Source organism: Solea senegalensis, linkage group LG12 (genome assembly GCF_019176455.1).
Source record: "Solea senegalensis isolate Sse05_10M linkage group LG12, IFAPA_SoseM_1, whole genome shotgun sequence".
Classification (NCBI taxonomy): domain Eukaryota; kingdom Metazoa; phylum Chordata; class Actinopteri; order Pleuronectiformes; family Soleidae; genus Solea; species Solea senegalensis.
Window position 1 is genome coordinate 22,950,459 of NC_058032.1, and position 121,896 is coordinate 23,072,354.

General features: G+C 40.4%; 4 protein-coding genes and 1 non-coding gene across 6 annotated transcripts; 2 read left to right on the plus strand and 3 right to left on the minus strand.

Annotated features, from left to right (window-relative positions):
• Nucleotides 1-60,191: 60,191 nt before the first annotated feature.
• LOC122778832 (extended synaptotagmin-2-A) lies at nt 60,192-88,713 on the minus strand. The gene is made up of 8 exons (XM_044040934.1): nt 88,331-88,713; nt 83,629-83,670; nt 81,691-81,825; nt 80,734-80,810; nt 80,209-80,281; nt 60,718-60,789; nt 60,517-60,574; nt 60,192-60,322 (listed from the first exon to the last, which is right to left on the minus strand). Exons 1-8 carry the CDS (start codon nt 88,709-88,711, stop codon nt 60,192-60,194), a joined length of 969 nt encoding a protein of 322 aa, XP_043896869.1. The 5' UTR covers nt 88,712-88,713.
• A 1,812-nt stretch (nt 88,714-90,525) lies between these two features.
• Nucleotides 90,526-92,853, plus strand: LOC122778269 (putative elongator complex protein 1). The gene is made up of 8 exons (XM_044039985.1): nt 90,526-90,611; nt 90,714-90,774; nt 90,846-90,959; nt 91,825-91,924; nt 92,000-92,127; nt 92,207-92,358; nt 92,553-92,634; nt 92,712-92,853. Exons 2-8 carry the CDS (start codon nt 90,720-90,722, stop codon nt 92,777-92,779), a joined length of 699 nt encoding a protein of 232 aa, XP_043895920.1. The 5' UTR covers nt 90,526-90,611; nt 90,714-90,719; the 3' UTR covers nt 92,780-92,853.
• A 216-nt stretch (nt 92,854-93,069) lies between these two features.
• LOC122778267 (probable carboxypeptidase X1) lies at nt 93,070-106,323 on the minus strand. Of its 2 annotated transcripts, XM_044039981.1 has the most exons (15): nt 105,821-106,323; nt 104,237-104,392; nt 101,211-101,320; nt 100,979-101,118; nt 100,301-100,385; nt 99,882-100,041; nt 99,710-99,801; nt 99,052-99,175; nt 98,057-98,253; nt 97,801-97,980; nt 95,366-95,563; nt 95,188-95,284; nt 94,604-94,743; nt 94,412-94,514; nt 93,070-93,644 (listed from the first exon to the last, which is right to left on the minus strand). In XM_044039981.1, exons 1-15 carry the CDS (start codon nt 106,230-106,232, stop codon nt 93,340-93,342), a joined length of 2,499 nt encoding a protein of 832 aa, XP_043895916.1. In that variant the 5' UTR covers nt 106,233-106,323; the 3' UTR covers nt 93,070-93,339. The 2 variants fall into 2 exon arrangements, with proteins under 2 accessions (XP_043895916.1, XP_043895917.1); XM_044039982.1 differs by lacking the exon at nt 104,237-104,392 and having other exon boundaries at nt 105,821-106,321.
• Nucleotides 106,324-107,063: 740 nt separating this feature from the next.
• Nucleotides 107,064-114,954, minus strand: LOC122778268 (WD40 repeat-containing protein SMU1). Its single transcript, XM_044039984.1, has 12 exons — nt 114,846-114,954; nt 113,635-113,845; nt 113,160-113,312; nt 112,588-112,698; nt 112,374-112,502; nt 112,160-112,279; nt 111,951-112,067; nt 111,002-111,129; nt 110,779-110,905; nt 109,596-109,763; nt 109,354-109,506; nt 107,064-108,218 (listed from the first exon to the last, which is right to left on the minus strand). Exons 1-12 carry the CDS (start codon nt 114,869-114,871, stop codon nt 108,120-108,122), a joined length of 1,542 nt encoding a protein of 513 aa, XP_043895919.1. The 5' UTR covers nt 114,872-114,954; the 3' UTR covers nt 107,064-108,119.
• A 5,701-nt stretch (nt 114,955-120,655) lies between these two features.
• Nucleotides 120,656-120,737, plus strand: trnal-aag. The gene has a single exon. It is a non-coding gene; the product is annotated as a tRNA-Leu (tRNA).
• The last annotated feature ends 1,159 nt before the right edge of the window (nt 120,738-121,896 follow it).

Here is a 121,896-nt window from a genome sequence, read left to right on the forward strand (position 1 = left end):
TGTTCACAATGTGGTTATATATGATTCAGATATAGTTACTTTGGTCATGGGAGATTAAGCGAGACAAGGTAGAGACAAAAAAATGGTATTCACTATTCCATATGCTCCCACAAGATGAAGTGCTCCACTGATCCATTTTCAATATTCTGTTCTGGATCTTGGAGGAGTAGGGCTTGAGTGTTCCTGGAATGGGTTCCAGGCAAACAGTCACACTCACAGCTGACTTGATAACACATCTTTGCTCTGCAGACACAGAACTCCTTTGTAAACAGTAAGGTATCTTTCTGTCTCTGAGCTGTTGGAACCAATACTGACCATTAAATTGGAAAAATCAATCATCTTTGTATACTACTACATATACACTATACAATTGCATTTTACTCTTTTGTTTGACGAGTATTACCCATCATGGAGAAAAGTCAGTTTCCATAACCAAATCTATTTACTCATCACACAATGAGTTGTTGCCAGATTTGTGTCAAATCCATTCTAGAGCAACACAATTCAAGTACATTACAGTACATGTAGTTTTGCCATGCAGTCACCCATTCACATGCAGCCAACACAGGTTCTAGGCGCAATACAGGGTTAAATGTTTTACCTGTGCAGGGCCAGGGATCAAACCCCCACCTTTGGGTTTGAGTGCAAACTGTTTTACCTACCCACCTCATTAAAACCATACCAGGCCAATACAAACGTTCAAGTCAAGTGCAAAGTTAGTAATAAGCAAGTCCCAAGTCATGTTATGGGACTTTGGAGGGATGCAAGGAGCTAGAGCAGAATCCTCGGTGAAAGGCACTCACACCTACCCTCAGTTTAGAGTTTTCAATTAACCTAAACCCCAGTCTACATGTGTGTGGACTGTGCCAACTGTACAAAAGAAAGGCCTTGGGTCTTGGTATGTAACAAATTTCACCCCTTCTGTGACTTGTGCCAATCATAAAACCTAAAAGTCAAATATACATTTCAATGGTGGTTTCTATCACCTATCATTTTTATCGTTTCTATCATTCTTATCCCACTGAAATTACTATAAGTGCCATGTATATACACACAGAATAACATGTGTGAAGGAGAACTAGACACTTCCAGATAAAATGTTTCAACTTGTACGTTCCTTTTATATACATTCATACATTTCAATACAAATACAAACTTCCCGTGATTCTATCCACAGTTATTCCCCTCAGGGGCCATGATAACACACATGGGGAGACTTCCACAGATGTCCCTTGTGTTTTTCACTGCATAAATATTTAAACACCCACACAAATTCAGTTGGATGTAGCTCATCTTTAAAACATGATTTTTGTTGACTTACCTGAAGCAGGCCTTTAGTGTCCACACAGCATTTCATTGTACATCTGTTTGCACAATTAACATATTGTACTTCTCACAGGCACAAGTGCATATGCTTGCACTCACATGTGCACACACTACATTTATGTCTGTAACTCACCTTGGAATGTTTGCATTTAACTTATGCATAAAACATGACTGTTATGCCGCCAGAGACAAACTCTTAGAGGACACTTTTCGGAGTTTTATGACTTTGCAAATGTGTAGGCAAAAACTAGAAAGAAAGAAGAGAGAGAAATAGATTTAGAGAGTAATAATATACCCCGTAAAAATATATAGATCCAGTTTGAAGGCAAATAATTTCGAGCCAACTTTTTATTGCAAAACATCACTCAATGAACCATATGCATGGAGCGTCACTTCTGCTGAAATATAAGCCAGCTTGTTTACTTCCGGTCAGTTCATGCAAAAGGGAAACTTTTTAAGGTAATGTTAATAAAACTTCCAATGATCAGGTCAGTTTCGTAACAAGCTGGGGTTTCTCCAAGGTCGGTTTTTAGCCCTCCACAGAATAGTGGGATGATGAGGCATCGATCTTAATGGCATCTTCCGATCTGGAACCTCTCAGAGAGACTGGTCCATTAAGGGTGGCCCTACCAGGAGCAAAAGCTCCAGGCGGTAATTTATTTTTGGATCTATGGAACAAGCAAGACCCAGAGGAAGAGGCACCTCTATATCACCTTCATTGACCTTTGGAAAGTACTGAAACTTTCCATAGGAAGATCACTACCCTGTTCCATAGGCTCTAGCACCGAGCGCTCTGTGAGGGTAAATGGGAAGGACTCTGACTGTTTCCCCATTCATACAAGGCTGCATGGCTGCTCCCTCTTCAACTCTGTCGTCAACTATCTGATGTCCTGCGAGAAAATCCCTGGGGTTTACTTCCAGAACTATCACCTTTCCGACCTGGAGTATGCAGACAATACCACCCTGTTCAGCTACTCGACAGGCCAGCTCACCGCTTGATCTCCCTGACGACAAGCCCTGCATTTACAGTGCCTTAGTCCTCTCTGTTCTCCTTGATGGAGCAGAAATGTGGCCCCTCTGAAACCCTGCCAAAGAGGATGGGCGGCTTCGACAGCAGAGCTCTGAGGACTATTAAAAATATTAGATGTTACCATCACGTCTCCAATAAAGAGCTGCGCGTGCTCATTCACCAGCCCCCAGCCATCCAACTCATAGCCATCCACCGCATCCAGTGGTGCGGGCACGACTTCCACCTTTCACCAGAACATCCCAGGCCCGGGGCCTTACTCATGGTGAATGCAGCAGCGGCAGGCTGGTAATTGAGGACTGTGAATATTACGACTAGAGAGATGTTGTGAACTTGCGACCCACCCTTGTACTCTGTCTCTCAGTAGTTGTTTTAGTCATTAGCCCTGAGGGATTCATTTTTCTAAAATCAAAAGCTGTCTGAGCACAACCTCTAATAAATTTCTATAATCTCACTAAACACGCTTGGTAATTTCTGCAGATACAGACTGTACAACGTCTCTGTAGCTTTGGCTGACAGCCTGCTGGAAATAGGCCAGATGGCTTATCGAAAACCAGGAAGTGACCATGCATATAGCCAATTAGCCACAATCTAAAAGAAAAAGTTACATAGCTGATGTAATGAGAAAGAGAGATTTATTGAACTTTCTTTTTTTCGCAAAACAGGAATTCATTTCTTGTGGGAAACTTAAATAATACTGAAACCCCACAGTAAATGAATTAGAATTTCTACAAACTCAAAAAATAATAATAATAATGATAATAATAATAACTTTAAGTCAATACATATCTGCTACATGTAGGTCTGCACAATGCTGTCACAATCACATAATTAATGGCTATGGATCATGAGGTCGAGTGGGTCATTCACTAATTAAAAGACCATGGCTGTAAATACACAAGAGACTGAACGATCCATCCACATGCAGATGAAGTATCATCATTTATTTTTGGTTTGTGGTGGTGAACTAAATGTGTAAAATAGGAAATTCATGACTTGATAATACCAACGATCCAAAGCAAACCACACTAAATGAAAATGGAATTAATTAATTTTCCTAATTAGAATTAATTCCTAAGTACTTCCCAGCTGTGCAAATAGATGATGAAGAAAATTAATTATCTGGATTGCCAAACTTCAGAGGGATGCATCGTAATGTCATGAGTCAAAAGATATCAGGATGAATGATTATTCGAACACAATGCAGTATTAAAAGGTCACATGGGGTACAAGACTAACTCACCATTCATTTCACTGGCTGACATCAGGTGTGTACTAGTGTACAAGTTCTAATAATACGTTCAGAACAACCAGGAAGGAAATTTCCAGGTCACATTAAAAACAAGATCATTTTATCATTACAGAACCCAACACTACATGCCTGGGGCTAATGCAAGAGCTAGCTAAATAACTCACCTTAACTTGGCCATGGAGGTTATCGTCCAACTCACGACACTGACCAGGTGGACCAACATTTATTCTCATTTGGCTAACCCTCTCTTTCTTGTAGCTAAGAAAGAATAAGTCAAACACAGGCTTGTCTCACTTCGGGTGCAGACATATCGCAACAATCATTGTGTCCTCCAAGTTAGACACAACATTAGGCCATCAAGAGAATCTCAATGTTGACTGGCCTTTCCATCATCGTGCCATACTTGGTTATTTATTCACATGGCAGCAACTAAGTCATTGCTTTTAGGCATCGAAATCTGATCAAGATGATGTGCTGAAGTTCAAACTGAGCATCAAGTGAGATGATTTAAAGTATGCATTTAGCTTTGTATTACTAGAATAGGGGTAGTATTTTTGAAAAACGGTGCCCACCAGTGACACCTGGTCTGAGCCTCGGGCCGAGGCTTGAAACTGCAATGCTAATTCTGCACTTTTTAGACATACTCGTAGGGGGACCTCATTCCCAGAATGTAAACAGTGTCCGCCATCTTTGCTAACAGTTACGCTAACAGGACCAAGTGTCACTGATGGGCATGTAACAAAGAAAAGAATGAAGATGTTTCTCAACTCAGGAGAAACTGAGGTTGGGAAGCACCATTTTTCAAAAATACTACCCCTATTCTAGTCATAAGCTAAATGCAAATCGGTGAAGTATTCCTTTAAGTGACCTTTGTTGGTGTCAGTTATTTCAGAAACTGATCTACTGGGATGTCTATGCACAACTGAGAAGATCCATAAAAGAGAACATATTCACTGAATAAAGATGTGCCTTGTTGATTGGCCAGATTGGTTTGAGAAAATATAGCAGTAGCAGGGTTATATAGCTATGTAAAATACTAAGATCAAGTCATCAGACATGGTCTACAGCAGCAGAAGACCACAACATAAAAAAAAAATAAAAAAAAAATAGGTGTCTTGTGCAGTCCATCATGGGCCAACATACAGAGACAAACAACCATTCACTTTCACATTTAGACCAATGTTCAATTGTGTCCAATGAGCCACTCAGCTTTTGGACTGTGGAAGGAAACCGTGGTACCTGGAGAAAACCCACACAGAAAGGCCCTCGGTTGAACCAGGATTTGCTCTGGTGACCTTCTTGCTGTGAGTTGGTCACTATTCTGCTGTATCTAATTTCATCATGAGGGAAACATGTTACACTTGGTGTGAATGCACACAATACACAATAGCAGGCAGTATATAGTAGATACATAGAAATGAGATCACAGTGTAGTTGGCGCAGTGATGCGTGAACAATCTCCTCAGTAGGTGTGTCCACAGTCCTCCATTATTTTGTAGATGTAATTGTGCAAGTCCTGCAATCTCACATGTGCAAGCACACACAGAGGGATGCTGCTGGAGGAAGAAAGAGAAGGAAAAGCAAAATGTGACAGCTTTGTCAGTGGCTGCGTGTCTATTCTCCTAAAGGTGGTTACGGTATTGATGTGAGCTTTGACAGCATTTGCCTATACACACATATGAATCATTATCAGGATTTTTTGGGACAAAGACAAAAAAATGAGAATTCAGTTTTAAGATAAAAAGAACTTGTGCTTGTCAAATCTGCTTCAAAATGTAAAGGTTTCTTCCTTGGGATATGCTTCAGCCTTCCACAAAGTTCCAAAGACATTGGTTTGGCAGTTGTTGTGTAATTCTGCTAAAAACCATACAATACAGACTAACAAGCAAGCAGCACTGAAAACACACAACCTCCTTGCTGAAGGTAATGAGTGATGGGCACCAGGCCCACATGCTGGCAGCAATTACGAAGCAGCAGAGGTGTTTGTGGCTGTTCCAGAGCCGAAACAGCCGAGAAGCATCTAACAGGCCGAGAATGATAATTAACATCAAACAAAGGAGCTATAAAATTATGTGAAATACATCTCCCAAAAGCAATTCATCTTAATGGAGTTGGATATCTACATATACTTTAACTTTGTTGCAAATGATGATGGAAATACCAGATTGTAAGCTTAAGAAAGAGAAAAATGATCTGCCACCTGAATTTTACATGACAAAGGTGTGCAGGTCCACATATTCTGTTAGTGTTCAAGCAACCAACAAGCAGTTTTGTCTGTATACTGGTGCCATATGTTTTATTTAGCATCTATATTGATAATATGTTATTGATTTGCCCACTACAGTTTTCTTTTTTTTATTTTGATACGAAGGAACTGCATACCAGATCAGAAGAAAATAACCCATGTCCTACTGCTGCTAACTGCTATTGCTGCATCATTATGACATAATGACCTCTAACGATGTGAAACTCACCTGTGGCTCATTTAAATGACCAGTGTGTGATATTTATTGGTAGTAAAGTACAGTATATATAAATATATTTCTCATAACTACTTTTTTATTCATGTATCATGCCCATCCCACATGGCATTAGACACTATCTTTCGTAAAAAGGTAAAGCATCTTTTGATATTTAAAAGTAAAGTAAAATGGTAATAATAATAATAAGAAGAAGAAGGGTTGAGTAACGGGCACAAGGAGCCCACTGGACTTCCTGAAAATGAGAGGGTGCACCACTCCGAAATAAGATGCTTATTTTAGCAAAGTGATGTGGTGTGAGAAAGCCTGTTGTCAAGGGCATAAACAGAAGACACAGAAAAGTATTGCTACAAATTATCAACTGCTCCAAATTGCACAAGTAATAAGGAACAAGGTTATTTCAGAAGTCAATTAGGCTTTGATGAGATTTGCCACCATACTAGAGAGGAAGACCAAAATAAACCTGAACTGCGAGAGCCCCATGTGTGATCATATAGAGTTTGCTTAAAAATAGACTCAATGCATTTCATCACCTCAACAGGACACATTTTTGAGATCAATTTTGGATTTTGTCCCAGTTTATTGGTTAATAATAACTCCTAAACCTCAGGGACGATGTGGGAAAACAAAGCAATGGCACAGTGAAGAGCTGCTCAGAAACTATGGCTGGCAGTGCTGTTGTCAGTGACAGATTTAGACCTCTACTGAAGCTCTCCCTCTCATCCGTGGAGGCTGTGAATGTTTTTTTTTTTTTGCAGAGCTGTTGTTTGTAGTCCAGCAATCTAATTAAAATGTCACTGTAGTAAGAGTAGTGCAGCATAATGTGTGCATCTCGAGACATCGGTAGATTAAATGGTTTCAGTTTTTTTTTTATTTCTGGTTGCCCACTAAGATTTTTTACACTGACTTAATACATTCAAATTAAAGTTTGTCATTCTGAATCTCAACAACAGCAGCTGCCTTTATGTCACTTCTTGTATTTATTTGGGTGATTATAACACATTAGGATCACACAAATATCACTTGTTATTTACTCATGTGCAAATACATTTACAGTAAGACGAGTGCACATCTGTGGCTTCAACTGATTCAGCATCACTACACATTGCCTCGTGTACCCCTTCTCTCTAATGCACAGCTGCACTTTAGGCATTTAGAAGTAGCTCATTTAGCAATATATCTGTCACGTTTATGTCTGTATCTCTTGCATTTCTTATCCCAACAACGTCAAAGTTGCACACACCTGGCCAGCAACTCCACATAACCACTGAGGAGGAGTGGACCAATAATTCCACAGGCCACAATCAATAACCTGATCATCTCTAAGCACTGCGTGAGGGAAAAGGTGGTCATACAATATACCGAAAGGTTCTCTATTAAGTTCTGTGCTTATTAAAGGTGTTGGAAATGATTCTTCTTCTTTCAGTAGCATCTGTCCTCATGTCCTCCTTCACAGCATCAACAAACCGTCTCTGTGGTCTTACTCCTTTCCTCCTGCCCGGCAGCTCCATCTTCAACGTCCTCTGTCCAGTATAATCACTGTCCCTCCTCTGTACATGGCCAAACTCAGCCATCGCAGCCTTGACTCTCTTACTGTCCCTCCAATATGTTAATTTCTAATCCTACATCTTCAGCTCAGCCTCCTGATTTTTTTAGACAGGAGTGTCTCCAAGGTCATACATCATCGCAGGTCTCACTACCTTGTAGACCTTCTCTTTCACTTTTGCTGCAATCCTTCTGTCACACATCAGTCCTGACACTCTGTCTTCTTCACCCGTTCTTTCACTACCTCTCCTCTTTGCATCTTCACCGTACCACCTGTCTCGCTGTCTTGCTTCTACTAACCTTCATTCTTCTCTCGACAGCTTCCCTCCACCTCTCCAGGCTCTCTTCCACAAGTCCCCTACTCTCACTACAGATTAAAATATGCAAACAACATATAGTCCAGGGAGACTCCTTGTCTGACCTCATCTGTCAACCTGTCCATCACCATTCCAAACAAGAAAGGGCTCAGATCTTATCCCTGATGTAATCCGACCTTTACCGCGACCAAAGTAAAAGTGTGAAAAAATAAAAAACAATTAGGAAAAATAGGGAAAAATGTAACCCTTCACGCTCATGAGGTAACTGTACATACACCCGTCATCCCTGGCAGGAACAGGGAGAGTGTTGGCGTCCGTTGGAGGTGCAGCGAAGTGAAAACTTCATCAATGTTCAGGGACGATCAAGCAGACAGACATGTTTCGTGCAGGCTGACAACCGAAACACCTGCTTCATGATTCCGCCTCAGGGTGTTTAATAATTATGCTCACGGTCGTCACCGTGTGTGTTGAAATGAAAATAGTCCCCGTTGTCTCCTGTTGTCTCTCGTGCTTTGATGTTTCTGCATGTGCGCACTTCATCATTACTGAGCCCACACAACATGGAATAGTGTATCTTATGTGATACCATTAATGTGTCTTCACCTGTCTTTCTATATCTACCTGTAGCAGTACAACTTTTATTTGTGTCCCCCAATATTGGCAATTAACCATGCACTCTTTGCATCCCCCCTCACTCCCTAAATCCTTCTTTCTTATTATTTCCCTTCTTCTCATAATAGCTTGGCAGTTTGTTCTGCATGCAGAGAAAGCCATGTCATCTATCAACACATGGGAAATTACCAGGGGGGGTCGTGTAAAATAGGTTTAAGCACATAAATGAATCATCAAGCCAAGTCTTCTAACTGTTATTATTTCCTCTCTCTCTCTCTCTTCTTCTTCTTCTTGTCTCTCTGCTTTACCATACACATTTCTTTTGCCTCAGCAGACTAATCTCAGACTTGTTTTATTTTAAATAATATAGTGAGCTACAGTTCAGTGTTATGTTGTTTTGTTATGCTGGGGATCGGGGATTTAAAGCTGATTGTAAATCCTTATTAAATGCTAAGTAATGGAATGTCCTGTGGAGAAAAAAAACTCAAACAAAGGCACACCATTAAAGTTGAAAACTTGAAAATGAAACAAAAGAGAACACTGAAATTCTCTGAAGTTAAAGGAAAAAATTGCTTGATTTGATGCGGCCCACCACTACAGTGCGTGTTTTCAATATTTCTAGATTCATTTTGTACAATAAATGTCTTTTTTTATTGTGAACTACACATTTTTCTGTATCAAAGCAAACACGTTTATTTTGAATTATGTAATATATCGTCACAAATGTTGTTATTGCAGCATCCTGATGTCACAGTTCATTCACTTGAGCGGCCCCCACCTGACCAGACTTGAAGTTCAAGTGTCCACCAGGTCATTTGAGTTTGAGACCCCTGCTTTAATGGCTCCGTCAGGACAAATCACACTGTGCTGCTACATTTTACATTAGTATTATGAGTTAGTACATTAGTGCATGAGTATAATATTTCTAGAATAATATTGAATTTTTTTTGCCATGCAGCTGCACATACTATACAACTTGTTCTCTATGCCTTTTTTTTTTACATTTCCTGTGCTTTCTTCTTCATTGTAAGATTCAACTGTGCCTGAGAGAAATAAAGTACTTTTATGCCAAATGGTGCAACCGCAGTAAGAAATCCTGCAATTAGTGAATGGCAGTTATACTAAGAGACCAATAATTAGCCATTACATTATCAGCATCATTATTTAATCATCATTTTTGATACCTTTGAGACTTTCAAGTGTTTTAATAAATGCTGTATATCACCTTGTATTACACAACTCTATATATATGTCCATGTATGTATGAGGATTAAACACTGCATCTATCATTATCATCCATTTGGATTCTGCTTAAAATGGAAAAAAGCAACAGTCAGTCACTGACTTGTGTTGAAACATCATTAGCTCGCATGATTGAATAGCAGGTGAATGCAATCACACAAGCAAATGATGTTTCAACACAAGTCAGTGCTTGATTAACTGAAAATTACTTTTCTTCAGCCCACTGCTCTGTGTTTAAAAACAAAACAAAACATGAAATGTCCCAGACTAGTTCAAAAATGACTGTAAAGTCACAAGTTTGGCAACTTTGTATAGTTAAATTAATATAACTGAGGGAGAGTCAGTGTGTATACAGCAGCAATGCATGGGTGGGCAGAGACAAGAAGCATTTATAATTCACTTTGTGGGCAGCTATTGCTGTTTTATGTCATACTTGCTTGGACAATGTTGTCTGTCTTGACATAAAACAAACCACTTCCTGTATGCAGCGCAGTTTAGTTTAGTAGTCAGGATTTGTGAGCAAATAGTTCATGCTTTGAATTCCAAGCATATCATCGGGACAAGCGTTTAACCTTCACCTGCGTGAACGGAGCAGAGAACTGGTGACTCTCTTGATTACATTGTGATATATGTGAGGGTGACAATAATCAATATCTTACTTCAACTTGTGGGTAAAAGTCGGCCATTAACGCTTGATGAACTATCTGGTGATCAATCCTAAAGATGTACAATACATTTTTCAATCAGACACAGTGTGAATGGGCCATGGGTATAATATACACCATGATTTATGAGTGCACTGAAAAGGTATGCGATTTAAATTAGTGCCCTGCTCCTAATTACAGTAGCACTATGTCTTTTACAGTTGGCTGGTCAACACTAGCACTAAAGCTCTCTCTCACTCCCTCGCTTTCACTCTTATAAACTAACAACACACACAATTCACATGTGATACAATACAGTTAAGAAAGTCTGCTGAATTATTGCCCTCCAATTAAATAATTAGTGGTTGTTGTTTTATATCACTTGATTAAACAAAGATGGTAAGAGTTCAAAATGTGTATTTCAGGTCACTTTATATTGCAGCTCCACCTACACAATGACTGATGAGACAGTGATGAAACATAACCATTTTGGTATTTCATCTTTCAAGAAGCTCCAGCTCTGCTAAAAAGTGCACATGCTTTGAAATGTCCTTTTTAAATGTTGGAGATGAACACATGTTTTCAAGATTTTTAAGCGCTAGATAAATAGAAAAGTGCCATTTGGGTTGTTCAGATGCAGAAGACAACTCAAAAGACAACTCAAAGTAGTGTTTTCATTAAAAATAGAAGTGAAAAAAAACTAAATATAACATATTGAGATTGTGTGTAATGCCATTCTGATTACCTGTGGCTGGTCTCCTCTGACATGTTTATTTTACCCCTGCATCACCTGCGCATGAATTGTGACATCAGAGGTGTGTTGGAAATTAAATAGGTTGAAAAAAAAACAAAATATAGCTAGTAATCATTTTTAACTGGTTACTATTTTGGATCTTTCAATTCAGTCTCACTTAAAATCAATCGGCCTGCACAGACTGCAACTGTGAGCATGAAATAGAGCAGAGTAAAAGCACAAGTGAGTTTGGCTCAATTGATTGTGTTTTCATTTAACTTACTGAATTAACCTGTCCTTGTATTTGAATGAGGGGGCGATTCATGACAAACGACTGCACACCAGGTAAACACAGAGTGTGTTGCAATTGTGTGTGAAATTGGTGCAGGTTTGTGTTCATGCCACAGGTAAATAAAAATAAAAAACAACCCTCAAACTGATTAAAAATGAGCAATTAGCATTGTGGGAAGCAAAACAATTAAATTAAAGAGAATACGTCTGACACAAATACTAATATAAATTGCTGCTGCTTGAGAGAATATGACATCATGCTGAATAAAGGGGAAAAAGTAATCATGCAAAGATAATAAGAACATTTCCAGGCTTTCATTTGTTCCACATTAGTCCCATTTTTAGATGTGATGTGTTTATTTAACTCTTTAAATACACAACGTTCTTAATAGCTGTGGACATAATGGAATTTGTTTGGACACTTTACTTTAATGATGTGAAAGATTTTCTGCTGTTTAGTTCGGTTAACAGCGCTACAAACTCTACACCACAGGAAAAAAAAAGGATAAGGCCCTGTCTGCATGAATGAAACTTAAACTTTTTTCTTTGTCATTTTTGCAGAGGTTTTCTGTAAATGTGCCAAATGTCTTCATCCACACAAAAATCCCAAAATGTCTCTAAAACCTGTTGTACTAAAAAGTATACATCACAATATATAATATATATAAACAATTCTCAATTTTTAAGGGGTTCCAAAACCACTATTATGTCCGACAGATATCCGGGTATAAGACCATTTAAATATTTTTTAATTAAGAATCAGCCCTGGTCTGGACGGGAGTTAGTAAATTTACACGTCATCAGCATAACAATGAAAATCAACCCCAAATGACCACATTTTCCGACCCAAAGATGCCAGATACAGCATGAATAATAGAGGACCTAGGACGGAGCCCTGTGGAATACCGTGCCTAACAGAACAAGACTCAGATAAAACATTCTTATAAAGAAGACACTGAGTTTGTTCAGATAGACAGGATTTTAACCATTTAAGCACCTGACCAGTGATACCAAAATAGTTTTCAAGCCTATCTAAAAGTATACAGTGGTCCACTGAAAGCTGGACGAAGCAGAACATATGTTGAATCTGGGGCCAATAACAAATCATTTACTACTTTGGTTATTGCTGTCTCTGTAGAATGCTTAACACTGCAGTGGCTCAAATAGATTACTTAAACAAAGAACATTTAAAAGTTGGGTTGAGTTAACGCTAAATTTGAGACGGGTCAAATCTGGATGCAAACACCTTGGATAATTATTATTATGCAACAAATGATGCATCGTCATCCACACAAACCCCCCAAAATGACTATATTATTGTTGGATAAATATTGACCAGGACTCTTTTTATCACCCATGCTGGTAAAGGGTTCAATCTTCTTACTTAATGCAACCAAGGATTTTGACTCAGACTCAGAAAAACAATAACCTACAACACTGGGCAAAGTGGCAAGGCTATTTATAGTCAGTGAACTGAGTTAGCCAAGAAACAGTATCAAATAAAAGTTTAGGATTCTTCTTATTTTTCACAATTAAGTTAGAAAATTAGGCAGCCTTGGCAGCAGACATCTTCGACTGGTATGAATTAATTCTAACATGCCATATTTGATAATACATTTCAAACTTTGTGCCACTGGCATTCATGTTTTGCACAGCTCTTTCTTAGTTGGATTAAATCATCATTTAGCAAAGGCATAGGGTTTTTATGAGGTCACTTCTGGGTATTTGCCGGGGCCACCACATCCAGCAGATCCCAGAGCGCCCCATGGAAGTTCTCAGTTCTCAGAAGAAGCTTGAACTAAAAACTGAAACGACCACATCCGGGAGTCAAGTTTAATTCACCTAAAGCTCTAGGACCAGTATAGTGAGACAACTTCATATTTAAGTCTCTAGGGGAAAAATGAGGGTACTGAGTGGGAAGAGGGAGATGAGTCACAGGGAACTGAACAACTGAATTAAGTAGAAACACAGGGACTCAGGGGAACACTCAGGGAAGAGCTGCTGGTCTGCTGCTGCTTCATTTGGCATGTTTGTGTGACTTGGGTAAGCCTGAACAAAGACTTACAAACACCAAAGTCATGCATAATATATTTGAACTTACTGATGGAGGCAATAGTGGATCAACAACTCATGATGTAAACATTTTAGATGATCTCTTCTTCTTCCTGATTGCTCGCTGAAACTCTGCCACCCCACTCAGCCCGTGTTGGTGTAAAAACCTAGTTTGACAGTCATTCGTGATCAAGAGGCCTCTTTGCTAATGCACACTTCAAACGGCCACTTGTCTGCCTCTGCATGTCAGTTCACTGAGTGTGTCAGTGTCCAGCTACTGCTCACTCACGTCCAGAAAAACCTCCAAACATTTAAGTACTCTTTACGCGACTGTGACTGCTCATATTTACGCGCTTATATTATAAAGACGTTTAACGATTGGAGTTTATTTTATTCAAATAATGATGGTTTCACTGCTGCTTTGATGTCTACTTTCCTTTTTGTAGACAGGCTTTATATCCCATCTCTATCAAAGACAAGAACAGTCTTCTGCGTTTTCTTTATTTATGTCATAAACCTGCATCTCAAGAACAAACTATAACGCAAGCAGAATTGTTATTTTGTTTTAATTTTTAATATTATTACTGAGAACTGAATACAAACTAGCAGCAGGGTGCACTGACGCAGAAGATGAATACTCACCTGTCACTGTGCAAATATTGCCATCACACATACAACCTGTCGTATATATGTATGATAATAATTGCATTATTTCTGACAGATATTCTGTCTTGTTCCTACTAACCTTCACTCCTCTCCTGGTTCTCTTCCACCTGTCCCCTACTCTCACTACTATGGTGGATTTGAAGTGTAAACCATTATTACAAAAAGTGAAACACTTTTACTACGCTACAGTAAGACACATGATATTTAACATACTATTTAACAAACAAACTGCCAAGATCAGACTTGTGGAATGACAATCAAATGTTTATTTTATTTTATAGAACTAACTCATCAGTAAAAGTTTGATATAATAAGAATTAAAAATACAAAGTCAGTGGCTCTTATTTTGAAAGGCCAGAATGAAAGGAAGTGATGCTATATAAGATTGGCTGTTTAACTGTTGTGTATGAAGAAAAACATGTCCGGTAAGCTGGTATCTGGTTTGTGTTTCAATTGTTTAAAGTGGAAGAGCATCCTTGAAATTTTTTCCAGGAGTTGTAAGTTTCGCATCTTGTAAAAATGTTTTCAAAAAAGTACAATCCCTTTCCGTCACAGTCATGAAGTTTGCACTTATACGATACAGATTACAATCTCATCTGCAAACATCCTTGTCCATGGAAACTCCTGACTGACCTCAACTGTTAAACTGTCCATCATCATTGCAAACAAGAAGCTGCTGAAAGCTGATCACTGATTTCATCCCACCTTCACCTTGAACCCTCGCGTCACTCCTAAGGCACCAACCTCACATACTTCTCTGCCACTCCCGACTTCATCATACACCATAGCTCCTCTCTTTACAAATGGTCATAGACTTTGTCTAGATCTACAAAGACATTATGATATCATGATAAAACAAATAGGAGACACCCCCACTGACAAATACTGATAAATAAGAGGAGACTATCAAGGGACACTTGCAATAAGAGGTAAATACTAAATTCCCAGTGTGATCGACTACATTTCTTCCTCTTTATCCTTTTCTATAATTGCCCAGCAGTGTTTTCTTGTCTAGCCACAACATATTTCTTAATATTATAAGTCATTTTGCTCTAAACATGATAAACGGGTGCGTTTTGTTTGATCATTAATTGTTTTCTGCAGTGTTATCCATTTCTCCCTCAAATAAAAAAACCCCAAAACACTATGAGGAATTACACCAGTAAAGGTTTAGTTTGAATTAACTCCAAAGAAGTGTATGTGCACTCTGTTGCCTTTTAGGAAAACAGGGATTAAATCTGTCACCATTTAATTTGGTCCTTATTATATTTACACTGAAAAAGTACGTTTCAGGGCCAAGAGTTTCTTCTGCAGGTGCAGAGACTTTCATCTCATTGTCTCACAGTGAGTTTAAGCTGCATAATCATTTACACAGTTTATCTCTAATCCTCCAAACAGCCTTTTTTTAATGACTGCATCTCAGTTTCTCTCATTTTTTAACATTTATGCTGTAGATTCTCACAGATTTTGGCATAATTACATTTTCTCTTCAATGCACTTTTCCTTACAGCATTGGCTTTTTAACGTTGGATCTGTAGAATAATTAGCAATAAAGGATAAAATTATGTTTTTTGTTTTTTTTTTATGTTTTTAGAAGATTTCATTACTAAACCAGTAAAATGTGTAGCTATTATTACAGATGGTACAACAGTGATGATGTGGCAGTGACAGAGCAGGGTTGATGCACAAGTAGTCTTAGATTATTGCTCCATACTGGAACTGTATCCTGATTTTACCAAAGCTGTGACAGCAGATATTTTTATGATCCCGGGAGAAAATGTACTCCAACATATCAGAAAAAACTACAGCATTAGAGAAAACACTACACCATATTACACAACAGCCAACACTACAACATTATGCAAAACACTTGATTTCATTGTGGAAGTGCATTGACTTTCAAGGGTGATGTAGAAATATTTCATAATAGATCATAATAATGCCCAAAAAGAAGTGCACAAATCATTTCAGAACCACCTACGAGTTTTTGCATTTTCATTGGCACAGTTAGACAAAAAAAGGCTAAGACATTGTAAATATAAAGTAAAGTCTCTGAGGTCCCGAATGCCAAGAGAGGTTACGAGAGTTACGAGAGTTTGATGCAATGCAATGATGAAGTAACAGCAAAGCATCTTTGTTCATAATATTAGAATAGGGGACTACAGAGCCCTGGAGGTGACATAGACAGAATTATTAAAGCTTTATAACTCGTATGCACGCTTTACTAAGTCGCATGTGTGAGTTATAAAAAAATGTCCATCTATGACACCTCTAGGGCTCCGTAGGGGACATTGGTTGTCTGTAGAGCATTTTTTATCAATACACTGGCCCTCATATCAATGTATGTATAACTTTATGAATGATTACTAATTTCTATCAATTCAGTTTTACACCCCTCGTCGTCATATTTACATCCGTCCACACGTCCCTCCTTTCATCCACGACTTCTGCCATTTTTCCAGTGCAGTGAAATGTGCATAAAATGGGCCCACCTCCAACTTCATGTAAAAAAAACTTAACAAAAAAAAATTCTGAACTATCACTTTAATAATGTGAGTGAGGGAGCCAATGAGTGGTTGTGTTTGAGTGGGGAAATGTGAGAGGCCAATGATAAGGACTTCTGTCATATTGGATTTGAATTACTGAATTGAGCTGAATTTTAAAAATGCAAAATGAAACAAATACCACTCAAAACATACATAATGATGAGCTCAGCCCACTTCTTGTTCATGAGTGTTTAGTAAAAAGCCTTTCATATGCACTTTTACGTTTTAGTTTGTTACTGTGTTGACAGTGTTAGTCATCAGCCAAAGATCAGTGACACGTTTACTTTTAACTGGTTTATTTAAACAAGCAAAAGTGTGAGTGTCTGTGTACCATGTGACGTATGAAGGTGTGAATCACATTTGTGCTGGTAAATCCCCTCCATCGCTGTGTAAGCAGATGTGCATTTTGAGGCTGATCAAATCATGTATGTTGTTGGTGTATTTTAATGAACTGATGCTGAAGCCATAATGAGTTGCTAATAAAGGACTGACCTGTAGCAATTACCATCTAACACGTTTCCCATAAAGCATGTGCAGGCTCTTCCTGCGTACTTAAAACAAAAATGATAGAGAATTAAAGAGAATGAGATAATAAGTTAAATGAAACAGCAGTGCTCTGAGTTTGCGCTTCATGGTGTGTGAGTTTGGTACGAGTAAAGGTGTGAAAATTCTCCATCTGTTGCATGGAATCTAAATCCTATTGCCACCTGAGTCCAATTTTTTACATAACTACCCTCGACCTTCGGTATCACCTCGAGCAGAACACTCACACCTTAAGCGCAGCTATGATTGTAATAATAGTCTGACTTTCTGCACCCAGCTGTACCAACAATGACTCCCTTACATGCTTCCCCCAGAGATGGAGTTGTGAATTTGTATTTTTTCCCCCTCCATGTCGAACAAGTCTAGGTAGGGGATATCCAATTATGGCCTGGAATGGGAGTCGAGGCAAAGGTGCAGAGCAAACACTCATTTTGTAACCTGAAGAGGAAACTCACTCCTCCTGTGAAATGACCATTACTGGTATAATTTGAGGGTATTTTGGGGCAAGTTTGAGATTTAGAGGCTGAAAAGGTTGCAAAGTTTTTAGCAGTGCCAGTGTCTTTTTGTCTTTGGCTGATGTGATTGATTGTGTGTGTGTTTGTCCTTTAAGATTTGTATTGTATTTTCTAATGCTGATTGTTTTAGCTTTACTTTATTATAAATTGTTTATTTATTATTTATTTGCCAGTAGGTTTTATTATTATAGGCATATTACGTTTGCATGGCAAATGTTGCGTCAGCAGAATTGCATCCAATTTCGATGTACAGCTCGATTGCGCAAAGACAATAAAGGTTTTCAATTCAATTGTTGGCAGAAATTCAATACACAACCCTTAAGTATGCTTATATAATCAGAGCTATAACATCATTTTAAAATGACTTCTGTCTGGTTTTCATGGCCTTAAAGTTGTAGTGTGTAACATCAGGTTAAGGTGTTATCCCTGGCTCTCTGAAACATGAGTTTGGTTTGAAAATAACGATGATTGGATGATGAATGAGTTGTTTACTATTAGGGATGCACGATATATCGGCATTAATATTGTTATCGGCCGATGTTCGTCATTTTTTAACATATCGGCATCGGTTCAATGAGTAAAACTTCGCCGATTTTAACAACCGATGTTTATACCCGTCTAATTGCTGTTTGTGTATGTGTGTCGGGAAGGGGAGACCATGCGGCATTTGTTTGGGCATATGACAGCGTCAGTGACGCAAGCGCAGCACAAGATGTGTGTGTGTGTGTGTGTTGAGGAGAGATAATGTCAGCGGTGTGGGCGATTTTTCAGGGTGTCAATAGAAGATACGCGAAAAGCATTATGCAACACTTGCAAAGTCGAGGTGATGCGCGGAGGGTTCCGCGTCAAGTCATTCAATACCACAAATTTGATTATGTCATTTGAAAAACCGCCACCCTGAAGTACACAAACAACGGCAGGAAGCTAACGCTAGTAACATTAGGCAGCAGACAAAAAGAAAGCAGCGCAGCTGGGACTCGACCAAAGGAAGACAGTGGCCAGGGCAATAACGATCAAGGTAATGGAAATGATTGCTCTTGACGACCAGCCGAGGGTTCCGACGGTTGATAGCGCATATTGAACCCCGCAACAACCTGCCAAGTCGGCGCTACTTTCCGATGTTTTGCAATTGAATAAATATCTGGTTGCCATGAATACTGGCAAGTTTGATAAAGTATTTTAACATGTTTTTTTTTATTATGGCAGCTCTTAGTAGAGCTTGTCAGGTATTGTTTCTCATATTTGTTGTGTAGTTTTATTGTGAAGGGAAGTGGCACGGTTGTTGTTGCCGGGAGGAAGGGTTGTTGACTTTATTTACGTACCCAGTATAGACGCCCTTATCTCGGTTACAGTAACTTTGGCAGGGTATTATTTTTATTTATGTTCATGTTTGTAATTTATGATCCAAACTTTTTCACAGGAGTTTAGTGAGTTGAGGGAGTTAAACTGTACTTTAATTTAGTTACACACTTGCTACAAGTGGTAAAGGTTTCTAAAAACCTTTACTTGTAGTTGGTTACTTGTGTCTTATGTGACCTTGTTATTTGGAGGTAAAACATGTTTTGAAAATAAAGGAAGACATTCAAAAATTCAGCTTGCGTGATTTTCATTCTGTACAAACTTTTATCATCTCAGAAACTTTTTTTTAAAACATATATCGATATCGGTAGATATCGGTTATCGGCCATAGCAGCAATATTAATATCGGATATCGGTATCGGCGGAAATAGTCATATCGGTGCATCCCTATTTACTATGTAAATGAGGAAAAATGGCTCTACTCATAAAGCCTGATGCATATATCAACATTTATATCTCATGTCAGACTGAAATAATAGAGGGCATACATGCAAAGCATGTTTGTTGGTTAGTTTGTGGTCAGTTGAAGTAAACTTAATTCATATAATAGCATTGCAGAGTCTCTCTCACACATACACTCAAACACTCAGGTGTGTGCAGCTATTCATCGTAGGACATCACATTGACTTCTATTAATTTGGACAGCTTAAACAAAGTGACATCCCTAAACCCAACCATATCCCTAACCCTAGTCAGTTAAAATCTTAGCCTTAAAGGTCAAGGTCAGTGACAAAAACATCACAACTGATCTGTAGTTTTAAAGCAATGCTTCACAAAACCATGACCACTGTTCAAACGCAGGATTTGTATTTTTTGGTGACAGAATCTGTGGTGTTATGAAAGACACCAGATTTCAAGATGGTAATCATGCCAGATGACAACTCCTACATGTTCCTCGCTGACATGCTAGTTGTGTGATAGACTGGAGAATTGTCCACAGTGTACTCCCCCAGTGCATGCTGGGACAGGTTCCAACCCACAGCCAACCTAAGCAGCATAATGAGTACAGACTGACTGGAATGGATCGACAGACTATGATTAATTAGGCCATTTGATAAATTCTACATTATTTTTTGTTGAAGTCCAGGTCTGCTGTAAATACTCGTCACTACACATGGATATAAGCATGTTTTTACTTTATTAATTGGTTTGTGCTCATTTCTCTTTGTATTATACAAAATACAATATTCTATAAGCAACCCATTGCTTACCCATCAGCATTTTACCTGCCACACACTCTGCTGAATGTCCGTTGGCACGATTAAAAGCACAAAAACTAGCTGGTCATTTTTGTCAGTCAATGCCAAATGTGACCAAAAGAGGCTGCATTTGGACTAAATAGCTGGTTTTATTTTTAACAGCACTGGCTGTTTGGCTCGTCCAGCAGAACTGGCCAAAGGGATATTCCCCCAGGATCCCCGATGTCCAGTTGGAGCCTGTCTGTGCAAATTGAACAGCCATGAGTGAAATCATTTCCTCAAACTAATTTACTATGAATGCAATTTCTAAATGCCAGGGTTCTAATACATCTGTATTAAAATGCATCCAAGCAAATTCACTGCACATAATGATCACATGAAGCACAGTTTTCATTACAGAACAATGTGTTGGCCACATTGGTTGATTTTTCCCCTCAAACATCTGGGAGCATTTCAAACGACAGTGTTTCCCATAAAATTAGATTTAAACTAGGATGTTAGCTGCTGGGGGGCTGCTCACAGTCAGGGTAATTAATGGGAAAAAATGGAATGTAGTTACTCTTTAGGTGAATGTAGTAGTTTGTGAAAGGAAACAAACAATATACTTTTACAATTTTTTTTTTTTTTTTAAACGTCCCAAATGTACAACAGAATGTTATTCTATGCTATTCATTGTTTTTGTTTCATTCAAAGCACCAGGGTGTAACATTTAGAGCAGTTCATGAGCAGAAATTGAATGAACTACCCATAATGATGTATGTATAGATGTATAACTGCTTAAAATAAAACTTGTATGGATTTAATGCTCTTAGAAGTAGCTTTACAGAGACTGCCATCTTCTGCAGGCATTTTTTTCACATTTTTAGGAGCTTACGTCATGTCCTCTCTGGTATGCAATGACCAATGGAGTTCTCCTTCTGTTGCATTCTTCAGTCTCACCATTAGGTGTCACTAATTCTTACACACTGGACTTTTATAGCTGCAATAGTTGTTTGTTGTGTTTGCTGGTTCCTCTCATCAGATTAACACAGACAGACTCCCTCATTTAATATGTGACAGATGACCGGAGCTAATCTCTTCATCTTGTAAACTCTGATACTGACATGTGTGCTTTTCACTGTCCGACTCTCACCAAACATTTGAATGCTTTTACCGGGAAAAAAAATGTTGTGTTTGTGTGGTCAAAGCTCATTTGACCCAACTTGGGTTCCCAAATAATAAAGTTGCATGCTGCTCAAGCATCAAGTGTGGCCCAGGCCTTACTCCCCTGTGTTCACCGATAAGATGTTTTACTGTACAAGCATCACAATTCCAATCAATGGGACATCACCCAACCTTGCAAACAGTTTGACCATGAACAAGTGACCTGCGGGAACAAGAATGTCCACCTTAGTTGGACATGAAATGACTCTGAAAATAAAATCCATGTCATTGTCCAGAGAATTTGCAGCCTGTTGATAACATTTAATGTTCTCTCCTGCAGTGCCGTTGAACTTTGCTGACCTCCTTGCATGCTCCACCATTCCTCCAGAAACCAAAGGGAGCATTTTTCCATGTGAAAACATTGCCCTGATTTTTCTTTTGCAATGAGTTTATATATGAAAAGTACTCACTCAAGTAACATATATGGAATTCACTGCAAGCTTTACCCAGTGTTCAGTTTGTGTAAAAATATGGGCTTGTGTTATATGAATAAACAGTGACTGTGTCTTCATTTTTTCAAACCATCCCTTGGCCCCATGCATGGAAATGCATGGAAATGCAAGGAAAGTGGAGTTTACCTTTCAGCACTCCTACATCAGGCAGTCTGCCATTTTAACCATGAGCAGTGTTTTGTACATTTTGGAGAAGGGATACTCGAGCTGACTTTATGAAATTGTATGCAGGAATTGTAATTCTCAAATGTAAGACTCCAGATGACATTAAATGTCTTCAGTGACCAGAATGTCAGTAATGCTGCACTGCTACAGTTAGTTTGTAAAACAAAAAAAAAAAAAAAAAAAGGGCACCGTCGGATGCAGCATAGAGCAAGCCTAATCAGCACTGAGGTAAAGGGCATCATGGGGCGTTTTCAACAGGGAAGAGGTGGATCTGAGACAAACCTGGCTAAAATGTAATAACACATGAAAATGGTCATTGAGGGGATGCATCGAAAGGGGACTGTATAGAATGCAAAGGCAATCTCACCATTCAATCACAAAATAAGGTCAACCGATGTGACGGGAAAGTGTGGAAGAGTGGACGAGGAGCATTATGGAGGGAATCAGCACCAGGTTTGTCATCAAAGCAACATATGACATACTCCCATAACCAAAGAACTTCAACCAGTGGTATGAAGAGGAGAAATCCGCTGCCTTCTACCCAAATCTAATGACCTTCAGACACATAATGAGAGGATGCAAGACGAGTCGCCCCAAAGGACATCATTGCACTTGTAGGCACAATCAAGTCCTCTAGCCTCCTATTCAAAGACTCTGTTGAGAAGGTTTTATCTGTGTGACACAGAGCTGGCAACAAAGGCTAAACATCATAGGTGAGACCCATCTACTATTAGATTTTTGAGGAACATAGAAATAGGCCTTATGAAAGGCAGTGTAGGGTCTTCACATGAAAATGGATGGTTGACCAAATGTCCTGGGGACCCTGACAGAAGTGAAAAGCCCTTACATCACATTCAGCCCCATTGTTGCTTTCATTAGTGATGCATACATCTCAGAATGACTTAATGAGTAAGCATGAAGATGACTTATACACTGAAGCAGAAACTAAGCCAGAGATCAGAGTAAATATGGGGTAAGAACGAAAAACCTCAGTGAACCACAAAGCTTAAGAGGTGAGCGAAAGAGGGAGCCCTCACTCTAAGGTTCTCACCTCTGCTCCCTGAAACCTAATTTTTCTCCAGCAACTTCAACCTCCATCCATCATTCACCTCCTCCTCCTCCTACTCTGTTCTCATTCTGATTAATGAGCGGAGCCCTTGTTGAAGCTATTAACAATGTGTAATACCGCTCAGTCTGCAAATAGCCTGCACTGTCCAGACCTACTTTACACTTCTCAAGGTAGCGATGGCCTATTAGACTGCTCTCTAGCTGAGCCATGCTGTCTCTTGCTGGGAAGCCATTTCTGTAACTCCCGCTCTCCTTTTCTTCTTGCCGTGTCTATTTCTGCCCTTCTGCCTCCCATCATGCCTTTCAGAGTCTCCTCCCACCTCCTCCCAAGTTGTCTTCCTCAGCTCTTTGTGTGTCAGTTACTGCTCCCTCTCTTCTTCAGCTATCCTTGGCCCTATTAGGATGGTCAAGTTGTGAGATTAATCGACCAGAAAACAGCATCAATCAAGCAAAAAGAAGCCTCATCGTATTTCTGGCCTTCACAACCTAGTTTTTCTGGTAAAGATTTCCACTGACTGGTGTACATTACGGACACACTCAATTCATTAGACATCACTATGTATTTTCTTTCTTTGAAACCTAATATACACTTGCTATTTTGATGTTTCACCTGCACTCAAAATATAACAGCACATATTGTATTTCAAAGTGAAACTAGATTCTGTGATGTTTTTAAGGAGTCTGCACAGATGTATCTGTCAACGCATTTGGGTGCATGTCAGTGTGTGTGTGTGTGTGTGCGTCCGTGCGAAGCCCGAGTGAATTCAATTTTACTCTTGCAGGTGGAACAAGAAATATGTTTTAAAAGATTTTCATGTCTCAGTGTTGGCGTTGTGGAACAAATTCTTTAACAAATGATTGTGGATTAGTGTAAATAATACTGATGAGGAGGCGGTCTCTACACATCTGTACAGTCAGACTCTTTACAAACATAATTTGTTCTTGCAAATAGTCAGTGACGTCAGTGTGTATGTCACAGTATAGTCACATGCAGGACAGATGTGAATACCAGGTCTCAATGGGGCCTGAGAGAGACAAGAAAAGAGTGATATTAATACAGACAATTAACCTTCAGTTGGCCCAGCATAATACACTTTGGACAATGATTGCAGCCAATTGTAACTGGGCCAGTAATAGGCCAGATGTCATGGAGAACCATGGAGATGTTCGTAGAGAACCTGTTGCAAAATCAAACACGGATGACCAGAATTTGTCCACATGCCGATGTGTCCCCCAGGCAAAAACTTTACTCCACATTGAAAAAATGGGTGTGAGGAATAAGAAATAATAATGCCGCGTTTAGAAGTGACGTGTAAATGGGTGACAAAAGTGTCAGCACTTGAAGCCGAGACTCGCTTCCAGCTTGAGAAGAGATTAAGTGGTGGACATATTTTTATAAGAAATCATTGACTTAAGCTGAAATATCCTTTGAAGGAATTGAGATATTTTCACTTAGCTCAGTGCAAATTCAATCATATTAAAATAAAACTTTCATACTGAGAGAAGCAGAATGACCTCAATGACTTGGCAAGACATTTTTTCACCAAATGAAAAGCTAAATAAGGATTTTTTTGTACATTTTGCACACACACACAGACAAGTCTAAAATAAACAAATTGAGTTTGTTCTTCTATACTAGATATGTGATATTGTTCCCACAAAGAAGTCCACAGTATTTCTTGGAGGCCAAACACTCACTTCATTGTTTTTGGCTGTTCTCTTGCTCACATAATTCCACCTCACAACATTATGCTGAAACTCAAGTAGGCTTTTCATAAGGCCAGGATGAATGTGATGCAATCAAGAGCTTTACTTCAGGGTTTCACCCTTAGCCAAGAAAGTCCCAGTGCTGTTTAATGTTTCATTCAGCATCAGCAGACACATGTAGCCTCAGGACGTGTATGGAACGACTGCACCAGGAGAAGAGAAGTAGTGATGAAGACAATGACATAAAGCAGAGGGGGAGACAGACTGAGATTTGCAGAGGATTTTAAAAAAAAAAGGAAAATGCTTTATGAAGCAGGGGGTGCTTGGGTAATGACAGCAAAAAAAACATAATGACAACGTTGAAGAAAAGGGGACAAAGAGAAGAAAAAAAGGCTGGTTTCAAAAGAGGGAATCAAATGAAAAGAGGTGGTTGAGATTCACATAGATGGATAAAAAGCCAGCGAGGAAAAATAGGAACAGTGGGATTCCACTGTTGTGATGCTAAACTCACTATGGAGATGGCTTGATTCCTGAAAATTGAGCTTTGGAAAGTGTGACAATTTGACAGTAGCCTAGAGTGAGCAGTTGGGTGGTCACTCTTTTTCAAAGCCTCCTTTTCCTTTCCAAATTAAAAGAAAGACCTGGGAACCTCTTATATAGCCGAGCAGCACCAAGTGGCTGCTGGAACAGAGACACTCAGAGGATTCATGGAATAAAGGCAATAAATGAAGAACTGAAAGTGAGGTAAATTGGCTACAGAATATGCCAAGTACAATGCCTCAGCTGTTTTTTTTTTTGCCAATTATTTCTTTGTAACCAAATGGATACACCAAGTGTAGGAAATAAAGCACAATTGAGTTCAAATAAAGCCAAGGTAAAGACGTCTGCTAATTATGTGCTCATTCTTCTCACGCACACCATGTTTAATGTAAGTGTATTTGTTTAAAGGTTGTCTAGAGTATTATTACAATTACTCTGCCCTTGTTTTCAGGTGAATACAACTTCAAAGTATTGCATTGAAAACAGAAGTGACTGCCAGTCTGTTATTAAAATCTTGTAGATTGATCCAACTAATTAAATGAATGATAGTGGGCACTGCCCCACGTTTTAAGTAAGTAAGGCACGCTACAAACATTAATAACTAAGGCTCCTGGCTGGAAGATTGTAGAAAAAAAAAAAAAGTTCTTCCAGGGCTTATATTTGTCCAGTTAGAGCCATGCCAATAAAAACTTGTGTGCATTGCATTGCAGTCATTTGACCCAACAGTGAATGCTGATGACATCACATTCTTGAAGGGGGAGTTCCATTTGATAGGGGCAGATTTCCACCACTACCTCTTGTAACTCAGTTGCAAAAGACAAGGGGAACTGGCTATGTTGCCCTGACCTCCAAAAATAGCCATGGCAAATCCACAATAATGCCTAGAACATTTCTAAATTCATCTACATTTGCAGTGTTCTGACATGTCATCACCCTCCAAATGAACCATCGTTGTTTTTTTTTTTGTTTGAATTTGATAAATAGCACAATTTTCTGTTGTGGTTTTGGAAATAAACAGGTATCCTACTTATCCTCCATTTTACAGCCATCACTCCTTTATACAGCTTTTTTTTACCAAGTAATCCCATTAGAGTTGATTGGATTATCTACTCTGAGTCAAACTGCTCCATTTGGAGGAGTGCTAAACCAGTCCTATTAATGGATTACCCATCAATGTCACTGTTATAACATAAGAGTGTGTATACAGCTCAGTGCGTGACATGACAAATATATGCCATTAAATTGGAGCTTCGGTAAAAAAGATAATCTGTAAGTAAGAATTTATGGAATTGCTCAGATTTTTGTAAGTGAGGCTGTATGAGGTACAGTTGACACATAGTCAAAGCTGACTGTGCACCACCTGTGCCAAAAACCAGCTTAAGTCATGGACACTTGCTCTGTCTTAAAATATGGCTGCCAGCACTGACACTAGGAAAAGATCATTTTAGCTACTAATAACTTAAACGTCCAGTGTGTAAAAAAAGATTATGGGACATCTAATGATGATTGTAAACAAAATAAGGACTTGTCATCAAACTATGGTGGCCTTTGCATAACAGAAAGGATACTGCAAAACACATGCTGTGGCACGTTTGTCCATTCGGGCTACTGTAGGAACATGTCTGCTCAAGCTGGTGGCCACCATGAAGCAAGACCCTTGTCTAAAAGGCTTAATCGAAGGCTATGAAAACTGATTGATTTGTATTTCGAAGCAATTATACTCTGATACAAACACACCCAGTTTCTGTCCAGCCAGCTATTTTATCGCACCATTTGACAGTTTCCAACGACTTGACGAATCGCTATTCCGAGCCATTTATTCCTTCTGCAATGAGGCTGCTCAACACAAACGGTGCCTCTTTTAAATGATGGTTGATGACCATCTCTCCCTCACTGCCAACATTGCTGCAACAGCTCGATCTTGCAGATACATGTTGCACAACATCAGAAGGATACGGCCTCTTCTAACCCAGAAGGCGGCACAGGTTCTGGTCCAGGCTCTTGTCATCTCACGCTTGGACGACTGCAACTCCCTCCTGGCTGGTCTCCCTGCGTGTGCAATACGACCTCTGCAACTCATCCAGAATGCAGCAGCTCGACTGGTATTAACTTACCAAAATTCTCCCACACTACACCGCTCCTCCGCTCCCTTCACTGGCTTCCTGTAGCTGCTCGCATCCGCTTCAAGACTCTAGTGCCTGCATTCCATGCTACAAACGGATCCGGTCCAGCCTACACCCAGGACATGATCAAAACCTACACCCCAGCCCGCCCACTGCCCCCTCACTGAGAGGATCGCAGAGGCATTCACAGAATTCGAGACTGTTCACTGTCCTAGCTCCCAAATGGTGGAACGAGCTCCCCATCAACATCCGGACAGCGGAAAGCCTCCACATCTTCCGCCGCCGACTAAAAACACATTTCTTCCGACTCTACCTCGACTAAGACGACGACAAAAAAAACTAAAAACTTATACATCGCACTTATGACTAGCACTTCACAGTTTGGCTTACTTGAAGCTCTTACTTACTTCTAGCTCTTATTTGTACCCAAATGTTTGAATGCACTTATTGTAAGTCGCTTTGGATAAAAGTGTCTGCTAAATGACATGTAATGTAATGTAATGAATTTGGTGGTGAATTTGAATATGTTATGTTATTTGGAATATTGTATTTTATTTATTTCTTATGTATTGGTATATTTAATAGTTTATTATTGTGACATGTCAATCTTTTAACTGTTTGTGTGGTGTTTGTTGGTAAAATCAATCATTTTACACCTGGGCACACAGGAGTTGTTGATCCACTGTTGGCACCATCTGTCAGTTTAAATGTGATATTTTGTGACATTGCTGTTTGAAGTCTTTAATTCTGATTGTCATAAACGTATAAAAAACAAGGCAGGAATAGACAAATTGTCCATGTGAGCTAAAAATTAAGATTTCTTTGGCACTGAGAGTATTGGGTGACAATCTTCTGTTACAGTCAGACTTTGTGGCAGTGCATCACACCATGAAACCTGAATTATCCCTTCAAGGTAGAATTTTCCCGTGAAAAGTACTGCAAAGTGCTCTGGTGACATGCGAACACATGATACGCTCGCCAATTGAATTCATTATGGACAATTATGCTCTCTAACTGGAGGACAGTTTTGACCCTTCAGACTTGTGTAGGCACAATTAATTACAAATCGTTTGACACAGCAGTGACCGCACGCGTCTAAGTTATTAATGTCAAATGGTTTCTGCCTTTCAAGTTTTAATTGAAAACGTGGAGTTGCCCCAACTTTCTAATTGTGGCTCTTGCGATTCCCATTACAAAAGTAAGTGAGTGTGTGTGTGTGTGTGTGTTGAGGAAAGTCATGAGTGATTGCTGAGAGCTTCTCACTAAAATAATCTCAGCGGCATATTAATGTCAGTGATAAGTCAGGCTGTTAATGTTGGCTCTTAAACTCAAAAGTGCAAAAAAAAAAACTTATCCAGCCTTCTTGTGATTACAGAGAATGGATTCTATATTTAGGACACAACTTTCATTCCTCTGCGTTTTTTCCATCCATCAGTACTGAATGGGTGTTTACAGTTTAGAGACAGAAATGTGACACCAGATGACAGGCATACTTCTGAAGCACCTTAAATAAAGCACATGAATAGATAGCAACATTTGAAGTTTTTCAGCTAAAGAGTTGGTATAGTCAGACTATCAATGCAGCCTTTTTCAAACACGTAAGCGTCTAACTTTTAAAGTTACTTCCTCTTAAAAGTTCCCCTGCTGCTTTACACTTGTCAGCCTTCCTCATTAGAGACCTCATGAAAAATTAAACAAACTTAATTTGAATTTGAGCAACTTAATTGAATAAAAAAACTGTTTACTGACAAGACAAGAGCCTGAAACAAGGCCCGTTGAGCAATGAAGTACTTCAAGGTTTTCATTATCAGCTTTCAAACTCGTCTAATGGTCACAACTGCTGTAATGTTTTCAGAGAAAAAGACAACCAGAATGAGTCATCGAAGATGTTGGAGAAGCACTGTAACACAAATGGAAAGTAAGTTCAACTATCCTGCAAATACCAACAGTTTTTTTAATAGTGCTAAGGCATAAAAAAAAGCTAAATAGCTATTTTAAAGCTGCATCCATTGATTGTAGGGACTGGGGAACAATAGGAAACAAACAGGACTTGCCAGGAGCTGTGCATTTGAAAGTCCTGCAACTACATGGAAATGCTGACTCAGCATTCTCAAATAATTATTTCACAATAAAGGCCTGGTAAAACAAAGAAAGTGGATTTAGCAAAGAAAACCTTTAGAATTATTTTAATTTGAAATGGGAAGTTGTTGTAAAAAAACCGCACACATTGGTTTGTTTTGGTTGACACTTGAAGGCTTGAGTCAGGATAATGAAAGTTTGGAACCCTTTCGTAGGTCATGCTCCATATATGCAGTGATGACTCCTCCCACATTGAGGAGGTGCTATATTGAATCAATAAGATTTCAGTCAGACTAACAAGTTCATGTGTCTTTAAAGTACTTTAAATGTAGGATTTGCGCTCAGGGTCTCTTGTTACAACTGTTGTAGAATATACTGTGTGTCAAGGTAATGTGCATTTGTTGGCAAGCCAATGATAGCTGTGAACTCTGAAGCAGGACTTCTAATGTACAAACAACCTTGTCTTCAGACCAGGCACAGTAGCATTTTACACAAATATAATTAGATTAGTTTTATTTTTTAAGATATTAGAAATTAAAGCTAACTCCCTCCAAAATGTCAAAAGAACGACAATGCTTTAGCTTGCGTGTTTGACCTGGCTGACACTGATGACGACAGGTTTGTTGTCATTATTTGTCTGCATGTCGTTTTCCTACATTTCCTCCTTTGCTGACTTTCTTTTCGCACTCCAATTGTGGCTCTAGAGACCAACTACGACTGCTCTGCTAACTTAATGTCTCCCCCCTGCAAAAGCCACTGGACTGGTGGCGGTGTTACTCTGAGAGATCGAGGCTGAGAGACAGTGGGAGAGAGAGAGAAAGCAACAGATCTGTAGAGAGACAGAAACAAATGAGTGGAGAGAAACGATAAAATGAGAAAGTTGAGGAGTTGCATTAAGGGGGTGAAAAGTGATTTGCTGGTTCAGAGAATGTTATGGCCTCTGTTGGCTGGGAAATGGCATGGTCCTATTAATAATGTGTGTGTGTATTTGTGTGTGTGCACTGTGAGCTTCTTGGTTTCTGTGTGTGTGCGTTTGTGTTGCCAGCGTCATGTAATCAGTGGTGTTTGGAGCTCACAGTGAGAGACAATGATCTGGATGTGGGTCTAATTATCTCTGTGGTGAAGTGTTACGGCGTCGCTGTGTGGTGTGCAGCTTGTTCCAGCGTGTGCAAGGTGTGTGTGAGTCTGTGTTTGAGAGTGCGAGGCTGATTTGTTGTTCATTTTCTCTTCTCGTTTCTCCATATTTCTGACTAATGAGATTCCAATCAACTGTGTCTTGATAAGAGAGGCTCCAAAAACAAAGAACACAGTGGAGAGAAATGACAATGTAACAGTAGAGGGGAAGAAGGACTAACCTCAGTTAAAAACACTCTTGAGTATAATTATAATAACATTTTTATTTTTATACATTATCCCAGCCAATAGCTGTTTACCATCTAACATTATAGAGCAGTGACTTTCAGAGAATGTTTTTTTCTCGTTATTCATTGTTATATTAGTCTTTAACAGTGCAGTGGCAATGATCCTTCTCACACAAAGGGCTTATTTATTATGCCATAAACAAAACAGAACAAGATGATATAATCGTCACTGCCCTTTTACTTCCATGTGTATAAATAAGTGGATGTTAAATACATATGAGAGTGACTCTCAAAATGACAAACGATTGCAACCAAATGAACAATATCAACAACGTCTTTTCCTCTCTCAGTAACTCTGACGTCCCTCTGTGTAGCTCAAACACCTGCTGTGCACCTTAACTGCATAGAGCGCGTGTGACACAGCAGCGTGTCATGTTCAGCATTAAATATCCCTGCAAAGTTGTAGTGTCCTTAACTTCTAAAAATTAACCGTGGTCACAGCTGTGTTCAAAACAAAGTGAAACTATGGCACACAGCATGCAGAAAGCATTCAGAAGTCTGAATATTTCCTCACGTTTTCCTGCTTTAAGTTCCAGTGTTGAACCTTCATCGCCCCCTGTGGACTTTCGAGTAATTACCACAAAAACTGAATCTTCTCAGCCACTGTGCTGCTCTATGAAGCTCATTCACATGAAAGATATGGATTTATATGTCAGACTGATGTCAACAAGTGTACAGTTTGCATTCATCAATATCTTCTTAAATTCCTAAATGCATTCTTTGAAAAGTTTGTATTCTACATTAGATTCAAGTGTTATTTAACTTTTTTTAATGTTGGAAATAAGAATCCTGCAATACTATCTACTATATAATTGAAAATAACCCTAAAAGAAAAAAAGATCAGTTGGTCAATGAGGCTTGAATGTGTAGAATTAGCAACCAAAACTAACTACTGATCACTCCATCTTGTTTTACTTACGCATGGAGATTAAAGTTGGTATTTCCAAACTGTGAGTGAAAAGTTTTTCCACATAAACTCCAGCAGAGAAACTCATAAACACCTCCTCTCATAATGAACCACCTAAACATTAAACACCTCAATTAATATGAACACGTCCCAACATCCCTTATCTCCTGTTCCGTATTTTTCTCAGGTGGCCAGATTAATGTTTTGTGCTGAACTCGTGTACTGCACCTTAACCTAATCCCTCCTATTAAACTCCAGTTCCCTTGTAAAATGAAAGATTTTTCATTGTCCATGATGAGTCATGTGAGCGCAATCTCAAAAGCCCAAAAAAAGGAGTAATTCTATTTTAACGATGAGGTGCAGTAAAAGTTGAACAGAGAGGGTGTTGCTGTTAATGTTCATGGCGTCAAGATGAAATGATGCTGTTATGGGAGAAGTAACAGACCGAATGTGGGGTTGCACCAGGAGGAGTGTTGAAACTGCAGCTAATACAATTTTATGTAAAATAGCTCAAAATAAGATGAAATATGGTGTTGCCATTATGCAGTGGTTCTGAGCTCTCAAAGTAACACAAGTGTATGTGCAATGCTGTCAGAGGAGACGAGAGCCAGAGTGAGTGGATTTTACCAGCATCAGTGAATGCATCACCGTTGAGCAGTCGAGTCACAGAGAAGATGAGAGAGAGAGAGCACAGGTGATTTGTTTCATTTTCTGGGCATACCTGTCAAAATTCCTCAGCTCCATCTGATCACATCCATCCATCTTCTACCACTTTATCCTCCAAAGGAGGATCATGTGGGGTGCTGTGCCAATCTCAGCTGACATAGGGCGATAGGCTGGGTACACCCTGGACAGTTTGCCAGTCCATCTCAGGGCCACATAGAGACAAACAACCATTCGCTCTCACACACGGTCAATTTAGAGTGTCCGATTTACCTAATCCCCATATTGCATGTTTTTGGACTGTGGAAGGGAGCCAGAGAACCCGGAGAAAACCCAGGCACACAGGGGGAGAACATGCAAACTCCATGCAGAAAGGCCTTGTTCCAACTGGGGCTCAAATCCAGGTCTTCTTGCGGCAAAGGCAAGAGTGCTAACCACTACATCAACCCGTGTGGCCCGCATTCTGCTCACATACCCTGGTATATACAATAGAACAGTATTTCTGATTTTCCTCCAAGCACCAATTCAATTTAATTCAATTTGTATAGCGCTGTGGGTTTCACTGCTCATGGTTGGTTCAGGAAGGATGTAAGACTCTGTGTTTCTTGTGAAAATAATCCAGTTTATTGTCAAATGTGGCATAAACAAATAAAGTCCAAACTGAAATTACTTAACACCTCAACAAAAAGCGCCGCCATCACTCTGACGACTGGGGGCCACTGCGTTCCTGCAGCCCATTTCCACTCTGTTCCTCTCGTAATCTGGTTCAGCCCACTGCAAGAGTCCAGAACCAGATTACGAGCGTGCTTATATAGCTGACTGATTACCTGATTCTGTCCAGCTGTCTGATCACCGGCTAAGCCACTCCTCCCTCTCCTCCAGCAGCCGCCACTCTAACCACACCCCACTGCCACAAGCGCCAAATCATAACATACTTTATCTCAAGGCACTGTACATAGACAACATCAAGGAGAAACCCAACAGTTCACACAATGAGCAAGCACTAGGCATCAGTGGAGAGAAAAAAACCCCTCCCTTTTAACATCAAAAAGGCCAGTTTTTGATAAAGTTTTAAGTCTAACTTTAAATACAGCCTGGTAACTGAAGGCTCTACCTCCCGTTCTGCTCTTTACAGACTATGGGAACCAACAAGTAAAACCTGTGTTTTGGGACCTAAGTGATCTGTTAGGGTGATAAGGTAAATCTAGGTCTTTCAGATATGAAGGGGCCTTATCATTAAGTGCTTTGTACGTGAGGAGGATTTTAAATTGAATTCTAAACTGTATGGGGAGCTAGTGTAGAGAAGCTGGAGTAATATGGTCTCTCTTTCTAGTTCCTGTCAGAATTCATGCTGCAGCATTTAGAATTAACAGAAGGGTTCCAACAGACTTGATCGAACATCCTGATAATATGGAGTTACAGTAATCTAATCTAGATGTAACAAAAGCATGAACTCGTTTTTCAGAGTCCTTTAAGGACAGAATGTTTCTCATTTTCATAATGTTCCGCAGGTGACATGTCCTGGTCAAAAATAACTGCAAGGTTTCTCACAGCCATGGTGATGTCATCTGAGATGACAATGTGGTCAGAAGGTTTTTCTCTGAGGTGTTTAAGGCCGAGTATAATGACCTCAGTTTTTTCGGAGTTTAAAAGTAGAAAGTTACAGGTCATCCAGGATTTAATGTCTCTGAGACATTCCTGAAGTTGAAAAACCTGATTTATATAATCTAGCCTCATTGATAAATATAGCTGTGTGTCATCTGCATAACAATGTGTATGTGAAAGTGTATGTTGTGCTTTCTAATAATGTTCCCTGAAGGAAGCATATATAAGGTGAAAAGTATAGGCCCAAGCACTGAGCCTTGTGGAACTCCACAATTAACTTTTGTTTAATGCCAAAGAGGCATTATCCAGTCTCTACAATAAAATATCATGATCAATTTTGCCAAATGCAGCACTACAATCTAAAAGAACAAGTAAAGAGAGTAGACCTTATCTGAGGCCAAGAGAAGGTGGTTACTAACTTTAACTAGTGCTGTTTCTGTGCTATGATACAATCTAAAATCTGACTGAAAATCTTCAAACAAGCCATTAATGTGCACATCTTCACATAATTGATTGGCAACTGCCTTTTCTAAGATTTTAGAAACCACTGGTGGTACACGTACCACAGTTTGAGAAATTCAAAATTTCAGGACATGTCGTAATTAGTACATTCAAGGAAAAATAGGTTATTTCAGCAATTGACGCTAATGCTGTCCCATAGCCAACAGGGTATGCTTTTACATAATTTAAGTTCAAACATATTTTTAAATACCAAATTTTAAGCTTAACACATTTTTGTTTTAGATTGTCAATATAAACAAGTTTTAGGTTCTGATCTTAAGACTTGAAGTCAATTTAAGGGAAGAGTACACGAGAGGCAACAACAAAGATATAAACATTTTTGACTGTTTCAAAGTCGAAGTCTGAGAATAAAATTGTACCATGAACGTCAAAGTCGAGGAGCAATTTTAGAGGTCTTACTCCCAACTGACTAGCACACACCAGTTGTTAACGCGAAGTGCAGCCAGTCAGGATGCAGGACTGATGACTGATGATTATGATGATGTCTATTTTGCAGTTCCACATTCAGAGGCAGAGTCCTGTGTTCCACACACCGCACAACTCCACGCTGGCAAATGAAGCAGGATAACATGTGGTAATGGACTCTTGCATTATGGTTTTACACCACAAAAGGATACTTAAGTGATTGACAGAGTTTTAGCTCCTTGATAAGGGACCTTTCATTTGATGTGAACATTATTGGAGATTTTTTTTGTCTTTCAACAATTGTATACCACAGCACACACAATTACTGCCTCTATCAAGTGATAGTGTTTAGTAACAGATAGTAACAGTGATATTTTCCAATTCTTCACCAATTCCTATTCACAGTTTCCATCAACAAACTGATGGAAGTGATGGAACTGCAGCACCAAATACCTTATATTTACACTTGAATGTTTCTTGTTGTACTGTGTACCTTGCAGATTAATACAAATATTGATTATATGCCATTAATTTAATTTAATCAATCACAAACCATGCAATTAATTAATTCATTCTTGGTTGCCTGACAAGCCTAAATTTAATTATTATTGATAATTTCTCTGACCTCTGGAGCTTAAAGTGTTCAAAATTAGTAAACAAGGCATTATATCTAACACCTGTATGATGACATAATATGAATAAAGTGAAAATATATAAACAGACATTTTAATCATAATAAAATTAATAAAGTAAATACGATGACTTGTGTTCAAATCAATGTATCACAATTTGTTGGACTGTCTGTGTTAAATGCAATCTTTTTCTTATATTGCCTTGTTTCTCTCTTTACATTTGAACTAAATCAATAAACAACTGTAAATTTCAATTATAATTGCAATAAACTCAGATTTTTTAAAAATTTTGATGTCTTTGGGACTCCACACATGACGTACTACACATATTAAAGAAAATATTAAAGTCAGGATAATTGTAGCAGGGAACATGATCAGTGATTTAAAAAGAGAAAATGAGCACATAGAAGATGGAGGAATGGAGGAAATGAATAATGCATCTTTATCAGTTCACATTTGAAACAGTTCCCTCCTTTTTTTGTACGTCTCTATACACAAGTCACTTCACTCTTCTTTCACTTATATCTTTCCTCATTCCATTTCTCTGTAGTCTCGGTCTTTTTCCACATCACTCTCTGCTCTTCAAGCCTCCTTCCTGTGGGCCTCTTTCATCCTGTCTTGTTGTGTCCCATCCGTTAACCTACAACATCTTTGTCATCTCCCGTCTATCTCTCTACCACTCATCTTTGCTCCTCACCCCTCTTTCTGCTGTGTCGCCCTCTTACCTCCTCTCCTTATCCCTGTATCTTTCAACTGCTGTGCTCTCATTTTTTATCACCATGTGTGATCTCCTCCACCACTCTCATCCCTCTGTCATTCTGTCTGCCTCTTGCCCTGCTCTATCAGTCCCAACCTTTCTCTCGCTGGGTATCATTGCTGCCCGACTGCAGTCCGGCAATAGAAAAGACTAAATGAATAATGGGTGATTATTGCTGATAACAAGACAAAGGGGAACATTGCTGAGCTCTGTCATTGTTACCAAACACACACATATGCAGTTGTACCTCCATGACTACATTGTATTCCAATATGCACTTATCTTGTGAAGTGCAAGATACTGTGAACTCCTAAATGGTTTTATTGAATCACTTACTGACTATATTTTTAACCACAATCTGTTTGAGATTAAGAACCTATTTAAAAAGGAGACATGTGCCAAGATAGACCCCAAACACATTTGAACATCCAATACAAGAGACATAGTGGGGAATCGGCTTCCAAAACTTTCACTGTGAGAAATTACACACTAGCGTTAACCTTTACACAGCAGAAGGTCACTGCTGAGTTTGCATGTTGTCCTGGTGTGGTTGGGATGTTTTCAAGGTATTCCATCTTCCTCCCAGATCCAAAGACATTGACTTAATGCAGTGTAAATGGTTGTTTATCTCTGTGCAATCCTGTGATTTGTAAGTGAACTGAGCAGGGTGAGCCCTGCCTCTCACCCAAGGTCAGCTCGGATTGGAATTAATTAAAAAAATGATGATTGTACTCCACAATTTGGAGAGACAGAACATTGTGATACCAGAGATCAATCAAAGCTGTACGGAGGGGGTACGATTCTAGCAGGCAAGAATAAATCTGGTTACTTATTTGGGTGCTTCTCTAACGAGTGTTGGCAGGTCATAGTCACTAACTGTTTGCTGACAGTGACATCAGCTTGGAGGGTTGGATTAGTCAGTAACCAACTGGTATTTTGCACACACAATTTTCTATGTCGCCGCAAAAATCTAATCACTTTGTTTTTTCCTTGAACAGTAGCCAATGTCCCCAAAATTTCATTTTCCCGATGCTTCCATTGCTTTTTGATTTACGCTGCTCACAAATAGACAAACTTGGCAGAAAATATAACCTCCTTGGCAGAGTTAATAATAGTGAAGGTACCTGTTGTGACAATAGCCAAAAACTGAGAAGGAAAGGACACTTCAACACCATCTTTTCATACATAAAGTACTGTGTAATATGACTGTAACTAACATGGCTTGCTAATAAAATCTAGCAAGTGTGTAAATTGACAACGCAGAGCAGTGGGCACTGAATTATGCTGTTGATCAGGCCTATTCAACTAGCAGTCCACGGGCCAGATGAAAGTCCGACTGTCCCACTTGTAAAGTGGACCGGCAGCTGGATTTGATTATAATGTCAAATTGATGTGGAAAATGTGGTATCAGTCAGTCAGTCATCATCTAACCGCTTTATCCTCCACCAGAGGGTCGCGGAGGGTGCTGTGCCAATCTCAGCTACATCGGGCGATAGGCGGGGTACACCCTGGACAGTTCGTCAGTCCATCGCAGGGCCACACACAACTAGAGACAAACAACCATTCACTCTCACTCCTATGGTCAATTTAGAGTGTCCAATTTACCTAATCCCCACATTGCATGTTTTTTGGACTGTGGGAGGAAGCCGGAGAACCCGGAGAGAACCCACGCACACACGGGGAGAACATGCAAACTCCATGCAGAAAGGCCCTTGTTCCAACCGGGGCTCGAACCCGGGTCTTCTCGCTGCAAGGCGAGAGTGCTAACCACTACACCACCGTGTGGCCCGAAAATGTGGTATACGTTAAGCAAATTATATTCATTGTAGCAATATATTTGGTATAATTGCTATAACCCTTTTATCTTTAGCCAAATAGTTTTATTATTGTTCATTTATTTATTTAGTTATATATTTTTTGACAAATGTTCCGTGTGGACCACCACTATTTTCCTTTTTGGCCCACCCGCTTCTGAAAATGAATAGCCCTGCTGTAGATTGTAAATTTTAAATTGTCAAATGAGTTCACACAATGCTGATTAAGCCTGTCAGCTCCACATGTATTCCTCAGTATAGCAGTTTTTGTTTTGTGTCTATGTTGACCATTCCCGTGTAGCATGCAGTGATGAATTTTACATCACAACCGGCGGAAGAAGTGCAGAGCACGAGTAAAGCAAAACAGCTTCATACTGCAGCAATACAGCTAAATATTGCTATATATCACGAAGAGGTGTCTTGAAAAGTTCCAGAAGTGGGCTCTAGTGCTAAAACTAAACCTAGAGATGCAGTAGAACTTCACAATCATATTTTCATCATGTCACAATTTTAGCTTCTAAATCATCTCATACTGAAAAATTGTTAGGAACGGTGAATACACTGCTTGCAAAAATCAAAATCACTTCTTCATAGAAGGATAAACAAAACTAGGCTATACTTGACAAAATCAAAATCACTTCTTAACAGAAGGAGGACTTGGCACTTGAGCTCACGAGCAAAAGGCGAAACAACTGGGACTCTGACATGATCTCTGTGAGCATAAATGACGCAGTGGCAAATGAAAAGGGAACTAGGGACACTATATAGGGGAGAGGGAATCAAGGGCAGGTGCAAGTGATTACTTAAGGATCACCAGGTGAAGTGCATGAGGGAATTAGGGAAGATGTGTCAAAACAACTGAGGAAACTACGCAACAGGAAGACATGACATTTACCAAAATAAAAGGGGAAGTGAAAATCAAACCCACACCAGAAGTGACATGAACTTAACGTGACTTTAAACCCAAACTAACACAATAACTAAACTAAGCAAAACAGAAACACTAACAGACGTGATGCTTTGTGACAAAAATGTGTCTTCTGCCAAGGGTGCTCCCCTAAACAACTGGCTCACACTACCTACATGTACCAAAGTGACTGTGTCTGCACTTCACAGTTGGCCAGTAACACTACGTTAAGACAGCTCAACAACACATGACTTACCGCAGAACTGTAGAACATTGCTTGTCCTATTAAGCACAGAGCTTTGGTAGTTACTCTGAAGTCCACAGGGGGTGAAAGAGGTTTTATTGTATGGAGATACAGAGACTTCTTCAAGTAAAGGCTTGTGTATTTCACTGTCTAATTATTTTGATATAAAGTTGAATTGTATTACAGATGTTGGAACAGCCAAAATGGTCCCAGTTCTTTTTATAAACGCTAACGCTAAACTGTGCTTTACACAAACACAGGTACACAACTGCAGATTTTTGAAGGCGCTTGTGTGAAAACAATGGGGAGGTTCTCCAGATTCATTTATAGAGGGATGGCCCACTCAACAGGAAATTAAGTGTGGGTGGTGAGCTGTGATGGCTAGCTGGGGAACAGGCTGACAACACGGGGGGTAAGTGAAGTTGGAGAGCATTGTTGATGAGCTGGTTATGTAGAGGTGCTGCTGTGTGGCGATGTATTTCAAACACCCTTTGTGTCAGATTTGCCCTCTGATTGTAGGCATTTAAACTTACAGATATGCTGATGTAATTGGATTAGTCATTTATATATTTAGCTTGTATTCCCAATTAAATTGTGCCCAGTGTTGACCTTGTATAGATAGTTTCTGATGCATAAAATACATTTATGAAAGGTGTCTCAGAAATGTATTGGCAGCCCATTGCCAAGAGAAAAGGAATTTGGCTCACAACCAGAAGGTTGCTGGTTTAATACCAGAAAGGGCCAATTGCCTGGGTGTAAACAAGGTACCCAATCCTGCTTTTGCTCCTTGGGTGCAGATGAGAAGTCAAATTCACTACCACTATTTTGTGTGTGCAAAAATTACTAATTTTTAAGTATGAGTCTGAAACCCGAGACGGTTGTGCATGATAAAGTTTCCATATTAGAATTTTTCTGGCATATATTGACCCCCCTCTCCAGCTCCTGATAGGTCTATGTCCTGTCCATGTATTCTATGCTACCTTTACCATAATCCATAGTCACCAATGTGCATGCGATCACATGATTCTGAGTCAGGGTCTTGTTGGCTCATTGGAGTGGTGAATTCCACTGATAATCCTTTGGCAAAGTGCATGTAGAAACAGAAATAAATACAATTTGAACCTAGTAATAGAAATGATGTTTGATGATGACATTGCCACCACTGCTTGATGATCATTGACTCTTGGGATGCATGCAGCAAAAAAGTGAGACTGGAGGACTCAAATGCATGACACAAAGTCAATGTAAACTTTAACAAAAAGTTTACTTAGTAAGAATATAAACAAAAAACACTCATCAGGAGGATCAAACAAATCTCAACACAAGTCAACAAAACCAGGGAAACATGAATAACTTGCTATGAAAAAACTTGGCGATGGATCTAACAATGTGAACTGGCGACATGACAGGGGAAGACCAGGACTATTTATACAGGAAGTAAGTGGTAACAGGTGAAAGCAATCAGGGGCGGGGCAGACAATCACAGTGGCGGGAAATCACACAATGGGAGGAAGTCAGGATCTGAAATGAGAGGGAAAGGTGAATACGAATATGAAAAGAAGACATGAGTGACTAAACTTAACAAACTTGACGTGATATTACAGAAAGAGTAATAGTAGCTTGACTTCTAATCAAGCATTATTAAAACTAGTGAATAAGTGTGGCCTCAATACACTCTGTGTGTTTGTGTGTGAGTATGTGTAAGTCCTTCAAGAATAATTATAATACGCCCATAACTTTATAATACATGATAGAGTGCAGTAAGAGCACATAGCTTTCCTCCTTCAACTGTAAAATATGGATATCATCTGGATCTACATAAAATCCTACCTTTTCATAGATATTAGTATTATACTCGTGCCTCATTTATTCACAGTTTTGTAATGAGCTCTGCATTATTTACTGCAATTTATATATAAAGCCTTATTTTACAATGTTCAAGGGACAGAAAAACAAATCTCATATGCACACCCTCCAGCCTTACTTATAATCCAATCCACTATGCATTTAAATATGTCATAACATAAATGGAAAGACAAAAAACTTGCAGTACAATGGGCACTCCATTTTCTACTGACTGACCATCTTCATTTCTTGAAGTAAACTGATCAAATCCATCAATTATACTATTACGGTTAAACTAAGACAAGGTCAATCAGATATGGACACAAATAAATAAACTGACAATACTAACCATGTTAATGGGTGACTGAAAGAACCCCAGGGAGGTGTGTGGTTACACAAAGAGAACAGAGAACGGCACATACATTCAAATTTTGTCACACCACAAATATCAAATGTCTCGAGTGACAGAGTATAATGCTGTCTTCAATTTGGAGATTGGAATTTGCAAGGTCACGGGGTGCCCCCTGAACATGGATTCAAAACTTGGAAACTTGGGCAATCCCAGGTTACAGGATTGAGGTGTGCAAAACATTGTATTGATATTGTCTGGTATGTTGTTGTCATTAACTGGTATTGCTAACAATGGCCAATAATTAATAGTTTTGTGTTGATATGTTTTGGTGTTTTTTCCCTTAGAGAAACAGGGCCCACTTAACTTGGAGGAGATCATGGGAAATACTCATCTCTGTTTCAGTGCCTATCTACTCCACTACCTTCCACACCTCTCCATCATCTGGCCTTCAAGTTCCTCTCCAACAAAACCATCTTTACTGAGTGCACCACTGAGTGCATGATTGCACTTTATCTTCTTCATGTACAGGATCCAGTGAATGTTAATGTGTCCCTCTGCGTGGATGGAGCAACATACACCCAGAACAACGACAGTTCCTGATGGCTCGATGCTTTTACTGACGCCGCTGCAATCCATGATTCACTTTGGAAGCATTACACCTCCTGCAGTCTGCAGACTTAATATACAAATCTGCATGTTATATACTCCCCTCCCACATCAAGTGTAATGAATAAATGCAAACTAAAGAATACCTAAACCATGAGTAGGTATTGCGAGTTGCTATGGCTGAGTTATAGGTGTAGACATAATTTACCATTCATGGAAAGAACATATCCCACATTTGCATCCCAGATTCCATTTGTGCAATGGCTGGAAGATTTGTGTGTGCATACAGAGTAAGGGTTTGAGATTACAATCTCCTCTTTGGGCAGCAAATTTATTGCTAGTGCCGATATTCTGTAATCACACATCCATCCAAATCTTCAAAGCATGCATCGTGGTTTCACTTCAGCTATAATCAACACTTTCAATGCTCCATATTTATTATTCAGTATATCCTGGCCCGACAAGTGACTTGACAGGAAATTCAGCCACATGTATGCCCGGAGTCTGTACTCCATAAATACGGATGAAAGTGCAGACGTAATCATGTGTTCTAACCCTGAATCTACATCTTCTCTGGCTCCCAAGTGTCTCATATGTGGAAGCTGGTAATAATATGTACATTGGTTTCTGTGAATATCATTATTTCAGACCACAAACCTGCATCCTTCTTGACAGATGCATACACTCTCGCACTCTTTGCATGCTAATATTACGCATGGACATCTATCTTTGTGTCTATATATCAATCTATTTTGATGTGAACACTCAGGAACAGGATAGACATTTCTCCCTTGATTACTAGGCTCACACATCAAGACATAAATGTGTCCCATTCACATTGAGAGGCAGAAAATGTCAAGCATTGCCAAGCTGCGTTGCAGATCCATAGCTGAAATACTCACCTTTCGAAGCAGCAGCATCTAGACCAGGTAGTCAAAACACATAATGCAAATACTCCAACACTAGTGCTCGCCAAGCAAATTACATTTATGCTTTAACTAATCAGACACTGCACCATTCAAACAGAGCTCTTGGACAGGACCATTGTCCTCGATGCCAGACAAAGTGCACATAACAATGAAATGGCAAGCATCGCATCACCATTAATTTAGCAATATAAGCAATTCCTGCAATAAAGTCATCTACGACAGACATTGCTCTGCTATCCTCCAATAGCCACATCCAGCACTAAGCATCAGGCACACCCACAGTCAAGCATTAAAGCAACACAAACATATGAATCCTCCCCTTAAGGTTGGTAGGATGGCAGTGCTCCGACAAGCTGTAATTGTTCTAAACTCTGATTTAAAAATTATGGAGGGCACTCCACAATTGCCAGCTGTACAGGTATTTCTTTCAACGAGAAGCTTAGAGTTTGCTTTAAAGCAATTTACATTTTTTTAGGCAAATGCCTCAGTTATTTAGGCACGGCAGAAGACGTGAGTGTTCTTTCTGAATCAAGTACATTTGGCATAAGTCAGTTCCACTAAAGGTGCAAAAAGATTTCATTGATAATTAATATACATATAAAAGAGGGGAAGCAACTGATAGTAAAAACTCAGTGGTAAATATGAGGGGCCGTACAGGCCATAATCCAAACCTACCTCTCACATAGACTACTGAAACCTCTCTCAAATACTAGTGAAACCTTTCACATACACTAGTGAAACCTCTCACATATACTACTGAAACTGTGTGAGGTACCATTTTCAGTAGTATATGTGAGAGGTTTCAGTAATATATGTGAGAGGTTTCACTAGTATTTGTGAGAGGTTTCACTTGTCTATGTGAGAGGTGAATTTTGGATTATGGCCTAAACGGCCCCTCATAGGTAAACTACATTCTGTGTGTCTATAAATGTTCCTGGTCATCGTATCCTCCACAATGAAGACCAATGCCACTTGAGTTCCTTGAATTTCTTGAAGGCATTTCCAGAGACTGACAATATATTCTTCCATTAACTTGCAAGTCAAAACATATTTAAGCATTCTCCTGGCTGAGGTGAGATGTCTTCAAGAAACTCAAGCAAGTTAGGTTGCCTATAGGATTTCCTTTTGTACAAATCCCTAAGTTCAATTTTCATGCTCTCAGTGGGGGTTATTGAGTGTGTTATACATTTTAGCAAAAGGCTGCAACTGAACAAGTGGATGTAGGTGCAAAATATGTCATATGTCATATTGTATCCTTCACATGAGGGTTGTGGGGTTGCTGGTGCAAATTCCAGCTGCCATAGGGCTAAAGGTGGGGTACACCCTGGAGAAAACATGCAAACTTCATCCAGAAAGGCCCTTGTTCCGACTGGATCTCTTTGGTGCAGATTTAATATCAAAGGGTAAATCATTTCATAGTTTCGGGGCAGCTACAGAAAAGGCGTGATTACCTTTAGTTTTTAGCTGGGTTTTAGACACATCTTAAAGTCATCAGTCATTTGACTTAAAACGCTTGGGATGGTGTGTGAAGACAGGGGAACTAGGATGTTAAAATTAATCAAAAAATTAACAGGAAGACCGAATCAAGTTAGTCAAGCAAGTTGCCATGACTCCACTATCGAAAGCGTAAACGTTTATTTTGTGATTTCCTCCCTCAGAAAAGGAAATGAAAAGTCATGCTTCAGTTGCACATCAGAAAATGTATCCTGTTACTTCATATGTGAAGAAACAATCTTGTAATATTGTGAGTTAGGACAAGATAAACAGGTTTGTGAACCGTACAGTACAACGCCAGGACAGTTACCCTTTTTTCACTCACAGATGAAGGTAAAGAGAGAAAGACAGCAGGGGGAGGAAGACGAAGAGGGGTCCCTTGGCGACTGGGTCTAATTGAAATGAAATCTGACTAAAGCAGTGACTTTAACGACATTTTGAATCCAGGACTGGAGTAATGACATGGACAGGCCCAGGGGGAGATAGGCACTTTAAAAAGCCTGAGTGAGAGGGAGGGGAAGAATAGAGAGAAAGATAGATTGATAAAAAAAAGGGAGAGGTTAAAGAGGTCACGCTTGGAGAGGATTTATTTTTTTATTAAGACAGCCAAGGGAGACATAGGAAGCCAGAGAGACACATATAGAAATAAAGAGACTGACACTGAGAGTTTACAACTGGACTGAGAAGGACACTTTAAAAAAAATAAAATAGAAAAGCATCCATGGAAATATTTTTTTTTTCTCCTTTATCAGGTTGTCGAGCAGTTTCTCTATTTAGCACATTTCCCAGACTGCACGACACTGTCAATAGGTCAACATTATGAAGTCACGAGGTGACTCAGTCAAACTAACTGAGGCCTCTCTGTCAGATATGGTAACTTATGGTAATTAAATATGAATCACCCAGTGATATTTATGAGGCTAAATTCTAAATTCAAATATTGTATTTTTTTGTAGAAATTATATCACCACAGGTAGCAGGTGGAGTCAAATCTTGAAATTATTTTACCTTGTATTCCCAAATTGCATGTTTGAGCAGATTATAAAAGGTTCAATTCAACCAGCATCAGTAAAAAAAATAGTTTTGCAGAAACTTGACACATAAAATAGGGTCATCTTGTAAAATCTATGCTTGCTTAAGTCTACGTTGAGATATATTTTGGCACATTATCTCACATTACACTGCATTTTATGCAGTCTTCAGTTTGTGTCGCGCAAACTGCTCATCCTCAGCAAAGTCAATTGAGAAATAAGCATTTAGATCACATATAACATCACACAGAGCTACATGCTACATCTGGTCAACACTTCTGAACAGTAAGCAAACTTGAGGCCTCATAATGTGGCTTTCAGAAGAGCAGTTTACTAACTCCACAACTAATAACAGAGGTCATGACAATCATATTCTTATCATAAACTTCAGGAGGTTGAGATGATTTTATTAGGTGAGCCTTTTGTTAAAAGGCCATTTTTTTCCTTGTGTAGCAAAACCTACAGAGGATTTCAGCAAATCCAACTATCCATCCATTGTGTACCACTTTATCCACCATATGCTGGGCTGCTGATGCAAATCCCAGCTGACATATGGGAAAGGCAGGGTACACCCTGGACAGATTGCCAAGCCATTGCAGGACAGTATAGACAACCAACCGTTCATTTTCTCACTTATACCTACTGGCAATTGTCCAACTAACCTCTGCATGTTTTTGGACTGTTGGAGGAAGCAGGAGAACCCAGAGAAAACCCACACGCACACAGTTGTGAACCCAAGTCTTTTTCCTGCAAGGCAACAGTGCTACGACGCCGCGTGGCCCCAATTTCAACAACTCACACGTGTAACTCTAGCTTTATCATGCTGCAGCATTTCATTTGGTATCCTGGATCAGGTTCAGCCAGTGACAATGATGATTATGATGATGATGATGAAAGACGTTTGTGCAGTTACTGCTAAAAAATACCAGCAAATTGACAGTACTTGCTAGGAAAGTGGGGCTTGCTTTCATGGAAACTGATGAAACACAAAACAACTCAAAGCAATTATTCTGTATAGCCATTTTTTCCACTGGCAGCACCAACATATACTATAAAACCATCCCATATTCTGTCATTGTCTGCTGCTTCCCAGGGAGAAGAGTCTATTAAGCTGAGCCCCACAGAGCATGGTCAGCACATGTTAGGTCATTGAATGTACACCACCTGTGTGTGTGTGTGTGTGTGTGTGTGTGTGTGGTGCAGGGTTTACTCCACAACCATATGTCATCATCCATATGAGGATTTAGCTTAGTTGCAGATTTTAATAACATCAATACTTACTTTGTGGGGGAGCAGCAAGATAAAGTAAGGAACATATCCTTAAGATATTGGAGACTTGAGCAGGTATAGATTTAATTAGGTAAGCCTTTTGTCCAGTGGCTTAGACCTATTTCTCCTGTGTGTCTCTGCAATTGTGTCTTTGTCTCAGGCTGGTTCAAAGCAAGTCAGTCCTATGTGTCAGTACCTCATACAACCATACTTCAACATATATGAACTATCTCTTGACACAAAGGGTTTATTTGAATATAGAACCAAATCTATAAGCTAAGGCTTTGGCAAAATTTTGCCAGAGCCTAGTTATTTGTGATTAAACACATAAAAAGCTAAATTAATTGTAATATACATAAGTAAAACCTTAAATGAGCATCCATTCTGTGAACAGTACTGTGGGGCAATCTCTCAGTTATTTAATTTAATACATCAGTACACTGGGACATCATTCCATTCTGCAACTCACCTGATAAATAAAGCGAAGATCAATGGAACATTAATGAGACGTCAGCCGAGTCTCCTAAAAAACAATGAAAGTGAAATAGTGAAATGAAGCAAGATGGCTGCAAGGACCGGGATGGTCTCGTCAGTCATACAGAAAGAAGCGCAAATTAAATTTGACAGTGTGCACTCTATCCTCGTAATGATTGTGTCACATTGCATTAATGGTAAAATGAATATGCAGCCAAAACATGATAAAAAACAGAGCTGGTGTCCAAATTGAAGGCAAATTCATCACAACATCTACTATCTGTGAAGAAAAGGACATGTTCATGCATATTGTACTCCATCACAATGCAATAAAACACCGGGAAACAAGTGTGAAATCCCTTCAATAAAAACTAAAAGCTTTTTAATTACCCATGTGTGTGATTAGTAATTTGGTCATGTAAAAGTCCTTGGTCTTGGATAGTTGTCCACTCTTGCAGCCAGTGGAAGGTTTTAACACATGGGGGCATTTTTGAGAGTGTGCTCCTTTAATTTCACATCAACCCCAAACAGGATGTGAAGCTTACATTTGAGTTTTGAGAGAAAGGCGACATTGCGACAGCTTCAAAGGGGGAGGAGTCTGGGAGAATGAGCCTTAACCTGATTGGACAAGAAGGTGACAAACGCACATACCAGTAATGCTTCTTCTTTCAGGGTCACCACAGCGGATCATCTGCCTCCATCTTGTCGTCTCCCATGCATCCTCTTCTGTTACTCAAACTGTTCTCATGTCCTCCTTAACAACATCCATGAACCTTCTCTGTGGTCGTCCTCTTTTCCTGCTGCCCGTCAGCACATCAACATCCTTTGTCCAAACAATCCCAACGTTGCAATGCCCTCTTGCCTTAGTTCCACACCGTTCAATCTGTGCCGTCGCTCGAATATGCTCACTTCTGATTCTAGTCCATCATGGTCACTCCCAACAAAAATCTCAGCATCTTCAGCTATGCCACCTTGAGCTCCGCCTCCTGTCTTTCAGACAGTGCCACTGTCTCCAGGACATACATCATGGCAGGTCTCACTACCGTGAATAAAAAAATGGCAAAATTCAAATCCAGTAGCTGATATTTGACCAGAGATTAAGTCTACGTCCATTTTATATATGCAAAATACTGAAACTTAAATATAATAAATATTTGCCCAAGTACTAGATGTCAATATACAGTAGTTTTCACCAAAAAAAAGTGGTTTAGGGGTTGTTATGCTTTCAAGTGTTTGACAAAAACCATGTTTTTTTTTGCAGAAGAGAGAAATCTTTCTGAAAGTGACAAGTCACACAAAGACCATGCCTGTGTGTCGGTATTAATAGCAAATCTGTCTGTTATGGGGTGAAGAGAGATGATGAGAACGACCCCCGATTCAAGTTATAATTGCTCATAGTTAATCATTGGTGTCTACGTATCATGAGACTGGGTGTATTCTGCTTTAGGGGGAAAATTAAGAGTGTGATTGTACAACAGCGGTCGGCACAAAAGTCAGGCTTCAAATTAAACATACAAGAATGTAGTATGGGGATTTGATTGCACCAGATTCATTAGATTTCAAAGATTGACACAGAAACCTATACACTTGGGAGGGCAGTTTCAAGAGCTTTGGTTAAAGGGGAATACTGCCTAATTTTCTCATTTCCCACATGGTTGGCAGCTGCCACTTTGTCTCCCCTTGTTCTTTAATTGATATTAGAATGAACATCATTTCCCAAGTGACAGCATCTCTTAACTGCAGATTCCCAAGTTCCCTTCTTGGGCACGACTTGTTATAAATGAGGTTGCACTTAAGTCAGGTGTCAAATGGAAGATGGAGAAAAGTTCTTTGCAGGGATTGTAATGCGTTCAGTTTGACAACTGAAGATACAAATTGAGCGAGCTGTACTCGAATGAGAATGTGAGGGTTTGAAGTGATTTCCGAACCCCTAATTTACTCGTCCTTGTTCATCACGCCTAATGAGCAAATGAACTTTGCAGCAATCAGAGCCAGGAGCTCCTACAACACGTCTGTGTATGGGATACAGAACAATGTCCATCTTCCTGTCTCCCTGTGACAATTTTTTTTTTTTTTTAGATTAAACTAACCACAGTGAGCATTGAAGGGGATATGTGGAATGATTTTTGAGCAAAAGCCATCCTAAATGGTTACCATTGCTGAAAGACGGATATCTGTGTGCCAAAGCATCTTGTCAACTAATCAACATCAATCATGGAAAATGACCCATGAGATATTTGATTTTCTCTCACTTAGCATACTCGAGAGTTTCTAGCAAAAGTGCTTTTCTTGTTCTGATGAATGAGTTGCTTGATTGCCAAAAGGAAATGAATGAATATTAAATGACAAAAAAAACAAACCAAAAAACAGATTGATTTGGAAATAGCCCAAATCAATCTTAAAGAGTAATTAATTTCACTAAAGGAGGAACTTTGTTCTGGACACTCAGTATGTTAACTAGGGCTGTAATCAACCAAAGAAATTCTTGGTCGACTGAAGCCCTGAAATTTCAAAATCGACTAGTCGGGGGGGTGGGTTGTCTACACAAATAGACTGCTGCCCTTGTTGCGGGCAAGTGCACCTGCAGTTATAAAACTAATCAAAGATTAATAGACTAAAACATATTGAAATATGCCAATTCTGATATGTTCACATACTCAAAACGGATGGAGAAACATAACGCAGACAAGTTAGCTTTTTTATATGATATAGGCCTACCATGTTTGTAGAGCTGTGATATGCAAACTGGCAAACTTTGCATTCCAATTTTTTCCCACCATCTATTTTTGTAAAATGCTGCCACACTGCCGATGTCTTTGCCATGGATGTTAGAGAAGGACTGATTGTAGCCTACAATGAAACATTCAAAATTAAATAAAACCACCAGACGTTCTTTACTCTATCTGTCTCTTGTGGGTTGGGCTAATCCAAAATACTGAAAACACGGGGGGTGCTCTCTGAAGACATGCTCTTACCCGTGAACCAGGGATGCACTGAAAACACCCCCATTAGCACTTGGTACATTCCCCCAGATGAAATCAAATTAACCATAGACTGTATGAAATTAACACTGCAAAAAGTTGACCAATCAGAATTTGAGTCGAGCCAGAACGTACTGACTCATACATCAGTCGACTGGGACTTTACAGCCCTAATGTTAACCCATTTTATTTTTTTGTAATGTGTAAATGTCCAGAGATTATGCAAATCTCTTTTCTGGTTTCAGTTGTTATAAACACACACATTGGGATTAAACTACAGGCATATACAAATTAACCGAAAGATAATAAATTCTTGGAGCTTGACAACAGGGGCCAAACCATTGAGTGTAATGTCTAAAGTATGTAATTATCACAATGTCTACGACAGGAAATATAGTAATAACAATAATAACCACCTCAGACCCAAACTAATCCAAAACCACACACCCTGACCTAATACATATACTAATAATATTGTATTAGTCACTAATAATTTTATTTTGTCGACATCATCTGTCATTAGGCTGACAATTGCAGAGTCATCAGAGAACTTCTGCAGGTGACAGCAAGGGGAGCTGTAAGAGAAGTCTGCACTGTACAGGGTAAAGAGTATTCAAAAGTAAATGTTCTAATATCAATAAATTGCTGTAGCCAGTTGATTTCATTGCATTTGTTTGTGGAACCACTCTGCTACACAAAGCAGATAGAAACACCTATATAAACTGAATTGCTGGATGTGCAGTTCTCATGTGTCTGGGAAGGTTGTTTGTGGATCCTGCGCGATATGAGAGCAAATTCTGCATTCTGCCTTTGCGTTTTCACAGTTATTAAAATTAATCAAAATGCTGCTGAGAGTGTGACATCCATTGTGGACAGTTCAGCAGGCAATGGTGTAAGTACCTGGTCTGAACTAAAAAATTGGACAAACATGTCAGACAGAACAGCAAGAGAGTTCACAAGTAGACACAAAGATGCCTGCAGACATGGGCTGGAATTGTGTGGAGTAAAAGGAAACAGCTGGAGGCTGATCAAGGTCATGCAGCAGCTGGATGACACGGTCCAGAGTCAAGCTAGTCTCATACCATCTGCATCTGGGAGCACACAGGTCTGCCAAAGTTTGAGTAACACACACTTCATCTTCAAGTGTGGCATGTTGCTGAGGTACCCAGTAATGTGCTGCATCCAATACAAGTTAAAGGTGTGATTCAAGTCTTTTTTTTGTCGTATGAAGTGCTAACACTCACTCTGCTCATTGGGATACAAGGAAAAAATAAAAGACTCATTCATTAATTTTATACCACTTTATCCTGCACGTGCAGCCCTCCGAAGTCTAGAAGTAATCTGGAAGGATAGGGCCCTCAAGACAACCACTAAACTGAAAGTGCTCAGAACTCTTGTCTGGCCTGTGGCAACCTACGGCTGTGAGGCCTTGACTCTACATGCTAGTGACATCCGGAAGATCCAGAGCCCTGGAGATGAAGTGCTACAGGAAGATACTCCGAGGCAGCTGGACTGCCCATCGCATACATGACTCGGTGCTAGAGGAGCAGGGAGTGGAAAGAACACTACTCAACATCATAAAAAGGCGGAAGCTCTAATACTTGGGCCACGAGAACCGCCGGTAGAGTGCATGCACAGAGCCAGAAATCAAACACATTTGTCAAACACAAGTCATAATTTAAAGGGGACATCAAATGCTTGTATCGCACATATATGTTAGTTATGAAGGTCTACTTACATCTATTAACTTGTTTTCATGGTCATAAACCTTCTAGTCGCTGCAAACAAGCCTGATCGGACTATCTCCTCACTGACACGCTCGTCAGCCACGGTGTTTCAGACCAAAATCACACCCCCAGAACGTGGACTGTGTTGTGATTGGCCAGCCAACGAGAGCTTTCCCACTGTCCTGTGATTGGCCAGGTACCTGGAAGTGACGTAATTAGTAGGTCAGCTCTCAGATAAGCAGCTCCCCCTCTGGCACGATGGATGCTCTGCATCTCAGCAGCTACAACGAGAGTAGTTGTTCTTCTTCTGCAGTTGAATGTACGCAACCAGATGTTCCCGGACTAGTGCCCGCACCAGGAGGAGCTACGGTGGTGAGAGGAGTAGTACCTTTGTAAAACCCTATTTTCTCAGCAGTGGCTGAACTGATTGTTCCGAAACTTCAGGGTTTCATAAATGAGGCAATGACGCAGATACACAAACAAAAGCAGCGTTAATTGGAGCTTCCGGTCTATGTCCACTTTAAATATGACTCTTTTTTGGGGCCATTCAGCTGCAGCACAAAAACATTCTTTTCAACCAGGGCAACCACCGAGCCTGTTTTTCTTCGGCGAATCCACATGGCAGCAGGATAAAAATATCCCTTTTTGACAAGGTAGGTCAAACTGACCTTTGTCCACAATAAACTTTCAACCTCCATCAATCCAGAAAAAAACTATTTTTCTTTTTCTTCCACACACTTATCAAACAACTGTGAGAGCATGGTGGGACTGGTAATGCATTGCCTATGTTTTTTCTTTGTTTTATCTTCATTTAATGTGTTAATTAAATAATTAACACAGTAACAACTTGAATTATCTCAGCGACTCCCAGGTTTTGGTTACAAAAGACAATCAACTAGTGGGCTTGTTTGTGTGCATTTTTTCAACGTCTGTGCAAATAAATTCATGTTTCCATGGTCATGGTTCATGAATCTCAAGACTGGACATATATTTTAATGTATATTGGCTGCGTCTGTGCGCCAGTTGATTCATGTTCACCCTCTGAAAGCCTAGGAAGCTCTTGGTGTAGCTGTTCTAAACAAATGACCGCCCGTCGTCAGAGATGGAAACACTTAGTGGCACTCAGGCTCACTGGGGCTCAGGAGGATGTAAATGGCTGCCTGCTGAATGGAAACTAGTGGATGGCTCTTCATGGAAATACAGCTCCAAGCGTGTACACAGTGCACACTGGTGTTTTGCTATGCAGTCAAACAAGAATTGTTTATATTTTGGTCAAGGAAAACAATCTTCACAACTAATTCCACAGCCTGTAGTGTGTCACCTTTTGTAAGCATATGTATTTATTAAAGCACTGAAGAGGGTGATAGAATTTGCAGAGAGAACCATCGGCTGTTCTCTACCTTCACTGGAGGACATCTCCAGCTTGTCGTGCCTGAACAAAGCCAGGGAAATTATCAAAGACTGCTTCCACCCAGGCCACAAACTGTTTTCCATCCTGCCCTCTGACTCAGACAGACTCAAGGACAGTATTTATGCATGGGCTGTCAGGCTGCTAAATGTATGATTCTAATTTCCTAATCCTGATCCTCTTGTTCTCTTGCTCTGTGTGTATGTTTATTTGTTTGTTTGTTTGTTTGAGCTTCCACACTTGCACTTGCCAATATGACCAACAGAGGCCGCCAGAGGTTTGTTGCGTGAATGGGATGAAGTCTGCCATTTATGATTGCAATCATATCTTTTATAATCTATACATAAGAGTTATAGATCTTTTATATTCTATATACAATTTATATTTTTTTACTGAATGTTTGTTATTCAAGGATATTTGCTTGGCTGAATTCAATGTCTTAATAAATACAGAATAAATGAAGCCAAAATAAAGAGTTGTAGAGAAGAAGCTAATTTGTATGCATCACCCAGCAACCACGTCTAGTGTCCCAAATTATGTTTCTCATTTTGAATGACTAACAGTTACATGATTGAAATCTGACAAAGTGAAAATGTTTGTGCCAACTCTTCCATGTACACCCCTGGACCCATGGACACTCATGTGTCACTGAGGTAAATGCAAACTGTAGCCCGAAATACTGATATATCAAGATAACAATTTGAACTTGGATGAACTATTCCTAAAAATCAGTTAATAAATAAAGATTTGTTCACAGAATTGTTCAGTACTTCCTGCATGGCTGGCGCACAGACTCCGTCTGAACCAAACTGAAATATGGCTCAATGGGTTGTGATTCGCTTCACTATCGTCGGTTTTTGGCAATGCTGTCACTAAATGACTCATAAATATTGAGATTTTAGTCATTTCCTTGCTAAATGTTGGAGATTGACACATGTTTCAGGGTCTGTTTTCGAGTCTTTTTAACTGATCTACAGTTCGGCATTGTTCAGTTTGATTCTTGTGTCAGACATCGCAGTCATGACTCTCTAGTATCAACTCAGCTCGCTTGGAACCTCCAGGTAGTACCAGGTACTATGCCAAAAAAAAACAGTAGAGTCAAGCAGTGTTTTTGGCAGCCATTCTAGATTTAGTACTAGTTTTAGTCTTTTAGACTAAAATACTTATTAGTGTTAGTCCAGCTTTAGTCGACAAAAACTCAAAAAGGCTTTTGGACAGTTTTAGTCAGTTTTATTTAAAAAAGAAAAAAAGAGAAGTATAGCCTTTTAACAAATTCATTTAGGTCAATAAATATTGGAGATTGCTGAGGGCAGAAACCTTTAATCTCTATATTTCAACTTTTCAACAGTTTTTTTCATGAATTGATGCCTATCACACAAGAGTGTCACACATAAGTTGTGAAAATGAAATGGCCGAAGGTGGTTTAAAGCGAACCCCTGCCCAGACTTGCCGCGGACATATGCACTCATATACATATGCACCGGCTGTCCCCCTCACTGCTGGTTGTCGGTGGACCTGGGGTATGGGTTCCCTCTGTCGGGGAGCGACCCACCTGACCCGTCTTGAAATACGTACCAAGGAATTTTTAGGTTTTAATTGACAGATTACTCGCACAATAAGCAGAAATGTCATGCATTTTGAACATCTGACAAACCACCCCCTAACATTTACCATAATTTCCGTCTCGTCAACAAAAACTCAACACTGGAGTCAAGCCGAGACTGTATAATGGAAAAGGCCAAAGTTGGATGGTCAGCTGTCAACATGTTGATTCAAGCCCACATGTAGAGCTCTAAGTGCAAATAGCAAACTTGTTGGTGTCTGCCATATTCTGTGAAATTTAAATGTCACGGCTAAAATGCAAATTTACACATTCGGATACATGAATATCAGTGGTGGTTGCTGGTCTATGAGACGGGGAAACTACTAGAATAAACTAGAATGTGGTAATTATGTAAAACCTGTTATAATAGTGTTTTTATTTACAGTGTATACATACAAAAGATAATGGTCTATATCACCGAGCAAATAACACACAGCTATTTGTCGACAGACTTCCCTCGTAAAATCCACACAAGACTGTGGCAGAAAAGGCTGTCGTGTATGTTTCTGCAACGCTGTCAATCAAAAACTGGTTCCGCCTGTCTGTGTCGTCGCACAGAGAACAGTGGAAGTTGAAAGTGGTTTGAACGCAGAGGCTGTTACAGGACTACAGAAATCACGTTTGACGATCCATCATCCATGATAAACAGCTAATTCTGAAGGAACTAGTGACACGTTCTAATCGCGTTCTAGCAGACGTTGAAATGTAAATACAACACAGAACATATTTGACGACATTTTAGAGGAAGCTGAGTTTCGCTTGCTGTCTTAGCGCAATCGCCACTGATGATGTCTCTTTACATGACATGTTTGTCTCACGTTTTCATATATACACACACGCAGTAAATTTACTCTGTCCCTTTTACACACACACACACATTCTCACCTAGCATATGTACACACATACAGAATACACATACACACACACACACATTCAGATGTTTTTAGTTAATTGGAGTGTTCATGGAGTGTGTATTTCCGCACATTGCATCATTTGTCTTCCTGTCAGTTTGTGCAAAGGGCATGATCCTGAGCCCTGCATATTCATGACTGTCAAGTCCTGAATTACTGTGTGTGAGAGTAGTGACATGTTTGAGAGACTGTCACACAGGGAAGACGTAAAAGCGAAAGGTTAAACGTGTTCGGAAAAGAAAGGGAAAAAAAAAATCTGTAATATTTCAAAGCTGGATGGAGTGTCTGTTGGATTCGCACACACCCCGTCCCAGCAGCATATCAAAAGCAATTAAAGGTTCACTGTCTCAAAATTAGTGAGAACTAATGGTGACACTGTATAGTGAAGAGAGACAAAGGACTCCACTTATTTTAAAGGTAAAAAATGCTCTGGTTTCTTTGTCTACTCAGCTTGTTGAAACATGAGAGAACAAGAAGATGGTGGCATCCATGAAGCAGGACCCTTGACTGAAGTACATATAAAATGTGTATCTCGAGGCTACAGAAAGAAAAATATATATATTTTTTATATTTTTTTATATTTTTTTTTATATTATACACTCATGACAACATACTTATTGGTAGTTCAGTCAATTTCTGCCAATAAACCCTCTTCAGTGTTACACACTGGGCCTTTAAATGTAGCATGTCATTCACTGAATTCATTAAAAACTATTTGGAGCTAAATGTCTCAACAAATATATAAACTAATAATTTGGGTTAAATGATCGGTTTATTTTCCGTGGCAGACTTCCTGCCTGCTTAGTATCATTTAGTGCATCGTGCTTCTAATGAGGCTGATGATAAATCTCAGTTTAATGAGCCGTAATGATTGTAAATTAGCAGAAATTGATATGTTGGCGTCCTCTGCCAACAACCTCTTAAACTCATAGATCAGGCAACACCAGCTGAGATGTGAAGGCCAGCTTCACTTCCTGTAAATAAAGGTTGTTCTACAGATCCTCTACATAGCGAAGTGCTAAGACCCCTTGTTTTTTGTCTTCTCATGATGACGCCAGAGACGCTGTGCTTGCCAGAGTTCCACTCTTTCTGGGTCGAAAAACTATAATCTCTAGCATAGCATAGCATAGCATGCAGATATAACCAACAAAAGCAATGCAGTTGACTACTACCAGCCATTTCCTCCTCCGCAAGAGAAAGGATTTCCTTCAAGTTTGTTATTCTTTCTTCGGAAGAGACTCAGTTTCTTACAAAGCTTTGATACTGATGGTAATGTGAAGCCCAAACCAAAGTATAACTTCACAAAATGCACCATGTTCCTTATCTCTTTGATAATAATATGACTTCAGAAGACCTCAGTTAATTCCAATAAACAATATTTAATTGCATCAATAGGAGTGGTTTTAAGACACAATTTTCACATCTACTATGTAGGCTTACAGATGTGCATATATTTATATAATACCAGTAGAATTTATATAAATGTTTAGAATTCATTTTAGATGGAAACATTTTTTCCGCATAAATAATCACTATACTAGTCATAACACTCTAATATGTAGAAGTAATGCAAAAATATGCATGTAGTCTCTTCTCTTATTAAAATTTGTCTGGAGCTGCAATTTAACCTTCTGAAAAATAACAACGTAAATACGCCATAACTAATTTGTTATAAATAAAAAAGAATGTAGAAGCTCATTTGCCCAGAGACCTCCATTTTTACAACCGGCAGAGTTGCCACCTGGCAATAACTGATACTTCCATCCTACTTCCTGTGCTTTACTTTTAAACATGGAAAACAACATCCATTTGTAGAGAGAGTCCTTGGTCTGACAACACAAAACACATGAATGACAAAAGACGCAAATTAAACAAACTTTGTGCCTTTCTGCCATTCATTCAAGACTAATATTTGAGCTTAAGGGGAAAAGTGTGGGGAGTTGTAAAGACAAGTCACATATTCTCACAACCTTTACTCAAATATAATAATAGTAATGGTTTGAACCTTGAACCTTGAACCAGATCTCTGTACAACCAGGTTCAATCAACAACAAGGCCTCATATGACATTAAATCAGCTTAACCCTCAAAACCAATCATATCACACATATTAACATTCAAAAAGGAATAAATAACTTGGGGACTTCTCTCTGATACGGGCAAGCTTTAAATTGTGTCTGAATTGACAGATTCATTGCCTACCAACTTTCCAAGGTGGACATGAAAGGGAACTTTTGAGTCATTGCACTGCACTCAGTAAGGAAAACAACAATTTCATAGAGAGCTCCTTAACACCTCCATACATGGTTTCACAGTGGGAAAAGGGAATTGAATGACAAAAGAGTCATTCAATGAAACACTATTTATTTAAAAAGAAACATGGTGTGTTCACTCAAAATGTATGTTGTTTACTATGTTCAGTGATAAATCGTTCAAAATCACAAACTCCTCAACATGGGCAGAGTCATCATAGCCTGGCTGTATGAAATACACCTCTGATAAATCTTGAGATTTTAAACATTGCCTTGCAAAATGTTGGAGATTACCGCATGGTTTCAGGACTATTAAGTCCTTTAAACTGATCTACAGTTCTGCTTTGTTTGGTTTAATTCTTGTGCCGAACGTCGTGCTCATGACCCTTCCAGCGACAACACTTTCTGCCAATCAGTGGATGGCAGTCTGGTGACGACGACGAGATGATTGCCTTGTACAATCGCCTTGCCTTGTACAACTTTAAAAATGTGTTTTGGCATGCTTGACGCAAATGTTTGCGGGAGGCTGGTGGGAACATTGCTCCATGCGATAAAAATGGCTTGACAAAGGGCAACCACGGTCTGGAACTGATGTCTATTGCCATCCATGCCCAAATGATCTCAACAGGATTTAAATCACAGGAACATGCAGGATGGTCCAAAAGAGTGGCCTTATTCTACTGGAGGAAGTCTTTCGTCAGGTGGGAATTGTGAATTGTGCAGCTTTGTCCTGTTGAAAGACCCAGTTATCACCACATAGATAAGGGGCTGTAACATCTCCACATAACCAGCCGCAGATGGACGCCCCTGCACAACCTGTAGCTCAATTGTTCCATTGAAGGAAAACGCACCCCAGATCATGACTGAGTCTCCTCCACTGTTAGAGAATAAAACTTTCTTCCACCTTCCAATGTCAATTGCAAATGGGCAAGTTTATGGCCTGGAAGGGGACGTGGCATTTTTGTTCTTTAATTCCTGTTGCAGATGCCGTCTTATGGTTACTGGGCTCCAGTCAGCATCAGTAATGGCCTTGTTTGGGTCAAGGATTGGCCTATGTCTTCACGGCCAGCCTGTCGGAATGACTGTTACTGCGTCCAACCTCTGCAGCGTTGGTGCGCTGCGAGAGGCCTTTCATGTGCAGTTCAACAATCCTGCCACGTTCAAAGACAAAAAGCCTTTTTGCCTTTGCCATCAGGGAGTCATGACGGTGTGAATGCATGACAGAAAATTACATGGAAGCCAGATTTTTGCACATCCTTTGACTCTTTATGGCGGTGGTCTTAAAATTTTGATCAGGTGATGAACATCCTAAACTAAACAGTTTAAATGTAGTTTTCAATAAATTGCCTGCTCAATTTTTTTTGTCTTTGTGCTTACAATCTGGTTACGATCCACCAGCACAAAATGTGAATACTTGTAATTTTTCCCCTGGTCTTAAGATTGTGTTCAGGAGTGTATCTCATGTGTTATATTCGTCTTTTGATGTCAAACACAAATGTTTGAAGTGAACAGCAAAACCTCTGCCAATACCTTTGGAGCACATTGTAAATGTTTAAACAGCTGCAAAAGCATATAATGTTGTATTTTGTTCACCGTCAAAGTGAGGCAAATAATATGTTTTGTTTTTTGCTGTTATGATACTCACAGCCTGTTGCAGCAGCGTTTCATGTCTAACTTTCTGTGGTTTTGAGTACAAACCCAGCTCTGAGCTGCATACTATTGTGTGTTTTGGTGTTTGCTAACCGTACTACTGGACTTGGACTGTCACGATAAGGCTCAACTTTACGAGGGAAGAGCTACTGAAGTGGCGGGCCCACACCAGGCCTCTACCGACGGATGTCCTGACAAAGTTACGGAGGCGTCGGAGGGGGAAAAGAGCTGGCACGAAGACGAGGGAAAGACGGCAGAGGAACCAGACGAGATACAAACCTTGTATTCCATCAGTCATCATGGGGAACGTGAGATCGCTGGCCAATAAGCTGGACGAGACCACGACACTTGTAAACAGTCAGTGGAGTACGGTGAATGCAGCTTCCTATGTTTTACGGAGACATGGCTGAATGGGGACATACCGGACTGCGTGGTGGAGATCTGTTTCCAATCCACAAACTGGGATCTGTTCCTGGAGGTCTACAATGAGGACATTGAGGGTACAGAACATATGCGGTTTTGTGAGGATTGTGTTGTTCCTACGAAAATGAAAAGTGCTTTCTGAACAACAAGCCATGGATCAACAAGGACATTAAGACCCTCCTCAATAGGAAAAAGATCACTCTCCCCAGGTGCAAAACGGAGAGGTCCAGGGACTCCTTTGGACCTACAGCCATCAGACTGTACAACAGTGCCTGACGGAATGCGCACACTCTCACGCACACACAGGTTCCATCTCTCTAACAACAAATTAGATTTTTAAATTATTATATACTATTGTTAAGTCGCAACCTTCTTGTGTCTCTTGTTTTTGTATCTGAGTTGTATATTTCCTGCCGCTGTGACCTTTTTAATTTCCCCCTTGGGGTATTAATAAAGTTTTATTCTATTCTATTCTACTCCATTTCAAGTAATTGTACTTGCACTCACTCAGAAGATAAGTAGAATTGGTGCATCCCTAATGCAAACACTCGCTCTGCTATAAATATGTTATTTATATAGCTGGCATACAGCCTCACATTAGGCGCTATATTTAACTGCAGTTCTATTAATACGTAAGAGCATTATCTCTTTTCCTCCCTCTCTTTTGCTCCCTGTCACACCCACACTCATATACTGTGCACTCAATTTGCTTAGCAAAAGAATTAGCACCAAACTCTACAGGGTATTTTCTGAGTGACTGAGACCCAGATGAATCTGTGGTTTGCTGGCCTCCCCACACAAGGCTTCATTATACATGAGTACTGATCTCTTGCCCATCCCTGGAGTGATCATCACTTTGCTGTTGAAGAGTTTTGGGTGATTAGCCATTTGTAATGTGTCTGCCTGAGATGTTGACCTTGTGGCACTCGCCTCACACTCTCTTCATACTCCAATGGACTAATTGGCCTCTAAATATTTTAGGTTTCAGATGGTGACAGTCGGTGTTCAGGCGTCCCAGTGGGGGAGCTACACGGTCAAAGACGCTTGCGGTAAAGATAAAAATGCCAACAAGTATTACTTGTGGCTGCATCTTTTTCAAGAAGGTGTGGAGTGAGTGAGGCACTAAACTGGACTCAAGTACAGATGTTTATTGTGATAAAGATTTAGTAGAGCAGCTGAAGAGAGCAGGGCAGTGGACGTGCAGGATGAGCTAAGCTGAAATTGGAGAGACCAGGAGAGGAGGCGGAAATCTTTTTTGCGTCCATTTGAATGATGGAATTGTCAATTTCAATCGGAACAAATCCAATCGGATCAGAGTTTCTGGACGGGCACATTTACATTACATATGAACCTTATAATTTTAAGAGAAGGAGGCAGAGCCCATGTTCACCTCTGAGCGGTTAAAATGGTAGCGGGAATAAATAGTTGTGATGACACTTATCTAAAGGGTGGATTCTGTCTCCCAGAACCCGTCTGTTAATAACAGGTTCTTCTTGTGCCATCATCCTCTCTAAATGAGCCATTATTCTCGTTTTTTTTGTTCTGCTGGTTATGCTAGACTTCCACCACCTATGGGTAGGAGTAAATATTAAGTAATTACTAAGCTTGTTTGGACAAAAAGGTCTCAACACACTGAGATTAACAAACATCAGGTTTGCAGTGCAATTCAGGAAGATTATTGCTTTTAATGTTGAACAAATGAAATTCAATTTACGTTGGTGCAGCTTTGGATATAACAGGACCCCCTACTGCGCATCACAGCAGTCTCTCACTTAAATGCAGTTTTGGATGATAGGAAAAGTTAAAATGCCAAGAAAATGAGGAGGACATGAGATAAATTGTCAAAACAAAAAAAACTATTTTTTTCTCTGTTTTGAACACAGACACAAACACTTTGATATCCTCATGCTGTGCTGTGGCCTATGTTTGTGACCACCCCTCCTGTTTCCTCGTCATCAATCTCAGTCACAGCAACAGGCTCAACTGCCTCTGCATCAAATTATTTGCAAATCATGTTAAGGTCATATTTGACACATACCCGTATGGCTTCTTAAAGCAGTGGCTGTAAAGCAGTGTACATACTGAGTGTTTTCTCCAGAGTTTATGATGTTATTACTCTGAAGTCAGTGTGCACTGAGGATAATTAAAAGTCTATTTACGGTGGCTGTTACATACCATTAATTCCATTAATTCCTGGTGGCTGTAGGGTCCAGATTTAATGTTGGGGATTGAATGAAGGTCGTAAATTAGGAAGGAAAGTTACAATCTAGCGAGAAAAATCGAGATCGAGATGTATTAATCCTCGTGATTAATACATGACTTTAAATCATTTAAAATGTTTGAGGTATAGGCGTAATGATAGACAGATAGATAAGATAAAGGACATCATCAAGGCGCAGGTCTAGGGCCGTCAAACTCGGATCACAGGGAGCCTGGACAAAGTGGGACCTGCAGAAGCGGAAGCTCACTGAAGTCTGCACTGAAGGACCCATTGTGTAGGCTATGCAATGGGTGAGGAACAATGGCGCACATACTGGCGGGATGCAAGACAGCTCTCAGCCAGGGAAGATACAGATGGTGCCATGATAAGGTTCTCTGTGCACTGGCTGACATCTTGGCGTGGGAGAGACAGAAACAGCTTCAGACCAGTATGAGACAAAACTATCCATACAGTTCATCAGAGAAGGTGAGAAACCATTAGCCCCCAAGAAGACCAAAAAGTGCCTCCTCCAAGAAGCGCAATCCTGGGAGATGAGGGTAGACCTGGGAGGGAGTCTAAACTTCCCCCAGGTTGTGCAAACAACGCTGAGGCCGGACGTGGTTCTATGGTCTGAGGAGGCAAGGAAGATCATCCTGAACTGGCGGTCCCTGGGGAAGACGGATGCGACAAGGCCGATGAGAGGAAAGCCTCCAAGTATCAGAACCTCGTTGCACAGTGCAGGGACAAAGGGTGGCAGACTTGGCTTTTCCCAGTCGAGATCAGATGTAGGGGTTTCCGGGCACAATCTGTGTGGAAGACACTCACAGGAATAGCAGGAAGGGAGAGGAAGGCAGCTGTCCGTAGGTTGGGGGAGGCAGTAGAAAGAGCGTCTTTCTGGCTTTGGAATAGGAGGGAGGAGCTGAACTGGGGGCCAGGAGGAGATGAAACGCCCTGTGAATGTTAGACGTCACCTGATTATTTCTTCTCCTGACTGAAAGCTAAAGTCACGCAGACATGACTGAGGTAGACCACATCATTGTAGATGTACTTAATAGATTTTATGGCATTTCTCCACTTAAAACCAAATATGTCCAGACAGATAGTTCTTGCATGAGACCCATTGTGTTAGCTTATGTAATATGTGAAAGGATAATGAAGTTTTTTACTTAACAGTAGCTTTTTATATCATAGCAGCACAATGCATTTTTCACAACATTTGCTGGTGTCTTTGTCAATTTTTCTTCTGTCACAGACTGAATATCATTTACCTCTTTGAGTAAATGTGACACTTGAAGACACTCAGTCCTTTCACTGTTGTCATCCTCTTTCAGAAATCCATTAACCACAGAGAGTATAACAATTCACAACAAAGGCTTGGGTTTCCCTGCTGTGCTTTTCTTCATACATTTCCCCTTAAAGGACAAAAACTGTGAAAATTAAAAGGAACATGTTGACAAAGGCAGCCTGTGAGGCCTGTAAACTGTTTGTGTTGTGATGCATGAGTATGCTTTTTGATCTCAGTGTGAAAACGCCTCTAGGAGGAGTTGTAAAATGGAAGTCAAATTAAAAATGGAGTCAGTTGCTTGCACTCAGACCGGTGGACACAAGTTATATCGTAGAATTCAACAGACATTAAAGGCATTTTCACACATTTTACTGAGCGATTTTCTGGCTTTTATGTTTCCAGTCTGAGTTTTTTGACAAGTGAACATCTAACCAATCAGAATGTGTGTCGTTGACGACACACATTCTGATTGGTGTGTCTAAAAATATCCAAAACACCAAACATTGCTCGTCATTGCTTAACACAATGAATAAATGAGAAATATGAATAGAGAACCAAGTCAAAATCTCTGTGAAACTTGTGAGGAAACAGATCATCAGGATTAAAATTGTAAACTAGATTTCAGGTCAATCCAATTAACGGAATAAAGACACCAAATGAACACAGTTGAGCTTACTTTGGATCACACTCCTGTGTGACATGATGTAAAATCACAATCACAGCATTGACTGTGTGTTATATTATCAAAGGTTTGTGTGTATTATTTATTAACAGATGATTCCCTATGTTGCAGCAGTGCTGTCGTCACAAGTCCTGGTTACATGACTACTTCAGTATAATTTGAATAACCAAAACTTCCTCCTCTTCTGGCTTTAAATAGAGAAAGAAAGCGAGAGATGAATGAATGAAGAAGAGGAACAGGAGAGAAGAAAAAGTGGCCTTGGGATCCACCAACCACTCTCACTCATTATTGCACAAAAAAAAAAGGTGGGGAGGGAAAATAAAAAGAAAAGGAGTGAGCGGAGAAAGTGAGCCAAGGACACATGAAGAAAAGGATAGAGCAGTGAAGAAATTATGGAGAAGCTCTAACAAATGGCTCTAACAGAGGGCAAAACAAGGGGAGGAGCAGACAGATGGGTGGGTTCAAACAGGAAATATTTCCCAGTGAATATGCATGACTTAAAGAATGTAAAAGTTCACATGTGAGAGACGGAGAGTGGGGAAGTGGTAACTTAGCAACAAAATGATGAATGAGAAGAAAATGTGATGATACAGAAGAAATGGAAATCGGGAAACACCAAACCTCTATTAATGTCATTTGGTTTTGACGTCTGCAGGTTAACAAAAGAGAAAAAAGATAGGAAGAAAAATATGTTTCTAGTGAAAAAGGAAAAGTACATGTCTATGTATAAAAAAAATCTACCACAGAATTTCTTTTCAAATCGTCCAAGGTTAAAAAGACGAGTGGAACAACTTTCAAAACACTTTCTTTTTTTTGTCTCTTTTCAAAATTTGATAGTGGACTCAGCTATAAAAATCCTACTAAAACATGAGGCAAACAAATGTAAAAAGTGATAGACTAAAGAACGAGAAGGAGCCTGTTTTTGTGTAAGGAATAATAGCCTTCCCTTACAGTTCAGGGACAGGGACCAATGCGCATAGTATTATTTTCATTCCGCTTGATGACTTTCTTTCATGACGGTCTACAACAGTACAACATACACGTCCATACAATGATTTTCCTTTTCAGTAGTGTGAAAAACATTGAGATGGCTACAATGTTAAATGTCCACTCCAAGAGACATACAGAATTGGGGGGGGGCAATTAATTTAAAAAAATTGTTTTATGTTCAGAGGGTGTGAAAAATGAAGGGCAGACAAGCATGAACATCACTGAATCAACAAGGCCAGTTGACAAATCTTGGACATCTAATGGTTATGCTTCCTAATGCTGCTGTAAATAATATATTCAATGGATATTTCTTGGCCCACCCCTCCAATCCCCCAGTAATCCTCCCAATAATTCATCTGTGAATTCCTGTGGAATATATTGTTGGAAAACCATTTCAAGGGCATCAAATACCTCTTTTCCAATAAACAATTAGCTTAAGACAGGACATATGGAGTATGAAACAATTACAATTAATTTCATAATTATTTATAATAATTACTGATTAATTGTTACCCGAGCTGCAACCCGGTCGGAATAAGGGCCTTTCTGCATGGAGTTTGCATGTTCTCCCTATGTGCGCATGGGTTTTCTCTGGGTTCTCTGGGAAAAAGGTACCTTGATTTGAAACCAGAACATTGGATCGTGCTAGAAGAACTTTTAAAAGCCCTCAAGCCTTTTGAATGTGCCACTGTGTTCATGAGTGCAGAGAAATACACAACGATATCACGCCTCGTGCTGCTGTGGAGGATAAAGCAGTAGAAGGTGAGTGCCTGAGCGAGTGATTATTTTTTTACACACAAATATTTCAACAAATCTGTATTTAAAGAAGAGCAAAGTCATTTTTCAACTATTCAAATCTCTTAAGATTTCATCCATCAATTAATGGTTGCACAAAATCCGCAAGAGCTCATTTTAAAGAGCAAAGGAAATGAAACCCAAAGGGTCACATGTATATATCTAATAAAGGTCAACGAAAGGAGGACTGAAGAAAAGTGGAACATAAGTGAAAAGGAGAAGCTGTCAGTGTGACAGAATGAAAGAAATCACCAAAGAGGTGAAAAAACTGAAGAGGTTTCCCCCTTCTGTTTCTGCTGTAGGAGCTCACCTCGCTTGTGACATTACCACATGGTTTGGATGTGCAATTACTCCATTGCTGACATATCTGGCACACAGGTTGAGCTGAGTGTCACGCTGCAGTGTGAGTTGGTGTGTATTTACACAGCATATTGATTGTGTTTTGTATGTATGGGTATCCAAACAGAGGCTGAGAAGCTTGTTGTAATGGACTCTGATGCACAATGGGTGAGACAGAGACAGTCAACCCAAAGGGAAAAATATTCCTAACAATGCAATGTGGCCACAATGGACTAGACATGACAGCTCCACAGTTCCCAACTGTATAGAGCCTGATTAGCTGATGTCATGCAACCAAGGTAAATGACCTCTGGCAGTCAACGACAATGTTCACCTCTCCAGACATATATACTAGACAACACATAAATCAGGCAAATGTGAAGAAGGTGGATAGATGTGCCAAAACACTTGGAGACAGGCTAACAGCAGAACATTTTACCAAATCCCCACAGGTCCAAAGAGACAGTGGAGGCACACATGCTCACAGTGAGCAGAAGAAGACACAGCGATGGGAACCCACAAGCAACGGATATTGCGGTTAGCACTTGATTAGTCATGGTCTCAGAGATTTGCCAAAACCTAGTCTGCACAGCAACGTTAACACAGCAGTCATTTATATAACATTCCTAAAACTAACATTATGCTATGTTATGACGCGACACTTCACCTTGCAGAGACAACATCATGTTTTGCCAGTAAACTCTAGAGTTGAATGTTTGTCACAAAGACAGATTGCGTCCATCTGTTTCCCTCAGGCTCTTGTAAACTTTCAGTGAGTCTCTGGAGTAAGATGAAGGGAAGTTAATCAGGAGGTTGGAGAAGTTAGGATAATGCAGGTCTGGAATAACTGCATCTCCAGATCCAACATTATCTTTAGCCAGTTGAATATTTGTCAATATATTCATATTGCATCAATTTGCATCCATCCAGGTACATTCGGTTTTGAGTAACTCTCTGGAATAAGCACTTAATCTGAAGATGTGACTGCAGGTCTGGAAAAATATCCTCTACAATTATTTCCATACTTAATCAGAAGGATAAGATATATTCTCTCTGTCAAATGTTGTGATATTTTAGATGATCTCTGATATATCAGAGGATTTAAAGTGCACATTTAACTCTGACAGGTTGAATTAAGCACCCACCCCATTCACGTTAACTGCATCTGTGGCTGCCATTGTAGCACTGTGCGCAAATGAAGTCACATGACACTTGGCGCTCTATACACCAATTAGCCACAACTTTACAACCAGTGACAAAAACAGTCAGCTTTTTACTTTTATGAAAAAACTAATCACATCTTCTTTCATTTTTAATCATATCCTGATCAAAGTGAGCCCAATTTGCATCCGACTGAGTTGTGCCTAATTGCTGCTTGTTAGTTGTTCCACCCCTTGAGGTCCAACTCAACCAATTAGGTTCTTTCATCATCCAGACGAACACTGCCTCTAAGAAATATGTGCTTTTGTAAACACCACAGTCTGCTTCTTGCTGCTGCATATGTTTCTGGGTGTAAGATCTCTTCAGGATCCCTCTCTCACTGCCCTCACCTCTCTCTTTCTCTCTCTGTATTCCTCTCTATGCTTCACAGTGTATATTTAACACAGACGGATAGGCAGCTTGCTGGAGGACAAACACACAGAGTCAGAGGTAGATACAGCCCTTAGAGAAGTAGATGATGCAGTAGAGCAGATGAAAGAAGGAGAAGGTTGAAGAAGAGAGGAATAAGGAAGTGTGAGATAGTGAGGATGGAAGAGAGAAGATGAAAAAAGGAGACGAGAGAGAGAGGGACAGAGAGCATCGAAAATGACTCTTAAACTGCCTCAAATTGCTCATTAGTGTAGTCAGGAGGAAAAGCAATGCAGGGGCATGCACCATTAGGGGAAATTGTGACTCTCTCTAGTTCTCTCTCCTTTTGTCTTGCTTTCTGTCTCTTCCTTTCATAATTTCTTTTCTGCTCCCCTCTCACACTTCTTGGAATCAGACCCATCTATCTTTTTTGTGCTCCTTGAGCAGAAAAAGAAAGAAACAACACCGAAAAACACACCACGTCAACATTATTCCACTCACTGTAAATCTAATTACCTCCTCACTGCCATGTGTGTAAAAGCTTTATTGGCATTGGGACATGGTTGTGTTGCCACATATACCTTTTATACACAAACCTTAGTGAGTCCTGAATCATGTTGCTGTGATTCTCTAAGTGGTAAATACTGCATTGAGTTTTCAGGGTTGAGACAGAGTACATATAGTACATGCAGGATGTAGCAGATCACAGCAAATGCAAAACTCTGTTGTATGGTTTGAGAGGTTAGTGCACACATGCTGTATATGTGGTTTGGAGAACTGTAAAAATGCCAACATATGAACCAGAAGACTGTGCTGGGAACATTATACCTAAAATCAAAGTGCTGACACATATGCACAGTGCTTAGATTTTCAGAATACTTTTTGGGCCACCAGGTGTGGATCCATATGGCAACACTGGAAATAGTTGCACTGAAGATACAGAGACAAGTCCAGAAGATCACAGGTAAGTACATACATAATAACTTCAAATAAGGAAGCAGTGGAAGTACTGAGCAGCTGAGATGGTTGAACATAAGTGAAACACATCAGTCACTACATTTACATGCACATTTTAACCGAGATAAGGCCATAGGGCGACTCAATCAGACAACTTGCGAGTTGGAGTATACATGCGGAGGAGAAAACCTATTGATTGGCCGTGTACATTTGACTCTCTACGTATGAGTTGTATATGTGGGTGTGGGAGTGCAGTGACAGTCTGGCAAATGATGGTTCCTGGCGGCCGTGTGCAGAAGGGCTTCTCGGGCCTCCCTCCAGACCTGACGACAGTGGCGAAGATGTCTCTGAACAGAAGGGACTGCCAATTCCTCCTCCTGCGAAGGGAATAAGGGGAATTGGAAGCCCAGGCAAACCATGATTGGAGTCATAACTGTTGCTGAGAAATATGAGGGAGGTGTGGGCATATTCAACCCAAGCCAACGGAGCGCTAGGTCCTCATTGGCCTGCGCTTTCTCGCCACTGGACAGAGCAGGCAGAGACGAAGGCTCTTGTATTGGCTGCTCCAGAGACGACAGGTTAGTTTGGACGCAAGTCCCCATTGTAAAACCTGTGATCTCACCTGGTCAGGCAGGTCATTACCTAGGTCAGGTTGATCCTGCTGAGCATGTTTGACCAGGGTCTCAATTGGCCAGGAAGCGACCCCCAGGATGAGAGAATCAGAATCAGAAGAGCTTTATTGCCAAGTACGATTTGCACATACAAGGAATTTGTTCTGGTGTCATTGGCGCATAACAAGCATACAAAATTTTAAAAGGTTAAGTGAACAGTAAACGTATATATACACAGTATATAAATGTTTGTTTGTTTTTTAAAGATGAAAAAGAGCACTACAGAAAGAGCAGTAAAGAGCAGTACAACTGGGCAGAAGTGAGTAACAGTGAAATATTCACCAGGTGCAAAGTTCACAGTAATGACGTTAATATAACGCATAAAAAGGATGTTATGATAATGTGACATGTAGAGGCAGAGGAGGAGTGAGAGGAGTCAGAGTGTCGGGGGGGGTCTCTGGGCCTTGTTGATAAGGCTAGTAGCAGACGGGAAAAAACTGTTCTTGTGGCGTGAGGTTCTGGTCCTGATGGACCGCAGCCTCCTGCCAGAGGGGAGTGACTCAAAGAGTTTCTGTCCGGGGTGGGAGGGATCAGCCATAATCTTTCCTGCACGCCTCAGAGTTCTGGAGGCGAACAGGTCCTGGAGAGATGGAAGATTGCAGCCGATCACCTTCTCTGCAGACCGAATGACACGCTGCAGTCTGCCCTTGTCCTTGGCCGTGGCAGCAGCGTACCAAATGGTGATGGAGGAGGTGAGGATGGACTCAATGATGGAGGAGTAGAAGTGCACCATCATTGTCTTTGGCAGGTTGAATTTCTTCAGCTGCCGCAGGAAGTACATCCTCTGCTGGGCTTTTTTGATGAGAGAGCTGATGTTCAGCTCCCACTTGAGGTCCTGGGTGATGATAGTTCCCAGGAAGCGAAAGGAATCCACAGTGTCAACTGTGGAGTCACAGAGGTTGATGGGTGCAGGTGAGGCTGAGTTCTTCCTGAAGTCCACAACCATCTCCACTGTCTTTAGAGCGTTGAGCTCTAGGTTGTTTCGGTTGCACCAAGTGACCAGCTGGTCAACCTCCCACCTGTAGGCGGACTCGTCACCATCAGAGATGAGTCCGATGAGGGTGGTGTCGTCCGTGAACTTCAGGAGCTGTTTGTGTACAGGGAGAAGAGCAGAGGAGAAAGAACGCAGCCCTGGGGGGATCCGGTGCTGATGACCTGTGAGTCGGAGACATGTTTTCCCAGCTTCACATGCTGCTTCCTGTCAGACAGGAAGTCAGTGATCCACCTGCAGATGGAGTCAGGCACGCTCAGCTGGGAGAGCTTCTCCTGGAGCAGAGCCGGGATGATGGTGTTGAAGGCAGAGCTGAAATCCACACCACATCCTCCAGGTGCTGGAGGATGTGGTGGAGGGCCAGATTAATTGCATCGTCTACAGACCTGTTGGCTCTGTAGGCAAACTGCAGTGGGTCCAGGAGGGGGTTGGTGATGGCTTTCAGGTGTGAAAGCACAAGACGCTCAAAGGACTTCATAACCACAGAGGTCAGGGCGACGGGTCTGTAGTCATTGAGTCCTGTGGTCCTTGGCTTTTTGGGAACAGGGATTATTGTCGAGGTCTTGAAGCAGGCTGGCACGTGACATGTCTCCAATGAGGTGTTGAAAATGTCTGTGAACACTGGAGACAGCTGATCAGCGCAGTGCTTCAAGCTGGATGGGGAGACAGAATCCGGACCAGCTGCTTTCCTGGGATTCTGTTTCCTGAAGAGTTTGTTGACGTCCCTCTCGTGGATGGAAAGAGTCAACACTGAGGTGGGTGGGGAGGTGGAGGGGGGGACCTTTAAGGTGGGCATTGGTGGAGATGCCCAGGCCCCTGCTGAGGTGGGGGAGGTGTAGGTGAAACACTGGAGCTGGGGGTGTTGGGAGGTGTTGTGGGGGATGGTTTCAGGACTGTCCCTCTGTCTTTCAAAGCGGCAGTAGAACTCGTTCAGGTCGTTGGCTAGGCGTTGGTCGTTAAAGGAGTGGGGGGCTTTAGGCTTGTAGTTGGTGATCTGCCTAAGCCCTTTCCAGACAGACGCAGAGTCGTTGGCTGAGAATGGGTGTTGGAGCTTCTCAGAGTACAGTCGTTTAGCTTCTTTCACCGCCTTGCTAAACTTGTACTTTGCCTCTTTAAATCTGTCTTTGTCTCCACTCCTGAAGGCCTCTTCCTTATCCAACCTTAACCTTCTGAGCTTGGCTGAGAACCAGGGTTTGTCATTGTTGTAACTCACCCTGGTGCATGATGGAACACAGCAGTCCTCACAGAAGCTGATGTATGACGTCACAGCCTCTGTGTACTCATCCAGACTGTTGGTAGCAGTCCTGAATACATCCCAGTCAGTAGAGTCCAAACACGCCTGTAGATCCTCCACAGCCTCACTGGTCCACTTCTTTGATGTCCTCACTACAGGTTTGCAGAGCTTTAGTTTCTGCCTGTAGGCAGGAATCAGGTGGACCATGACGTGGTCAGAGAGTCCCAGTGCAGCACGGGGGACGGCGTGATAAGCATCCCTGACTGTGGTGTAACAGTGATCCAGAATGTTCTCCTCTCTGGTCGGGCATTTAATAAACTGTCTGTACTTGGGGAGTTCGCGAGTGAGGTTTCCTTTGTTAAAGTCGCCTAGGACAATAACTAAAGAGTCCGGGTTGATCCGCTCCACACACAGTATCTGATCGGCGAGCATGCGCTGTGCGTCCTGCACGCTGGCGTGCGGTGGGATGTAAACACCGACCAGAATGAATGAAGCAAACTCACGGGGTGAATAAAAAGGCTTGCAGTTTATGATGAAAGATTCCAGGTCAGGAGAACAGTGCTGCTGAATCACTGTCACGTCGTTGCACCAGCCACTGTTGATGTAAAAACAGATTCCTCCACCTTTGGTTTTGCCGGAAAGTTCCGTGTCTCTGTCCGCTCTGTAGAGTTGGAAGCCTGCCAGCTGCAGCGCAGAGTCCGGTATTAATCCACACAGCCACGTCTCCGTGAAGCACAAAACAGCCGATGAATAGAAGTCCCTGTTTTTTCCCAACAGCAGTTGTAATTCATCCAGTTTATTTGCCAGTGAACGCACATTAGAGAGAAATATTCCCGGTAGCGAAGTGCGTAATCCGCGCTGGCGAAGACGCACGAGCGCACCGGCCCGTTTCCCTCTCCTCCGGCGTTTCACTGCGTGGACAAAGGTGAGCACACCTTTGACCATAATGTCCAAAATTTCCAGTGTGGGGAGAAGAAAAGTAGGAAATAAGTCCGCTGGTGTTGTTACCCCGATGTTCATGAGCTCTTCTCTGGTGAAAGAGCTCCGGGTATAATCGCAAAAAACGGAGTTAAAACACAAAACAAGACAAAACAACGCGCACCAACACACCGAGGCAACCATCCGCGGCGCCATCGTAACACAACGGGAAGCAGGGAGGATGGGTTCAGGGTCCAATTCCGGACAGGGTATGGGGTTTACTGTTGCATGAGCTGGTACGGTAGGTGAGGGTGAAATTAAACTGACCCAGGAAGAGGGCTAAACTGCCCTGACATGGGTTGAGGTGCTTAGCGGATCGAAGGTACTCAAGGTTTTTATGGTCAATCCAAACAATGAAAAATTGGGAGGACCCCTCCAACCAGTGCCTCCGCTCCTGTAGTGCTGAAACCACTGCTAAGAGTTCTCTATTTTCTACATCGTAGTTCTTCTCAGCAGGGGAGTGTTGTCTGGAGAAGAAAGCGCAGGGGTGGAGCTTCTGGTTAGAGGATGTGCACTGTGATAGGACAGCCCCATGGCCAGCCCCAACAGTAGTTTCAGCTGGTGAAAAGCTGTATCAGCAGACAGGGACCAGGAGAACGGGATGCAGGATTAGGTGAGTTGAGTCATTGGAGCCGCCACCTTGCTGTAATCCCTGATGAAACAGTGGTAGATGTTGACAAAACCAAGGAACCATTGAAGCTGCTTGCGGGTGGTGGGTGTGGGCCAACCCACCTTTTTCAATAATGAAACACAGGAAACTGACTGCATTTCTCTACTTCAAATTGTCTGTTTTCTAATAATCATTGAAGCACTGACATGTACCTTGTGTTCATCTAAGTTATGGGATAAATGAGGATGTCATCTTATGAACTTGTTCAGCATATCCCGTGAAACATCACTGGGGCCTTAACAACTATGGGGGCCTGAAAGGCATTACCAAGTATTCAAAGTGGCCTAGAGGTGTTTTAAACAAGGTATTCAACACGAACAATATGATGCAAGTTTCTTAGGTTGAGCTTGGTGAAAATATTGGCTTGATTCAGTGGTTCAAAGGCGAGTTCTATTAATGGCAGAGGGTATCTATTCTTTACCACAATGTCATTAAGTCCTCTGTAGTCAATGCATGGTCAGAGAGAGTTGTCCTTTTTAAGGAAAAAGAGACCTGCTCCAACTGGGGAGGAGGACGGGCAAATTAGCCTTGCTGCGAGAGAGTCATTTATTTAGTTTTCCATGGCTAAGTATTCAGGCCTAGAGAGATCCGGGAAGTAAAGACTGCTCTTTATGAGAAGATTGGGAACAGGTGTGCTCCTGACACAGGTGAGTTGAATACACGCCACACCGAGAGAAGTGGGAGGGGAGTGAGGAAGCGCAGGAGACGCAGGCGGAGACAAGGCGGGGCATGGCAGTATATCTTGGAAAGCGTATTTACAAAATGCAAAACATGTTTTCCAAATGGTAATTTAGTTTGAATTTGTAATTGTTTTACAGGTTGCAAATTTGTATTCTAAAATGTAAATTTGATTTAACCTTCAGAAATTTGTTTTGGGGATTTGAAAAAGTGTCTTGCATGTAAATTTGTTTTGTGAAAGGACATTGTTTGTCAAGAATGCAAATTTGTCTCTGGCCATGTAAAAGTGTTTCACATCTTTTAATATCGTTTTGTGCTTCCCGAACACCGTAGAAAAGGGAACAACTGAAAAATGCCCCTCTTACACAAACCCACTGTGTTACAACCTGGCTCGTTTTGGAGAGTAGTAACATGTGATTGGAATCAGAAATAAGGTGGAATACGACAACTGGACCAGCTTAGGGTAAAGTCAACACTGACTGGAACCACTCAGACAGGCAATACTAAAAGGAAACACTATCCAAATACTCCTAGACACACAATGGTATGCAACCAACAGCAAGGCAAACTGATCTCTGGTTCACACACAAGCTATTTATACTGCAGTTGGGGTTGATTGAAGAGTCTCGATTGGTAGACTTGGTCGAATCACAGCCACACCAATCACAGACGCCAGTGAACAGGAAGCAGGAAGTAGACAGCCTCTGGTCCAGAAGGACCAATCCTCAACAGGGAATCACACAGCTGGATTCGCATGCCTGGTAGAATCACCCATGGAAACAATACAATGAATATAGCGGCAGTAACAACAGACGGATGCTTTTTCGAATGTTAATGGGTGTTTGTTTATCTACAACGTAGTTTTCTGCAGCTTACAGTGCAGACTTCCAGCTTCTTCTTTTTTGTCCTTTCAAACTTTACTTCTGAGGCCTTAGCAGACCTCTTACCTCATATTTCCCCTCCTTCCTATTTCTCTCACTCCAACATTTTTCACTTAAATTCTTTGTCTCTTTACTTCAAATTGTTTAAAAATTTCATCTTTCAACATTGTTCAACCTTTCCCACCTCTTTGGAAAATGGCTCGTTGTTACTTTCTCTCTGTCTTCTAAACTTTGACCGATACGTTTCTACCTCTTCATACAGTCATGCCAAACTGAGCTCAGCTTTTGCGTCCACTTCTCCATAGAAATGTATTAGGTATATGTTTTTTGGGGTGCTTCCAAATTATAAGATCTTAGCATAGAAGAAAAGTAATCAATAGTTGTAAAAACTGTTTATGTTCTTTAATATTCAATCAAAAGAATGTAAAAGTTTATGTTGTATATTTAATGCAGAACCATAAGTACACTGCATGATGTGAGTCCTACGATTCGGTAACATGGTACTGAATAGGTCAATGTGAGCTTTGGGTCATGACATTAGATCTATCATTGATCGTTGATGGGGATTTGTGCTACAGTGATCTGTGACTATAGGTCACACGGTGGTTTAGTGGCTAGCAGGGATTCCTCACACCAGAAGGTGACTGGTTTGGATCCTTTCTCCACCCCAAACCTTTCTGTGTGGGTTCTCTCTGGGTGTGAATGTGAGAGTGAATGTTTGTCTTGATACAGTATGTTGGTCCTATGATGGACTGGTGACCCGTCCAGGCTGCACCCAGCCTTTCACCCTATGTCAGCTGGGATTAGCTCCAGCTCCCACAGCAACCCTGATGTGGGGGATATAGTGTTAGAAAATGGTTGGATCGATGAGGTGGGACGACGTGGGCAAAATCATCAGCATTTTAGATGGAAACAATCAGCTGATTCTGGACATGCAATGCTAAGCTATTAAGAAGTCGCTGCTGAATAGATAATAAAGAACAGCAATATGAACGTACTAGTTTCAGCACTTTGTAATGGATTTGTAGCTGTTCCTCAAGTGAACAGCAAATCACAGACAGTTTATATGTGGAACTACTTTTTGAAAGTATCATCTATCAACTATTACCACCCAATTCACAATAGAAAGTGACATGCGCACATTTGTGCATACATTTTTGTCTATTTGTACTGTCATTTTTGTTATTTAATATTAAATAAGATTTTTAATTGTTGAACCATTTTGACATTTGAAGAGGTACAGTACTTGATAAATTAATACAGGGTGGTGGGAAGTGGGGGTTCTGAGGAGTGTGTGTTTGGCTGTTTTTCCTATATTTCTTCTAATATTTAATAGAATTTTTGAATGATAATTTCCTTGTCCAATGATTCAACATACTTTAAACACAATTTAATATATAATTGTGTTTAAAGTATGTTGAATCATTATTTTCCACCCCCTAACTGATGACATCAGCACACTCAGGTCAAAGTGTAAGGGTCAGCACTGGTCCAAAAGAATGTAGGAAAAGCAATGGCACAGAAAACACTCCTGGATTTCTTTGTTTCTAAAACTCCTCAAAGCAACCAAAACACAGAGGAGTGTCAACAAATATTATGTTTGGGAAGTTCAGGAGCATGAGCAGCATCAGCCCTCGTTAGCCCTGGAGCAACGTTAGTGAGATGTGAGCAAATTTGTTTTTGGAAAAACAATAGAAATAACGTGTTGGCACTCAGTGTTCCTGCTGAGTGCCGACACCACATTAAATATCGGTATATTTAACATTGAAGTATGTTGCTGGTTACTCTAATATTTTTCAGTCCCTCATTCTGATGGTGTATTAGCTCTTGACGTGTGTTGAATTAATGGAAATGTGTTGGCGCATGCACATACAAAGTCTTGCATGCTATATACAATACAGAACCCCTTGGCAAAGTTATGTTCCCACACACATGAATTAATCACAACTTCATTTTATGCATGTTATTCAACAAATCTGAAAAACAAAATAATGCTAATTAATTTAGCTGAAAAAACTAAAACTACCTCCCGCGACCCATCTGTGGGTCCTGACCCAGACTTTGGGTAATGCTGTCCAATAGCATCAGTAAAACTGTACCATGGACTGTTCATGTAAGACATTTAAATTGACTGATCCATTTGATTCATAAAATCCGCCTACCATCCATCTGTCACGTATAAACAGCGCTGCGCCACATTTTGACGGCAGCGAAAATTCCCTATGCTAAAAGCCCTTTTCCTGACGCAACCCTCCAATTTGGAGTGTCCAATTAACCCAATCAATAGGGGATTGGTAGCCCAGCACTTGACCTGTCCGGAATTGAACTAGCAACCCTCTGGTTACAAGCCAAGTTCCCATCCCACTAGGCATTGAGCTGCCCCTATTTCTGTCACACCTAATATAATTTTTGGTTAAATTAATTAAAACTTAATTTTATGCATGTTATGCAGATTTGTTTGAGGACCCAAAAGAAATCTTCCGTGACCTTTATTTGGGCCCCATCCCAGTCTTTGGGAATAACTGCTCATAGCTTCTCCTGGAGCCTCCTCCTCTTTCTTCTCCTCCTCACTGAATGAACACTTCCACAAATTCATTCTCAAGCTTGTCAATTTAATCCTGACAATTTAAGTCAGAGTAAAATCTGCGCACCAGATTTGGACGGATTCCCTTGAGACGGTCCTGAGAGATTGCAATCACAATGTTGTGTGTTTAAAAAGAAGTGCACTCCCCTCGGAGTTCCTCATTACTGAGGATGTTGTTTTTTCTCCGCGGCTGCAGTGACTCAAACCTCTGATATGTGGATGGCTCCGTCTACATCACCAAATTTGGTTAGAGGTCTTCAATGAGCAACCACATAGCAACATTTTGCTAATCAAACCCAGTGCAGTGGAGAGATAGAAGATAGCATGGTGTTTATTCTCTTCTTCCTGCCTAGAGGAGGATTCTGCTGCATCAGGGTCAAGTTTAAAGTTACAGTTTGGGCTTTTTATCTTCTGATGTGTGTTTTTATGGCCCACGTCTACGTTATCTCAGGAAATATGTTCAGTTTCAGGATCATATCTTGCTCTTACACTCAACACAGCTTCTGCTGCTTGGAAACTGACGTTTGTAAACCATTTATTCTCCCACACCAAAGTCCATAGAGAAAAATTGTGTTTTCAGGTCGCAGGGACACGGGAGCTGCTGTTCCATTGCTGCCTTGTGAGGTCACTTTGTGTCACTAAGGTAAGTCTGAGCGAAAAATTACAAATGCTGAATTCCCCAAAAAACCACATATGAACTCAGTGATGGAGACAGCAGTGGATCAACAACTACTGTGTGATGCTGTGACGTTAAAATCGATGATTTTCTCTGTGGGGTTTGGTGTGAGAGTGTGAGTGGTTTACAAACGTCAGTTTCTGGTCAGAAAAGTCTTGTCTAAACATGAGATTATATACACAATATTCCCCGTAAACATAGGGAGAAACTTAATTTTTCTCTGTCTGAATATCGCGATAAACTCCTCCGTCAACTGAACGGCCCGGTGTCTGCAGCTATAAAACTTGAGTCCTAAATGAAGGCAAATATTGACTCTGCCTGACACGCGTGAGCCACTTCTCTCTGTAAATCATTCCAACTTTTCACTTTCTCCCTTCTCTCCTCCTCCTCTCAGATCTCTGAAGAGCAAATATGGCCTGATCCTCTGCCAACAGCAGAGAGGATAACGTCTCCATTATCAGCCTTGCTGTAAACACATTATGTAAAGCTGAGTGTGGCAAGGTCACGGCTGTCTGTGGCGACTGAGGTCGGAAACACAGAACCTTATAAACATGTATATACCGTATATATAGTGTCTTTTTGGCCTGTGTCTGTTAAAATACACATATGCATTGTTAGAACGGGTTAACGGAATAGATATGCAACAATTTATCAAATATTCATTGATTTTTATGTTCATCTGCAGCAGCTTTGATTAAAAAACAAGTTGGAGAGTGATTTTTATGACAGACGAGAAAATAAAAACGGGATTAAATGTGAATTCTGTTTTCCTTGCTCCTTTCTGATGAAGAAACAAGAGAAATGTAATATTTATGTGGGAATCAAAAATATGACCATTTCCAACATTATATGGACAATTTTGCTCTAAATTCATTTAAAAGTGTGTTTGTTTGACTTCAATTTCTTTGATTTCTTTGATTTTTCATTTAACAAATCAACAGAAAATTATTAATCCTGTTATTTCAAGTGACTTCTCATTTAATATTATTGCTGTTTGACGATAACCAGTGTTATTATTGCATTATGATTTAATTAAAAATAACTATAATTTAATTAATGATCGATTCATTATTTTTAGTATTTTAAAGTACGTTTTTTTATATATATTTGAAATAAATAAATAAACAACAATAATAATTAGAGTTAATGACATGAAACATGACAAATCATGAAACATGATAATCTATCATCCATATGTTTATACATTGTGCAAAAACACAACGTAAAACAAATAAATGTGCTTTTTTAGACACATTTGTGATTTTCTTTAGTTTTTTTCCATTAAAAAAATTTGGAATCACAATTTCTTTTATATATTTTTACTCGGGCAAAAATCAACCTTTACTTATGTGACATTAATCACAAAAATGACAAATTATTAAAATAATTCTTAATAAAGTTAAAAAAATTTTATCATGTCTATATAGATCGCTGTAAAATATCAAAAAAAAAATCTCAACGTTTCACTTCACGTTAAGTGACCGTGGCTGTTTTTATATTATTGTACATACCTGTATACTCTTTATTCCAGCTCTGCAGTAATACTTCTTGATGTCTACGTCAATCTCTGTATTCCCGACAAAACTGACAAAAACACAGAAGATAATTTTAGGATAGAAGAAGAAAGACAGGAAACTAAAAAAATAATAATCGATTTTTTTTTTAGCTTGGGTAAAAACGTCTACTGCTCTCTCTCGGCTCCCGTCCCGTAACGTCTGTTTTAAGACGGTGCCAACAAAAGGCAGCCCCACAACTAACCTGTTCCAGTATCTTAAAAATAAGCACAGCCGAGTGGGAGCAGTGTGTTGCCCTGCAATCTGCTAAGAAGGATAACAATAGCCCCCAAACAACACAGAGGCAGGTAACGTTACCCACTTCATTTGCACACAATACCCCGTATGAAACATTTGAAATAATTACTTTGTCTTAAGTAGTGGCCTAAAAAAAATCGGGGATTTTATTTTTAGGCCATATCGCCCAGCCCTATATGTAGACACATGTACATGTGAATGTGGTGAACGAGGCTGAGTGTGTACCTGATTTGCAGGTCCATGATCACCTGCCTCTTGTCCACGTTCTCTGTGTAAACTTTCACCCCGTTGACTCTCAGTGGCTGAAAAAAACAACACAATATAAAAAAGTGAACAACTCATTGTCAAATAATGACCAAGATCTGGATTTCAGGCGTTCTCTGGGTACCTACGGTACTCTCACTCTCCCACACCAAACCCCATAGAGAAAAGCAGTGATTTTATCATCACACAGGCACAGGAATTGTTGATCCACTGCTGCCTCCATCACTAAGTTCAAATGTCTTAATTTGTCAATTCGGCATTTGAAATAACTTTGTTCAGATTGACCTCAGTGACACAAAGTGACCACACAAGGCAGCAGTAGAGCAGCAGCTCCTGTGTCCCAATCAGCTAAAATCAGGGGTCTCAAAGTGGCGGCCCAGGGGCCACATGTGGCCCTCCAAACAATATCAAGGTGTAATGAGTAATTTCTATATGTTTTTATTTTTAAATGAATAGATTAATAAATATGCTGTTTTTTTTTTATTGTTGCACACAAAACAACCACTTATATTTTGAAATTATCCAATCCAATCCAACTTCATTTGTAAAGAATTTAAACAAAACACAGGACCAAGGTGCTATACAGAATAATGGATAAAAAGACAGAAAAGCTCACATCTATGCTAAATAGAGTACATATTAAAAAAGAATTAATAATGGCCATATTGATGATATGAGCTATAACATCCACCACACCGCTGCTTTCCCCAAAGTGTTATTTTTACTTGACTGGCCCCCGACTGGCCCACAGGTCATTTGAGTTTGGGCTAAAATCATTGATTTTCTCTATGGAGTTTGGTGTGGGAGAGTGAGTGGTTTATTTAAACATCTGTTTTTCCTTCTGTGCCCACTGGCAGACATATACTTCCCTAATTGCAATATATATATATAAATGTATTGACATTGTTCTGTCGTCACCTTGTCGCCCATGTCGATCTTGCTGAAGCAGAAGGAGCCAAGGTAAGGGTTGGCGCTCTGCACCGCCGGCTCGATGGTGTCTCTAAACAGCTTGTCCACAAACTGGCAGATGAACGGCCACATCTGCTTCACTGTCTGTGGGACAGGAGGACGAAAAGGAGGACGAGGACGAAGAGGAGGACGAAGAGGAGGACGAAGAGGAGGACAAGAAGGAAGATGAGGAGGACAATAAAGACGACACAAAAATTAGACAATAATCTCCTTATAACTCACTTTAAACAGGAAGTTATTTGTGTGTAAACATTGACAGTGATAATCGTCCAGGTAACACACTGTGTGTGTGCGTGTGTGGGCAGCAGCAGCAGCTCTGGGTCAGGGTCTATCATCATCATCATTGCTCCACATTCAGACACTATTTATACTCCAGCTCCTCTCCCTGTGTGTGCAGGCTAACAGGCTAACAGGCTAACAGGGCCTGATGAATTAGAGAGAGAGCAAGTGCTCCTCATGGAGACCAAAACCTGGTCCTGATGAGGCAGAACCCAGTTATCAGTGATTAGAGCTGCAAATAAGGATGATTTCCAAACTGGTTAATCTGTGGATTATTGTCTTGATTGTTCTGTTAAATTTGGTTCATAAAAATGACCTAAATCTGATCAGGAAATAATTCAATAACCCTGCTAAAACCAAATGAGACACAGGCAAACACATACCCACTTCTTCCAGGGGGTTTCTGATTTCTCCTCTTAACAGTGCTCACTCGCTCAGATGCTGTTCCCTCAGCTCCATTTCTCTCCCCCTCCCTCCACTAGTTCTCTGACAATATCAACATGGCAGCGTGCGCAGAAAACAGCGAGAGTGCCGTCACAGGAAGAGACGTCCTACATAAGGATCGAGCCGAACAGTGCCGAATTGTAAATCAGTTAAAAACTTAGGGACAGCACCGCTGATCACCACCGCTGATCGCCAGTGGCGCGCAGCGAGCTGAATAAACTGTATGTGACTGATCCGGAGCTGGCGTTCAGTCACACACAGCGGCAGTTTATAGAGAGTGCAGCACCACTGCACAGAGAGTGCAGCACCGCTGATCGCCAGCTGCGAGCAGTCTGATGAGACTGTATCAGACTGAGTCTGTGCTCCGGTCATGGAGGACGTACTGAACAAATATTTTTAATTAGGACGAGTCAGAATGGTCAGTTATGAGCTCTATGTGACCTTTTCTTAACAATGTGTGTGTTTGTACGTCGGTGAAATACGTTCGCTGACTAAATGCGGCGACCGCTGGCCGCAGTCTGATGTGAAGTGGTGCAAACACACAAACACACGTTTGCTGACTTTATCCGGCACATTAGCTTCATATATAAAATCCTCTGCGGCTGGAAGTTTGTGTAAAACACTGTGCTCCACTGTGCAGCCACCAACAGCACACTTGTCCCTCCGCGTTGACATAATACCGCTCTTCCTCCCTCGCCTGGACAAGGTGGAGCTAAGGTGGAGCTCTCAAAGTAAACTTACTGGTGGGGTGGTAACATTCGCGGTGAAATGCGCATGCTGCCGTCATAAGCGCTGGGGATTCAACATTGAGTGTTTTATCGCCTATACTTACACCAAGGGGGACCACGAAAACATGACTAAGTATTCTTTTTCCACACTTTGGCGACTGGTAGGGCCTCCAGAGTCCCAAATATAAGTATTAAAATGGTTAAAAAGTGGATTTTGCATATGTCCCCTTTAATGATTTCTATGCTTATATGGAGCAAAAAAATCAGAGAATATTCAGATTTAGTTGAAAGTTGAAAAATCACAGTAACTGGTTGTAATCATTTAAAACAATCTAAACAAACACTGACACAGATGAATCCTTTGAAGCTGTTTAGTTTGTGCAAATGAAAGGAAGGAACATGTGTGTGTTTGTGTGTGTATGTGTTTGTGTCTTACCTTATTCAGCCACTCCACTCTTTCCACATCAGGATAATGGACCTAGAAAAACAACAAGAAAGGAGGCGGAGTTAAAACCCTCACCCTCAAACATATATAAATCTGTGTTTGCACTAAAAAACACACAAAACAACTTTATTTACCGTTTATTTAATTAACATCATGAGTCCAGGATTATTGTGAGTCAGGATGTTTATTCATGAACAGGCAGCGACATGAAACGCTTTTCATCTGTCCGTCACGTTTGAATATAATATAATCCAGCAGGAATTATTATTATTATTATTCACTGTTTCCACACCTAACAACACACACACACACACACCTTAATCATCCCTTCACTGAAACCCTAAAACCAGGTCTTAACCCTGAAAAAGACATGTTTAGGGGTTTCAGAATGTGAGGAAACCAAACAAACAAACCAAACAGTCCTCAGTTCAGGGGTGGAGTGGCTCAGTGGTCAAGACCGGTACCCTGTGTGCAATAGACATCATGGTCGCAATGGTCGCAAGTTCGACTCCACCCCTGGCTGATTGTACTCAATTCCATTGTAAGTCACTTTGGATTAAAGCGTAATGTAATGTAATTTCCTTTGGGAACTAAATTAGTTAGGTCCTCACAAAGATACCAATACAAGAACACACACACACACACAATCAAGCAGGTAGCAAGAGAGGGGTGTGGCTAAAAGGGGAGAGGAGGATTTCCAAACAGCTGTTGCATAGTTGAACCGTGACGCAGAGGCGTCTCCAGCTCCAGTGGACAGAGGAAAACGATCTACACCATGTTTGAAATCAAAGGTGGAAGCGAGGATTAAACTGGTCATGACAACCAGGACGTCTGGATTTAATCTGCCTCAAAGAGATTTTTAATCTCAATCAGTATTAGGGTTAAACAACAAAGAGACACAATGTAATATTTAACTTTCTCATCTTGTTGCAGCAGATGATCGTCTTTGCTTGATTAATGATAATGATGATAATAATAATACATTTGATTTAATTATTTAAATCTACTAATAACTAATATCTGGTTACACAAAGGTTAGGTGTTGTCTAAGTAATCCTATCTCTTAAATAATCTGCAGGCACAGTGCTGCTTTTTTTTTTAAAGAGAGAAAAGCAAATCTAAAGTATGTGCTGGTGTTTGGCGTGTTGATACAGGAACATGAAACACACACACGTACACACACACACACACACGTTAGTTTGCATGTTAATGACATTCTCTGACGGTGTGATTGTTTTTATGAAACCACTGAGTAAGATTTTGTGGTGGGTGGATTAGCCTAAAAAATATATATTTCCGTTTTAGACCATTAGATGGTGCTCACTGTCATGGGAGTCAGTATGTCGCAATATCATGGTAATATACTATCGTGACTGAAATATTGTGATAGTATCATATTGTGACTTAAATATCATAATAACAATAATAACAATACTACGTTTAATTATTTTAAAAGACAATAAAAAATAACTACAATAATATATAGTTAATCATATTGTGACTTATTGTGAATATTGTGATAATATGGTAATACGGTGATTTTCTGTGACGACACAAGCTAAACCGTCCTCCAAAGACAGCAATGTTGCGAAAAAAATCTGCAAACTCATTAGCTTAGCAGTTAGCTTTCAACCTTGCGTGTCCAATAGTGTGTGTAATAATTAATAATTTTTTAATAAAAAAAGCTTAAAAACGTACTGTGTATGTACACTTATATTGCTATATTTTAATTGTTTAATTTTTAAAAGTTTATATTTAGAGAATGTTTTTAAGCACGACAACGACACCATTACAAATTCCTTGTATGTGTAAAATCGTACTTGGCAATACAGCTTTTTCTGATTTTGTTTCTTTCTTTCTGATTCTGATAATGACGAAGAAGAGGCGTCACCTTTGACCTTTGACCCGCTGTCACGTCTGATTGGGAAAAGTGTGACGAAGCAATCGCGATCAATGAAAATGTATTAACACAACACATCAAAGAGTCTCTTCAAAGCTTTAAAGCACATTAAAGTATCCATGTTCCTGGGTTTAATCCCAAAATCTGTTTCCAAATTTATTCCAGAAATTTCAAATCTGTGTCCCCGATTCATATTCCGGGGGTTTTACTCCCAAATATTTAAATGTACATTCACAGGAAGATTAAGATTAAAATCTACGTTCCTATGTAGTCCCGAAGTTTAAAATAGTTTGTTTTCCAGTTTTGATCCAAAATTTTAAATCTAGGGTTAATCCCAAAATCTAAAACCTATACTTTGGTTTGATCCTGAAGTTTAAAATCTGTGTTAACAGGTTTGATCAAGAAGTATCTAATCCAGAGTTAATCGCAAAGCTTAACATCTAGAGTTTATCCCAAAGTTTAAAATCTAGAGTTAATCCCAAAATTTTAAATCTAGAGTAATCCCAAAATTCAAAATCTAGAGTAATCCCAAAGTTTAAAATCTATGTTCCCAGGGTTTGTGCTCATTTTTTTATTCTCTAATTTGAGATTATCAGTTGTAAACACAGATTACAGAAGCTTGATGAAGTTAATGGTGGCAGAACTTTGACTGAGCATTTAATCTCTGATTTGTGAGGTCAGTGTGACAGAGGTGAACAGATAGAGGACAGGGACAGACCGTGTTTCCCCGCAGGATCAAAGGTCACATCTGATTACAGTTACACTGTAGCTCATTATCAGCAGGACGACATCAAATCAATGCTGTGACGTCCTTTTCATCGCATCTCTCAGTTTCCCTTTAATCATCCAAACAAAGAACAAAAGTTCTGTGTGATCATGGACGAGATGATGGGAAGATGTCTGGCCCTGGCCGGCGTCCTGACATCCACTCAGCCTCGCTCTGCTCAGTCATCTGGTGTCAATTACACAAAATATTTCAGCAGGAGACTGTTTCTGTTTCTTTTTAAGACCGAGTTTGTGTCTGAATCTGTCATCTCCAGACGAGGAGAAAAATACATTTCCCTGCAGTAACTGTGTCAGTGAGGACTGCACAATTCTGGAAAACATGTGAATCACCATTTATTTCACAAATGGAAATGTTTATCGCACTCATGAACAAAAGATTAGAAACATTCAATGAGGCATTCAAATAAAGAGCCTGAAAATGGCTCTGCATAATGGGCTTATTGTTATTATTGTTGTTGTTATTGTTATTATTGTTGTTATTACAGTGGCTTCAGTGACACATGGTGTGTTTCCACAAGCTCGACCTGTGACATCATAACCAGGGAGAATGCGTGACATCGTCAGACTGCTGTGCACAGGAATCAAAGCGAACAGTGCTGAACTGTAGACGAGTTAAAAAGGCTTCTTTAAATTGTGGGTTAATCTCCAACATTTAGCAAATGTCAGAGGAGTCTGGTGGATTTAGCGACGTGTGATTCTCATCACTAACACCTGGGTTTTCATCACCGTCCATTGTGTGTTAATTTCTCCTGCGTTCTGTGCCGCTCTCACTCAGCGCTGGAGACGAACTTCATCTCCTCTGAATCACGTGACGTAAAGGGTTCATGTGATTGAGAGGGAAGACGGCGACAAGAATCTCTGAGAGGAAAATAGTTTATCGTTTATTTGCGGCGCAGCTCATGAAATAAAATGCAGAAGAATCGTCTTCATTTAGAAATAAGCTGTGAATCGAGATCTTAATGATTTACGTCAATATAAAAGGCAATAATAATAAAAGATATTAACTCCCACGTCAAAAATAATCTTATTTAAAGCAAACATGACGTGATGTCACAAAAACATCTAATCAGATCTTTGATTTTCCACACAGACAAAGACAGGCAGCTACAGTATGTGGGCGCCCGCACCACATACTGTAGCTGTGTGACCCGGCCGCCTCCCCCTCCCTCTACAACACACACAACAACACAAAAACGAGCACAGAGAGCAAAAACCAGGACAGTTTTGATGACTTGACGATGCTTCACTTCACGGCTCGAGCTCCGGGGGAACCCAGTCGCCGGGACCCCTGCCCTCTGTACAGACCGTGTGTGTGTGTGTGTGTGTGTGTGAGACCTTCAGTCTCTTTTGTCTTGCGACAGAAACACAGAACGAGACGTTTGAATCTGACCGGTCATTGCCACAAAACAACTCTTTTTTTTTCCAGCTCCAAACATTCCTATGTACATTACTCATTGTCAAACCAACTTTAAAGACATGTTTTTAAGCCTAGACACACATTTTCCAAACGTTTTGTGTGTCACCACTTCCACAGTCTACTCCCATTTTGGGGATATGTTCATCACTTAATCTCACTGTTGGACAACTGAGAACTGAGTGTTTGTGTTGCTTGGGGAAACTTCTCATTCTGCCGCTCTGTGAGCTAAAATCACTGATTTTCTCTATGGATATTGGTGTGGAGGGAAAGTGAGTGGTTTGCAAACTTGTATTTTCGTATTTCGTATTTTTGTATTACGTTTTTTTCCTTGTGTGGCAGCCATGAGTGTTCCCTTCACATCGGAAATTGGAAGTCGGAAAAATACACTCCATGTATATGTATGTGACTGATTTACTGTGAAATAAATATGACACAAGTGGCAGCCACCTCAGAATCCCAAGTTTGGATTGGTGAGGTTGCTCCGAGTTGGAAATCCCAGTTCCCATGACCTCAGAAACTACAAATGGAACATGCCAATATTCCATGTCTGAGGCTGTAAGAATCACTTTAAGTGGTGGAGGAGGACTCACCCATGGTGGCAGCTCCGTCGTTGCCATATTCTGCTTCACCGCCTTGTCCTCGTGCTCCAGGAACTCGATGGCTCGGTTTATCCTGTAGTCCTTGTTGCCGTGGTTCCTCCTCCAGTAGAAGAGCGCAGCAAGTCCCACCAGGACCCAGCTAAAACTGAACTCAAAGTATCCCAGGACGTAGATGGGCAAGATGATGGCAAAGGTCTTGGCAAACTTAATCCACATTTGGGAGACGTCCACCAGCGACGACTGCTGCTCTTCCTGCAGCTCCTGTGGCGACAGAGGCGCTCCCATGGAGGAGCTTGCCGAGCTGCTGGGCGGCACCACTGGTCCGTTCACCCGGACACCGGGTCCTGACGTACCCTCCATCTTGTTACTCATTTCCCCACTGGAGAGAGAAACAATTACAGCAAATATCAGATAATTGTGATACAATCATTTAACGCTGTAATGTTTACTAAAAACACAGTATCGTAACTCTTAACGCTGCAGCGCGTACACCAGGCCTGTATGTGGCACTGTAACGCTGACACGTAAATACACCCAAGACAGAGAAGAAGACTTGGACATAAAACAAGTAATAAATAAATAAAGCAAGTACAAGAAAACGCATAATAATTATAGTTATTTTTAAAAAAAAAGTGTTTCAGTGATTGAACGACGTTGTTTTTATGTGGATAAAAAGTCAATACAATAAAAAACAACAATTCCCGAACTCTGCTGGTCTGAAAGTTTGCCAAACAAAACAAAAAAATTACACACTGCAGCTTTAAAATGAGCATAATTAGCATTTCTATACGGAAGAGTATTAGAGACACATGAAAACATTTGCTTTGAAAGAAAGCAAAAAAGTCAGAATTATGAGATTCAAGTCAGAATTATAAGGAAAAAGTGAGAATTCTGAGATTAAAGTCAAAATTTTGAGGAAAAAGTTCACAATTTTGAGGAAAAAGTTCACAATTATGAGGAAAGTCAGAATTCTGAGATTTAAGTGAGAAAGTGAGAAAATTTTTGCTTCTCTTTCAAAAACATTCAACAAATTGGTTGTTTTTGTTTTCATCAATTTATGAAAAATAAAACCAATAATTAGTTGTCCAAGGCTCTAATGTTGAACAATTATACTAAAATATACTTATAATTATAGCCAACAGGTTTCGTAAGGATATCAGACTTTACACGGTGACAAAGAGTTAACAATTTAGCCCCATAAAAATACCAGATTTAATGCACTGGGCTGAAAAATGTGTGCTATTTTTGAGAGAAGAAGCCAATAGCAAAAACCCAGGGTTTAAATGACCCAGATTTATATAAGAAATCTTATCAAAAGTGTCATAAGAAGGAGAATAACACGGATATATATTTAAGCAGGAAATGCCCTGTTTTAAAGATAATGGCCCGTGTTCCACTGCCAAGTTGCAGCAGTTACCTTTGCTAGCAATGTGGAAAAAGCTGGTTAATTGTTATATTTACTCATTTCTACAAGAATTTCAACGAGTTCATGACATGTTTCGGTTAGTTTGATAAGTTCCACTAAAACGGCTTGAATAAAAGAGACATTTGAAACGTGTTGCCACGGCCACCTCACACACTCCGAGGTGAACTGTCATTCCCGTATCTGGGCAGTACCCGAAACAAAACTCCCTTACAGAATTGTCAACTTTATTAAGACGTTCAATTCTGGGACATGTGGAAGGAGCACGTTTAAAGTGAATAAATGCCATGACACGTTTGAATCCCCTCAGTAATTCGGCATACGATCAATACACAAACACGCAAGTCTTTCGGTAGTACTAAAACTTTGAAAGTTGCCTCAATCCGCGGCCCCGCAGTTTACCTCAACTACCGCGATTGGCAACAAGTGAACGTACCGAAAGTAAAAGTAGATTTTTGAATAAAACATGTACGTTATGGTGTTGTTTAATGTACGCCGAATTAAAGAGCACAATTGATTTAATACAACAGCAGTTTTGGAACATCGTTCACAAAATGTAACATGTAGTAATTGGGTAGAGAAATACTAAAATGTCGGATTTTCGAATGGAGTCCGTCGTGACGTTATCTAAGAAAGAAAAAAAGACAACTTAAAGAAAAAGAAGAAAGATTAGCACTAAAATGAAAGATAAATGAAGTCAGAAAGAAAGAAATGTGCTCAGGAAGAAAAAAGAGACATCGTCAGATCCATCAAACCTCTGTGTGTGTGTGTGTTTGTCTCCGTCAGGACTGTGAGGAAGCCATCTTGGCTCTGATCACAGGTGCAGTCTGGGAGGAGGCGTTACGACTGGTCAGTGAGAGAAATGATAGTGTTTTAAACTTCAGTTCTTTCATTGTTTTTTATTATTATTATAAAAGTTTATGTGTGTGTGTGTGTGTGTGTGTGTTACAGATTTACATGCACAACAGACGAGACATCACAGAAACAAACCTGAAACCTGCTCTGCTCGACGGTAACTACACTTCTGATTGTTGTTGTTGTTGTTGTTGTTGTTGTTGATGATGATGATGTTTCCTCCGTCAGCTGTGAACACACAGACTGTTTTCCTGGAGGCTCAGGTCGCGACGTTCACACGACACAGAAGCAGACTCTGTGTGGTCAGAGAGCACAAGGAGAAGGCCAGACTGGACCTGCTGGGTGAGATTAACTCCTAATCTGAACCATAATTTAACAACTTCATTACTAGAGGTTTAATCTATTATACATTACAGATTACACAAGTGATTTTTATACGTCTGTGTCCAGGAAATCGAATTCTAATTTGGTCCAAACGTTTAAAAAATATCCGACACATGGATTAAATTATGATGTAATGTTGTACGAAGTGAATGTGCGCTGAGATTATGAATAAATGACATTTTTAGACCCACAGTCACTAAATTCTAATCAGTTAATCCGTCAAATACATTTAAAATTTAAAGCCACTTTAATCCGAGGGAAACTTTAAGGGAAATCTCATGGTCCTTACTTCCTGGTTTCCTTTGCTTTATCACATTATTTTAGATTTAATCTCCACTGACTAACTATTACAATTTAGAAACTTGAATTTTTAATAAATTATTTATATTAAAATTGCTGTATAATACTTTATAATAACAGTTATTTTATCAGATACAGGCCTTAGAAAAAAACAACAACATATTGGTCGCCCTCTATAGACGGATTATGAATGATATAATCTGGCATATTTACACATTCATTGATCATTAATATTAATTAAATGTCTCTACTCACATAATTAAAATGACTTTGCTTAATCTATGACTAAAATTACAGCAATTTGATAATTTAATCTGTGTTTTTTTTTTATGAATTCACATTTTATTTGAGTGTAATTTTTTAACATTGATTTTAACAATAATCGGTTGTGTTGTTGTGACGTGTCCTGTTTTTTGGTCGATTTGATTATATTTTCTGCTTTCTTTTGCTCCATAAAACGAAAAAGAAATCATCCAAATTGATTTTGACACTTGTGACACTAACCTGTCGTGTCCTCCGACAGACGAGGACGGTCCAGATTGTCCCGACGCCGAGCTTTACTCCGAGGCCAGCAGCGCGATGACCGGCTCCAAATACTCGCACAGCAACTCCCGCGTTTCCTCGTAAGACGGAAACACGCCTCCACTGATTCTCACTGTTTTCAAACATGGCATGACCGTGTGTGTGTGTGTGTGCAGGAGGTCGTCAAAGAACCGGCGGAAAGCCGAGAGGAAGAAGCTGAGTCTGAAGGAAGGAAGTCCCATGGAGGACCGGGCGCTCATGTTCGCTCTGGGTGAAATCATCACCACCGTGGACAAGATGAGAGGTAACACATGAGATAATCACGGATCTCTTACAGCTCGACCTCGAGGAGACGTTCACTCCCTTTTGATGGACTTTTGCAGAGGAAGTGCACGGTCTGCTGAAAGCGCTGGTGCTGTTCCAGTTTGACAAACACGCGGAGAAGCTGCAGGCGGCCTACGACCACGCCCTGCAGATGATGGAGGGGGCGGTGCCTGAGGTTTGGCCGGAGAACGTCCAGAACAGCCAAGCTCCGGTAACTAGAAATCACTGATTTTCTCTATGGAGACCAAGTGTTTGACAAAGTTTAAAATCGTCAGTTTCTCACTGAAAAAGTCTGTCTAGACTTGGTTTTACGTCAATAAACTTAAACAGTCCTTTTAAAATCAACATTTTGACTGCACAATTAACAAGAATGTGGTTTCGTTTGTGTAATCTCATTTTCTTTAGCTCACTGGGCCAAACTCGACCGCAAACAGCATCATGGCGTCTTACCAGCAGCAACAGCAGCAGAGACCTGCAGCTGCACAAGGTCAGCAGCATTTAAAACATTATCCATCACATTATCTTGACTTTTTCCAGTTTTTAAAATTTCTTTTTGCTTCGTAGATTTGGAGGTGTTGGCGCCGCCAAAGATGAGAAACGGCATCAAGTGGAAGCTCGCTATTCTGACTTAAATTTCATTTTTTTAGACATGTATTTTTAATTGTAAAAGTCAAGTGTTAAATATGTAATAAATAAAGATTCAGTTACCAAACATATCCATGCAGTACCAACACGTATTACTTCCCAATTTCCAGCACCATTCTCTAAACTTTCTGTCAAAAAGTACGAGGACAAGTTCCAGGACAAGGCCAACGACACTGGTCTGCAGGGACCTTTAAAAAAAGGGCTCCTGGTACTTAAAGTTCCGGGTTTGGGGTTTAGAGCCGGTGGAAAGTTCCTGTGCTGGAAATACACGTTCAGATTTAAAGACATAATGCTTTTATTTTGAAAGAGTTCTGTGCAAACATTACAAAATTCCCTCAGTGTAGGTTCCTGTTAAAGAAAAAGGAAGTGTTTTTGTGCTCAAGTCCAAGTGAAATCGCAAATCCTGAGGCTAACTGCGAACGTTCTGCTGCTCCACAGCAGGAGATGAACGTGTATTTGATAAATAACATGAACCCAGTGACGACTGATTGTCTCCAAACCTCTAGTGAACTGAACAAGTCCTGCTTTGTTCTCGTTAGCGTCATCGTCAAACCCTCTTAGCTCGTTTAGCGGCGGCGGCTCTTCTCTGGTTGATGGCCTTGGTGGTGACGCGGAGTTTACGCAGTCGCTGTTGGCGAAGCCGGAACTGCAGGTCCTTGGCGAGTTTCCCTCTCTTCGCTAAGACCTCCTTCACCTTCGGCGCGGGCACCTTAGTGAGGTTGAAGTCGCAGATTGTGGGGTAGTGGTCGTACATGACTTGGCAGGTGCGGGAGGACGGGAAGTAGCCCTCTGCGGTGACCGTCACTCTGTACTCGCCGGGATTCAGCAGCCGCCAGTAGTCGCCGTCGGCAACTGCGAGAATGGGACTGTGGAGTCACGGTTCGATCATCCAATTTTTGAGAAGAAGACCTCGTTAGAACAACAGTTCCTTCAGGGCATTTCATCTAATTTGGTACAGACGTCCACTGGAACCCTTGAAAATCAAGGATCACCATCAGGAAATCCTCTCAAATTTGGGGCAAACTTTCATTTGCTGATTAGAATTTGGTGGTGGAAGGTCAATGGTCGACTGAGGCCACAGTGACAATACATTACCCAAGGAGCCGTCAAAGTTTGGATTCACAAAAGGACCTGAACAATTAATCATTTTATAGTTGCTGTCGGCAACTGTGAGCTAAACAGACGGGAATGCGGAGTTACGGGTCGATCATCCAATTTTTGAGAAGACCTCGTTAAAACAACAGTTCCTTTAGGGCATTTCATCAAATTTGGTATGAACGTCCACTGGAACCCTTGAAATTCAAGGATCACCATCAGGAAATCCTTTCAAATTTGGGGCAAACTTTTTAGAATTTGATGATGGAAGGTTTGGACCTGAACAATTAATCATTTTATAGTCGCTGTTGGCGACTGTGAGATAAAGAGACGGGAATGTGGAGTTACGGGTCGATCATCCAATTTTTGAGAAGACCTCTTGAAAATAACAGTTCCTTTAGGGCGTTTCATCAAATTTGGTACGAACGTCCACTGGAACCCACAGATGAACAGATTAGCACCTGGCTAAAAGTTAAAGTTGCATGTTTGTGAAGGTGAAATTCAAGGATCAGATAAAACTGTACCTGATCGTATGTGATGATCAATGTCCTCCACTTTTATCACGGCGTCCGCTACACCTGCTCCTGTGTCTCTGTCGCGAACCACGCCTTTAATTCCTCTGTGAACCTGGAAGAAAATAATCCAGAAGTCAACGCAGTGTAAATGACAGCAAACGGGACAATTTTACATTGGATTTTTGTCATTTGACTCTTCACCTGCTCCATGTAAACCAGCAGAGACTCTCTGTTGTTCTCCCACTCGGTGGGAAGTTCGCTGGCGTGAGGGAATTTGTCGCAGGACAACTCCACCGTCACCTCGAAGCAGTTGGTGTGGAGGTAGCTGAAGTCGTTCATGCCTGCGAAACCGTACAATCACATCGTTTTAAAAGTCTCAGTGTTGTCCAAAGACTGGGTCAAGACCCACAGATGGGTCGCAATAAATTCCCCTGGTTCTTCTTATGAGCTTTAGAAGCTATGTTGCCTTCACTCCTGTTTTAATGGAGAGTTTTGTAGCGATTTACGTACCACGCTTGTCTCCGATGGCTACTTAGTCATTGTTGGTCCTACACTCATAAACGTCCCCCCTGGAATCTTGTCTCGACCAAAATGTCAGTCAAATCAAGACAAATCCAATAAAGATTCCAAAGTTGGTCCCTAACTCTGTCAAGTTCTGCGATATATCGCCCCATCTCGGGGATCCTGACATCGGGGTGGTTTCCTGCCAACATGGCGGCGTAAACAAACTGAGTCACATGGCGTCCACAGCTCTATAATCATTGGCCAGAAATAAATTCTCTTACTTCCTGGTACGTTGTGCCAGTCGGCTCCGTTGATGATGTTGTTGTATTTGAGGAAGTCCTTGTTGTGGCAGGGTCTTCTGTCTGGGTTGGACATCACCTACTCACACACAGACACACACACATACAGTAACATGGTGGGACTATAACGGGAGCGTCGTTCAGGGGGAGGAGGACGGACCTGATTGGTGCTGGCGTACGCCGTCGCCAACCAGCGGAAGAAGCTCTCGTCGGCCGTTGGCGTGTGCTCGCGGGGAGCCCAGTCGCGCGTCATGTCGTACGGGTACGTGACCACCAGCTCTCCGCCGTGCAGGTTGGCGCCGAGGACGAACGGGATGTCCTGTATCCAGTTGATGACGGCGCGGGTCTCTGACGCCACCTAATGTTGGAGAATTTCATTATCCCAGCTCTGTTTATGAAGATCTGAGGCCACAGTGTGGAGTTACGGGTCGATCATCCAATTTTTGAGAAGAAGACCTCGTTAAAACAACAGTTCCTTTAGGGCATTTCATCAAATTAGGTATGAACGTCCACTGGAACCCTTGAAGTTCAAGGATCACCATCAGGAAATCCTTTCAAATTTGGGGCAAACTTTTTAGAATTTGGTGGTGGAAGGTTTGGATTCACAAAAGGACCTGAACAATTAACCATTTTATAGTCGCTGTTGGCGACTGTGAGATAAAGAGACGGGAATGTGGAGTTACGGGTCGATCATCCAATTTTTGAGAAGAAGACCTCTTGAAAATAACATTTCCTTTACAGTCCCTGACAAAAGTCTTGTCGCCTGGGTACAAGTTGACCTTAAGTGCCCCTTAAATATATGTCTAATCAATTTTTTTTTACAAGAAATGGCTAATTTTAATCCCAACAGTTTTTGAAGTAATGTTTTGGTGCCAAATGAAACTTCTGAAAAGCATTCTAACGTTCACAGCTTGGTAAAGCCCACTGAGTCAGTTTTTGCAAAGACAAAAGTCTTGTCGCCTTGTCATATGATGCACCCAATCCTAGATTACAGCCTCTCCTGTGATCAATAATTGATCAATCAATTAGCAGGTGTGTATAAAATGAACCCCATCACACCAGACATTCACTTCAACTGCAACTTGACCTCTGACAACATGCCTAAGATTCACCCTGAGACCAAAGCGTTGATTATCAAGAGGCTGAAGACCAGATCCACTGCTGAGGTGGCTGACACCTTCAATGTGTCTCAGCCTCAAATACAAAGTGTAAGAAAAAGATTAGAAAACACTGGAGATGTTTTTGACAAGCCCAGGTCCGGCAGACCCTGCAAGACAACTGCTCGAAAATCCAAGGCCAGCCCCTTTTCCACTGTAGCAGAGCTTCACCAGGCCTGGTCACCTAAAGTCCCCATGTCAACCAGAACAGTTCGTAGAATTCTATCTCGAAATGGCCTCTGTGCCCAGAAACCATCACTAAACAAAAGGCAATTAAAAAAACGTGCGGCATTTGCCAAGGCCCACAGCCTGCTAAAAGGATGGACGCTGGAAAAGTGGCAGAAGGTGGATTTCTCAGATGAATCTTCGGTTGAATTACATCACAGCCGCCGTATATATTGCAGGAGACCTAGTGGAGCCTGCATAGATCCGAGATTCACCCAGAAAACAGATAAGTTTGGTGGTGGAAAAATCATGGTCTGGGGTTACATCCAGTAAAGGGGTGTGTGAGAGATTTGCAGGGTGGAAGGCAATATCAATAGCCTAAAATTTCAAGAAGTATTAGCTACCTCTTACATTCCCAAACATAAAAGGGGTCAGATTTTGCAGCAGGATGGTGCTCCATCGCATACTTACACCTCTACATCAAATTTCCTCAAGGCGATGAAGATCAAGGTGCTCCAGGACGGGCCAGCCCAGTCACCAGACATGAACATCATTGAGCATGTCTGGGGTAGAATGAAAGAGGAAGCATGGAAGACAATACCAAAGAATCTTGATGAACTCTGGGAGGCATGTAAGACTGCTTTCTTTGCTATTCCTGATGACTTGTATGAATCATTATCGAACCGCATGGATGCAGTCCTTCAAGCTCATGGAAGTCATACAAGATATTAAATATGGATCTCACAGCACCACTGCTTAATTTGCTGATGTTATGCAGCATATTTTTGTATTTGAAGTAAATTATTTGTTCAATTTTCACATTACTCTCTGTCGGCGACAAAACTTTTGTCTTGCCAAAATCTGACCTTTCTGTGTTCATTAAATGATCAATCTTTCTTCAGTGAAGCAAATTTATTTTAGTATATTGAACATGATTTGGGAGGGTTTTAGCTTTCATATGAGCCATTTCTAAAACCAATGGATTAATTTAAAGGTAGGTTATGAGCTGTTTTTTCTACAAAATGGATAAGTGACAAGACTTTTGTCAGGCACTGTAGGGCGTTTCATCAAATTTGGTACGAACGTCCACTGGAACCCACAGATGAACAGATTAGCACCTGGCTAAAGGTTAAAGTTCTTTCTAGGGTGTTTTTAAGCTGGTCTTTCTGACACATTAAAACCTCGTTTAGACCCTTACATCTATGTATCCACTTTTCTAACAAATGAGGGTCTTTTTGAGGGTTAAGGTAAAGGTAAAGTGTGTGTGACTTACAAAGGCCTCCTCAGACGTGTAGTGCTCAGGGATGGGGAAGTAGTGGTTGATGAGTTTGGACGGGTCCGTCTCCAGCTCGATGGCCGTCCACATGCCAGAGTTGAGGTCGGCGAAGTTGTGGTTCATGTCGATGCCTTCGTAACTATAGCGACCGAAAGCCCAGCCGGCCAGTTCTGAACCCTAAAGGTCAGAGGTAGGAGATGAAGAAGGATGGAAGCGAGTGCAGTTAGAGGAGGAGCTAATTAACGGTGGTGACCTTTTTGAAGGCCATCTCGTATCCGTCAGGGTTCATCGAGGGCAGCAGGTGGATCCGCGTCTCTTTGACCAGGCGGATGACGCGCTGGTCGCTGCGTTTGTATTCCTGACACATGTACTGCATCAGGTTGAGGAGAAGTTCGCGGCCCAGCGCCTCGTTGCCATGCATCCCTGCCACGTACCGGAACTCTGGTTCTCCTGCAGGGGGCGCCAAAACAAACACAAAGGTTATTATTTTTTTTAAATAAACTGCACCATATGACCATGAAAACTCTCTCCACTGCCGTGTGTTTTGGTGGGAAAACTCTCCACTCTGCGGTGTCGTGTGTTTTGAGTTGACGCGGCCAAAGACAACATTAGTACCGCTCAGAGTGAATCTGACCTGCACATGTTTACCTTTCACACACTGTTGGACTGTGTTGGTCTGGGACACAGTGGACGCCACTGTGGACGTCCAGCCTGCACCTGACCTTCTGACACCTATAATCTCTGTCCGTCATTAGATGAGCAGCGTGTCAAGGAAACAGTGTGAGGGAAAGTTCAGTTTCAGCTGCGATGAGGCAGAAATATACAACAAATAAAGTTTTTTTAATTGAACTGGACTAAACTGTAATTTATTCTTTGCAACCCTCATTCAACCTCAGGGTCAATTTATGCTTATCTTAATCTATTTATTTATTGTTAATACACATGACCTAATATATGCCAGGGTTGTTATTTTTTTGTAATAATTAAAATTTCAACTTTTGATAGATCTATAAAACACTGTAAAAGAAATAGTAACACTCAGAACCTTAAGTACAAAAATGTACCCATTGAAACTTGTGGAATTAATTTTTGTTGTTATGTTTTTATTCTGATGTCCTGGCTTGAAATTATTTATACAACATCGTACTGAATGAATGAATAATTATAAAAATAACTTATTTAATAGCGGTTTATAAACATTTTGCTGTGAAAGTTCATCATCGCATCACTGTTCCTAGCTCGTCTCACCCAGTTCGTGTTTTCCGGGGTTGTCGGAGATCTCCATGGCGTAGAGTTTCAGACCCATGTGGCTTTTTCCGATGCTGTAGATGCGAGTGATGTCAGGACAAGCGTCGTGCACCGACTTCATCAGCTGTGGGTGAAGAAAAATTCAGGTTTATGCAGTTTAGATATTGTCAAGTGAATGAATTGAAAATAATGTCAATTTTCCAGAGTCACTATAACAACTAATACCTAGTGTTGATATTTTAACAGAACTTTTTAGGTTTCCTGACAACAGAATTTATTATTTTAAGTCAAAATACAAAATGAAATACAGTAAAAATTCAAAAATAATCTTATCTTATGGATGTTGAATTTGAGTCAAATAGCATTTGCTTTCTTTGAAACTATTGATCAGGAGGTTTCCCTCTTCCTCTCATCATAGAAATCATCAGACAGGAAATATTGTATATCCAGGGCTGTTGCAGCATAAAAAACCTGGGGCCCCTAGCTGAGTGGGGCCCCCACACATGTAAACAGCCCCGAATGAGGCACTAGCTTGTTTCTAATTTCAAAGACATCAAAATCCTTTTTTGTTGAATCTATATTGATTTTGATGTAAGATGGCCCCTCAGGCCCCTGTTGCTCCTTGAAACACCACTGTGCATGTGTGTGTGTGTCCCACCTTCTTCATCTCCTTGTAGTTGTGGTGTCTAAAGTCCAGTTTGTCTCTGGACTCTGTCGGCTCCGCCTGCCACGCGTACACATTATGAGGATCTATGAAAAGATGGAGGTGGTGTGAGTCTGTTGTTGTTGTTGTTGTTGTTGTTGTCGTTGTCTTGTAGAAGCGTGTGTACCTGGCAGTGTGCAGCCCAGCACCTCTGCTCTCAGGCAGACGTCGCCGTCCGTCCCGTTCTGGTACCAGGTCTGCGGGTTGATGCGGATGTACCGGGCCACGGTGGACGTGTTGAACAGGGCGAGGACGGGCGTCTCTGCGTCCTGGTTCCCCTCGAATACCTTTGACACATGAGACACAGCACAGCTAAATCCATCTGAAGTTACATACAGAATAAACTAAGACACTAGTTTTTTACTGTGTAGTGAAGCCAAACCATAATAATGACGTTTTATTTTATTATTCATGGCTTTCAGGACTTTTAATCACAGACCTGACATTAAAAACCTCCCGTAAACATAAGATATACTCGTTTATATGAGGTGACTTCAAGTAAAATACAGTTTAAACGGTGATAAATAGGAAAACACTTTCACTCACAGCCTCTTTGGTCCCGTTCATACATGGTTTCCAGACCACAGAGTCGTTACTGAACTGCACCTTGTAGCTGTGAACCACGTCCCAGCTGAGTGAGAACGAAATAAGAGTCATTTTACATTTATAAAACGAGACGTTTACACAATAAATATGAAATAAATACTTAAAAAATAAAAAGACAGCGGGATGCTGGGAAATAATTAAGATATGAGCAGAATATACAACTTATATTGCGTTTATGATGAAAACACAACAAATAAAAGGTGTTTAAACCATGAGAGAAACATTACATCATATATAATGGACCATTTAAGATGGCTGCACCCTACTGGTGAAAAAGTGAAGTGTAATCAACTGGTAGCCAGTGGGCCAAAACTGGCCCGCCAGCATCGGTTTCTGGGCCCGACAGCTGATTTAACAATTCTGATATCTTCACCACATTGAGTTCAGTTTGGTGCTTTTATTGTGAAAAATACATATGAACGGATTCAAATAGATTTCAAACTAAATGTTTGGTTTGAAAAAAATCAAAAAAAATAAAAACACCGCTGTTGGGTTAGGGCAGCAGATTTGCCTGATGAAGATACCGTGTTTTGTTCCTTTATCATGAACAGTTAAGTCTCTGAATCCTTTCAAACGGGTAAACGTGATGCTCCAGACGCTCTGACCTTCAGTACTGACCTCCAGATGGAGTTGCGTCCCTGCAGGATGACACCGGTGAAGCGCGTCGGCCGCTGAGCGTCGACCTCCAACCACTGGTTCTTGTCTCGGTACTGAGCGCACCAGGCTCCGTCGTAGATGTCCCCGTCCTCGATCCCAGACTGAGAGACACACAAGTACAGCAGCACTGAAAGGTGAGTGTGGACACAGTGTCAACGTGGCGTCTTCTGAGAAAAGCTTCCTGTGAGGTCACCTGGATGTTGAGGCGTCCGCGGTGAGGACCCAGACCTCTGCGCTTGTAGGACGACGCTTTGAGCTGATGGTCTTTGACTCGGAGCGACTCCAGTCCCAGCGGAGGACATTCTGACACAGCCGACACAGATTTAGTCACAATATCATTATTATTGCAAAATCATTAGCAAGGGAAATGGAGGCAGTTTGATTGATTTTCTATTGATGGAGGCAGATCATTAGTTGAGTATTTTGCAGTTAGAAGTTAAACAGGAAGCGACATTTTAGACCCGTCAATAGGGGGCGGGGCTTCATTGCCAGAACGTAAACACGGTGTCCATCATCTTAGCTAACAAGTACATGAACGACAAAGAATGACATCCGCAGAATGTAGTTTTCAAACCGGTGGAGGGGGCAAAACCTCTAAGCTAAGGCTCAATCCTGTAAGTGCAGAGCATTCTGGGGGTTGTTGTTCAGTCACATGAACCAAAAACAAATTTCTCGGCCAGGAAGGCGCCGACTACAAATATTATTTCACATTTCTAGCACGTAGAAACAGTTTTCAGTAAAAATTCATATTCCTTTTAAAAGGACAAGCGTGTAAGTTTTAGTGGCATCTAGTGGTGAGTTTGCAGATTGCAAGCAAGTTAAGGGTTCTATGGTGGAAACGTGGTTCATGTGGCTCATGTGGTCAGAAGAGACCATATTTGGATAAGGGGGTGGAGCTGCTGAAGAAGCAAGGGGCATAGCTTCCGACAAGTCATCATGTGCGACATCTCCTGTCAATCACACCATAGCCACGCCCTAAGGCATCCTCTGTTTTGCCTATTTGACTCCAAACGGGAGCATCATTTCCAAAATGGACGCCATGCTGTACTGAAGAAAAACCTGAAGATCGGAATTAAGACCAAATGTTTACTAACAATTTAAATCATGTAAGAACAGGGTTTTTCTGGAGTCGCCCCCTCCTGGACATTCTTGAGAATACAAGTTTCAGGCACTTTGTCCTTTTGCTTCCATTTCCAGGTGTTTCAGTTTGTGGCTCTCTCTAAAGGAAAGAAAACGATTGAACATGAATAAAAACATAATTATAAACGTATTATATCCAATTCACTTCACCACTTTTGTGTGTTTGATGAATGGAGGTTGAATTCCAGCACGTTCAGTGTGTTTTTTTTTCTCTCTCATTACAGCTAATGAGTCGGTGGCTCGTGTGTTTCTTTAACCCTGTCCGTCCAGCGTCCTCAGCGTCCTCGGCGTCCTCTGCCGCAGCAGTAACGCCTCAGACAGACTCTCATTGTCTCACTGAGAGTTCAGCTCGGTTCACGCGGCCTCTTCCTGCCAGCAGGACGCTGTGGAGAAGCGTCAGCGCTGAGCTTCAGAAGCAGCATCAATGAATGCTACATGTGTGACATTAAAAAAACGTCCCCACTTCTCCTTGTGGTCCGGCTGGATCTCCAGCTCGTCTGTTGTTGGTGTGAACACGGGGCTTTCTGCCAAACCAGAGGCAGAAACACTGTGATGATGATGTCCAGAAGACAAAGACAGACAGATGACTGGACATGAAACCATGACAGTTTGTGGTTAAACCTCTAAAATCACTGAGGTCATGAAAAACACACACAAACATCTGCTTCGTGGCTCATTTGAGGGTTTTTCTGATTAAGGAACAAAACCCTCAAACCTTCTGTTTTCTCATTGTTGACTCACTGTAAGACACGGAGCTACGATGTCTCATCAACGAGACAAAAACCAGAGGACAAGAAATGTCCAAACAAACATTTGAGGCTAAATTTAAACACAAGGGAAGAGAAAATTTGTTCAAAATTGGCTCAAAAATCTGTTGTTTTTTTTAGAGAAGGTCTGATCTACTCTGGTGGCAGTGCTGGGAGGACGAGGGCGCCCTCTAGGGGCACCTTAGTTACCTAAGTTCAGTAAAAACAGCAACTGGTTAATCAACATTAATTCAAGTAAAGAGGAAATGGAGTTTTACTTAAAAGGCACTTAAAAGGTCACTCTAGAGTGACCTTAGTTTCTTTTTGGATGTTTTTATTTTGCCATGTTGTGATATTACAATAATTTACAATTATCTTTAACTCCTACTGCTTTTTATTGTCTTTATTTTATTGCTTAATTCATGCCAAGTAATATTTGTTGTCGCTTTCTCGGAATTTCAAAATAAAAGCTTTGATCTAAGAAGTTCAAAAAGAAAAAGAAAAGTTGGTACCTCCAAAAATTTCCTCAACTTTGGATGAAACGTTCCATTTGTTCTTTTCTATACTTCTCCAACTTTTCTAACATACAGCACATATGTAACTGTACATGCAAACAGAAGCATGATAAATCATCACATATGTACTTTAAAGTTCATCTATGTCTACGTGTGTTTATATAATAAAAACATCATAGACTTCTAACATAAACACAAAGAAACCAGTCACTGAAACATGTTAAACAAACCCACTGTGGACAAAAACTTACGCACTGCACCTTTAAATTAAAGAGATTGAAACCATCTATTTGTAGTGTACAGCTTTGGATATACAGTATCAGGAATCAGACCTGGGTCAGAATTTAGTGTTAAATTAGTAAATAGTTTAGTCACATATAAAAGCTAAATAAGTTTATTATATGTATATTAGAAACATAGACTGTATATGAAGAAATGGACAAAGTCTCGTTGTGAAGCTTCGAGATTTGGGATTTCAAGACAAAACACAAAAACCTGAAACGAGGCTCCTATTGGAGGACACCAGCTGTCAATCAAGCTAGTGTCCACTCATGTCGTCTGTTTTCCTTTAAAATGGACCAAGAAGAAGAGCTGAAACTAACGATCAAGACTCAGGACGTAGAAGCTGGTTTTCCCATAGACCTTCCATTCAAATTGAGTTCTTTTCGAGACCAGAGGAGGCGCCCCCTAGTGGCTATTCAGTATATTTTTGCTTACGTCCTTTTTTTAATACACAGTCTATGATTAGATATAACAATTTTCCTCTAAATCTCTGACCCTCGTCTGATTTACATACTGTATATTCTTCACATACGTACTTGGGAGCGTTCCCGTGCCGCCGGCGCCTGATTGGCCGCCACGTTTTTTCACCTGCGGTTTGGTTTTCTTAACGACCTTTGACTTCTTGGCGATGACTCTGCGTTTTTTGAGGACCACTTTGGGCTTCTTTGCCACGCTCCTGATGGACCTGCTCGCTACGGAGAGGCAAACTGTTTTTAGGCGGTTAAACTACTTGTTGTTCCGTCTGCTACCACCAGAGGGAGCAGTGGAGAGGCTGCAGCTCATGAAAACACAGCTTTCCACGTTTAATATAAAGTATAATATATATATAATAATATATAAGTGGACTAAAGGCTTAAAATAAGACGATTGACAGTTTGAATGTAAACGTTTTTTGGTTTCAAGTCACTGCCGTACGTGACTTGTTATTATTGGACTTCGTAAAAAGGAAACAACGGAAAATGATTGGCTGCGTCTTTTAATTTTCATCAATTTGAGGGGTTTTGTCATACTTAAAAAAAATTGCTCTCAATGATGTGAACATGTTCTGGCTTTCTTTGCTCCACATAACAAAAAAACAATCATTAAAACTGAATAATTTTCATTTGTCGACAAAACAGACAATTTCTTACAACTAATGGATAATAAGTTAGAAATAAGTTTATGCAAAACCATGAAATGAACACAAAGCTATAAAAGCTTTTACAGTCCTGAATTTGACAGATGCTTGTACTGATGTTTAAGTTAAATTCGAAGTATTTACATTAACACTGTTTTACAGTGTCAACATACAGTAAAATAATCGTTTGTTTTCAGCAGTAAACGAGGACGAGGGTCGTCCTGTTTCTGTGGATTTTCTTTCCTTCTTCTTTAAAACAGGCATCACCAGCGAGCATCTGTTTTCCATCAGCAGAAAACAGTCACCGGGTAGAATGTGGAACATCCTCCCCCAACCACTCGGACACTGACTCCCTGACCGCAGATATGCAAAGACCAACAAAGCTCTTTTCACTCTGAACCCTTGAGGAACATTATTTACAACCAGAACCAGAACCTGAGCCACTAATGACACTAAAGCACAAGTTAAACAAACATTTTCTCCTCAAGTTCAAGTTTTATTTGCTTTTTTGTGGTTTATTATTGTGGGAAGTTTGACATGCAACACTCAAAATTATCATTTTTATCAAACACATGAAACTAATGAAAAATAAAGTGAATTAGAAGAGATTGATGCGAATTTAACAAGTTTTCTCCTTAAATTCAAGTTCTTTTTTGTTATTAAGGGAAGTTTGATATTTAACCTCAAGTTCAAGCTTTTTTTTGGGTTAAGTTTGACATTTAACAGCCTCTGTTGGTTTTCTTTATGGGGAAAAAAAAAACACATGAAACTAATGAAAGATAAATGCTAATTCATCATTTAACAAGTTTAATAAACATTATATCCTTAAAATTCACTTGGTTTGTTTATTATTGAGGAAAGTTTGACATTTATCCTTAAAATTATAATTTTTTATCACCACTGTTGTTACTTTTTAATGGGAAAACAAAGAAAATGTGCATTTGAAGCGATTGATGCTAAATTTAACATCTAATTTTTCATTTAGGTACAATAAATGACTCACCTAACTCCAGAGGACCTTCATCTTCTTCCTCTTGTTGAGGGACAGGTCTGCTGGTTGTGGACGTGCTGACGCTGGTCGTTTGTGGTGTGCTAGGATCATCTGTGGCGTTCCTCACAGTTCCTCCTGCAGAGAAAGGACTCACGGTCGTCACAAACTCGACGTCTGCGGCCGAGGCGACAAGAACAGATCCCCGGAGCAGAAACAGGAGCAGGAGCAGAGTGAGGTGAACGACCGCTGCCATATTAACTGTGAAAACACACACACACACACACAGAGAAACACCCGGGCTCTCATTCAACCTCTGTGACCTACTGTTGTCAAGACGACCGCCATGTACAACACAGCTTCCTGTCGCTGGTTTGGAAAATAAAAGACTCAAAGTAAGCAGCTTTTTAAACATATTATAGGACATAGTACTTCAATAATTTCAGGTCAAAGGTCAAATTCAAGCACTCTCAGATAAAGCTGTGGAAAATCACAGGTTTAAAAGAGATGATGTTAAAAACGGTCAAATTCATATTTTTTAATAACAGAAGGATAAAAAAAGTAAAGAAAAACACAAGTTTTACATTTCAAAATAAGTCTAATAGACAAAGACGTTTTCATTTCAGGCTGTCAATTTCAGAAAACACATTTTTTTTACTTGAGATTATCAGTGACAAAAAAAGGAGGGATTTTATCTCAATGCCTGTGATATTGAGGTACAAATGACAAACCAGGCTTTTATTTTGAAGGTCTGATTAAATCTTTTGCTGCAGACTTGAACCAACAGTGAAAACCAAAGTTTAATCCAAGGATTAGACTCTGAAAGCTCTCCCACAAAGAAAGGCTTCAAACATTTAAATAAATACACATGGAGACTGTTGGGTCTAAATCAGTGTTTCTCAATCCTGGTCCTGGTAAAGTGGTCTAAATCAAGTCCTAAAGGGATCTGTATTGATGGTTGCACAGTGCCACCTGGTGGCCATGTCTCTTTTAACTTGAACATGCTCTCACTTCACTCTCCTGGTCAAACAGCTTCAACGACACGGACGAGAAGTTTAACACGACACACATTATATAATCCAGTGGATTAAAGCATTTGTCATTTGTGTGACTTGTTGCTGAGTAGTTTCCAGAATTAAAAAAATATGTAGAATTATAAAAAGAATCTCTGTAGAAATGACATACAAAGAAAAAACAAGGTTGACTTATCACCAAAAACCTTTTTTCTGTTCAATTTATGACAATAACTGTGTCCACGTTTGAAGAATATAAAGAACGTCTTTATTCCCCCGCTGCTGCGGTCTACAAAACAAAACAAAACACTACTTCTTCTTCTTTAAAAATAAACAAAAAGAGGAAAAAATAACTCAATTAAAAAAATATATTTACAGACAAAAATGGATGTTTCAATTAAGTCTAGTATCTACAATCCTCACTCCAGACGTCTGCCTCCTCGTCCTGTGATGGTTTTGAAAAGGAGTGATATCTACTCATTAAAGCTGCGGGAGGCAAAAAACAAGACTTCTTCCTCCTCTAGACTGTTTCCAGCTTTGTGGAACTCTGGGAGAACTTTGACTAATCACAGGACAGTTCAGAAAGAGAGTGTGAGAGAGCGCCACCTATAGGCTGCTCTACCCAGAAGAGCCTTCACTGGAAAAGCTGCTGTTCGAGGAAACACCTACGCTGTAAATAAATGTACAAAAAGAGAGAAAGAAAGAGTCTAAAGCAGATCTGGACAATACACGTAAATAAAAAAAACACAATTAAATGTGGGCGGAGCCTTTCCAAGACTGCCATCACATATGGAAAGCGTGTTTGTTAACGTGGTCAGAACGGAGAGCTTTATCACAAAATGTTAGCATTTATCGACCTGGAGATGAAACTCAATATTAAACAGTTTTATAAAAGATCTCGCCTACCCCAGCTTTAAATCACATGACCCCCACAGTGACTGAGACTAATTTGAGCTAATGAAGGTTTTTAAGATGCACAACTGTCACTTTTATGGCTGTGAACAGAATAAAAAAATATTTTCAGTAAAACTGAGACAAGTGAATATTAGTTGAAAAAGTTAATTTTTACTGTCAAATAACATTCAGCTGCGTGTTTCAAAAACGGGAAATCAAACACACACTCACTTTTTACATTTATTACACACGCACACTCGTACGACCGAGTGATGTGGAAACGCGCAGCTGAACGTGTAGATCTGTGTCCAAACCTGAACGTCCACATGGATGCGACAAAAGAAAATAAAACAAAAAGGAGGAGGAGGAGAGAGCAGAGAGTCCAGAGTGAGGAGAGTCTCCACATTTCAAGGCTTCCACAGCTTCAGCAGACCGTCCTCGCTGTACGTGCTGATGAGGTTCTGGTGAGGGTGGTGGGCGATGCCGATCACGTCCTTCTCGTGGACCTGGAGGGACAGAACGCGACATGTGACCAAGGTGTCTGAGGTGAAATAAAATCCTGTTTGAGTTAAAACAAACTCAAATGATCTTCTAGTCTGGTCAAGAAGTGGGAAAAAATTGCTAACTTTCTTTGGGGAAAAGCTACTTTTCCATCATGATACTGAAATAACAGTATTTGTGGCCATATTTCATTGAATTTCAAAATAAAGGTGCTTTATTTGACATGGAATAACACAATAAAAAGGGATTTATGAAGCAAGACCTCACCTGTCAAGTCATGGTGATCAATACCGGTTGATAACAACACTAACTCAGGGGTGTCAAATGCACGGCCCGCAGGCCAGAAATGAACCACCAGAGGATCCAATCCGGCCCGAAGGATGAATTTGTGAAAAAATATAGTATTTCACATTAAAATGTTATGTCCCTTTGCTGATCTACTGTGATCTATGAGTTATTTTACACACGTGTAAATAGTAAATCAGGGTTTGTGAGGTAGGAGTAAAAAATACCCGGGAGGCCCTGTGATCTTAAAAATTCCAAGTGCCAACTACTAAAAGGAACCGAGTATAACTTTGTTAAACCTTCATAAGAGTTTTTTTTCTGTGAAAATGGGCAACACAGGCAAACGTCTGAGCGGATTAACGCCACATTAAAACATCTGAAAAGCAGCACGTGGAAGAACTTTGATGAGAAACTAAAGAACAAATCTGCTGACTGGCCAGAAGAGACGTCACTAAATATTAAGTGTAATAAGTTTATCTCTAATTATTGCAAATTCAGACCAAGAAATTTCAGTGAAGCACCTTCAAAATAAAAGCATTTCACTTGTGAAACACGTCCTGACCTTTTTTGAAATGAGTCAGCAATGGAAATCTTATTCACTGTTTTTTTTTTTTTATTTGCTGCTCTTTGTTTGCTTCATCTATGTCACTGTGACTTCTCCTGCTGTTGACGCTTGAGACAAAACAATTTTCTTGGAATATTATGCTGTAGTTTGGTTAAAAATAGCATCCTCCTCACTTAGATCAAAACTTCAGTCTGAACTTTTTTGAACATGACATATATATATGTATATATATATATTTTTTTTTCTCTCCTGAATGCTTTGATCAATGATGTTTCTGAGGCGTCACGTACCGTCAGCGTTCTCTCCAGTTTGCCGGTGACTGTGCTGAAGCAGTAGAGCACAAAGTCTTCACCCACGCAGTAGATCCACTCGCCGCGGGGGGAGAGAGTGCAGCACACAAAGTCGCCTCCTTCTCTCTTACCGGAGCTGAAACTCCTCACAATCTGTCATCACGCGAACAAAACACATTCATCTGAGTTTAGATGAACGACGTGAGACGACAGCGAGCGTTGCAGCGATGATTTGAACTGACCTGTCCCTGCATGTTCATGATGACCACAGTGTTGGAGCGGTTACACACGACAAAGTGCTCGGGGTTCTTGGGCAGCAGGATGACGTTGTTGACCGTGATGTCGGTGCCCGCGGACGTGCCCAGAGGTTTGAAGGTGTTTGAGCACTCGGTGGTCTTCACGTTCCACAGCTGGAGGCGCAGAGGAGACGGCGGTTGTTAGGATTTTAAACACACGACACGGACATGATGATACCGGTTGACAGGGAAGTGGAATCAGAACGTCTGTTATTGTTCTTGGTCTCTAATTCTGTACAACAAACGCCTTGGTGTGAACATTCACATAAAACAGAAGAAAGAGAAAAAATAAATATGCCTATGTCAAAAAATATAAATAAACACAACTTTAAGACTTAAAGTGCACACATATGAGAAAAATTAAAATGAAGGGAAAGGATTAATGAATCTATTTGAATTAGAGCAGTTTTGATTAACAGATTAGTCAGTTTTGAGTGTTTTCTTTAATAAATAAGAGAACCTCCCTGAGTTTTTCTTAAATGTGAATACTTTTCTGGTTTCTCTGCTTCATATCACAAAGAATCAATTAAAAACGGTTTGCAGATCATTTCGAGGTCTGGTAAACACAGATCAAGGTTTTTCAATATTTCATAATATTTTATGAAACAAACAACTAATCAATTAATGGAGAAAATAATCAACAGATTATGAAAATAAATGCCTTCAGTCATGCAACTCCCTGTTTCTAATGTTCTTTCCCTCAAAGCCTACAAAACACTGACTCTCTTCTCACCTCAAACTCAACTTTTTTAGATCTGCTTTCCTACGGTGACCATTTAACCAACTGTTGTTTTGTCTCCTGTCTATTTTTAAATGCTGTTTTATTAAAAGTTGTCCTTGACTCTCTTGAAATTAAATGCATTATCATCATTAATAATAATAATAATAATAATAATAATAACAATAATAATGCTCAAAGGAAAACTTCTTTAACTTCTGCACCTGCTGCTCATTTTTTCTCAGGGAGGAGACAAAACAAGACGACAGCAGTGAAAAGTTTGCTCTGAAAACGTTTCAAAGCTGCTGGGAACTGGGTCGGTTTTTCAGCGTCAGACATCAGGCTAAAGGAAGCAGCAGGAAGGTTTGGTTTATAGTCAAACATGTCTTTGTCACTTTGGACTTCTCTTACCTTAACTGTGCCGTCAGAGGAAGCGCTGATGATGTGGTGACCGTCTGGAGTGAACGTGGCCTCGTTGACGAACGACGAGTGTCCACGAAACTCCTTCAGAGACTTTCCTGACTTCAGTCCGTGGACTCTTGATGCAGAACAAACACAACAATCACAAACATGACCCAAGAAGAACAACTACACACAGAAACCAGGACAACTGAAGGTTAGATTGGATTTTTACCGGATTGTCTGGTCGAAGGAGGCACTGAGGAGCTGACTGCTGTCTTTGCAGAAGCTGACGCACGTTACTCCTTTACTGTGGGCTCGTTCAAATCTCCTCAGACACTGACCACTCTGGATCTTCCACACCTATGAACACACACACACACACACACACACACACACTCACACAGTTAAATGCCAATGTCATCTGAAATCCCCCTCCCCTGTTTTCTTGCTTATTAATACTGACCTGTAATTGTAAACCTCTTCTGTTCCAATAACATTTAACTTTCTAATACTTTATGCAAATGATTGTGTTACAGCAACACTTTCAGGCATTTAAAACTCTTAAAAGATAAGAAAAAGAAGATATGAGATAAAAGCTAAATAAATATGCATGTAAAGAATAATAAAAACGTGAAATAAAATAAGATGTTTAAGAAGATATAATCAGCAAGGAGAGGAATAAAATATTACAGTGTAAAAACATAGGTGCATACACTACAGCGATATAAGAGTGATTCATTAAAAAAAATCTTAAATGGACCAATTTAGCAAACAAAATCAACAAAAATGAATATGTAGTGGATGTAACACTTAATCAATTACTAAATTATTTGTAAACGATTTCAATGATCGTTCTTTTTTTATAAATAATTAAAACAGCTTTTTCCAGCTTCTTAAATGTGAATATTTTCTGTTTAATTTACTCAATATAACAAAGAAAATCATTATGGTTGAAAAAAATCCAGACACTCAAGGTCATCATCATTATTACGAGGTTTGGGACATTTTCTTGACCAAACAACTGTTCGATTAATTTTTTTATATTTAACGGAGCAGATGCAAAGGAAAACACTTAAACTGTCCTAAAAATCTAATTATTAAACTATTATTCAAAATAATGGATCATTTCAGGACGTAATTAAACAAGATTAGGAGAATTACAGTGAAATTTTGTCGTCTACCTTGATTTTTCCATCCTGCGCTCCAGTGGCCAACATCTCCGTGTCCCGACTGAAGCCCATACACAACACGGCATCGTCCATCATCATGAAGTTATCCTGAGCCTGGTACTTCAGATCCTGCCAGGCCACAGTTTCATTAAATCACGGGTCATAAGGAAATAATGCAGTAGTTTAATATGGAACCACACGGCACCATCTGGATCGTTTACCTTTCTGATTTTGCCTGTGGTGAAGTTCCAGACCTCGATGAATCCGTCCACAGAGCCGGTGACCAGGTACTGACCATCGGGAGAGAACCGTGAACATTCAACGTGAGATTTCTGTCCAAACTGTGGGAGGCAAGAAAAAAACAATCCACGTTACAACATGTTTAAGACACAAAACTGACAATAACTCGAGGAAAAGTGAAGCCAGTGATGTTACCTTGATGTGTCTGCTGAGCTGCGTGGGGAAACGCTCCTCCTCCACGTCTTTAACGGCTGCTTTACCTCTGAACAAGTCAATGGTCATACCAGGAGGCAGGAGACCCTGGTGCTGCTGCCACTTTAGTGACTGAGGGATACAAGAAACACAATTAGCATTTTAGCTGTGTGCTAGCACGACTGGGTTCACACCTGCAGGTTTCCAGAACACTTACCTGTCCCAGCAGAGCCAAGAGACGAGACGGTGGCACCACACTGACCTCACCCGCCAGAGCCTGAGCGATGGCCGCTCTGCGCTTCTCTTTACTGCTGCCATCTGGGTACGCCTACGTGCACCAAAATACATACAATAACATTTGAATTTTCACCTTATGTGCCAAAGACACCATGAGGACAAACTAAGTTGTCCGTCTTTGGTGTTTAGGCTCCATCTATTGCCAGTATTTAATCCAAACTGAAATATAATTTGGCCACAAGTGCCTTTAACTTAACTATTCCACAAAATGTGAGGTTATAGGATCAAAACTTTAACTTTTTCCACTGTTTTATGTTTTAACTCTTATCTTTTTTATATTTTATACTACATTAATTCTGCTCCTTGAGGATTATTTTATGTTCTTTTTAAAGAAAATGGTTTCTATTTCTCAAAATTGTATTAATTTCTGTCATTTTAATCTCTGTGTTGTTTTAAACGTCTCTTTAATTCTGTTGTTAAGCCGTGCCTACTGCTCCATTTATGACAGAACATGGCTGAACCAACTTGTTGTTGCGTTTGGTTTGGACTCACCTCTCTGGGATCGAAGTAAGAGCGAGCCAGCAGGTTCTCCAGGTGGATGTATCGCTCTGGTTGGGTTTGTTTAAGCATAATCATGGGGTCGGTTTGCCTGAGAAGTGAACGAGCCGCTCCCAGCTCTCTCAGCTCGATCAACTCTAACACAACCTGGTCAATAGACGAGACAAAACATACATTGATTAGATCATGGCAACATCATAATAACTCCTGGGACTTCATGTCACCTGTGAGACCATATCCAAATCTAACCGGAACCACATTATTCAAACCATACGGACACTGAGAATGATTTAATCTAAAAAGCAAACACATACTATAGATGATTCTGAATTAAGCCTTTATACACACTACAGACAATCACTGATAAGCCACAACAATAAAGATTGTTACTGGTTGTAGTGTCAAAGCTGGTTGGTGTGAGTTGACAGGAGGACGATATGTATCAGATGACATTTTTTATAACCCTCACCTGTTCATAAAGGTCAATCAGGGTCTTGTCAGGCAGCTTGAGGGACTGGATGGCTTGCAGGACAGTGTCCCAATGTCCACTATTGATGTCTGCCACAAAGCTCTCTATACTGTCCACAGTGTTTAGAGACACGGTGGTCTCCTCCTGCAGTGTGGCTAGAGTCCGGTGCAGACTGTTTTCCTTCAGGTACTGCATAATCAGACGGATAACGCTGTGGAAAACACATATTTAGGTCAGCAAATATTCCCAGACAATAAATAATTATCTAAGATCGGGAATAAAATCCTAAATTGCATAGGAAGCTTTTAATGTGGAAAAAAAGTAATTTTACTGTGATTATTGCTTGCTGCAAAAACAAGTTGAACCTTCCTCAATAAAAGTAGGTTGCTACTGAAGTTAGAACAGATTGGGGTTGCAAGTAATGATTATTCTCTTGGATTAGATTGTTTTGAACCACAAAATGTCAGCAATGTCAGTTATTATGACAACAAACCAAAATCTGTTTTAATGATTCATTTGATATGTTGAGCAAAGAAACCAGAAAATATTCACATTTAAAAAGCTTTTTTTCATTCACTTGAACAGAGATGTTTCATTTCAGTTTGTTTTCTTATTGCATTTCTTAAATAATTCCTCAATGACAAAAATGCTGCATGAAAATATTTATTAATTAATACAAAAATATATAAATGGACAAGAATGTCATATCGCTACTGTATTTTTATCATTATTGTTAAGGTTTACAGTTTGATAATAGATCATTGTATATATTAATTATATATTGAACGTAAATAAATAAGTCAATAAGATGTATTAATGACGTATTAAGTTTAAAACATTTATCTTGTCGGAAAGAGCAGCGTCCTCAGCAAATGGCAGTGCAATCTTAGCTAATAATGCTAACTTTTATTTCCACTATACTTTCTCTTATCTTTTTTATAAAAATGTATTACAGTAAAAAACAGAAGCGACAGAGAATGGTGCACTTTGTAAAACCCATCGACTGTTTAAACCTTCACTTAGTAACAGCATTAAAAAGAATACAACATCCACACCGAGATAACCGGGAGTTAGCTTAGCTTAAATGGCTAACGCCAGAGAAGGGTGAAGTAGGCCACGTTGGCAGAAAATGTGATTAAAAGCGGACTTTTTAACAATAAAGTTGTTGCGGAAAAGATGCCGATTTAATGTGGATGCACTGTGATACTTACTCTGCGGATTCCACCTCCAGAGACATGATTATTAACGTTTAAATCGCAGTCAGAAGACAGTTTGCAGCAAGATACTGAGAATACGGCAGCAGAAGGTAGCACGCAGGAAACACTCAAACACGGAAGTGACAAGAGGAGCCGAGGGTTTTCAGAATAAAAGTTTCGACCGTTAATGTGAAGGTGGATTATTATTTTATTAACATGAATAAACATTGTATGTGACACACTTTAAACAGAAATATCCAGGTTATCTTACCTGAATCACCATTTTATTTCCAAATATATTTCTCAAAGTATAAACAAAAAAACATCTGTAAATTAATATATACTGTGTGTGACATCTGTTCTTAATAAATCCAATAAAATTGTTCTGGAAGAAATGACATGCAGTCTTGATTATTAGTTGGGATTGGGTATGTTGTTTCCCCAGCTATTGTTTTTACTTTCATTGGAAATTAGAACTTTTCTGCTGTTTTCCTTCTGTAGGAAATTGAGTGAGTGGTCAAAGTTAGATCAAAGGTAAACAAGATAAAAGCAGCAGAAGCCACAGCATGACTCAGCATTCTCCACAGCATTTTCTGCAACTAAAATGCAAATGTTTTACATTTTTTTCATTGAATGATCGAGAGATTGATAGAATGCAGAACACAGTCAAATGTAGGTCAGTGTTTCCAAAACCTCAAAATGAAAATGTCCTAAAACACTATTGTTATTTGGCCTCAAAACAAAGTAGAATCAAAGAAATAAGATAATAAGATAAGATAGTATTTCATTTGTCCCTCAATGGGGACATTCAAGCAGTTACAGCAGAAAAGACATGTCAAAAACATAATAAATAATAAACATACAATTGAACATCTATGAATATACAATATATTCAAATAAATAATGAAGATAATAAAATAAAATAGTATTTGCACTATATACTATAGAATATCCAGAATATATAGGGCATAGTATACATATTTTTGCATATATTATAAATATGATATACTGCATCAGTATGAATTCAAATCTGATTTAATGGATTTATCGTGTATTTGACCTTTAGTTTTTATGAAGTTACAGCACAAACATTCCGTATTTGATGTGTGTAAAACATGATTTGTGATGATCTTTTCCTATTCATGAGTATTTGAGGACATTTGCACAACCATCACCGTTTGCTTTCAATGTAATGTCTTCCCAAACACGGTCAACAGGGGGAGCTCTGTGCACAGCCACAGCTTCAGAGGCCCTCCTGACTCCTTCCTCCCGCCAGTGAAGGTCTTTCAAGGTTATGTTGATGATGCTGGCGCTCAGAGCAGAAGCACTTCACTCTGCAGTCCCACGGCCTGGGTTTGATTGTTTTCCCCGCAATCATGACATAATCCGACCAAAGAGCGTCCACACTGGAAAATGAATTTGGCACCAAGAAGACAGCAGACATTGGACTGAGTTGCCTTTTGGGGGGAGTGATGGCGAGGAGCGAGGAAGGAGGGAGGGGTGTGTGTTTCCCCCCCCAAACGCTGCCGTCATTGTGAATACATTAACACAAGAGCAGAAGACAACAGTGTGATGATTCAGGCATGACAAAGCAGAAAAAACGAGTGAGGGAGACACCGTCGCGCGGGTAGAATGACAGCAGCACAAAAGGCTGTAATGCAATCACTTCATCCTTTTCTGACAAAAACAAAGGGAGTTCTAATTTTTTACGCGGGGCGTATTTCAAAAGTCAGGCCCGTCCGTCGTAATTAGAACACATTACCAGCACAAAAGAAACTTTTCTCCAGGAAGGAAGCAGATACTTTGTTCGAGCTGACTCATGAACTGGGCTTTCATATCTGCTCACTGGTGACATTATACACTATAGGAACCACGTGGGGGTAATAATATTTTCATTTTTTTCTCCAAGTGGAAGTTATTAGAGAGGGCAGATAAGAGGTAGGTAGGTTGGTCGTTTGCACACATATCAAAAGCAATGGCAAGAGTACTCAGACACATGAATTGTGCTTTTTTATCTGCTTGTTATAAAATTATACACTATAGGATGCATTTGGTGTAACAATATAATACACACGGGTGCTATTTGTAGTCGGAACTCGGAATGTCCAACTAGGAAACTCTGGGCAACCTCAACAAATCGGGCATAGGATTCCAAGATGGCTGCCGCTGTACAAGCACTGCTACTTTTGCCGCTAATTGCACTTCTGTTTTATTCGTTTCACAGTAAATCGGTCAAACAAAAAGTTGTGTTCAATTTTTAACTGTGGACATGTTGCTATGCTGTTTGTGTGCGCAAAATACTGCGTGGAGGTTGTTATCTGGTATTGCTAACAACAGCTAGCCCGGTATACGTTAGCGTCCATGTGTAGAGCTTTGTTTTCGACTAGCATTGCTAACAATAGCTAGCCTGGGATATGTGTCCATGTCTGTGTCACTCCCAGTTTGTACGTCCTGAAGTAAATTGAACACTGCCTAAGCATGATCAGCATTTTCTGGGTAAATTCAAATGTTCTATTCTTGGAAATGTTCGTCCTTAAAATGCAGAGTATTTTTTCAAAACAGCGACACAAGAAGGTGTAACGCAATCACTGAAGAAAAAAACAAAGACAGTTTTAAATGTGAAGTATTAAAACCAGGGCATAATTAGCACACATTACCACCACAAAAGAAACTTTATTTAGACATCTTGATGAATTTTTGCCTCTGTATTCCGCTCGCACACATCACAATATCACAATATTTTCAAACCCTGCCAACCGACTACAATTATGTGCTATTCACTGCCTCCTAATCACAGTTTTGTGGAGCACTCTGCAGATAAATCTACATTCCTGGCACAGTCTTCATAACACACAAATCTCTTGTGTTCTTGTGGCAACCATTTAAAATGCTGAAGTGGAATGACCACTTGGCCACGGGAAATGCACTCCGCTCTGACAGTAATTGCAAATCAAAGCATCACAGTGCAGCATTGGGAGTGTTTTAGATGAATGATTCAATAGACGACAAAATGGATGCGGAGGGAAAAGTGGCGGCAAAGGGACCGGAGGGGCACCAGGGGATGTGTTCTCACAGGCCGGCACAGATCGCAGCTTCTGCTCTCCGGCAGCATAAAAAGGCCACTTTTCTATTTAATCGTTCCATTTTAGATTCTTCTAGAAGTTTCTTTTTGGAGAGAAAAAAAACAAACCCTCTCAGTATCAGTAACTCAAATTCAGTGCCTCCTTCTCTAATCTTGTGCTGCCTCTGTGTTCAGATCTGCGAGGTGTATTGACAGAGGGTTTTGTTAAAGGTGTCTCGAGCATAATTGGCAAAAATTTCAAGTCAAGATAAGAACAGGCTACACCTTATACTAAGTCTTTGTCATGTCTCGTCAGCAAAAAGGGATTACAGGTCCACAAAACAAGATGATTTGGAGGGGATGTTTTTCAGCCATTCTCTGCACAACTCACAAAAGACTCTGTCATGCTAAATTTAGCGTGTATAGAGCTCTGGACGTCACGGGACTCGGTTTCTATGAACCATCATGTTGGCAGCCTAACATGCAGCACAGAAATGAATGGGACCGGTGATGGATTCAACTCTAAATCCAATTTAAATCCATAGAGCTCGCTCAAAATATCGCACAATACTTGACAGACTCAATATATCTGATTCTTATAATGCTTTTTACGAGTTTGGAAACAGTCTCCCTCTGTTTCCAAACTCGTAACATAATTCCAGACCTGCAGTATTCTGACATCCTCAGCTTCCTGATTATCTTCCCTTCATCTTACCTTAAAGAATCCCAGTGCGTTTACAAGCATGTTAAAGTCTAATTTTATTCGGAGTAAAACAGTAATTCAGTTTTCTTAATGTAATGTAAACTTGTTAGTCTGACTAAAAACAAACCTACCTGGATAATGTGATTCATAGTCCGATTACTCCTGCATGTATACGCTTAGTAAAGGTCAACAGGAAACTGATTCAATACCCACTAGCTTAGACAGAGATACAGTGTCACCTACGGAGGGCGGAGTCAGACAAATTGTCCGATTGCCTGTCATAGTCTGACTATGGCCTTAGCTTGATCAAAGCTTGAATTAAAAATGTCGACCTATCATGACCTACTAGTCAATTCAGATAGCATATTATACAATTTATGACAGTTTTTATTGCCATTTCTCAACTGAGAAATAATTTTGAACAGGTGAATCCACCTCTTCCAAGAAATAAATTACAACTCTGATTCAAAAACAGCTCGATGAAACTACTGCGTCTGGTTGTTGATGTCACTTTCAGAGCTTTGCCCATGAGTGTAACTGGCGGCTGAAACACAACGAACACGAGTCCATTAATTTGAGAAGCAGCTCACAGTTTCTTGCTAATGGCTGATTTCTGCATCAGTCAACCAGCCAGCCCTCAAGTGACGAGTGTGGGTGGAAGAGGTGTGTGTGTGTGTGTGTGCGTGTGAGAGACATATTGGTTCTTGTGATGTTGTTGCTGCTGCTGGTGGTGGTGGTGGTGGTAGCAAGGCAGTAAATCTTGATGGATTTGCCCCTGAAGGCTGTTTACTTCTTGGGTACGAGCCTCCAATCCAGTCGGCACATCTATTATTCTGAACGGATGCGTTACAAAAGCAAAAAGGGGACTCATTGACAAGTCCATATTGATGTCCTCAACCATCTTGACTCAAACACGGGGAATAAGCGCCAACACTGTCGCTGAAGAACTACATTCAGTTTGCTGAAGAGGAGGCAAACAATTCCATTCAAAGACACAGAATCGGGTGCTATCGTGCCGGAGCGGCTGGCGGCGCCGCTCGATGAATCACTGGTCACTGAGGTGATGAAGCGCTGAGCTGGAAATGGAATTGTGCCTGTAAGGCGGTGCACACGTGCAAACTGATATATGCTCCGTCTCTAAGCTGCTTGAATAAAAGTGATATACACTGCAGATCATGCTTCTGTCGGTGACAATGCAAATGGAAGCGATGACTTCCCCCCGCATGAATCTACTACTTCTCCTGGGGTAGAAAGAAAAACACAAAGTGCTGACATGGTGGATGTTTTGAATAGGGTAAGCTCTTTTTTTCCCCCCCTCTTACTTACTGGTCTATCTCTGCTTGTTCCAGCGCCTGCACTCATGTTCGTCTGACATCAACAACTCTGAGGCATCTTCTTTTTGTCAGCTTTCTGAAAAGAACATTCTCTGGAGGGCTTCATAGACATTCAGGCCACGCACCAGAGTCTTTCCAGCTGGAGGAGACGGCGGAGGAGGAGTGAAAAAGCAGCTTTTGGGCACTTTAGTTTTTTAAGATTCACAATCAGGTGTGAGGTGGGAAATATCGACCAATGCTTAGTGGTAGACGACGCAATAAAAGCCAGCGTACTGGTGAGAAGCTTCAGGCATTAAAAATCAAAGAGGCATGGGAAAGCGAGAAAACTGCAAAGGTTTCTTTCGAGACCTCTTTTGAGCAGGCTGTTAAATCAGGCTCGCTATGCTTTTAATGAACATATGACAGAAAAACTGAGTATGTCTGAAGGAAAGAGTTTGAACTTGTTGCAACCGGTGACAGTAGGAGATAAAAACCTGCCATAATTCTAATCTGGCAATGATGACCAGCACTCTGTGGCCTCGTAGTCTCAGTGAGAGATATTTGCGAGGAAATGTGCACGTTCGAGTCATTTTATCCATTTTCCAAAGCAGTAGAATGGTTTAGTTTGGTACGTTAAGGTAACTATTCTATTAGGAATAGTGCCAGAATTACCGGCCCCAACCTTTCCATTTTTTTACCAGAATAAAATGGTACAGACAGTCAGACCATAAAAACATCAAGAACACATGGTAGCGTGGCCGAGCGGTCTAAGGCGCTGGATTAAGGCTCCAGTCTCTTCGGGGGCGTGGGTTCGAATCCCACCGCTGCCAAACACTTTGCCTTTGCTAGTGTGTAGTACTTATAGAGCTCCAGTGTCACATACTTCGGTTTCTATGAAGTAGTCAAGAATAAACACAGCTGTTGCTGGATTCGACCGGGCGAGAGTTCTCTAAGCACTTGAATTTCACGGAGCGGGATTGAAACTGAATCTCTGACTGCTTCGTCATCATTTATGGTGACACCATGTTGCCTGATTTACAGTATGTGTTGTCCAGTATTTACGTCTACCGCAGGGAACAACGTCGTATCCTGCCAGGGGACGTTATCTTGGTTGTGTGACATCAGGTAGTGGAGCTTTATAAGACAGTATCCTGCATGTTTGTGGCAACGCATGGATAAGTGGAAGGGAATTGGAGCGTCACCAGTTCAGGGACTGGGGTGTCCCCCAAACAAGGTACCCAACCACCATTGGTCATTGCTGCAGATGAGTGCTGCCACTGCTCCTGTGCCCAGTCTGTGTGTTCACGGCTCGTGTGTAAAAAGGGTGGGTTAAATTCAGAGGGCACAATCACAATCACTAACTGCTGTGCAAATAAATCTAATTCCAGTCATTTGACCTGTGAGTGACTGCTGATTAAACACATTCCCACTGGTTTAAAAAACCCCACCCAAATTAACCTGTTTGAACAGATCAAAAGAACCTAGTTAAACCTGGCTATCAGCTGTTTTGACAAGTGGGAATGGGGTTATAACTCCTAATTGGCGGGGAGATGGTCGTCGATGGACCACTTCATTATGTGCTGAGTCAGAAAATGATTGAGCGGAGGCTTTCATGTGGAAAAAGGAGAAGAGTGCGAGTCCATTAGGGTTGTGATTAAAGGCTTTGGTGTGTTTTTCAAAATATAAATTGTTAATTGCTGCTCTGTCTACACAACTGCGTGCTTGGCATGGAGGCAGTCAGGTCTTGAGAGCACCGTCCAAGCTTGGACACAGCAGACCCACAGGCGGGTGGAAGACGGATCCCTCCAGTCTCAAGCATTCACCTGACAACCTAATCTTTCGAGGAGCCTGTTCCCTAAATGACACGGTAAAGCCCCTCAAAGTTGCAGAGCCCAATTAAATGGTAATTGTCTTCTGAACGCTATCGTAGGAAGATCTGGCAGGTTGAAATGAGGCTATTATGGAAAAACCCAACCGACAGACAGAAAG

Excerpts from the sequence above, each read along its gene's own strand:
- LOC122778832 (XM_044040934.1), bottom strand. The coding sequence starts at position 88,711 with ATGAGTAACAAGATGGAGGGTACGTCAGGACCCGGTGTCCGGGTGAAC. Across the intron at positions 80,282-80,733 it reads ATCATGGACCTGCAAATCAG|TTTTGTCGGGAATACAGAGA; the intron begins GTACACACTCAG and ends TGTTTTTGTCAG. Across the intron at positions 60,323-60,516 it reads GATCTCCACCACGCAGTCCG|CTCTTTTCCCCCTCCGACGC; the intron begins GTATGTCCCCAT and ends TCTTCGTGCCAG.
- LOC122778269 (XM_044039985.1), top strand. The coding sequence starts at position 90,720 with ATGCACAACAGACGAGACATCACAGAAACAAACCTGAAACCTGCTCTG. Across the intron at positions 90,960-91,824 it reads GGCCAGACTGGACCTGCTGG|ACGAGGACGGTCCAGATTGT; the intron begins GTGAGATTAACT and ends GTCCTCCGACAG. Across the intron at positions 92,128-92,206 it reads CACCGTGGACAAGATGAGAG|AGGAAGTGCACGGTCTGCTG; the intron begins GTAACACATGAG and ends GGACTTTTGCAG.
- LOC122778267 (XM_044039981.1), bottom strand. The coding sequence starts at position 106,232 with ATGTCCTATAATATGTTTAAAAAGCTGCTTACTTTGAGTCTTTTATTT. Across the intron at positions 104,393-105,820 it reads TGAAGGTCCTCTGGAGTTAG|CGAGCAGGTCCATCAGGAGC; the intron begins GTGAGTCATTTA and ends GCCTCTCCGTAG. Across the intron at positions 94,515-94,603 it reads TGCTGGTTTACATGGAGCAG|GTTCACAGAGGAATTAAAGG; the intron begins GTGAAGAGTCAA and ends ATTTTCTTCCAG.
- LOC122778268 (XM_044039984.1), bottom strand. The coding sequence starts at position 114,871 with ATGTCTCTGGAGGTGGAATCCGCAGA. Across the intron at positions 112,699-113,159 it reads CTTACTTCGATCCCAGAGAG|GCGTACCCAGATGGCAGCAG; the intron begins GTGAGTCCAAAC and ends TGGTGCACGTAG. Across the intron at positions 108,219-109,353 it reads AACTGGAGAGAACGCTGACG|GTCCACGAGAAGGACGTGAT; the intron begins GTACGTGACGCC and ends CTGTCCCTCCAG.